Source organism: Polyodon spathula, chromosome 17 (assembly GCF_017654505.1).
Source record: "Polyodon spathula isolate WHYD16114869_AA chromosome 17, ASM1765450v1, whole genome shotgun sequence".
Lineage (NCBI taxonomy): Eukaryota > Metazoa > Chordata > Actinopteri > Acipenseriformes > Polyodontidae > Polyodon > Polyodon spathula.
The window spans coordinates 8,050,322-8,184,980 of NC_054550.1; the positions used below are offsets into that span (position 1 = coordinate 8,050,322).

The following is a 134,659-nucleotide window of genomic DNA, read 5'->3' on the forward strand; positions in this document are numbered from 1 at the left end:
TTAAATGACTTTAATACATACTGTAACTTGTTCTACATATCACATGTGTATGGTTCTGATTAACAAAACAAAATGAATGTATTTGTACAGCTGGAAATTGAATGCAATTGTACTGCACCATATGCAACCGTAAAATGTTTTATTAAATGGGGCTGGTTATTAAATGGGGCACTTTTTTTGAGGGGGGGTGGGGTTTCTTTAATACTTGCACTGCAATACTTTTCTTTTAAATTTGAATTAATACAACACATTTGTAATAGCCAATGCAGCGGGAACTATTGCCCGAGTATGGTTTTGGAAGAAATGTTCAGTAAAGCAAATAAGATACGTTCTTGAACTTGTTTGGGTACTAAGCTAAAATAAAATGCCGGTAGTTTAGTACAGATGTAATGTGCGACTTGGAGTCCCATGAAGTGCCAAAGTGATTTCTAACAGCATCAGGACTGAAAAGGTTAAACATACTTACTTAATATTTTTCTTAAGTTTGTAGTTTTTGTTGGTAGTAAAACGCTGCTGTGTTGCAGCTTTGAAATTGAAGGGGGAGATTAGTCACAGTGTCTGAATTTGACTTTCACTTTTCTTGTGCTACCCCTAATGTATAGTGCTTTCCCAATACGAAATGTTGATTGTTGCAACTGTGGGAGCCAATATGTTTAACCACACTTTACACTTGGGGTGTCATGAGTCCGATTGTCAGGGGACTAAAAAAGATCACCACATAAACAGATGACTTCATAATTTTTACAGACAGACAGACAGACAGACATCGGTGAAATTTAATCGCATGTGAATCGGGCGTTTCTTTTTTTTTTTATGCCAGATAATTCTCACAGGTCCTCACAACTATCCATTTTTTTTTTATTTAACTCTGGTGTCCTGTGTCTTTTTAGTCCTGTGCAAACTCACTATGCCAGTGTTATGTTAGAACTGATATAAGCATTTCTGGGGTATTCGCCTCAACGCAATACTACCCTTTATGTTGATCTTGATGCTGATCATGTGTTTTTTTTTTTTTTCTGGAAACCCTTCAATTCAAGGATTAGCCTGATCCATATCCTTTTATAAACTGCAGTGCCCCACAATCTATTCAATTCTACAATAAAAAACAATTAAACTAAAATAGGAAAATATGTAACTGCACTTCTGTGCAGACACTTGTCACCAGGTCACTCTAATCCCAACATTACTCTTTAACCCTAGAACTGTACAGTCCCTGTTTCACACAGTATGCTAAAACTAGACTGGCCTTGTTCTGAAGCAAAGGCAATTCCTGGAATTATACAGACGTAATTGTACACAATAGCATGCAACCTGGCCATGTTGCATAAAGGAACAGTCACATGATGTGTTGCTGGTTTGGTGCAGTTATTGTATTTCTCTGAATATTTGCACTTTGGTTTTTATATATCAGTTTCACCCACCATGCCGAAGAAGCAGCAATCCCATTGTTGAATATAGCAGAATCTACAATCCACCCACAATTAAAAAAAATATATAATGCAACATCTAGGAACTGTACTTTGTATTCTACAGATGTGTTGAGTCCTATTAAACAATTATTTGTTTACTCTTAAGGTGCATTCACACTTGGTTCATTTCAAACTGTGTGCAGTTCGATATTGGAAGCATATGTGAACGCTACAAAAGAACCCAGTCCCTTTCAGAGTTTGTTTTAAATTTAACCGAATGGAGTCCTTCTTAAAAGGTGTTTTCAGTCCATTTGGCAAAAGGACTGAGTTTGGCTAGTTTGTTTCAGTTTGGCTAGTCAGTCCAGAAAAATGCTGAGTCTTTTTGAAGAGAACCACATTATTTTGCACCAAGGTGCACATGTGAATACAAAAGGAACCGAGTTCTTTTCTTCCCAAGTTCGTTTCCAAGTGAACTGGTTTAGAAACTAACCATTCGTGAAAAGGCTCTTATAGTGGTTATATTATCTATCTGTTATGTAGTTTTAGCTGTAAGGACACATGGTATCCTCATACACATTTACAGCTCATAATAGACTATACATAATATGAAAGCAGCAGTGAGCACTTTCAAAAAAGAAATGCTACAAGTTCAGTATCTTTAGGTATTTCTGGAGAAAATGGAGGCAACCTGTATAAAATATGCTTTACTGAAGTTATCATACCAAGAGAAAACTACTGTGGGCTATTTTAGAACAGAGCAGCAGGTAGGCTATACATTTTTCTTGCAGCCATGTACACACAACAAGCTATTCTATGTAAATTTCAAATTGATTTATTATTGCTTTATTGTGCGCAGTATATGCAAGGTACGGTATGTATCATAGCTTGTAAATGTGGCAACGTGAACTATTTTGTTGTTTTGTGTGCTATAAAGTGGTAAAAAGAAAGTGTGCTAAATTCCTTTAGTTTCAACTTAAAATAATCTTTTATTATTTCCAAATTCTATAGTAATAGGTACAGAGAAGCCATGATTTATTCTGTGCGTTAAAGTTATTTAAAGCAGCCTAGAGGCTAAAAAAAAAAAAAAAAAATGCACTGGGTATTTTACTATTTGTATACTGATCAGTCATTCTTAATGTAATGTGTACAAAGAATGCATGTGTTTAAGTGAAAAGGGAAATGCATTTAAAATAAATTGAGTAGTATAAAATGTGCATTCGTATTTAAACACTTAAATTATCCCAGGTAACCTGCCCTCGGTTTAGTGAGGGGCTACTGTATTTTATTGGAATAAATGAGCAAATCAGAGATTTTCAATATTGTCCCTCCCTAGATTCTATTAAAAAGGCATCCCTATAAAACCCTTGCTGATATATATTGTATGTGGACAAGCAAGGCTATTCTCACATAACACTATCAAAATCCTCTATCTGCACTCAGGTTGCAGACGTAATGTTGTATTTTTATACACAAATACATATTTATCCTGTGCAGAAAATTTTATATCAGTACTAAAAAGCTACAAAATAAAAGTTACATAAATAATTTAATTCCAAGACATACTAGAGATACTCCACCTTGTATACTGTATATCCTTCTGTGATTTTACAGCAAGGATATGGGCTGTTAAAGGGTGGAACTTAAACATTGTTATATAAAGGGTGCAATTAAAATGTGACGAATACCCTTTTAGTCTGGAAGTCAACACAGCTACAAAGACAACTGTCAACCGGAGCTGGGTTCAACTCCAGTTTTTAAATTCCCCCTTTTAAAAATCCCAATTCCAATTACTTCAAAAGAACTGGAATTGGTATCTTAGAGCCATAATAATTGTTGTGATTGTTCAACTGCTTTCACATGATCCAATTTAATTGACTTACATTTAAGTAATTTTCTGCCACTGTGCAAAGCTCGTTTTAACAGATTACTGCTAATTGCAATTTTGACCACATCACCTGCTGTTAAAATTCGGTCAACATAACATTTCCATGAGGTTCTACAGTACTATAAAACCTGCACTGCCTTTAGTACAGACTGCTTCGTCTGAGACGTCTATATATTAAAATCACTGTGTCTCTTATTGTAAACATGTTCAAACCTGGTGTTTAATTAAGAGCTCTATTTGTGTTTTAAACATCCCCTTGCTATGCTTCTGGCGTCGAAATGATTAAACAATTGGTCACATGCCTTATATAAGCCAATGATGGATTGACACTTATTTTCTGATTTGTTGTATTGTTCCTATATACTACGACAAACTAGCCTAAGGATACTAATTACTGAGTCAGACTGCACTAACACAAGAGCTTTTCTGACACCTGCAATTAACAGTGTACTAGGATTTAGTAGGATTCCTAGATCCTTCATTCAAATACTACTCCGTTCAAACGGTTTTTTCAATGAATTAAGTTTATCATTATAAAACATGCCCCGATAAAAGTTTCCCATAGTAAAAGCACAGCAAAGTGTAATAAAGCATAGTGAAAGCATAGGTAAATATTGTAAGCCTGAGGAGATATTGTAAAGCATATTACAAAAATATGACAAAGCTTAGTAAGCTTTGATTAGTCATAGCCTAAATGTACCACTACTTCAACAAATAAATACATAAAGACTAAACAATGGAGTGCATTACCCTATATTTAGAAAAGCATTAAAATAGGGAGTTTCCATCATTAAAAACATATTTACATATACCATTTTCATATACATATTGAATGAGGGTTCACAGCTATTTATGCTGAGCAGTTATCTTCTATAAAAGGCGTCAGCACAGAAGAATCATTCATTTACATTGTCAAACATGCTTAAAACAGCAAACAATGCTGAAGCTGAAGTTTTTGTTTGGAACCTTCAATAACCCAGCCCCCAGCCCCCCCCCCTTTTTTTTTTTTTGCTATCTGCTTTCATCCGACAGCCTCACTTCAAAACCCTACCTTAAAATTACTCAGGCTATCAGTTTACAGCAGCAGGAACATGCCTTGGTATGTTCCCTTTGTAACCCTTAAACCAACTGAATCCTTTTTTGTCAGCTTACTTGTGCTGTAATTTAAAACTGAAAAAACTAAGCTACATTTTAGCAGTCCTGGTTTAATCAGGCTGACACAGTGTGTCCTATTTATTGCCCTCAAATTAAGAATCGAACCTATACAAAATAGAAAGCTTTCTGCAAACATATTGGGTCAACCCATTTCGGAATTCTCATTGGGTTCAAGGAAGATATTTAATTTTCTGAGTTAATTCTCTGGTCAATAATTAAGAAATGCATGTTTGTTTGTTTTTTTTTTCCCTTCGGTATGCTGGTACCTAATTTTAATTAGTTTCAGAAAATTTTGTGAATGAGCCATTAGTCTTAATGGGTAAATACCTGGTTTTAAAGGGATACAATATTTTCTTTAATGGTTCCACCAGGCCATTTTAGAATGGGACATATTTTAAAGATATGCAACCCCCTCCTCTCCCCTTCCCCCAGCGGCTCTAACTGTGAACTAGATCACCTGTGTATAAGTGCTCCCTTTGTTATTACCACTTTCTCACTCGCAGGAAGTCATATGACGTTAAAGATTGAATACACACAAGTGTTTAGTGCCTATTAGGACAGCAGGGTCAAAGGTTAGAAAGTAAGCAATGACAAACGTTAATTGTAGCTACAGTATACAACCGGGTTAGTTTTAATCTAATCATACAGCCTGACAGTTATTGTAATTAAATATGAAGAATATGAAGCGTTCTGAGCACAACTAGCTAAAGGTACAAGTCATTTTATTCAATTGTTCTAAATGCACGCCGCCTTTTGTTTTTTATACAGACAGGCATGCATTATACAATTAGCAGTAGCATGCATTGTAATCGTCATCGTACGTATACGCGTATATATATATAGCGATATATATATATATATATATATATATATATATATATATATATATATATTTATTTGACTTTTTTTGACTCAAGTTTGAAAAAGTTCATGGTGATGCCGGCCATATTGCCGGCTCTGTCTTACTCGTAGCATTACGCGCTATGCATTTTTGGATATTTATCTATTTATTTTATTTATTTGTTTTATCCACGAAAATTAAAAGCAAAACATATGTCAACTGATTTGACTAAAAATGTTTTAAAAATGATACTAAAAAAAAAAAAAGAAAAATTACGTAATGTAAAAAAAAGGTAAAGAACAGTCGCCGCCGCTACCGAATTTGAAACTTTAATAAGAATGGCCCCATCGAGCTCAGCTGACCCCCCAATCTCCCCCCCAAAAAAAAAAAAAAATTATGCAAGCTACAGCTTTATTGCTACAGTATGCTACATGAAACAAATTACTTTACTGTACTTGAAAATCTACATGATCGCACGAGCAAGAAGAACCGAAATCGCGGGTGGTTTTCACATCTTTTTTTTTTTTTTTTTTTTTCTTTACCACTGAGCAGCAGATGTTTATAAAGTCAGTAAAAGAAAAGGTTCTAAATTTCTGCGACACCCGACACCCCTTCTAATCAATCGCAATTCACTCGGAGGCCTCGAGAGCATTACAAAAAACTTTTGTTTAACACATGGAACGCGAATGCTTATTTCCAACAACATTTTAACAACAAATTAGGACATGTCTCCGAAGTAACAAGGCAAGGGGGTTTTCTTTCACCCCTCCAAAACTACACTTAATTACGAACTTTATTTTCATGTTTCTTTTCTTCGCCGTTTATAATGCGATGAATTTTTTTTTTGTTTTTTTTAAATGTGCTGGAAAAAAAAAACTATACACAAAACAAAACAAAAATACACTCCATTAACTAAATAGTTCATAAATAAATAATCACTGTTGGTTACAGCAAAACAGCCCTGTGTTTTATCCCCTTTCCCCCTGATCCATACATGAAAACGAGGAGCCATACTGGTGCCTATACAGCAACAATGTCCATACAATACTTTACAATCGTGGGGATCACAACAAAAAGTCAAAACTTACCACCAACCAGAAGGAAATAACTGTAAAGCAGTAACCCGATGAACAAAGTCTCCATTGCAAGTCCTTGTAGCGACATGTTCCTTATTCCGGCTCCATGATCTTATTTATTTTTGCAAAAAGTTTGTATCCGAAAGAGTGGATCGCTTATTACCTTGTAGCAAACCCTGCACTGGCTAACTCCGTTCAACCAGCGCACTACAGCAACGAGTGACAGCGGAAACCGGGTGACGTCACAGGACAAACACAACTAAACACTATTTGGAGTCGCAGCGCCGAACTCGACGCTAATGACCTGAGGGCATTGAGCACCTCCAGGCAGCGGCAGGGAGCAACAAGTAAAACACAATCTCTTATGTAGCCCCTTTTTATTGCCCTCGATGAAGAAAGTTTATTATAACAGCATGCCTTTATCTTGTCTGTTACGGTACCCAATGTGTTGACTATTAAATTGTCCTAATATTAATGTAACTCAACACACATTCCACCCTGCATGCGCTACTGGCATAGAGGACACACCAGCACACACACAAAAAAACAATGTTATTACACAAATCTTAAAATAATTAAACAGAGCAACACTTTGGAACGTTTTAATGCGACAATGCAGTGTAACTATAAAGTTGCTGCCTCAGTTAGGCAATTGCTTCCATCAGACTTAGATTGTGAGAATAACGAACAACGTCGAGATCGTTTGCATTTCAGATTAACACATATTTCAGAGATGTATTGAGATAACAGTCGGTGGGGTCAAAACGTGTGTGTTTGTTTTAATAATATGAAGTCTTTTAGCATACACTGCAAGTTCAATTGTGTAACAAGTCTCTATTGGCAGTGCACCCCCAGTCAATTCCCAAACAAAATTATTATACTTATAAAATAGTCTCATTGTCGTCATCCCCCAACGTCGATGTGCCGAAAAAAATTTGGGGGGGGGTGGGGGGGGCAGTTTCCAAAATTGGAAAAATAAATAAATAAATACATAAATAAATGTCTGCTTATTTTATATTTAAAAAAAAGGTTGTTGCACTAAATTGTTCATTTCGACCCGGGAGCCTTTCTTTTACAACATTCACCAACCAGTTGCTTCATCTATTGACTGTTCCTCCAGTAATATGTTTCAGTTATGAAGACACTGCTCAGGTGAATGTTTTCTGTAAGACAGAACTGCACATTTGAGATCTATGTAAGTGCACAAAAGGTAAGATTAATGGAATATTTTGCTGGTACAGCTACTTTAGGGATTGGTCACTGTGATGCTTGGTTTGCTGCAGGACTCAGCAGTCTGTTTCTTTCAAGGTTTCAGCTGGTGCAAAACGCAGCTGCTTATGTTTTGACCAAAAACTAAAGTCAACACATTACTTCTATTCTGGATTCCTTACATTCACTTCCAGTACAGCTTGCTTAAAGCTGCAAACAGACTAGTTATGCCTTTATTTGACTCAGCACGGTTTACTTACAGTAAAACCACACATTTGCAGGAATGTTACAGTCATATTATGAGATGCCTTATAAAAGTGTTTCATAATCTATGACTCTTAAACATACCTTGATTTTTGCATTGTACTTTATGTTTTTTTTGTTTGTTTTTTGTGAAGCATCTTGCAGTGGGTGGAGGGGTTTTGCTTTATTAGTTTTTCGCTGCAGGGTTAGGAGTATGTTTTGCCTTTTACTCTTTAGTTTTACACCCAGAACTTCAGTTTATGTACTTATAGAGCAGCAAGTGAATTGCATTGAGCTGTCTTTATTGTATCAAACACATTGTACTTACACTAGTACTATGCAATTAATCCATATGAAGTAAACATTAATTAACAGTACATTCATATTGAATTTGTCACGAACAGCAAAACTGGTGTTAAATGTATCAGTTATTCATCTCCCAAACCTCACAGGGGCACCGAGCTACCTTCTTTCATGTGGCAAATAGTTAGGTCTAATGAAAAGAGACTCACAAACTATATTGTTTCGTCTTATATGTTATCTGATCATGAAAATAAGGCTCAATAGTCATGTTTGACAATTAAAAAACCAAACAAAAATAACGTTAGGCCTTTTCTTTGTACATATTCTTTCATTGACTCAAAAAACAGAATGTATAACAAATAAATCTCAAAAATGCCCTACAGCTATATTTTCTAATATAGTTAAATAAAACTGACAGGCATACTGAAAGAAACAAATCCTGTAATTACATTTGTAATCATGGTGATGGTAGCCTTACAGCAGCTTTTAAAGAAAACATACAGAATAGCTGTCTGTCATTATTTAAACGTATAGAATAGCTGTCTGTCATTATTTAATTGTAACGCCGCATGTATTGATCCTCATTTGGTCCTTTTTATGATCAACTGATTTTTTTTTTTTTGTTGTTGTTGTTGTTTTTTTTCCAAAACAAAACAAAAACATAATATGTCATTTGGTACTTTTTATAAGCAGACACCTTTCTTTGACAAAGTGGTGTTTGTTAAATTGATCTGTAAAGGGTTGGATTAAGTGCAGTTTAAAAATTGCTAAATTATATTTAAAAAAAATATCGTAACTGAGCACATGAATATTAAAACCTTCAGAAGAACAATACTTGAAATAGAAAAAAAAACAAGTTAGAATTAACAACTGTACCCCAAGTTAACCAACATTGTTTAAATACAGCTTTAGTTCTTATTTCTTGCAATTGAAAGCTAAATATTGTGAGACTTTTAATAATTCACATAAATGTTAACAAGGTACCTTTAAGAGTCATTAGTGGGGTTTCGAAAAATATAGCATTACACATCCTCACGTGTTGCTACAACTGTTTAAATAATGTACTTGTAATTTTTCTTTTCATTGTTAACATCCTGACAACATTTGACAGCTTTTTACAATTATAATAACTTTAAAGTCTTTTTCAGAGCTCTTTTCAAAATGGCCGCTCTAGTGCACTGCGGTTTAAGATCTATCCTCTAAATCACTGCAGGAAGAGCAATTTAAAAAAATTGAAAACATAATTACAAATGGTCTGGCTTTTCTCTTCCGTGAGACATCCTGGATCGGTAATGCTGTTCCGTGTTTGACAATGTGGGCAATAATCCTTACACTATTACTAGAGCGGACATTTTGAAAAATATCTTTGAAACAAACTTTAAAGTTTTAAGAGTAAAAAGTCAGGATGTTAACAATGAAAAGAAAAATGACAGGTGCATTATTTAAACAGTTGAAGCAAGATGTAGGACGTATAACGCTATATTGTTTGGAACCCCCATTACTTACTCTTTAAGGGCTGTGAAATTTCTAATTTGGTTAGCTGTGAATTCATATCCCATAGATTTATAACCCAAGGATATGTATTAAAAAAATAACTTGAATATCAAACCATGAAAAACCAAATAACAAGCTTGCTTAATTACAACATGTTTGGCTTTGTGTTGTTTCTTTCATTTTGTAATTCGCTCAAATACTGTATAGATTGTGTTTGTGTGTGTGTGTGTGTGTGTGTGTGTGTGTGTGTGTGTCAATGCAAGCAAAAGGGCCTCTTTGAAACCCAATGGGGGGCATACAGGTACATTTGACAAGGCACTTGTTGAAATATCCCCAGTTGTTTTCATTATCCAATACTAATATTTGAAAATTATACAGAAATAAGCTGCATTAAAGTTTAGGGGACAGGAATAAAAGAAAACCGTCTTGGGTCCTATTTACATTAAGATTGTGTTTTTTTTTTCTTTTACTCTTTTATTACTGAGTTCAATAACATGAGGGAAGATTAGCACAGATTGAGTCTTTAAATGTGTTCTTATTTTCTTGCAGCTATAACATGACACAGTTCTCTTTGTTTCCCTAAACCTATTGTCAGTACAGACAGGCTTTATGCTTACCCACTGGTACTGTATGTTGAGGGTCCCTGTGCTATAGATTAAGCAGGAGCCCCATATATTGAAGGGCTGTGGGGGTTTGGATCCAATGAAGTTTGGTCAAATGTAACCCCACAAAAATAATACACTGTAAAGGTTGTTTCTCTTTGTATTTTTTCTGACTTTCTCGAAAATGCTATCAACTTCAGGATTAAAGTCAGTAGCAAAGCCATAAAATGACTTTATGTTTAAAAAATTAATTAGTTAGCTGATGCATTTTTCAAGTACAGTAAAAGCTATTTTGAATCCATATTTGTGTAAAGTTTATAGTTCCCATATATATATCCCAAGATATTGCTGCTCTAGAAAGAGTACAAAGAAGAGCGACCAGAATTATTCCGGGCTTAAAAGGCATGTCATATGCAGACAGGCTAAAAGAATTGAATCTGTTCAGTCTTGAACAAAGAAGACTACGTGGCGACCTAATTCAAGCATTCAAAATTCTAAAAGGTATTGACAGTATCGACCCAAGGGACTTTTTCAGCCTGAAAAAAGAAACAAGGACCAGGGGTCACAAATGGAGTTTAGAAAAAGGGGCATTCAGAACAGAAAATAGGAGACACTTTTTTACACAGAGAATTGTGAGGGTCTGGAATCAACTCCCCAGTAATGTTGTTGAAGCTGACACCCTGGGATCCTTCAAGAAGCTGCTTGATGAGATTTTGGGATCAATAAGCTACTAACAACCAAACGAGCAAGATGGGCCGAATGGCCTCCTCTCGTTTGTAAACTTTCTTATGTTCTTATGTTCTTATGTTCTTATGTTCTTATATTGACATTGGGGCACAAGCAAACATCATAACAAAGCAAGATGACAAGAAACACATTGTACTTGTCTTCAGTCCTGTAAGGGTTAATAAGAAATGTACCTCAGGAGAGGATGGAATAGATCCTAAGTTATAAGACAAGGACCTCTAGCAACAAATAATAGTAAGATGTCAGAGCTGAAAATACTTAACTCAATATGTTCTTGAATGCTTTCAATTAAAAAAGAAATAGAAAAATAGAACACTAAAACAGACATAGATATAATGTAATTTAATGGGAACATAAAAAATTAGTTCATACTAGACAACAAAGATATTTGGGCCCAACAGCAGTGCACAGCCCTCCAATGATCTCTAGGGTTAGTGAGGTCTCATTGCGAGCTAGTTATTCAATTGATCACAATGCAGCAGATTTTATACTGCCTGCTTTTGCATAACTGAAATGTGAAGCTTGCTGTGTTTTTTATATTTTAAGAGGATAAAGAGACTACAATGCACTGTTTCTTTGTTCGATTTTCAGGTCCCTAGGACCTTTATGCTTTATTTAAAAACAATGGTGCAATTTAGATCTTCCACGTTTTAGATCACTTGAATATATCCCTGCTGTGCCGTGCGTGCGTTACTCCAATTAAACAGGAATCAGCTCTAACTGAAACTATTAAAAGCCTTGTTGGATTCCCATTTATTATAAGTGGTCCCATAATTCAATGCCCCGACGGATTATGGATTTCCTAACAGTACAATCTATCACTGTTTATCACATATTGAACCCATTATATGGACCCTGTGTCGTTCAGCATGAAAGACTGGTTCTGGACTCTGTAACATACAAAGGGATGCAGAGAAAGCACTAATAGCCATATACGGTCTTGCAGCCCCCTGTCCTTGAAGGCTATAATAACTTTCAAATTACTAAAATTGTGTGCTATAACAATAATCTTTGTTCCAGTTCCATCTTTTCCAATTTGCTTTTGGAACAGGAATGAACTCTAAACAAACAAAGGAAATCCAAGTCTGCCATCTGATACACTGCACTGATGACAAATCATGACTGTGTTATGAACGGAATAGCCCTTTTATTTTAGTTTTTGTTACTATGTAGATTTCAGTCCAGGTAATTTTGGAAATATTTTAATTTGGAATCACTACAGAGTGCTGAAAAAAAAAAAAAATATATATATATATATATATATATATATATATATATATATATATATATATAATACTCTATATATTCCTAGTTTATCACCGCTGGTAATATAAAACAAAAACAAGTGTTTCCTTCCATATATTCTGACAACCGCAGGTTTTCTAAATGCATGTATTATATAACTATATAAAGAATTTTGCAGCCGTGTTTTGTATTTCAAGTCTACACATTTTTTCGATGCTTTTTATAGAGATTTAATTTAATTTTATTAATTTTTTGTATTTATTTGGCAGACGCCTTTAACTAAATGATTTTGAGTTGAGTGGCTCTCAATGGCCACAGTTGCAGAACGGACAGTCATTACAGTTGCACACCCTTAGTAAACCCAGTAAGCAATAACATAAGCAGATGTGACAGGGCGGAGGCTGGTTGTGAAATGACAACCCCGCGCACCACAAGCAAGCGTCTTAACCACAATGCAAAAGAGCTGGACACGTCTGCATTTGTGGTTTTAGAGCTTTTAACCTCCTCTCATCTCACTGACAGGGCACAATTTGTAACAGCAGTGTATCATACATCACTGCCTTTTATAAAGACAATGCAATCAAGAATTGTGCAATATTATTAAACAGGGAAGAAATGAAATACTCTGAAAATGTTAAGTAGATTAGCGTTCACTGCGGTGAAATCAGACCATCAGAATATCACAATAAGAAATTATACAACTCCTCTTTTTGCTCTTGTGTATTCTAATGCAATCTTTTTGCGACAGAAATATTCTGTTAGTATCACACTAAACCCTATTTCGATCCTTTTGTCTTCATGTTTACAGGAGAGACGATTAAAACTGTGTTTCACTTGCGGTGGCTGGCTTGGTAAACTGCGGAAAGATCAAATGTAAAATGTCTAATGGTCAATCTATTGTTTCCATGGCTGCCACAAATTCAGTCAAAGTAGAAACACATGTCTTTATAGAGCGCCTGAGTAGAGTAGAACAGTGTTTACTTGTATGGAAAAAAAGGCGCAATGAAACCTGATTTAATGGTCACCTATATTAAGCAGCCTTTGGCATTCCCTTTGATGAAACACACTTCATCATCTCAATACCCCCCCCCCCCCATGTGGATTTTGTAACTCATAAATATTGGCTTTACTGTAATACACACATGCTTTATTGTAGCCAATGTTTCTCATGCCATAATGAAAAACATCTGGGTAGACGCACTCCAAACAAAGACTAACACATTCATGGTGTACAGCTGCTTACCACAAAATCCCTTTCTGCATATTTAACGCTGAAAGTTAAAAACCCAATGTCCCAAAGGCTGTGATTTCCTATTGTCTTGTTTGCAAAAAAAAAAAGTTAAAGAAGGGCTCTGTTAGGCATATAGAAATATAATGGAAACTAAGAAAGTGTACCATGGCCAAGCTGCATGGCTCTGCTGCAAATGACCCGTTTATTACTTGTATGTACTGCCCAGTTACTGCTTGCCACCATTCCAATTTGATTCTTGGTTTTACTTGCACATAACGATAACATATTTCAATATGTTTTGATTTATGTAGATGTAAAACTATAAATGAATCGATTCTTTAATGATCTCCTCTAAATTGAACTACAGGGTGTCTCATCAGTCAAGCTTCGTGGGTATAATTGCTAATATTGGTTGCCTCTTTCAAGTGTGAACTGTTTTTAAAGAAAGAGGAACGAATTCAGATCATTTTGGTTGTGGTCGCCCTAGTGAACAGAGAACATCTGATTTGACATAATGTAAGACATTGCCTATGACGTTGGAATTATGGGACACCTTGACTATAACCATGGATTACACTGGAGTGCCCAAGGCATTCTCCCCTACTGTTTGTAACGTCTCTTTCCAAACCACAGTGCCCTTTTAAAAGTGAAAGGCTGGTTAATGAATTCTCCTGTCTTCATTTGTTTGATTTTCTGTTTTAAGAAGCATGTCTGTGTCTCCTTAACCCTTGAGAAAAGTGGATTTAAAATGCTTAGGCTTGCTATCAAATAAATGCTGAGACAACACACCTGCATGATGTATTTTGGTTTACATTATTCCAATTTTGTTTAAAAGACAATAACATATTTCTTTTTAGGTTCAAAATGCCACAAATATAATATTAACAATAACCAAGGACAAATATCTGGTTCATGTGTTATTGGCATTCAAATAATAGTCTTAATAAAAATTGTTAGGAAATCGTATGAAATCATTAATATACTATAGAATGTTTCTTAGTCTGCAAGCAAGACTTAGACTGGCAGACAACATTTTTGTTAAGTATTTGTTTGAGCGTTATGGGGTTTAGATTTTAATAATACATCACGATCAACAGAGCCCTCTTTTATTCTATGCAAGGTCCAAATACTGCACATTACATTAATGCTGCAGGATTTCTGCCTTTGTGCTGCATTAAAAGAGAATGCACAGTGAACCCAAAATGCGATTTGTCTGAGGAGCACAACTGAATCCCATTAGTCCTGAAATTGCATTTTACTAGCCAATAGTTTAAGTAACTGTTATTAACATTGCATCTGTACGTGTGAATGGAAAAATTATGTTGTTGCCAACATGGTTATAAGTGCTCTGTACCTTCAAAGCATTAAATGATTTAGAAATGAGCCACAATAACTATAGAAATTAATCTTCTTTTCTTTAATTACAGGCAGAAGTGCTCTTGCAGTATTTAATCCTACCCCCCAAAAATCCAGCACAATATACAGCATTTATAGGATTAATGCTGTAAAATATTACAAGATCATTTGCCTCAATTATGTATTCTGATTTAAGCCAGCAGACAGTGGCACAGATTGAGTTTAAGATTGAGTTACACATGACTGATATAATTGGAAAGAATGTGGAGATCAGCTATATCCAGTAAACAGAGATGGTATCTGTTGGCTTACATACAAAGCAGTGTCATACTACAGCATTCACAATGTTTTACCTCCAACATGTATGTTTGTATAGCTATGGACAAAAGTTTTGCATCACCTAGAATTTTAGGATGAGACAATTAAAAAAATAAACAAACTATGAACATTTAGATTTTTTTATTGTAAATCAGACATCTATCAGAAGCCATAATAGTAGTACAGTATTGCATGTTAGATTTCAAAATGTCACATTTTTCAATTTGTCAGTTTTCATTAAGTATATGGGAAAACTACAGCGGTATGTAATTCAATATGCTAATGTAACATTATTCAGTTTCATTCGACTTTATGAAGCAAAATTAGTTAATTACATAGGGTGATGCAAAACTTTTGGCCATAGCTATATTTATGTATGTGGTACAATGGGAGAAATGAAGTGTGGTCAAGATTCTCACAGCTATTTATTCCAAATTTTTCAGACAAAAATTGCTCTAATGACAATTCGGAGTAAACAGTTTTGAGAATGCAGTCCCTATAGTGTGTAACTTTTAATTTCTGAATTGAAACATTTCAAAAGAGGACATACTGTATAAAAAATAAGAATGATATTTCCAGGGCTTTTTTCAGCAAATCATTTATACCCAGTCCTAAAATATGTGCATTTTGGAATACAGAAAAAAGTGTAACATTTTTACTGTAACATTTGAACAAAAACACATTTTAAACAGACATTACCAGAGTAGATGATGTTATTTTTCCTTCAATAAAAGGATTGTGGATATATTAGAAGAGGGGGTTAATAAGGCTTTGCTTTTTGCTTTCTGTTTTTCCACTCTTAAATGTATTTATTTATTTTTAATTTGAGTGACTTTATTTTTATTTTTTATTTTTATTTATTACCCACCCATTTTGGAATATATACAATTATGTTTTCTCTCCTCACCGCATTCACTCCCCACATAGCAGAGACGTTTGGAGGGCATGCAAGTGCCCTCCAATCTCACAAGCCTAAAGCCAGAATCAGCAGAGCTTTAACTGGATGAGCTACTCGGGGGAGCCCCGTTAAATTCAATTCTAGTGCTTGGGAAAGGTGCTGGATTGAAGGCCCTGAAAAACCAAAGTTTATTTGAAGAAGCGTTCACAGCACAGGCCCAACCAAGCTCAGAAGGGAGCCCTCTAAGCGAGAGAGAGAGGTTAGGTTAATTTCCTTGCATATCAAAACCTTGGCCTAGTAACTTATGCTATATCAATGTCTTTTTTTTACGTAAATCTAGTGGTCTGTCGCTTTGGCCCAAGTTTCCTTTTGTTTTACTGGTAATGCAGAGCATTCAAAAGTGGTCGCAACTAGAACATAACAGTTCTGGAATTCTAAAAGCACCTTAAACACAGACTGAAAAAAACTTGGAAAAGCATACTATTGAGTGATCTGCTTACTAGAAACTGGGCTAAAGCCACAGGAACAAACTGCACATACAACCCCTATACAACAGACACAAAATTGACAGGATTTTTAATTACTACTTCACTGGATGTGAAAGGCTGCCCTCAAAATATTAAAATACCGACTAATTCTATGTAAATTTATTGATTAATACATGAATGAAACAGAGAGTATTATTCTACTTTTGTTTTATTGCAAAACCCAGTACAGAAATTAAACAGATGTTAGTTGGCACAATATAGGTATTCAAATCTGAATTATTCCCTGCTTGAGGTTTCTATTAAATTGCAAAGAATCTGTGGCGTTAATAAAACACCCTTAAACACTGGTTCACTGTTCAAGGAATGCACTAAATTGCTCAGTGTCATCCTCTTTTCTTCAAAATGGCTTTAAGCAAACATATTTATAAGGATGCTCTGTGCATAGGTTAGCGTACAACATCCACTTCAACAAACGGAATGTCAAAAACAAAAGAAAGATAAAACACATTCCTATGGCTTTGTCAGCAAGAGAGCAGATTGGCACAATAAATACATGAAAAATCCAAAAGGCAATTATCAACTGCTTTGCCGAGTCAACAGGTAGTCTGGAAGCACTGATGAAGGAAAAACAGAACAAAAAAACCTTTCAAAAACCTTTCAACAAGTGAAAAAAAAAAATCAAAAAGAATTTCAGTACCCAACACCATCACACTCCAGAATCTGCATACATTCCATTGATTAAATAGTCCACCTGTGTATAGTCCTTCTTCTTATAGCTCTCGTAGGCTAGGGAGACAAACAATATGATGGTAAGCAGGAAAAACAACAGTCCAAAGAAAAACACAGCTAAGAGCGAGCTGGTATCCACCAGCTGCATTGTGAGAGGCCCCACGGCAATCAAAACACTGCTATCTGCCACAGTGGTTTTATCTGGGGGGGTTTTTGACATGACTCTTAGCAGAGTTGTGGTTGCTGCACGCTCTGTAGTTGTTGGTGGGTTCAGGACCACTGTTGAAGGTGGTGGTGGCTTCTTGTTGGGTGCAGAAGTATATTCCTGTATGGTCTGGGCTGCCTGCTGTGTAGTTGCTTCAGCAGCAGTGGTTGGAATTACATTACTGGTGGCTTCACTTGCAACGGTTGCATCTACCTCAGGCAGAGGAGCCGATTTACTTTCCTGCTGCACTGGTGGTGTAGATGCAGGGATCACAGAGAGGGTTGTGTGGGTTGCAGGGGACGGCATGCCTGTTGATAACGTGGTTTCCACTGGTGTCTCGTTTAGGGTTGTGTTTGGGGTTGTGCTTGGTACTGCATTAGTAGTGGCAGGTGGGTTCTGCGAGGTAGGGCTGGCTGCAGAAGGTTCAGTGTATATTGTTGTAGTTGCGTTCTGGGGTGGTGGAGATGAATGGCCCATTTCATTTCTAGATTCTGTGGTGTTGAGGCTGATGGAGTTTGTTTGGGACGATCCATTTCTTAGGGATGTCTGGCTTCTTGTGGTGGTTGCTGTGGAATTGGTGGGTGAGGATATAGTAGAAGTGGAGTTTGTTGTAACTGTGACAGTGGGTACTGTTGTTACCAACACTGCTGGCACTTTGGTTGGCAGTATAGCTGCAAAAAAAACAAACAAAACAAAACAAAAAAAACCCAGATATGTTTGCATCTTTGGGAAACTTTCACTCATTGTTGTACAGTAAATATACTGACTCCATTGTTTCGTATTAATATTTGCTGATGACATGAACATTTAATGTTAACCTATTTCCAATTGTTTTAGAAACAGGATATTTAATTGTTAAATGTGAGTTTTACATTTTCATTGCATTGAGATTGTTTATATTCAGTACATGTTTAAATGGTGCTATAGAGTTTACTACCATTTTAATGCAAACAATTGTGATGGAGTTCGTCACATTTCATTGCTTTATTACTAACAAGATACCGAAAGATCAGAATGGAGAGCTGCATGGAATGATATAGTTAAACCTTTATCAAGTTTGCAAAATCCTGGAACTCACATACCTGAGCTTACATCTTTAGCAGTTAGAGTGTAACATAGGGATAGACTGGAACAGTTTAAATAGATGCACTGGCTTGTTGCATTATCAAACACTGGCCAGTTGCATGTTCTGTTACCTGCAACACACAAACAAATAAGTCAAAACAAGACTACACTTTCAAGCAGTTGCTGAATATTCCTTCACAATTATTCTTAATGGTTCTACACATCATAAAACAGGTTCTCTAATTTCGATATATACAAAAAGATAGAAGTTTAAGTTCAAGTCACAGAAAACCATAAACACTCAGCAAAAGAAAATTGTAACACATTGCAACAAAGTAACAGCACCTTATATGGTTGGACCAAGCTCCCAAACAGAAGACAAATGCAAACAATGTTTTCATTACGGGGATGTATAACCCAAATTATTTACAGAGTACATTCTCTCTCTCTATCTGTGACCTCCTCTAATCCTGAGTCCTCTTCACTCCAAGAGTACAGAATGTTCAGAATGTTGGAATTTTTTGGATTTCTCTCCAAGTCCAGTTGATAAGAAGGTATTGATAAGGTTTGGCATCAGTGAAAAAATTGTGCTGGAGCATTTAAAAGCTAAAACAAGCATAAGAATGACTGGTAGAACCGTTGAGTTATTTCCAGTATCTCGTTGCCTTTAATGCAGGACTGGATATAAGAATCTACAAACAGACCTTACTGCAATGTTAAAGAGAGAGACAAAACTGATGCCCGTTATACTTGTCAATTTATTTTTTACCTTGGCCAGAAGGGAAGGCTAGTTCATTTTACCAATGGTATCCAACACCTGGAATGCCAGGTTTACCTAGCCCCAAACTATAAGTTGTTGTTCTTGCTGTGATCAGTCCCAAAACTTCCTCTTAACTCAGCAGGATGCCATTTACATTCTAAACATTCTTTACCATCTGGCCTTTTTCAAAATGGTCACTCTTGTTCCCCAGAGTGGGTAGAAATTCCTCCCGGTTATTTACGATTCTGGACTGGGGTTGAACCGTAACAAACACACATTCTTTCCTTACAAATACAGGGCACCTACACATACTGGGTTGGGGGTATTGAATCTACTCTGAATTGTAATCAAAAGGTGTGGCGAAGCACTTTCCTACCATATTGCATGTTTCCTGATACCCTACACACTGGCTTCACTTCATATTAAGCCTTTTGGAAATCCTATTACTTGAGGGGGCCCATCAAACCCTCAATACTCTTCAGTAGACGCCCTTAGATCAAGCCACTTGTTAAATAATCTCTTGATAGTAAACAAGTATATTTCAGCTGCGGATATCAACTGTATGCCCTGGGTTACAGCTGTGTGTGTGGTGGGGCTTAGTGGCACACTACTTTAATTAGAAAGAACACGTTAAAGTTTTCTAAACAGGACCAGCTCATAAAACAGCACAATTAGGTCTAAAAATCCCTTTTATGTTAAATTTGAAACACATGGCATTGTTAAAATTGCACATCTTAAGGGGGAAGAAGAAAAAAAAAAAAGGAAAATTGCACTTCTGCCAAAATGATTTTATGGATAGATTTAAAAGCACCAGAACAATGTTGTTACGGTTGATTTCTTTTTACCGGATGGTTTATTCACCCCTGATTATGTAGGGAACTTCAAATTGTCTTTTAAAATGGTACAAAAGTAATAAAAAAAAAAAACTCAGAAAAAAAAAGCAGAAAAACATGTACCAAGTACCTGATCCAAGTATTTTGGACACTATGCGGCTTGAAACTCACACTAGCGCTGTACCCAGACCTAGGTTTCAGAACTTCCCTTATTTATGTATATTATTGAAATGACCAGGTGCCAGGAGTTTCAACCATCAGGCCCCTGCTAAATCTGCTCAAAATTGATCACGCTTCTCACTGCTGGAAGTCTTTGTCAAGGTCTTCAACCAATTAGTCGAGACGTTTGTCACAGAATGTATTTAGTTTACTAAGAGGGAGTTGTTTCAAAAGCTGAGGAACACTTTGTACTGCAATTCCAATACTTCTTCAAGGGCACTGTATAAAAGCTGTCAGTTTCAGTTGCCATGGATCAACAGGTCAAAAAAATCTGCGATAGAGGGGTAACAGTGGGACCCCTGTATCCAAGACTGCATTAATTCAGTCTCAAAGGTAATGATTCTATACAGTGATAATGATGTCATGTTTTACCAGTTTCCCTTGTTTCATTACAGGCTCCTGTACACTTTTCAACGTTGTCCACCACTTCCGCTCCCACAATGAGGACTCCTTGAAGCTCTGTATGACTGGAGACACAGACTGTCATGAACAGAGGAAGGATGATACACAGGGAGATCAGGACTCTCAAGGTCATTTTCAGCAGTTACAGGGTATGCGACGAGGTGATGGTCACAGTGTGTTCAACAGATGCTCTGACATTACTGCACCTGCAAGACAAACATATATGTCAATTTGTAGTAAAAAATAAATACAAATGTCATCATTTTGCCAAAGGACAACCCTGCTGTAACTAATTAAACAGTGCCTATCAAGGGGCACCATTTCGTAGAAAGAATTATTCCAGAGAGGTTGCAGTGGGTAGATATATGAATAAACAGAAAGCAATACAAACAATAAATCAAACTGCAGGTAGAAACAGCAAGATAACAACCAGTTAGTTCTTATTGGTCATTTTATGATATTAAACCCACACAGTGTTACAATCACTGCACATGTCCTCCAAAGCAATTCCAAAAACTGCACTACTAAAAAAATAACTCAAGGGCACCATCTAGCATCTTTTATCTGAACTACAGAAGCCAAGTTTTTCAAGGCGTTCTGAACAGATCCTGATCGAAAGAAATCACAGCCAGGCAAATAGGTAAAACAACAATCTATTCACAATCTATAAACAATATTTACTTCACTCTTGTGTGGTACTTTTCAGGGGAATGGGAACAAAAAGCATTGCTAGGTACAATAACTTGGTTTAAATTAAAAAAACATGTTTTATCTGGTTTAAAAGGTGTTTAGAATTTCATCTTGAATCAACTGTTTGAAAATTACAATAATTAACCAAAGAGTAATAGAAATAGGATATAAAAAGGGAGATTCTAGGTGTACCAATAGGAGCTTTCGCTGAATAAATGTTACACCCATATAGCCAAACGTGTTACTTTGGTGATCAAAAGACCAGTAACTGTGAAACTGATTCCGAACTGGATAAAATAAATGCTTTAATCTCACTAAATTGCTGCACTCTTAAAAACCAAAACTGGTGTTACCTGGCCTTGGGTCATATATCAGCTGGCTCAATTGGGCTTGGCTTCTGCTTTTTTGAAGACTACTGAATCAGCATGCCGCCCCACACCCTGCTCCCTCTTTTCTTTCACTTTTGTTTACTCATAGCTTACAATTCTCCTCGGTCAAGCGCACCCCCCCCCCGCCCGCCCCCAGGGTTCACTGCGTGCGCGTCAGTGGCACACACAAAGCGCTCCACAGAGCAGCTCCTCAGACATTTGCTCTGAATGAGCCTCCCTAGAGAGACAGAGCTGTGTGTCTTTAATGAAAGAACACCTCCAAAGGCCTGGGCTGCCTCTGCCTGGTCGACACAAACACCAATGCAGAGCGGGGCCTTCAGTGGGCGGTTTCCCTTACTGCCAAGTCCTAAAATTATTAAAGGATTTTTTTTTTTTTTTAGTTAAAGAAGCCTTAATTTAGGGCCTCTGTAATTGAACAGGAGTGGCATACTTTTCGTTTCATAACTACAATCTGCAACCAATTAAGAGATGCAAGCAGTGCCAGATTCAAAACCCTCATATGTTAGCTTTCTAACTGTTGTGTACACAACTGCGATTACAGTACTCTGTGTGCTGCTGGGTGCTTTGGTCAGGCACCGCCCTGATTTGACACTCCAATCTGTACAGTGAATATGCCCCAATGATTTCAGATGATGGAATATCACAATGGAATGGCCTGGGAACCACTGACACGTCTCTCTGGTGTCACAGGGTTGGAAGCGGAGCTGCGTCACCAAGCCTAACGGTTAACAGTGTGCTGTTTTATGATCCAATCACAACTAAACAGATCCTCCTCAACCCACAATTCAGAGAATGAAATACGTGTGTGTATGTATGTATGTATGTATGTATGTATACATATATATATATACATATATATATATATACATATATATATATATATATATATATATAAATACATATGATATATATATATATATATATATATATATATATATATATATATATATATAATATATATATATATATATATATATATATATATATGATATATATATACATATATTGTATATATATATATTATATTATATATTAAATTTTTACTTTTTTTTTACAGTTTTATTTATATCACCTATAGACGGTACTGTATGTTGGTAACATGCACTATTTAGCATTTTGTTTCATTGCTCCAAACATCCTGGATAGCGTGGTGCTGGACACAATAAAAGAAGGCTAGACTATCTCAGACATCAAAAAGTCTTGAAACTAAATGTGGGAGGACTGAGGAGTCACCACAAAATATATTTCCTAATTATTAGCACATTGCGTAGCATAACAAACATAATCCAGTCATCACAGCAGAGAATTTTTTGGTCAATTTTCTGAAGAATGATGACTCATAAAAGACCCAAAATCAAAAAGGTGCCACTTCTATTTCAAAGCCATTGGAGACAGACGGCTTTTGCTTTGGTTTTTTTTGGGTTTTTTTCTTTTACACACAGACAGAATTCTTCGAAGTGTTTACAGTACGTGGAGATCAAATGCAATTCTCACTTAAACCATACAATAGAATTGAAGGGGCTTTTCTGGAAATCTTTCATCTGCAAAAGTCAAACTGAAATACATGTATTTTATAAAACAACATTTATTAACCAATTAACACACACATTAAAGGCTATGCCCAACAAATAACACTAGGATTACATTTGTATTAAGGTGCAGTTTATAAAAAGTTCCAAATTTAAAAAAGACCACCTTCGTTAAATTAAATGTAGGAACACATTAGTGCTGAAACAAATATCCAAACATTTTTTTATTATTATTTGGCAAAAAAACATGCCCCTGTCATCCAGAATTTACAATAAGTGACTGCTAAATTTGCCCGGCCCATGTAGAAAACCCATAGTTGTCAGGAAATGTGTCTAATCTAATTCGTTTCAACGAGACTTGATTATTTTTAAAAATTCATCTATTCAAGTACTGTTTTTACCTGCAATACACACAATATTTTTGTTTTAACCACTGCATGGAATCCTTTGTCTTGTTGTTAATTCACAAAAAAAAAAAGTAAAAAGTAAAATGTAAGGCCTTCACAACTTATTCTTCTGGGATATTTTTCAGCTTTAACAAAGTGATACATACAGGCTTTGACAACATTTTGCAAATGAACAGATACTGTAATATTCGTCTAAATCTTGAACGGATATCTGAACATGAAAATACAATGTTTGTCCCAACACTAAAAAACACATTTTCAGACCTAAGAGCTGTTATAGCCAAAAACCTTCAGGTAGTCAGTTACATTTTTTACCCCTGCAGTACCTGGCTGCCATTGGCTGTAAAGAGTGTCAGTCATTAGGGGAAGCAGCTGTTAGTTACAGAAAGCAAACAAGTAAAGCTTGCAACAAGTGTATTCTTTTTTAACCTAGTAATAGCATCAGATATCATTAACATGTGCCTTTTGCAAAACTGCACATTTGAGACCTACATACCAAATGGAATCCAATACTGCTCGAGAATATGCCAGACAAATAGTTGGATTAGATTTAAAACCTAGGTCCCATCTGCCTCTCTGTGGTTGTCAAGATCAACGGCTGCTTATTTTCTACCAAAAGGCTTCAAGTCACAGCAATGAGCCCTGCAAGCAGGGTTTTATATACTCACAGCCTATCTTACTCAACAGTGAAAATTGATTATTTACAGGCAAGTGAGTTCATGGTGTAGTATGGGTAATCTTGTATTCAAAGATGTACTTCTGGTTGACACTGAAAACACGTCTGGGAGTTTGAAAAGAGTAACTTGTTTAGGCAGTACTGTACACTACACCCTTCAAAAAGTACATATACTAAACCCTCCCGTGTGTATAATATGTGCCTGAAAGTTCATTATGATATTGTGCAGGGTGGATCAAAACCAGCTATACTCGAGCAGTTCACTGATATGGAAACAATATACACTGTAGTGAAACCATGGGGTGAAAGGATGGGAGGGACTGGCCCCCTGACATTATGAAATCAAGTGACATTTGGGTTTTAGGTTAATCTTTCAATACTTGATGAACTCCTGTTTCTGTCCATAGTTTAACCTTCTAGAAAAATGAAAACAAGTGGCACTTGCTTTCGCATAGCACTACAAATCTGTGCATTTCAATCTGTTTCACCCCCCTATAAATGATACGACTCTGAGAAACATACAATCAACAAACAAACAGTGGGAAACCAGGATTCACTCTAAGGTGCTGTATTTTATTCAGGCCTCCACTGTGACATGTTGTGTGACACACTGCCGTTGTGGATTCTGTCCACTCCCCTGTCCGTGAGATGAGAAGAGGTTAAAAGCTCCAAAACCACAGATGCAAACAGCCCGGCTCTTTTGCTTTGTGTTTTATGTGCTCACTTGCGGTGTGCGGGGTTGCCGATTCGCGGCCAGCCTAAGCACTGTTTCCATAGCGTGATGGATTTGCGATCTGTTCTACATAAAACTTTAGTTCGGAAGGAAGGACTACCTCAACACTCATTATGCCATCTATTAACCAATCAGGTTTCGGATGAGGTTATAGTGGAGAAAAGAAAGGTCACAAAACAGTGAAATTGGGCATGTGGAGTTGCCACTGGTATCAAATACACAACATACTCTGAAGTCAAGTTCAACCCCTAAGGATGGATTTATAGCAAAGTGATTTAATGCTGCTCTTTTATGCTAACCGGAACTGCACCAATGTTGATGTTACCCAAGATGTTTACTCTTGGATTAACAACAGGGTGGAACGGCCAAGGGAGGTGTTGAGATATGGCTGAGCATATATACTCAACATTTAAGTTTTTTTTTTTTACTGTTAACTTTCCTTTGCAGTAGCGTAGACTCTAGCAGAGAAGAAACGATATAGGGTGCTTGTGCTGCTCTTACGCTACTGTACAGAGGAACCGTCCCTGCTACTTTTCAGCACATCTGAACACCAACAACAACATTATGTAGTGCTAAGTCTGAGTCCAACTGTCATACTAAAATAAGTTCATCGGTGCACATCAGGAGCCTTGGTGGCAAGTGTTGGTGCCTATCAGCAGACCCTAAAGCCAAGGGAACACAAAGCCACTTTGTGGCTTGGAACTTGGTTTCAGGAGACTAGGTTTCAGAAGTGGCTTTGTGTTTCTTAAGCTTTAGTTTATTGTATTGCTCACAGTACTGATGCTAAGCAACACATATTTAAATGCTAAGCAACACATATTTTATATAACAAGTATGACAATGAGGCTTGCACAGCAAAGGTACAGCACAAAGGATTCCATAGGGACTTAAAATAACCGACAGCTGCAAGCCTTTATTCTCACAGATACTCTACTGAAAATGATATAGAAAACCGAGTGATTACATACTGCAAGAGGAAAACACAAGTTCTGCATTTGTATTAATTGAGTCTCTCTATCCATACCTAATGTCCCCAAAAACAAATTAAGTATTTAAAGTATTAAATAAAACCAACAACATTAATTTCACTGTCATTGGGATTCATAATTTAAGGATGGCCCAAGTTGCAAGTTGTACTTTTCACTTCTTGTGTGTTATCTATTTTCTTGAATTTACCTGCATAGTGACAATGTTGTGTAACCTGATACAAGGATCATCTTGGGAACTTTCTCTCTGTGTCTGATTTGAAGGGGGATACTTTATTTTCTAAATGTACCAACCCAAGATCTGATTAGTTTTAAATCAAGATTGTGATCTACAGCCTCCACCCCCCACTACACACACACATATGTGTTAACTTTTTTTTTTCCCCCATTACAAATGCCAACAATAGTTTCCAGTTATGTAGACAAGAATCTGGGATAACTTGTGCCCCTGTTCATTTATAAACCCAAAGCTATTGGAAATGGATTACCTATTTCTCTTAGTCAATGAAAGAAATTAAAGTGTGTGTGTGTGTATATATATATATATATATATATATATATATATATATATATATATATATATATATATATATATATAATAGTATAACCTGCGGAACAAAAGGGACATTTAAAAGGGAAAAATATTTTCCCTTCTGATAAAATGCGTATGGGACCCAGCACCCACCTAAACAAACATTTCCAGTAGGACTTAAAAGGTGGTTCTATGTGGTACAACTGTAATGTTTACAGACGTGACTACACCCACACATTTTCATTTATTTTAAGTTTCGATATAATCTTTTCTGTGCACTTTTTGTTACAAATTACAGTGCCAAACACTGATTCATGCTATCAGATTCGTGCTAGTCTGTGGCTACATTTGCTTTTGCTTTTGTTTGTTCATAAACAGATCGTATGATTATTTGCAATAATGCAACAAACACAATTCTGTTTTATGTAATCAAAGACAAAATGTAAATTTAAAGCAAGAATAAAACTGTACTCTTTAATGTCAATTGATATGATGTTTCTTACCGTTGCTCTTTTCATAAATTTGCAGCTCAAGCGTTTTGTTGTCTTTTTTATTTTTATTTTTTAACAAATTGTCATGTGCCATACGGCATCCCAGCTTGTGTGTTACACCAAATCCCAGAAATGCTCACAAAAGTGGTGCTATTCACGATTTTTTCTATACGGCCCAAGCGGTACAGCTGGTTTTCTTCTCTTGCCTGTGTGTAAGGATCAGTTTGATCCTATCTGAAACGTCACCACATGCCTACACGCGGGGCTTGTCATTTTTAAACAGGAACCAAAGGGCGAAGTTTATAGAGAAGCGGAACTGATGCAAGGAAGAAGCGCTCGTACAGCTCATGCCTGGTTTCTGAGTGTGGCAAGAGAGCGAAACGCATAGCTGCAGAAAAAAGATGCACAATGTACCAACAGTAGACGGTGTGACTTTTTACCGTAGTATATTTTTGCAACGTGTGTTATACCAAGGAGCTGTACTGTATACAAGTTTTCTGTTTGTATTTTAGATAAGGAAAATGTAATTTAAAAAAAAATATATTTTATTCATTGCAACAGCACCATACTACATATATTTATTGGTTTTGATGCCGTACCCCGCCTAACCTCATTTTATTGCTGAGGAGTGAACCGCTGAGGTATTTTTATGTAAAATCTACCGTCATAGCAAGCCACCTGGGTGATGGATTTTCTGTTTCATTTTGTATGCACGCCTTGTCAAGTATGACAATGAGGCTTGCACAGCAAAGGTACAGCACAAAGGATTCCATAGGGACTTAAAATAACCGACAGCTGCAAGCCTTTATTCTCACAGATACTCTACTGAAAATGATATAGAAAACCGAGTGATTACATACTGCAAGAGGAAAACACAAGTTCTGCATTTGTATTAATTGAGTCTCTCTATCCATACCTAATGTCCCCAAAAACAAATTAAGTATTTAAAGTATTAAATAAAACCAACAACATTAATTTCACTGTCATTGGGATTCATAATTTAAGGATGGCCCAAGTTGCAAGTTGTACTTTTCACTTCTTGTGTGTTATCTATTTTCTTGAATTTACCTGCATAGTGACAATGTTGTGTAACCTGATACAAGGATCATCTTGGGAACTTTCTCTCTGTGTCTGATTTGAAGGGGGATACTTTATTTTCTAAATGTACCAACCCAAGATCTGATTAGTTTTAAATCAAGATTGTGATCTACAGCCTCCACCCCCCACTACACACACACATATGTGTTAACTTTTTTTTTTCCCCATTACAAATGCCAACAATAGTTTCCTGTTATGTAGACAAGAATCTGGGATAACTTGTGCCCCTGTTCATTTATAAACCCAAAGCTATTGGAAATGGATTACCTATTTCTCTTAGTCAATGAAAGAAATTAAAGTGTGTGTGTGTGTGTATATATATATATATATATATATATATATATATATATATAAATACACGCCGGCGGAAACAAAACATTTGTAAATTTTTTGTCCCTTCTGATAAAGACTATTTTACGCATACCCTGGGTCGTGGGTGGATTTGTTTGTAAAGGTCATCATGTGGTAACTTAAAAGGTGGTTCTATGTGGTACAACTGTAATGTTTACAGACGTGACTACACCCACACATTTTCATTTATTTTAAGTTTCGATGTAATCTTTTCTGTGCACTTTTTGTTACAAATTACAGTGCCAAACACTGATTCATGCTATCAGATTCGTGCTAGTCTGTGGCTACATTTGCTTTTGCTTTTGTTTGTTCATAAACAGATCGTATGATTATTTGCAATAATGCAACAAACACAATTCTGTTTTATGTAATCAAAGACAAAATGTAAATTTAAAGCAAGAATAAAACTGTACTCTTTAATGTCAATTGATATGATGTTACTTACCGTTGCTCTTTTCATAAATTTGCAGCTCAAGCGTTTTGTTGTCTTTTTTATTTTTATTTTTTAACAAATTGTCATGTGCCATACGGCATCCCAGCTTGTGTGTTACACCAAATCCCAGAAATGCTCACAAAAGTGGTGCTATTCACGATTTTTTCTATACGGCCCAAGCGGTACAGCTGGTTTTCTTCTCTTGCCTATGTGTAAGGATCAGTTTGATCCTATCTGAAACGTCACCACATGCCTACACGCGGGGCTTGTCATTTTTAAACAGGAACCAAAGGGCGAAGTTTATAGAGAAGCGGAACTGATGCAAGGAAGAAGCGCTCGTACAGCTCATGCCTGGTTTCTGAGTGTGGCAAGCTCTAGAGAGCGAAACGCATAGCTGCAGAAAAAAGATGCACAATGTACCAACAGTAGACGGTGTGACTTTTTACCGTAGTATATTTTTGCAACGTGTGTTATACCAAGGAGCTAGCCACCTGGGTGATGGATTTTCTGTTTCATTTTGTATGCACGCCTTGTTTTTGTTCAACCTTTTTATTTTGGCACTGTGAGTTATGTTTTGTTAATTTTGATTTATAAAAAATAAGCCTGCGACAGTTCAGTTCTGAGTCTCCTTTCTACTTCCTGACTACCATAGACACTCGGCCCCTCTACCACAGGATCAAATTCTTGGCGGTCAGAACACCCAGAGAACGCACAACTGGGAGGGATATCAACTTGTATTGCACGCAGTTATACTCATTAAAACACTACATGGCAAAATGAACCTCAGAAAGCTCAGTGTTAACTGTAATGATTCTAGGAGGTTTCGCTCTGCACAAAAACTTCCCAACACACCTTAGGCATCTTTTATTTAAATCATATCCCAGCCCCTGAGCTCTGGAACTTCCTGTGAGGCCAGTGCTTTCATGTTGAATTAGTATGTCAATAATAATTAAGTTAATTAAAGAGTTCCACGACATACAGCATCACTTTAATGACTGCATTAGTGGCGATGAGCATTCCTTTCATCCTTTTATATTCACAGCCTGCAGTAGAGCTTGTTGGTTATTTCAAACAACACTGCTGTTCACAGAACAGGGTATTATCTAAAGTGTACGCGGCAGGACAGTGCAATCTGGTGTGTAGCACGAGGACACCGTAGGGAATGCCACAAGTGCATCTCTTCACCATGAAAAGCCCTGTATGATGCCATCTCACTGGAGCTAAGATTATTTCTTATACATTATTTCTCTCCAACCTATGATGTTGCATTACACATCTAATCAGCATAGCATTGGGTTTAGTTTGGAGGTTTAGAGCTAGTTCAGAATTGCGAGAAGGCAGACCAAATATTCCATTAACTGCACTAATTACAGTAAGTGAATATGATCAATCAGATGAAGTACCACGCAACCTTTAACATACAGAGACTTTAAAAAATGTCATGCACCAATAATGATTCATACACCAAGATTGAAATAAATGATTAAATGTGGCTTGGAGAAAATCAAAATGATAAAGACATAGATTGTATAGCAGTTGCCTAAAAGAAACTTAGTGATACATTTAGACAAGCATGTCAATGAGGGGTTGTCTTTGTTCAAAACCAGTGGTTCATTTGTAGTTTATCCTAGATCCGGTACCTTTTTGTCTGACAGGTGAGAATTAAATAGTTTCCAAATGATGAACCTTATGATTTTTTTTTTTTTTTACAAAAAATAACTCTCTCTCTCCCATTATATATATATATATATATATATATATATATATATATATATATATATTATATATACAATAAAAAATGCTTTCTTGTTCCATAAATTGAATGAGAAAAATGTAATGTAACAATATATTTTAGGATACGATGTCTAAGAGTAAGAAAACTACAATCATTCTTATCAACAATATTGTCGTTGCTCCTGTTCATCAGATTACTCAGCCCACCACTCACACTGTTCAAACCTGAAGATTATGTTAAAATATGGATAGGCAAAGGTTGGCATGGAACTACCAACACCAACACCAATAAGGCACGAAACCCTGATCCACAAGCTGAGGGGCACTTAAAACATATATGGGAGATACTGTAAATCAAGTTCAGTACATTAGGTTTATAGAGAAAAAATGTGATCCCTCTTTCTAATTACAAGATCTGGTACTTTTTTTTTTTTTAACAAATGAACCCCCTAAACTGTACAGTAGGTCCAATAAATAAACAAATGTGCAAAATATACAAACTGAAATACCAAGCAATCATGCACAAAAGGATCTGCTAGATACACACTGCCCATAGGATTATATTAGCTTCAGCTTGTACGTCTGTAGCGATACTGCCAAGCTCAGAGAACAGTAACAGGAATTAATGTCATACAGAGCAAATTGTCATTTATTTTCTTTCTTGCAGAGAAATACCAACGATAATCAACAAGGGAAGGTTTCTACATCTGCAACAAGGAAAAGTGTAGTAAAGTGAAAGCATGGTAAAGCAGAGGTAACTGCAGTAAAGAAAATGGAAGAATTGTAAAGCAGGGCAATCTTTCTATTGGAGGAGAGACGGCACTGTAGGAAGTATGGCATTGCTGATTTCTAATATAGTTGCCCGTGGTTTCTCTTCCCCAGTGCAAATATTTCCTTTGATTCAGACTAAAATAGATGTAAATATCTGACTTCATGCATCAACACATAGTTTGTAAATGAGTGTATTGTGTTAGTGAGTCTAGCTTTTATTGAAGTCACTTAAAAGTGCAGTGTCCCACATTCATGTTTTATTTATACTAAACTATTATATTGTGGCTACTTTCTTTTACTATTTTATACCATAGTTTACTCTTTTACTTCAACAGAAACCAGACCTTATTGGCCTTCCTGTTTGTTTAAATTCCCTATAGGTTGTTTAAATTGCAACTCTGTGTCCTAAACAAGCATACACCAGCTGCCAACCATATAAAAGAATGCAGTACAATCCAGAAACACCAGTTTTCTGATATATGTAGTGTGTACTGCAGTATACTATAGCGAACAATAGGTTACAAGCATTTTTGGATGGTACAATGGTACTTTATTTGGCTACCTGCAAAAGCTCAGGCAAGGAAAAGTATTTCTTCATTTCTCAGTGTTTTTGTTCTATATTTTTTTTTTTTTTTTTTTTTTTTTTTTTTTTTTTACAGGCAATACAAATCTGACATCTGCAAAGTAATATTCATACTGAAGTTTCAAATGCAGCCAGAAATGTTGAAAATGTCAGCCATACATTGTAGCCTATATATCACAGTGCAATTCTCACATGCCCCAAAAATGTCAAAAACAAAATGAAAGGCACATGAAAAAGTGATTAAACAACAAATCATTTAAACTTGGATTGAATGGCGATTTGGACGACAGCTCTAAATCCTTGTAGTATTATTATAGTGGGGTGGTCCGCTTGCTCTGTAATTTACTCATCTCACTAACCACAAATTGGCACAAGAAAAAAGCAAGTACTACTAGGTTAAAGAGTAACTCAGTGTGTGACTATCACATTACCATTTTATGATATTTATAACCATTTTGAGTGCTTCTTATTGCCATTGCAATATATCTATCTATCTATATATACACACACACACACACACGTGTGTGTGTGTTTGAAAAAGGAGAACTGCTGTGCACCAAAAGGATTAAAATCAAAAAGAAAAAGAATGTAGGTAAACAAAAATTTGAATGATTGATAAAGAAAATCAATTATATCAGGTCATTTCAGACTAAAAGTCCTTCTTCAGCTGGAGAAAAAAAGCAGTGCGTAAACAAGCTGTGGTTACAAAAAAATACCTGAGGAAGATGACATGAAGACTTCATAATAGAATATTAATTCTAAGAGGTTCCAAAGTGCCTAATTTAAAAAATAATTTAGAACATAAGAAAGTTTACAAATGAGAGGCCATTCGGCTTGTTTGGTTGTTAGTAGCTTATTGATCCCAGAATCTCATCAAGCAGCTTCTTGAAGGATCCCAGGGCGTCAGCTTCAACAACATTACTGAGAGTTGGTTCCAGACTACCACAATTCTGTGTAAAAAAGTGCCTCCTATTTTCTGATTTGAATGCCCCTTTTTCTAATCTCCATTTGTGACCCCTGGTCCTTGTTTCTTTTTTTAGGTCACAAAAGAATGCTTGAATCAGATCGCCTTGTAGTCTTCTTTGTTCAAGACTGAATAGATTCAATTCTTTTAGCCTGTTTGCATATGACATGTCAAACCTGGAATAATTGTGGTCGCTCCTCTTTGCTGTCTTGCTAGAACAACACTATCCTTTTTGCAGCGATGTGACCATAACTGAACACAATATTCTAGATGAGGTATTACTAATGCTTTGTAAAGCTTTAACATTACTTCCCTTGATTTAAATTCAACACTTTTCACTATACATCCAAGCATTTTGTTGGCCTTTTTTATAGCTTCCCCACATTGTCTAGATTGTAGAAAGAAAGCTTAAAAATAAAGTTCTCAGGAACCAAATGCTTCGCCAGTAGGGGCAATCCGGATCAATGGCAGGAAGGCACAGTACAAAGCAGTATTACAACACAAAATGTAAAGGGGGAAGGGCAGTAACTCTGCTTGACTGCAGCGAAATTCAAATCCCCCCCCCCAAAAAAAATTTTCCACAGCTAACAAGGGGGAAATCAGAATGATCCCCTTATCTCCCATAAAAGGCATGCATCTCCTCTCGCCACTGCAGTCTTGTCTCTCTGTTCCTCCTCCACATTGGCACCATTAATGGTACACAGGTCCTCCTCCAGCATCAGCTCCAGCTGTGAAATGCAATCCTTTGCACTGCCCAGCACTCTTGCACTGGGACTAATATTGTCTTTCTTTTAACCACAGCTGCTTTGTTCACTTTTTTTTAATCAAATCCCTCACTGTCTCATGCTCCTTCACCACATCTCCCTCTTGCTGAAAAGTCATTGCTTTTATGTCCTGAAAACACAGGTAATTCACAATGCTGCAGGTGCTGCAGCTCACCTTAATGAGGGAATTAATTATCTGCATGCATAGTTTGCATTTGCTGAGAAAAGTCTTGTTAGTGGTAGATAGGGCACAAAAAAGAAAGAAACATGTCTAGTGCTTAATAAACATATTATGTGGAAAACAATACAAAATAAGTTACACAGTGCATAAATTAAAAATGAAAGTGACAATACAACAATGATGCATACAAATTCACACATTCCAACCCCTTTCCTCTACCATTTAACAACAGAGGTCAGGCTAATTGGTCTGTAGTTAACTGATTCGGTTTTGTCTTCCTTTTTGTGGATCGGTATTATTTTTGAAATTCTCCAGTCTGTCAGTACAACTGCTGTGTCAAGAGATTGTTTCATGATCTTGGTTAGCGGCTTGTAAATGACTTCTTTCATTTCTCTGAGTACTATTGGGAGGACAGAAACATAAAATAACTAAGAAAATAATAAAATGTAGTCTGAAGTTACCTTTAAAGCTGTACAATTATGAGATGGTTCATGTTTAAATACTTTGATTTACTCTCCTGTGCGTGAGGGGGAAATAGCAGGGGTTTCAAATGCTCCATTAGTCCTTTTAATAAACCAAGCCAATCAACCAATGCAGGTATAGTGCTAGCAACAGCCTTCCTATTAATTAGAGGGCATGTGGTGTCTGTTTTTATTAGGTAGAAGTCTTGCATGTGCAAAGCAATGCTAAATTGCTGTTTTGTCATGAAACCAAATATACCAAATACCAAATACATTGTAATCGCTCATCTAAGTGGTAATCAAAGAGCTGTTATCGCCAGCAAATAAAGGTAGTGGGTTGATAGGAAATTATTTTGTATGTCTGCTTTTGCTGGGTATAACATGACATACTGCAATAAAAAAAAGGCTGAAAGCTTGAAGTCACCAAGAATGGGTGGTAACTTAACACTTATACAGCATTAATTTCACAGTAACTAAAGCAAATGGGAGCTATTATTTTATTTGTTTTTTCAGGTGAACCTGTGTTCGGTTTTACACTAAAATATAGTTTATTTGCTTCTGTTCACAACAATATTACTGCATGGCACTCAAAATTTCAAGATCAAGAGGGCTCTATTTTTCTCAGAAACTATGCATTACATTCTAGTTTACCGGCTGTGGGGACACAAAATATCTGATCCTCCTTGAACCCTGCTTGTCACTATGTCAGTCATCTGTTAGTCAAATAGACAGGTTACTTTTGAGGTTTTTACAAATAAAATAATACATTCAAGCAAAACAGAAATAAAAGAGGGCATTGTCTTCCATTTGTATTTATCATAATAACATTTTACAAAGAGGAGGCGCTGATAGAGCTGACATTTTCCTTTGTTAGGTTGTAAAAGCTATCAACAAATTGCATGGGACACGAACATGAATAGTCTTGAGTTGTTTCGGGCTAGTTTGAATTTGTCTTTGTGAGGAAAATATTCAAACAAGAACACAAAATGGATGTAACGCAAACTCAAATGTAAGATGCAAAAAAGTATTATAACTAAGATTTGGAGTCCACTGAATTTGGACTCTCATGTGTCCCCACGACCAGATTCCAAACTGTGGGTAATCGGGCCTTCTGTTCCTATGCCCCTAGGTTGTGGAATATCCTTCCTAAAGAAATGAGGAACTCTGAATCCTTGGGTGTTTTTAAATCTCACTTTAAAACGTATTTGTTTAAACTGGCTTTTTTTTTATATTTAATGTTTTGATCTTTTTCTTATTGTTTATTTTGTGTTCTTATGTACAGCACTTTGTGATGACTTTTCATTAATTGGACTTTATAAAATTGTTATTATTATTATTATTATTATTATTATTATTATTATTATTATTATTATTATTATATATTATTAATATTCTATAATGTAAAATGTACTTTTTGGATCCAAATGAAGTCTGTGCTATGTTAGTATATGATCGCTTTGCCCCTGAAGATTGCTTGGTAAGTATGGGCATAAGACAGAGAAACTGCAGCTACAGAGAAACTGAACTACAGGGCAAGAAGCGATTTGGCACCAGGTAGTAATTGCAACAACCTTGAAAAATCTGCATATTCTAAACTGAAGCACAAAATACATGCAAAAGAATCATCAGGTATTCTGCAGAATAAAATGGGGGGACACTGGTTATATATAAAGGCCATGGCACTGCTTTAATTCCTGAGTTAAAAATACAGTGTGATATTTATAAAATTGACTTTTGATAGCCTCTTTCTTGATATACATTATTTGATGCATAAAACAGATTTCAGGGGGTTGTGTATTAGTCTCAGTATTATGTATGTTTGAATAATAATAATAATAATAATAATAAATAATAATAATAATAATATAGGAAGCAGAGAAAATCATGATACACATGATATCGTAAAAGTATTCAGCATTAGGTTCTCTCAGTTTGAAAGCATTAAGAAATGTTTTATAGACATGAAATGATAATAACATTTGCTAATTTGTAGTTATTTGTCTTCTTCATTTTTGTATTTATTATTTTATGGATTTGCTGTGGGCTAGGCTACAACAATTAGATTAATTCCTATAATTCAGCAAAATTCTGGTTTTAACTCACTGACTCTTAAGATGTGTGTTTCTATAAATTTTTTATATTACAGCCTATATTATTGTAATTTAAATGCAATGTTCTGAAACCTAATGCTGTTTTGATTAAATCGGCTCTTTGAGCTAGCTATATACACACACACACACACACACACACACACACACATATATATATATATATATATATATATATATATATATATATATATATATATATATATATATATATATATATATAATTGTTAGTTATTATTTCCAGCGGATGCAATAAACAAAATAAACGAATAACTAAAACCTACAGTTATGAGAGATAGTAACGGGAGATCGTGTTACTTATCAATCGTTTCTATGCAGTTACGATATTTAGAAGGGTTTGCAATACAACCAACCCCTTTAAAAAGGCACGAACGATTGAAGATTAGACATCCTATGCATTACCAGTTTTGCCCATTGTTTAACGATGACAAAAGTTGAGAAACAGCGAATTGTTTATTTATTCAGGTAAGCAACAACAACAAACTTTTTTTTTAAAAAAAAAAATCTGTATATAAAACGTGTTTCTTCTTTTGTTTCCGCCTCTGGTCCAAACATCACACGCATTGATTATATTGATCAAATTAACAATGCCTCCATTACCGGAAAGCGTCTTTATTGCATTTTTTGGGGGGGTTTTTTTGCACATAAATATAAACGATTATCCGCATGACCATATAAAAAAAAAAACTACAAAGGAAATGCAAACAAACTTATTAACAAACACAATAATTCATTATACAACGCTTCACTGTACAATCATGTTTAGGAATCGAATGAACATTTAGGGCTACATAAACGACATTTTATTGGTAACAAAATTATTTGCATTTACAAAGATGGAGTCTCAAGACCAGGCTTTGTCCTCATAGTTTTGTCTTATAATTTAAACATGGGTCATGAAATAAAACTAAAAACGAATTTTAAATAATGCCGCTTTTTAACAGATCACGTTTTAAAATGTATGTGGAAGCCAAATGTCTTGCCTTTTTAACATTACCATTCTAGCGGACAAGCTATACCTAATGTAAATAATGAAACTTAAAATGGTGTAGGTCGGGATATTCTTAGTTCTGTCTAGTATATTATAAACAGAGATACTCGGTAGTTTTATGGTGGTCCTGCTTTGGCTGTTTGTAACTGTGTAAATGTAAATATACATTTTAAATAAATGTTTACAATGTAATTGGGATGGACATGTCTATCTAGCTTATCACCCACAAACTTCTCCCCGTGAAGCTCCGGCGGATTCACTCGGTGCCTTCTCGGGGGCGAAATCTTTAAAGGGAACGGGTTTTGTTTTTGCTGCACTACTTTATGTATCGCTCCGACCAGGAATTTAAACGCATATAGGGCGCTACTAACGCTGCTCGCGGTTCTCACCACCACTAGATGTTTTTGTGGGAATGTGAATTTATGAGAATAATTTTGGGACCGGGTGTCGATTCCAGCGATTGATAGTCATGCGAGTTTTCGCAGGGTCTATATCTTGTCTATATGAGCGGTGCTGCGTCCCTTCTCTCCTTTCCTGTGCCGGCCGCCATCTTGAATTTTAATGTTAATTTTCTGGAAATTTTTGTTTCCTCTGGGGTTTTTTTAGACTGGATTTAATGGCTATTCCGGCCTTCTAGGACGGACCATCCGCACCTCAGGAGACAGGTAAAAGTGAGTATTTTTACTAAATACACCTGACTGGCTAGTTCTGTGGCGTATTTACTACTTTTTTCTGGTTGAAGATTTGGCTGGGTGGTGGTGGTTGTGGATGGAGCCGAGTGTGTCATGGAGATGAGTTTATGTGTATAAAAAGGCCTGATACTTTAGTGGTGAGATTTATTTTATTTTTTTTTTAAACACACCTTAAGTTGGAAATACCTTTTAAAACATGGCAGATACCGGCTTTAATTTCTCAATTTGAAATTAAATGTGTATCCACAATTTCATCTCATCAGAAACATATGTAAAAAATATGTTATTGACAGGTGTAGATAAATAATACATTTAGCGACATTTAAAGAGACAAACCATTAAGGTCCCCTCCCCACGCCGACCACCGGACCCGCGACCCGTTCAATCTACCAATGTTTATATATTTTCATGATGCAAGCGTACGGCTTTTAAATTAATAAGCTTTGTTTTATGTCGGGTTTTAAGTGTACTTTTGTTATTTGTTATAGTTGCTTGTCTGGTCAAATTAGACAATGGCTGCAAAATCCAGAAGGTGGCAGCATTTTATCAATAAAAACAAAACAATGTGCAGCAGTCATATTGTATGTTAAACTGTAATTTCTCCGTTTTTCCTCAAGGGGTCAGTAAACCCTCAAACTATTCGCACTACATGGCATGGGTTGTCTCCTTTTTATGATTAGTTGACTAAATGCCCCAAGGTTAGTCATCTTTCATTGTAATGATATGTTTCTTTGAATTCTGTACTGTATACGGCAGTTCATTAGATGCAGAGAAGATGGTTAACGTCTCAAACGGCAGGCATTTCTCACATTGTACACGGTGCATGTTGCAACATGACAATTTCATTAACATTTGTAAACATACTGAACAGTCATTGAATGATCCAACAGATAAAGAGAGAGAGAGATGTGGATATCTTCACAATTTCTCATATGTCATGCAAAAGATATCTTTAAAGCAGTACTAAACACAACTTACACAATGACGGTGTAGCATCTGTGTTATTGCTCCATCTAATGGTACTGTTCTGTCTTGTGATAAAATTCAAGTTAAAGCAACAGGTAGACATTCAAAGGTACAGAAAGAAAATGTTTTTTTTTTTTAAATAATAATAAAAAAAATGATATCAAAGGAGCCTTTATTTCGTTTGTTTTACATGCATATTTATGTAAATAGCAATACCCGTGCACCTGGCACTGTACACTTATAGACCTGTGGTAAAGCCTAAATTGTGCACTGTATTTTGTGGCTCACTTGTAGCCGCCTCTTTTAGTTGTTGTTTGTTACTATTATGGGGGAAATAGTTTATTTATTAAATTGATAGGCACACATAGTATGTATTCTGTGCAAGTAAAAAGTTGCTATTTAAGATAAAATAGAAAATAGTAATGGAATTTGTTGCTCTCCCTTTAATCATGCAGTAGCAAGTGAATAACCAAAGTATTCCTACTGAAAGACACGCTGTTTGATCTAGATTATATGGGCTGTGAAATACTTTCAGAGATTCTAAATAGTTAAGAAAACACATATAAATTAAAATGTAGAATAATCAGTAGAGTTAATTTTAAGATAACGTTTCTTAGATGCAAATAATATTTTAGATAATATGCAGTCTGGCTTTAGGCAGAATCATAGTACTGTATCCGGAACATTTAAAGTGATGAATGACATAAAAATGGCTTTGGATAAGAGATCAACATGTGTGTGTCTGTTCATTGATCTGTCCAAAGCTTTTGATACTGTTGGTCATTTACTACTTATCAAAAGGTTACTAAATGCTGGTATTGGATTACAAGTGGCTTGGTGGTTTCAAAGTTATTTTACTTATCGGTCACAGATTGTTAAATATGGAAATTTGATGTCAAACCCTGTTTTGTTAAACAAGAGTGTTCCTCAAGGTTAAATTCTTGGCCCGTTATTATTTGTATTATATATTAATAATATTGGCCATAAAATTAAACACTAAGTACCATCTCTGTGCCGATGATACCATTCTATATTCATGTAATTCGCAGGCTGAAGCACTGGTATATTCTGGTATATAAGGCTATTCGATGTAAATTACCCTGTGATTTAAATGAATACCTCATAGTAACCGTTGCCTCAGATCTCATTCTTTTTTGCATTTTAAAATCCCAAATGTGCGTACTGAGGCTGGTAAAGGATCCTTTGCTTATTATGCCCCATCGTCCTGGAATGAGTTCCAGTCCAAACTAAAGCTGCAGACCCAGATATCTTTTATTGCAATTTAAGAGTAAACTCCATGATTTCTAACTGAGAGTTGTAATTGTTTTAAATAGTTGACTGCTTTTATGTATTTTGATTATTGTTTTAAATGTGATTTGCCTGTGTCTTAATTGTATTTTACTGTGTATTTGTACGTGTTGTCCGATTGACTTGCTGCTACCTGCTTGGCTAGGTCTCACTGGAAAAGAGGTTTTTATTTTCAATGTGACTACCTTGTTAAATAAAGGAAAATAAATAAATGAAAATAATAATTACCCAGAATATACTCCATGATATGTGCAATATAAAATGTATTCTATGTACAAATAAAGTCCAATCCTTTTGGGGATTTGTTTAAAACACATGACACTTTGATAATGATCTTAATGCCCAGACAAATGTACAGAGTAACAAGAATATAGTTTTGAACAACCAGGACTCTGGATTGCATATCTGCATATATGTCTGCAAAATAAACTGGTAATGTAGTACAGGACGAGCTATTGGAAAGGCTGACTGCACATTGTGGGGAATCTAAATAGAGGTATAGGACAGTAATTTAATTTAAGACCTGAGGCTTTGCTACAGCACTATATTGGATTGATGTCTGTTCTGTCGCAGAAATGTCCGGTCTTCAAATTGTACTTAGGCTACTACAGTACTTTGCATCCGAAAACTTAAATCCATGTATACAGCTGAATTCTAATTAGATTTTCTATTGTTAATCATGTAAACACAGAAAAGTGACGTTTTAAGAAAATCAGTTTTCTGATTCAGTTTTCCGAAAACGCTTTATCATATAAACGCACTGATTGTTTGTTTCTTCCCTTTTTTTGTTTGCAGGAAAAATATCTGGGTTTATTGATCCCACTCTACTGGGCTTCTTTAAGACGGAGACTAAATGCTACTAGCCCAGGCGAATTGTTGGTATGAAGTGGTTGGGAGAATCCAAGAACATGGTAGTAAATGGCAGGAGACATGGAAGCAGGTTCTCCAGTGAACATAATCAAAATCAGTCTAGGCTGCAACATTCCCCAAGGGCACACATAAGACACAGCAAAAGCTCCCCAAGCAGCAGAAGATGTAGTAAACGTAAGTGATATTATGTACTTCATATTGTTGTCATGTACTGATTTCTCACCTGCATGTTTAATTTTTCTAAATTGGGGCACAGTACGTTTTTGTACATCAATATTGGGTATCGTAACTTTTAAAGTTAGGGATTCATGCAAACATATGCAGCAATGGAATCTCCCATGGCCCAAAATCTTCTTGTAAATCATCTCTCCAATTTGTGATTCTGATTGTTGAAGTTCTGCTGTAGTCATTGTAATATTGGAGACAATATACTGGCCAGCAAAAGTAATGAACTGTGTAAGGCAGGTTACATTGCCTGTCCGTCGCACCTCCACTCCAACATCTCCAGGACTCCTTTCCAGGAAATTATGATTTTTTTTTTTTTTTTTTTTTAATAAGAGCTAGACTAAATACACCATTTACACACAATCCATATTCTTTGAAAATTGAATTCTGGGTCTCTGCCTATGCTTTTACTTTTCTGTTTCATAGATGTCAGATTTTGGTGGCATGACCGTTGGAGAGCATTGTAAAGGTTTTTTCATTTGACTTTAATACAAGTCAATATAAATGTAAAATACATAAACATGTTCTAGGAAAATGTGCATTTCACAGTGTGTTTTCTAATAAAGAATGCTTTAGAAACTAGCTTTTATTTTTATTTTAGAATGTGATAACTCAAGTCACACCATTTCACAATTTATACTGCACTGTAATGAGTTCCAGTCTCCAACAGGGGGATACACATTATGTGGTTTTCTTAAATCTCATAAAGGAAAAGATGTATGTGGGTGGGAAATGTGATACTGGCCCTGAAGCTGGGCTTACTGACAGCTACTGTAGGGTTGTCGTGCTGCTGCCCTGACTCGCCTAGAGTTTTCATTCCTGATAGGGAACGATTAAGTTAGGGGAAACTGGCTTTTATTACCCCGGTATGGGTTCAAATCCAGATTGTCTTTAAAGTTAAATAAATGTGTTTTGTGGTGTTACCTAGGTCCCTATAGATAACTATACCACCAGACAATTTGGCATCATTTTCAAACTGCTTGAGAGACCTAGGGCTGATTGAAAGATGTCCAGGTCAGGATTGAGGTGCGCTCATAAAGCTGTGAGGGGGGGGAAGAATATTCCCAAAATAAACAAAGAATTGCATCTGTAGGTCAGACAAATATATATGGTATAGTATGTATTGATTAGTTTTTCTCTTTGGCCCCACAGGTTTTAGTGGGGTAAGCCTTGAAGCAGAAAGGCGATACGTACCTTCCTCTGGAATGACCGCTAAAGAGCTGTGTGAAAATGATGATCTTGCAACCAGTTTGATTCTTGATCCGTATTTAGGTTTCCAGACCCATAAAATGAACACCAGGTTTGTATTTATGTGGCTGAGCTTTGACTGTGTGTGTGTTTATAAGTTTTACAGGGAACATTTCAGTTTCTTCTTTCAAAACCTAGGTTCAAAGGGCACTGATTTATTTTATGATGCAATCAAATTTCAGTCACTAATGGGTTTTAAATATTTAACCCTATTAATATCCCAGAACGGTTTTGCATTTTACACTCCCTGGGTTTTTTTTTTTTTCAGTGAATATTTATGACTTTATTGTAATTTTGTTTGAGAAATGCATTTTCTCTCATTGCTCACTTAAACGTGTTTTCCTAGATTCCGACCTATTAAAGGAAGACAAGAAGAACTGAAGGAAGTGATAGAATACTTTAAAAAGCATGATTGTTTGGAGAAAGCTTTTAGAGCTTTGACTGCAGGAGATTGGGCTCGACACTACTTCCTCCATAAGACTAAGATCCAGGAAAAGTTATTCAAAGAACATGTAAGCATTCTTGAATTTACACAGACTGGTTTCACAGACCCTGATTAGCAATTGTGAACTACCTTACTCGATGTAGCATTGGACAGTGCAAGTAAGTGCTAATCAGGATGTATGAAACCAACCATTAAGGTGTGAAATGTTTGTTTCGTTATTGTTGCAGCACTTAATGTTTTTGTTTTCTTTTGATCAGGTATTCATTTATTTACGAATGTTTGCCTCTAATAGCGGGTTTGAAATTTTGCCCTGCAATCGTTATTCATCTGAGCAAAACGGAGCTAAAATTGTTGCAACAAGAGAGTGGTAAGAACCTTTGGAATTCATTAATTTACATACATACATGTTGTAAAATCTGTATCAAAGCCAACACAGTAAAAAAAAAACATTACTGTCTTGACTCCGTGTTTTTCCTCTAGTTACATTAAATTATAAATAAATGACACTTCCTTTTATTTTCATTGAGATAAACCGTAACCTATTTAGAATAAGCAAATACGAAAAAAAAAAAAAACACCTTTATTCCATAATCTGATTGCTGGGTCTTTACATTCTACAGTGCTCCTCCTTTGTAATGCAACCCTTTATACTGCAGAACCGGTCACAAGGTAGTATGATTGTGGCTCCCGTTAGCCCCTTAATGCCATTTCACTAGCACTTTTAATTTTCGTAGTAAAGCAGAACACAAATAGCATGGTCTCTGAATTATGGCTCACAATTAACTTTATAAAGGGCGCACTGTACTTGGATCCATGCAAAATATACCTAAGCGTGAAAATCCTGACACCTTTTATTTATTTATGTTTTAAAATTTCTTTATAAATTCTGTCAACAGGAAGAGGAATGACAAGATCGAGTTTCTAGTTGGCTGTATCGCAGAGCTGTCGGAGAGTGAAGAAAACATGTTGCTCAGACATGGAGAAAATGACTTCAGTGTCATGTATTCCACAAGAAAGAACTGTGCTCAGTTGTGGCTTGGTCCCGCTGCATTTATCAACCATGGTATGCTAAATAGATGTATGAATAGACAGTAAGTGTTGAAATGTATTTGATTTGGGCTACGCTCTGCAATGCAGTGCAAAACCTGTGTCAAATATTAGAACATCAGTTCTATAAATAAAGGGATTTTGTCTGATTGTCTGCAAACAAAAGTGATTGTCCACAAAATAAAATAAAAAAAACACCAGTACAGGAAATGGCAACTTTCTTACAGGATATTTAAGACTTCCGTTATACAATACGTTGTTTAAATAGAATTATGAAGAACGTCCTACAGAGCATGAAATACCTGAATCAAAAGATTTTCAACAGAATAAAAGGGGGACCCAGTCATTATATAGAAAAGATTGTTTTAATTTTACATTAGGAATGGCTCAAACTGCTATGCATTGGGAGTTATCACAATCTTACATTACTTTAAAGGTCATCCATTCTGATCCTGGGGGATTTGTTTCTTCAAATATTAAACTAAACATAAATTATTTTTTGCAAGAGTATACATTTACTGTTGAAAGTTTAATAGCTAGTGCACAGAGTAATACAAATTTATTCTTTCTTTCCAGACTGCCGACCGGACTGCAAGGTAAGGTTTTATTTGGTGTTCAAAGATTTTTGCAAGCAATATTGAGTAATATAAGTACTCGTTATAGATTTGAAATCAAATGGTAATGTTTAAATTCCTTTGTAGTTTGTTTCAACTGGACGAGATACAGCATGTGTGAAGGTTCTACGAGATATTGAACCTGGTGAAGAAATTTCGTGTTACTATGGGGATGGCTTCTTTGGTGAAAACAATGAATTCTGTGAATGCCACACTTGTGAAAGGTAGGTGCTATAATCAAGAATTCTATTCATCTATTTGTTTTGTTTGTGTTCACTGAATTGATATCTATTATGAAACTAAATTTGAACACAGCAGGTCAATCTACTGTATGTATTTGTTAAATTTTACTTAAACTCCTATACATGATCACCCAGATCAAATGTGTTTTAATGGAGCTAAACATGCAAATCCTCCAGGCTCAGTTAGCACGAAGTGTTCTTGCATCTACCACTACAAAGGGAGCTTTGTTAAAAAAAAGGTTTTGTAATAAAATTATTCATATTCTTTCTTTTTCCTGTGCTAAAAGCAATTGTATGTTTTTACAGACGTGGCACAGGTGCTTTTAAATCAAAAATTGGACTGCCAGTCCCTACTCCTATAATCAATAGCAAGTATGGACTGAGAGAAACAGATAAACGCTTGAACAGGCTAAAGAAGTTAAGGGAAAGCAGCAAAAACTCGGACAACCAGTCTGTCAGCTCCCATACTGATGCAGATAACACTCAGGAAAACCCTAATGCAGACACATGTAAGTTTTGCAAGTACAACAAAATTCAGAAAAAATGTCAGTGTAGCGTGTTTTTTTTTTTTTTTTTTTTTTTTACTTTTAAAAAATGCAGTTAAATATTTTACCCTTTTTGTTTAAAATAAAATAACTGATCTGTTTGAAATTATACTTGTAAAAGTTCTGCTCATATTTATTTTTTAAATCTTAATAGTGTACCAGTGTTTCTTAAGAGTGTTTCATTTGTTGAAGTTAAATGATTTTTTTCTCCTTTAATTTTTTTTTTTTTTTTTTAGCTTCAAATAAAAAAACAGCAGGTGTGAAAAAGTTCAGCAAAAGCAGGACACTGACAAGACAGTCATTATCAAGCACTTCTACCTCATCTTCAAAACAAAGTCATATTCGTAATTCCAGGGCACCAAAGAGACTAAAAAACAAGTCCACAAAGCCTTTGCTCTCTAAACTGAGGTTAAATCAAAGGCAACGGCCAGAGCAAAAGACTTCCTCAAGGAATCTTGACATGGGGAGCTTGGTTCTTAAGGAGCCAAAGGTTGTTCTTTATAAAAACTTACCGGTAAAAAATGAGACTGAAACAGAGGGACCAGTTAGAATGGAGGGGGAAAGTGGATGCTTGACCAGGCATGCTGCAAAAGAAAACAAAAACAATTCTATAAAAGGTGCTACTGTATATGACGGGACTTTATCTTGCACTTATAGTACAAGGAGGTCTACAAGAACTAGGATGACTAAGACGACCTCTGACCTTAAGCTTGAACCAAATATATTGGATAGTCATAGTGACCATAACGTGGTAATAAAAAGTGAGCCGATGGACTTTGAGGAACATACATGTATGAAGCAGGGAATTCAATTGAACGACTCCTTGCCTAAACTGGAGAATAACTTCCAGGGAAACGGAGCGTGCTTACGCAGGAAGAGCCTTCAAGTAAAACAGGAGAGAACAATTAAATTAGAAGAGACAGACTCATTCAGTGATGCTTTCTTTCAGGAAGGTGTACATCAGTTAATGAGCCCATCATGTGCAAATGACATTGGTGATTGTGGAAAAATGCTGTTGAACATCCCTGATAGGCATCAGGAATGCAAAGGGACATCCAATGGGGGAACATTAATCACTGTGGACAAGAGCAAAGATGGCTGCCGAACAGTTGGAAAAGGTAAAAAGAAACGAAGAATCACGCGATATGACGCACAGCTGATCCTTGAGAACAGTTCAGGGATTCCTAAACTTACACTGCGCAGACGCCGTGATAGCAGCAGCAGTAAAACGAATGAACAGGAAACTGAATTGGTGAATTCTTCAAAGATCAGCATCAAATTTAGCAAAGATCACGAAAAAGATAAAAACAATTCATATGTAGCAAAGCTTAATAATAGTTTTAACACAGGATCAAGCAGCAATCCGACAAAACTTAAAATCCAGTTAAAACGGGAAGAAGACGATAGAGGGGTGAACCAGCTGCATTCAGAAGACGTGAGGAAGAATAGTGTTTCTTTAGGTGAAAGTGGTAAAATGTACGATCATGTAGAAGACGGGACAGAAGAAGCAGATGATGAATCTTCATCTGGAGAGGAAGAGGAGGAAGATTACTATGATGAGGAATTTGACGATGATTTTATTCCTCTTCCTCCAGCTAAAAGGCTTAGACTTATTGTTGGAAAAGATTCTATAGACATTGACATTTCCTCTAGAAGAAGAGAAGACCAGTCATTGAGGCTCAATGCATGAGCTGAAGGTCAGTCTGACCTTAATGTACATAAGTTAACTTTCCAATCAACTGTGTTTTGATTTAAAAAAAAAAAAGAAAAAAAAAAAAAGAAAAAATAATTAGACTTTTCTGTAAATTTTAGTGAAGGCACTTCTCCACTGTTTATTCATTACTGATATTGATATTGTAGAAAGTGTACAGTATAATAACTCTTCCTATGTCTGATCTGTTCATATTTTTATTGTACTTTTTAATAGCCTTATTATGTGCAATTCTTAAAGAGCCTGTGCTGTGTTGTAGAATAAAGGCTAAAACTGATCTACCCAGTAATAAACTTAGAATTGAAACATTGGAAAACAGAATAATGTTGCTACCCTAAACTTTTTTTTTTTTTTTTTTTTTTTTTTTTTTTTTTTTTTTAACACACAAGGAGCATTAAGTTGCTCTTATACCTGACATTTAATGGAAGGTTTCATAATGGCAGCAGAATTTTTTTTAAATAAATATATACATGTTCATAACACCAGCAGAAAATTGCAGCTTTGAACCTTTTTGCTGAATGTTTCCCCCCTGGGTTTTGTCCATTTTACACTGTATTCTGTCCCAGATGTACTGTTTGTGTTCTTTGTTAGTAGCCATATGTTGGTTGGAATTCCAATTGATTTATTTAAAAATAAAAATGAGAGAGAAAAAAACAAACTATTGTGAATAGTTTGCTGATATTTTAGAGCATTATGTATACAGGGGTAGCAGTGTACAGAATAAAAGTAAGGGCAATGCAGTTGTCCACCATGTAAATAATGTGACACCTTGTACTTATTTAACAGTTTTGGATACTTGAAGGAGATAGTTTCTTTCCAAGAATAAATGGTCTTCTCTTTGTAAATGTTTAGTGCATATGTAATACAATTTATTTACATACAGTTTCAATTTAGATGTTTAGATTTCAGTTCAAGCGTGATGCATGGTGAACTTTGGTAAATTAACTCTAATTGCACTGTTAACTGTCATTTATACAGTTTATTTTCCTTACTAGCTGACTTTGTCACTAAATGCATCACTAAAGGTGCAGTGTCCTCATTATAGATAGATAGATAGATAGATAGATAGATAGATAGATAGATAGATAGATAGATAGATAGATCCATACTTGCTGGAACAATCATAATTGACTGTTTTATGTTGTATACGTTTCTGTAAATACTTGAAAATGAAAACACGTTACAATATAAAAAAACAAAACATAAGGAGTATCAAAGCAATGTTCAAGAAAATTGAAAATTGTCTCTAAATATTGGATTCCTCAAAATAGCCACTGTTTGCCTTAATAACAGCCTCACAAACGCGAGGCATTCGGTTAACAACTTTCAGCAGGAAATCACCCAACATGTCTACCCAGTTCTTCTGCAGCAATTGCCAGAGATGTAGGGCACTTGTGGGTAGCTTTGCTTTGACTCTTCTGTCCAGTTCGTCCCATACAAGTTCTATGGGATTGAGGTCTGGAGACTGGGCAGGCCAGGTCATTAGATTGAGTTGTCCTTCACCTTCCTTCCTTCTTTGCCAGATAGTTCTTGCACAACTTTGAGGTGTGTTTCGGGTCATTATCTTGCCGAAGAATGGAGGACTGCCCAACTAGCCGTAATCGTGATGGAATGGCATGCCTTTGAAGTGTGCTATGATAGACATGCTGGTTGAGCTTGCCATGGACTTAGTAAAGATCACCAACTCTGCCACCAGCAAAACAACCCCAGACCATGACACTGCCTCCTCCGTGCTTAACAGTGGGAACCACACATGCAGAACTCAGGCGCTCACCCTCTCTGCGTCTTACAAATACTCAGCGGTTGGACCAAAATATTTCACATTTTGAGTCATCGGTCCATAAGACCGACTTCCACTCCTCAAATGTCCAGTTTCTGTGTGTTTTGGCCCAGGCAAGTCTCTTCCTAATATTCTGCACTTTTAACAATGGTGTCTTTGCAGCAATTCTTCCAGTTAGGCCAGCTTCACGCAATCTCCTCTGGACAGTTGATGTTGAAACATCTGTACTTCTAGTGCATTTAGCTGCACTTGTATTTCAGGGGAAGTTAATCGTTGGTTTCGCAGACTTGTGACTCGAATTAAATCGTTCTCTGATTTTTTAGGTCACCCTTTGTCTACGTGACCTTGTTCGGTCCTAATGAGTGCCAGTTTCTTCAAATCGTTTGGTGGGCTTGGCCACAGCAGTTACAGACACTTGCAAAGTTCTTGCGATTGGTCTTAAAGATCGACTTTCATTTCTTAAAAGTAATTACAGGCTGTCTTTTTTTTTTCTTTGCTTAACTGAGCGTATTTTGCCATTTTCTGCTCCCTTACATTCAGGAATGACAAACTTGTGCCTATGCTACCTATATTTATAGTAATCATGGACCTTCACCTGTTAACAATAATTGGTGACATAAGATTAATTAGGTAACATGCTAGTTGACTCAGAACATCTAACAAAGACACTTTTATACTTAGGCCAGTGTTCTAACACCGTGTTATACACGTTTCAGACTTTTAACTTGACTGGGGCTTCAATCTGAAATCCCCTTGCTTTGGGTGACCATTTCATTGAAATTGACAAGATTTACATTCTCATTTAAAAATAAAATTTTTGATTGCAATTCACTTATGATTATCAGCTTATATAAGTGCATGTATCATATAATGAAATATTAAGTGTTTATAGACAAGTTTATAGAGTTAAAAGCATAGATAATCATGAAAAATCTGGTTTCAAGCAGGTGTACTCAAACGTTTGAGTGGTACTGTATATATTTTTTAAACCAATTAAAGAAAGATTTGCTCCAAGTGCCACTACACAACTTTAAGCAACTGTTGTTTTTTTTTACAACTTAACGCAGCTAGTTGTTGGGTGACCTTTGCATACAATTTTCCCAAGTTAATGAAATCAATACTGTTTTTGTTGTTTTGAACTGTGCATGTGGAGGAAAATTCCTTTTACGTTCTCACCTAGTACGAGTTGCATCAACAATTTTCATAAATAGTTGCATGATGATTTCCTCTTGTTTCATGGTCTAGCCTACCCCTTTTTGTGTTTTGAGCTGTAAAAAGCTTGAAATTAATATTTTGTAACCTAAATGCAGTAAGTGGTTGCTGGATGGTGGCTCATATATTACAGGCCGAAAAGTAGTCTAAACTGTGGAAGAGTTGGACTTATTACCTGTCACAACTTTAAAAATGTAACTGGCAAGGATATCTTCCTATTATCTTTCAATTAGAAAACTGTTCAAATGCTCTTCAGGAAGACTGGAAAATGTTTTGAAAAAAGTCTGATATTGGGTACATGTAACATACTATGTGCATCTTTATTATAGGAGAATGCTATGTAAACATTAATATAAAGGTATTAAAAAAATGCAGTAGCTGTGATATTACCCAATATTTCCTGTGAACTATCTCCTGTTCTATACAAATGTACCTTTTTGTAATGAACTTGACTGCAGTCGTTACTGTGACTCCATACTTCTGGTTCAAACCAGAGCCCTGAAAGTGTCAAATTCTTACCTGTGCAAAGAACTTTGCACTTCAACAAAAAAATAAACGCTAGTGTATTAAATCAGTACATACATGTAGGGGCATGTTCTCAGACTGCATCAATCTAGAAACTAGAAATGTGTACAAAGTCAGCAGTTTAATCAACTATAGAGCTACATTTTTACTGTCCAATGTTGCTATACATACTGAGATGTATTCTGGCTTGGCAGTGGTTTCCACTGACAGTAAAGTTGAAACTTAGTTACAATACTTGCAAACCTGTATGTAGAATTGGGAGTTTCATGTGATGCTGATGGGTCAAAGCTTTACTTAATCTTTTTATGATTTATTATGTTGACAACAGCTATTGTTTTTTTGTTTTTTTTTTAAACTAACTTCATATTGGTTCTCCATCACTCCCCAAGGTTAAAATGTTATCTTTGCTTTTAAAATAATTTTAGGATTTTGACCCTCAGCCTTCTGTCCCTATTCTGTGCCCTGCATGCTCACTCAACCAGCCCTGAGAATGTTTGACCATTCCTACCAGGACTAGAATGAACCTTCTTGCAGAGGGAAGAAAGAGCAGTCGTTGGAACAATTATGGTGTTCAGAACAGTGGCTGTATGGTTTGCCTGATAAATTTAGATAACATTAGTGAAAACTGCAGACGGTTGTTATGTTCACCACAGAGTGGATTGCATCATCCACTTATTTTTAAGGATAATCAATGGATAACTAAGGATAGAGGGTTGATGAAATCTAGAGCGGTACACTGTATATAGAAATTAACCCCTAAGCAAACAAAGGGCTACAACGGGTATGTAAATAAGGAGATCTTAGCTTTTAAATTACGTGGTTGTAACATATATATATATATATATATATATATATATATATATATATATATATATTTTTTTAAATTGTTTTTGTTGTAACACATGTATTGTAAACCTAATGTTTTTGAGCCAAGATCTTCCAAGTTTGAGTTTCACAAAACAAGTGTCACGTTATCTCCAAGTGAGCCTAGTTTAACTTTCTGTTCCTTTTTTCAATACACATAAACAAGTAGAAATATAAATGTGGCATATTTCCATGCGTATAACGTTAGAATGTTTTGTTTGTTTTTTTTTTTAATACATGTATCAATAAGTAGAAAAGAAGTGGGGGTTTACCAATAAATAACAATTATTTTATTTGTAACACAGCATAAGAAAAAAAAATCTTTACATATCTAGAAATTGCAATAACGGTAGTTGTGTTTACTTATTTTTCTTCAAACATTGGGAAACTGATACTTTTTTATTATTAGAATGGTCAAACCTTAGTTACCGGGGTTATTGTAGTAAGTGTGGCCATCGCATTACTCTACATAGGGTGTGGGTGCGTGGCCTGCCTGAGGTTTAATCTGTACAGTTCCAGTTAGGCTGAGTGCTTGATGACCTAGTTAACGCTCAATTAGGGCTGCTTTATCAGATGTGGTAGGATTAACAACAGCACACACTATACGGAATGTAAATCACGTATTTGGCAAAGGCTCATCTGATCACGCTACTCCAACAGGGCAGATGAATCACTTGTGTTTGACATTTCAACACAATTTCAAGAAGGTAAAGTCCACTTTAAGAAAAAAGTACTGTATATTGAGATTCGGAACAGTTGTCCCAAGTTCGTCATCTAAGCACCCCCCCCCCCACCACCCCCCCCCCCCCAGTGCCCCCCCCCCCCCCCCCCCCCCCCCCCAAAAAAAAAAAAAGAAAACGCTTCAGTTTTACATATCATTCTTAGTGCACTACACAATGTATACGTATTATAGGTTCTATCGACTTTTTTTTTCTTTATTGACATTGTGTCATTCATGTGTATTTTTTTTTTACTAATAGTAATATGACACCTGGTTCTGGTGACCTTACTGTATTTCAAATACAAAGTAATTGGTTTCAAGAAAATGCATAAACATGCACATACTATGGATACAATTGTCACTTATTTTTACGATTTTATCGCACATTATGTAATGTCTTTTTATATTACAAATTCCACGTCCATTACATTCTTAACCTGGTTTACTCAATTTACAGTAAATACCGAAAATAACAAAAACTACCAATCATTTACAAGCAAAGGCGTTGCCCTCAATGACGTTAAAAGTGAAACACCAATAAGAATGTCGTCAACAGACAACTGTACAACACAGGTTTGCTGTTCGACTAATGCAGTCTCAGTGCCCATGCGAGGAGGTGTGTTACTGTGCGGAGCGTTATTTTTTCACAGCTATACTTTCCTTCAAATTTCGTCTATTTACAATTTACCCGACGTAAATATAAACCTATAAGCTTTATTTTATCAAAGCTCGTGCTCAAAGGGTTTATTATTATTGTTGTTGTTGTTGTTGTTAGCTGTTACATTTTAACCACCGAGAACATGAAAACAAAATTTATTAACGGAGTGTCCTCTTCTCCTTCAATGTCTTTGGGGTTGCTCGTCAATGAGATCCACGTACAGCCGGATTCTCAGGCCCAATACAAAGACATTAGACCAGAGGAACCGGACCTGCAAACTAAACGCAAGGCGCATCTCTGGTGCAGAGAATTCTGAATGAAGAGGAGTTCCAATCACCATAATACGGCTAGTAGTACTGTACTAGGCTCTGCCAAGGTTGGAGTTGTTTACTAGATCATTTTACCATACACTAGAAGAGTCTTAAGCCTTTTTTTCTTTCTTTCTTGGAGCTCTATACGTATAGTCACCGTAGTGGCGTAGCTATATTACTGTACCATATACCTGCCGCTGGGACTGAAGACGCTGCTGTATTGAAAACATCTAAATTTTATATAGTCTGAGTCACTCCCCCATTTGTTGTTGTTATTTGAATAATGATAAAATAATATACAGTACTGTGTATACTGTATCGTTTTGCTCAATTCTTGCATGGGAGAAAGAATAGGCAACTCCCACTTACGCTTGTACAGTAATACGTAATTTTCCCGTGTGTAATTCATAGATTTGCTATCTTTGAATTGATTTTGTTAAATTGCAAGAACACTGTACTAAGCAATATCAAGCGTCCGAGTCGGTGGACAGCGAGGAGAATTCGGTTTGCCTTTTGTTGTATTCTTATCAGTATTATTTAATGGGTATTGATTCGTTTTATTTGCCACAGGGGAGGCCTCGGCAACAAGATTTTCCTTTGCTCTTTGCCAGACACCCTGCAGAGTGTAGACGATGAAACCAGGAACGTGCTGCATCGCTTGTATGGTGCCATTCTGCAGGTCAGTTTACAGGGTGGGGAATGGAAGAGTAAGCGTTGTTGAATTGTACTGCCGCACACTCACACACACACACACACACCGAAATACCATGGTGTAACAAGCATTGAAAGTGATATCAAAATGTACTCAAGACCTACTGTTATGTTATGTCTAGGGAAAGTTAAAGTGATATTATTAAGTTTGGGTAAGTGTTTTTACAATGTTGTATTTTATTAGTTTGCGCTACCTGTGTCTATACATTTATTTTAATACTATTTTTTATGTTATTGATTTGTAGAATAATAAACTAAATGTGCAGTTTAATTTTGTGGAGAGATTTTTGTATGGCCATTTTTGTATCTTGGTTAGGTATTCCAAGGAAACCAAAGTGACTGTACTATTTAGGGTAGACCAAGTTTTTCTACACAATAAAATCACTGGATAATAAAACTCTGCACATTACTTAAGCAAGTAATAACAAAAGACAAAAAAGGAACAGTTTTCAATTAAATGCGGAAATTGGTAACTAACAGTGACATGTTTGATGTTTGACAGGTTATGGAAATATTGTGTGTGACACAGTTATTTTAAAAATAAAACAAATTATATTTTGAAACACCGTAAATGGTAAAATTACTTAAATCACTCTTTTAACTGTTAGCCATGTCAAAATGTATGTTGTTTTTAATACATTTTATATCCTTAAATTATTAGATGTTTTGAGTGCAATTGTGGAGGCTCATTGCAGATGTGGCACCTAAAAAAGCAACAGGGCAATTATGCTTTGCTTTTAACATGAAACTTCACAGGTTCCAGTGGATCAAATAGATTTCTTACTATTTTGACGTGTCTTTATACTTTAAGCAACCTATCTTCATCTTTCAATAAAAACCTGGCATTATGTTTGCGGCTGAAGCTACTCTCCCATTTCATCTGCTTGTAATTCACCTTCAAACGTACTGGACCCATTGCAGTAACTACTGTAAATGAGCAGAACCTTGCCTATAAAAAAAATAGCAGCTATTTCAAATGATAAGAAAACAAACTGCTTTTATAAGAAAAATGGGACTTGAAGCATTACTAATTCAAACTGACATCTATTAGTTTAAAAGGCAATAGTGTTATATGAAAATTAGAGTGTTCATATATTTCCATTTAAGAATGTACAAATCCAGAACTAAAGTCCAAGTAATAACAGCTTGTGGGCACCTACAGTATAAGTACTACAGTATTTCTTTTCACTGTATTATAGGCTTATAGGCTAAATAAAGATCTTAATACTGTCACCTTTAAAAAAAATAATTAACATAGACCCAAAAGTCAGTTCTACATTAACAGTTGGTTTCACAGATCTTGATTAGCACTAGGACTACTTTACATAAATTAACGTCCCAAGATTAGCAGTAATATGAGTCTGTGAAACCCTCCATATAAATCATGAAATAGACAGATGTTGTATCTGTTGGGAACTAGATTTCTTTATGGTGCGATTATACCTATTTTACTGTATAGCTATGGCCTAAAGTTTTGCATCATCCTATAGAATTAACAAATTTTGCTTCATAAAGTCAGATTTGAAACCTGTTGAATAATGTTATGTTAACATATTGAATTACATACCGCTTTGTAATTTTCCATCTACTTAATGAAAAACTGACATTGAAAAATGTGACATTTTGAAATCCAACATGAAATACTGTACTGCTACTATGGCTTCCTGTAGACTTTTATGATATTATTTTGTAGTTTCTTTGATTACATGATGTTAGATAAAAGATCTAAATTATGTTCATATAGTTTTTGTCTCAATCTTAAAATTATAGCTGATGCAAAACTTGGTCATAGCTATATATGGGGAAAATTATATCTTTGACATGCAACAGTGTCTTTTACAACCATTAACTTTATCTTTGTAAGCTGACAAGCAAGGGAAATTTGGATGTTAAAGTCCTTTGGTTTAACAATAATGGGAACAAGTGGATGTCCAATGTTAGCAGTAAATTTTACTTGTTTCTTATGGGGGAGGGGGGTGGGGGGGGTATCATCATTTACTGCTTTGACTAGTTTTTGATGTGGAGTTGAGGTTGTTCTGGGGGTATTGTACCACCATGGCTGTACATGCGTGTTTTCTTTACCGCAGGCTTTCCCAAGCGATCGTGCCTAGAGCACACTGGTTTCCAGGTGACAGACACGATGCACGGTACAGTATGAGATCTCTGAAGTTGCAGCATTATCTTTAATCTTCTTTTAAATACATAGGTAGCTTGTCGTCTTAAATTAAAACTCACTTTTTTCAGACATATGCCTCTATCATATGTTTTACTATTTCATAAACTGAAGTCTTGGCATACTTTTAATGAAGCTATGTAGATTAAAAGGGACATGCATCATGAGATAAAATTAAGTGCAACTAGCCTCATCAGCTCTGAAGTCTAATGCAATAGTAGTCTGTTCATGTCTTGCTTAAATGCAAAGACGTGGTTAAAAAGAAAACTAGCATTTATTTTTTTTGTAATGTTAGGAAACATTTGGTCACCGTTTTCAGTTTCTTGTCAGGAAAAGTATTCATCAACCGGCAGGATCAACTGACTTCCGGGCTGGTTAGAAGAAAAAATACAGCATCTGCGTTATTTCAATGAAACATACAGTCTAGAGAGGCTATTCAAGTGTTTTTGGAGAGCACATAAGAGATGTGACCTCCTGTGTCTGGAAGTTTGATTGATTGAAAAGTGCAAGAGAACAAGAAAAAAACAGCAAGTCTTTTAGAGCACTGCTGTATATTCTATTGCAGTCGCCCCAATAAACAGTTCTTAATGTGTTTAGTGACCGCTTTATTGAATCATACTGTGGAATATAGTTAAATACTGGCATAAGGGGGCAAGGTGGTACAGCAAGTCAACTCGCCACTGTAACATTTTCTGCCCTTTCACATGTGCAATGAGTTTGGTGGTGTCTCACACAGCCAACACAGAATTTGTCACTCGTAAGAGGACTTGTTTCTAGTCTGTGCCATTGTTCACTCATGAACACCTAATCCACAACCACAATTTAGTGCTTTTAAACAAGGTTTATAGGACTGAAAAAACAACGCTTGCCAATGCATTTTCTGCAGTAGAATAAACTACAATATCTAGACTGCAGATTAATCTGTGTATTTATATATATATATATATATATATATATATATATATATATATATATATATATATATAGATAGATAGATAGATAGATAGATAGATAGATAGATAGATAGATAGATACATAATCATAATGCAGTGTTGTTATTTATGCTTCTCATGATAAGTTTGCTGCTGTACCTTCTACATAGACTCTACTGATAAAACAGCAAGGGAATTCATACCGTAGGGATTTGGTGGGTACTTTGAGCTTGTCTGTTTTAATGCCTTGTGGTCATCAGAGTATTTCAATTGAAAGACATCTTTTAAATAGTACAACCCTGCTGCAAAACAAAGAGACCTCTCTAAGGAATAACGAGGGAATGAGGCAGAAACTATTAATCACAGCAAGTGTTTGCTTTTTTCTTTCATTAATAGATGTCCTGTAATAAAGGGGAATCCAAACAGGCTAACAAAGAAAATCCTTTTCAAGTAAGTAACTAAACTGATCATCTATACAGATACTCCCTATTGTTCCTTAGCATGACTAAGTGACTCTAAGTGTTGTCTTTTACTAACTAATTTAATAAAAAATAAAGAAAACATCCCCCCAAAAATAACCTTTGAAAGTCTGGAATCCCATGGGGTTTTGCCTGGCTCAGGTGATTTGTACTTTATGTATATATTACACACACACACACACACACACACACAGACACACACACACACACACACAATAGTAACATGTGGTAAATTCCAGCTATCAAAACTGTTTCCTGGTTCTTTTTTTCTTTTACAATAAATAAACAAATCAATAAATAAATCTGTGACGAGTACACAAGTATATAATTTAATATATATATGTTACACGCAGTCGGTCAATGAACGAAAAAAATAACCATTCCGCGATTTGAGCATTTGCAAATTAGGAAGAAACTATCGGACAATTGAAATTCAATTCGACTGTGAAGGTGCTCCACAGATCCTCCAACAGACTGAAGAAGCTGTCTCTTGTTTTGAGTTTCACTCTTTGCTTGTCTGATGTTTTCCATTTCGCAATTTGATCAAAATAATTTGCTCAGACCAAAATAACCTTTCATTTCGTTCCCTGATAATTCGGACGAAGTACCAAAAGAAAACTAACTTTCTCTTCGTACAGCAGCAGAAGCTGATTCTGGGGCTAGTAAAGGCTTCATTTTTTGTCAAACAAAGTGCTTCTGTGTGTGTGTTTAAGGGAGTTCAGTGCAATTGTATTCTTGCAAATACAGTGAGTTGTATGTTTATAAATCCAAGTTGTGATTTCCTGTTTCTTTTTTATTTTTAAATGAGCTCTCATGGTTTCTTTATATGTATCTAATTTGATTGAACTACTTCAATTTTACCAGACTGTTATCCAGATAATCTGAACAGTGTTTTAAAATGAGACTCTAGCCCAGTGGCGCTCTCAATATGGTTTATTTTGAAAATTGTCATCAAATAAAAACCTGCAAAAAAGGTCTCTCTCTTTTGTAGGCACGGCACTGGCTGGTGCTGATCTGGTCTGCAAACCCTATTTTCTAAAATGGTAGTTCACCTCTTCCTATGATTTCTGAGAATATTAAATGTTCAGAAGCATTTTCTTTTTCTCTTTCACTTAAACAGTGATTTCTAAATAACAAGCCGAGAACATTACGCACGTTATTTCAAGTTTCCTTGGAGTTTAATGTTTGAGATCACTATCCTCTTAAATTGCTTTCCACGGCACCCTTGCAAATGAGGCCACGGTCTCAGTTGGTTAACTTCCTGCATAAATAATAGATACATCAATAATGAATCAATGGTGTGTCTCTCACCAATATAATTTACTGATTTTTATGTTCATTCAATAAAAAAAAACATATTGTATTAAAGTTTCTATTTCACTTGATGCCCATTTTTAACACACCGCATTTAATTGCTAATCACAGATTAAGCAGCATCTTTAAAATCTTTCTGGAACTGTACATTTGCTCAAAGCACTTTTTGCAATGTGAGGATATCGCTTTACTCAAAGACTGAAGAAGCTGTCTCTTTTGCATTTTGCTCTTTGCTTGTTTGATATTTTCCATTTCACAATTTGATCAAAATAATTTGCTCAAAGACCAAAATAACCTTTCATGTTTTTTTTTTCTTATAATTTTGTAAATGCTCGATTTGCGAATCCTGACTGAGTGTAATTAATATTATATTATAAAATATGTAAAAATTATTCAAAATGTCATAAAATGTTAGGTTTTTGCATTATTTGCACTATAAAAGGCTATTTATTTTAAACATGGGAATGGAAACACTTACATGAAAGGAAAGCTTAAGTGATTTGTAGGGAGTTCCAAAAGCTGCTGGAAAATGTAGCCCTGTGATTTGTAGCAACCAAGAAATTAGAACACCATAGCACATGCTCACGATGTTGTGTATAGCTACTGCTAGAAGAAGGCAGAAAGACATTCATCCCTTAGCTGTTTTCAGCTGGTGGACACAGATTACAAACTTCGGTCTAGAATCAAGAATATTTAAAGCAGTGATAATAGTAGTAATGCGTTTCGATTATTGTCATTGAGTACGTACTGAAAAGAGCATGTGACAGACATCTAAATGGAAAACAGCTTTAGAGATGCTATTCCTATTTCCTGATTTAGGGGTAAACAGGATTCATTCAGGAAACATCTTAAAATCTGAAGCTACCGTTGGGAAATCTTACTAACAGTAACAAGAACATTTACGAATGAGAGGAGACTGTTTGGCCCATGATACAGTCTTAAAGGATTCCAGTGATTTTGCATCGACAGTGTGGCTTGCTAACCCATTCCATAGCAAATATATGTATCTGTACCAGGGTCTGGTAATGAACCATTTTTGATTTACAAATACAGATTGTCCACAGTTGTCTTTTAACAAGCAGGCCTGCATCTTCACATGAATACCATGTACAGCTCTTAGGAGTCATATTGTGAAGTAGAACTTCCCAAACAAGGATCAAGGTTAAGATAAGAAAAGAGGTTCAGTCAAAATAAAGTGTGAAGAAAACAGATGGCTCATGATGAGGGTCAGCCAAGGGTTGGCTTCTGAAGAAGGTTACGGGAAACACAATGAGTTATTGTTCATGTTTGTTGCCTGAAGGATATTTCTGAAAGGGGGGGGGGGTAATTGAACCCTTTAAAAAATATAGAATGTTACATGAGAAATCTGACCAAAGAGCATTGAATTATTCTAAATTTTGTCTATGACACCATGCAAAACGTCCTCTGCCATTGTGGAACAGTTGTCAGTCAATTAAAATGCACTAGTTTATCTCCTCCATATGGTGTTCCACTTTTTCCCCACACTATCCAGGCCAACAACAGTAATGCATCGGGTATGTGCGGGGTAGTCATGTTGGTGCCTTTTTGTTGGAGCACTGTAAGTTGAAAAGTTAAATATTAAATAAATGATCTTTTCACTGCAGTTATTGCTGTATAAACAGCTGGCATCTAAATTTGACATGCATGTATTTAAATATTTAAACCCTATCCTACTCCTCTAACACCGCTAGTCAAAGGATAGTTTAGCGTCAAATGTATGTCTGTAAAACACAATTCTAGTTTTGTTTGTTGTAATACTTTAATGCCCCACCTTACCAGGAAGGGGGATACTGTGCAGCCAGGAGATGGTACAGTGAATTTTTAAATATATATATAAACTACAGTCACACCACAGCTGTAAGACTCCAAATAGGTAACTAAAACCAGAAACCAAAAAGAAAACACAAAAACAAACATGTTTTCCCCAAAGATTGATTGGTTCCATGACGCTTGTTAGCAAAGACAGGCTTCAGTTGTTGCTCACTGTATAATGGCAAGGTGAGAGGGTCACACCCATAAATGACTAACACTGGAACCAGATACCTTTTTACATAACAGAAACTTGCAAGGTAAGATTCCATCCGCTTGATAAAACCCACTGAACTGAATTGGGGTGGAGAACCTAAAGGTAGTTGGTTGTATTGTATTGAGCATTAAAGAGAAGGTAGTGTTTCCACTGGGGCAAAATTGATGACACTATCTGTGCACTGCAGTGCAGATGACCTTTCTAATAGCATGATAGTTTACAAAGTGTTTGACTATTTGATGTAATGTATTGAATTCTAATGTAATATGAACTTTTTAAATGTGGTATAACGTAATTGCTAATATTTATTTTAGGTATTTTTTTTTAAATCTTGTATTTGTTATGAATTAAGAAATGTGTTATGTAATTACCATCATGTCTAATTTTTATTAAATTCAAATATAAAAATGTACAATAAATATACATTTTCCTTCCTTTATATTTTTTTTACTTCTTTTTTTTTTTAACACATACCAGTGTATGGTGAGCGGTAAGATAACGAGAACGGTCAAGAAAGATTGTTGATCTATATTCAAATGCTCATACTTCAAGTAAAGGAGCACTACAATGGAAGCAGTGTAAATACACAGTGGTGACTGAAAAGCAGCATACAAACGACCCCATGGAAAATTGAGAAATCAAGATAAAGAATGCATAACAATCGGGGATTGTGCAGCCTTTCCATTTTAAAATGAGTGCAATTACAATGTATAATTTTTATCTTTCGGGATCTGTAATTGTACATGTTAAGGCAGTATTTGGTCCTAGCTCTGCTTGAAATTAGTCCGGCTGTCTTGGCTTTGGCATATTGTGTTGGGAGTGGTGTATTACATGGTAATTCCTCACAGTTTTCAACACTGAATGACCAGATTAACCACTTACAGTAGCCCAAGGTCAGTGATACCAGTAGTGTGTGTTCTGGATTAGTTCTACTACTGTACAAAAAGTGATAAACCCATCAATATGTAACATCTAATATTCAAAGATGCCCCTAACCGAATGTAACTAAATATTAATTGCACAATTAATAGCCAATCCATAATTTTTCACACTGCGGATCCACAGCGAAGCCACCAGACCTATAGATGCCACAGGACAATGCAAATCTGAATGGCTCAACTGCAGCCCCGCAGACGCCCTATCAGCCATAGGGGTCACTGGTGCATGGTGAACCATGGATTGCCCTGCTGACCTATCCGGGTGGTGCTCTGCCAATTGTGCGCCGCCCCCTAGAAACCCTCTGTCATGGTTGGCAATGATATAGCCTGGATTTGACCCTGCGATCTCCAGGCTATAGGGCGCATCCTGCACTCCACGCGGAGCGCTTTGGCTGGATGCGCCACTCTGGAGCCTCAAAACATGTGTTTTTTTTACAAGCTGTTCAAGTGACTGCAGTGTGAAGGCTGACACTCAAGTGATGCGAACAAAATAGGAATGATGTCTATTTTTGCGATTTTTGTCCCACGGCAGCTAGGGAACTGACCAATGAGGAACAGCTTCCCTTGCGCGCCTTCACTAACAATAGTGGAAGAGAATCTTGCAGTATTAAAATACCTAGAGCTGTACAATAAAGGACACAAAAATTATAAAGACATCTGGCAGACGATTTCCAGAGAACTAGATATAGCTTGTGTGCATGATTCGGTTACCTTTACTGAAATAAGTATTGGTGTGAAAGGTAGTGTCGCAGCGAATGTAACTTTATGCAGCTCAAATTGTATTGGGTCTGGTTTGTGGAGACCTTTAGGTGGTGGATCGCGCCAGTTTCTGGCTTATTTTGAAAGCCCTGTGGAAGTACCTACGAAGTAATGGAAAGTACTTAAGTCCTTGATTTTAATTGTCAAAAGGGTGTGTAAACATATCTTATTAACAAAGGAAGTGTGACTGTATAAACAGTCCTGTTGCATAAGATAATCAAATACACCTACAGATGTAAGTGGGGTTAAAGCCAGATACGCACTACATTTTTTTATTCAGCACATTAAGTAGAGGAGAATGTTTGTTTTCTGGCCGTTTGCTTCCTTGCGATCTCTGTGCATGGTAATATTTGTTGGTGAATGAGTTTTATTGTGTTGCGTTGTCCTGTAGGAAGTAACCTTTGGTCATCTGCTCAGAACTTGATCATTCATTTACTGTGCAATCGGATGCAAAAACATGAATCTATTTCTAGACATGAGTGGGTGAGAGTGTCAAAACTAGAGAGGTTTCGCAACCAGAAACAAATACATGACGAAGACACTGCAGTCTCTTCAGTTCATCCTAATGCAACCAATACTTAAATCATTATAATAATTGGACCCTTCCTGACGTGTTGCATGTTTTTACCAAAATAAATGCATTTTTTGCATGCTGTTAGATGTTTGGTTTGCATAGCAGTTGTACAAAAGAGACCTGCTTTATTGAACTAAACCGTGATGTAATTTAGAACTACTGTTTAAATCAAATCATCACATATTATATATAATTATATAATTATTATTATATACGGCTGATTTAAAATGCCAAAAAGTGTGTCATCCTTAAATATGTTTGTGACGATACAGATAAGCAATGTGATGATATGGCTAGAAGGATTTTGCGGATATACCTAATGCGTTTAGCAGATTTGGGTCTTGTTTTGGTCCTGTCCAGCACTTGAGGAGTTTTAACATTACCTGCTCAAACAGATTTGTTAACATAAATAGCAAAAAACGGAGTATACACTAATCACAATAATAAACCTTTTCAAAACAAAAAGGTTTCTATAATTCTCAAAGGAGGATTTTAAATTGACGAGTGCTCCATGCCAGGATGCCTTTGTTTACAGTAAGTCTTTGCCTCAACAGAAAGAGCCAGTGGGAATCACCTGTTGGCTGTCTTCTTACTCTCTCATCCAGTGGTTCTTTCCCCAGGGCCGACTGGAGCAGTTCATTCCTGTAAGTAACTGCCCAGTCCCTGTCAGAAGACACTGAGTTGTACTGGAAGTTGAGTTATACTGAAGTGGTGCCATCATTGAACTGGTTACTTTGGGAGCGGTTGGGGCAGGGGCGGGAACAGACGTGGGAACTACAACAAATGCCTGGCAGTTCTTCAGCTCGCTGTCTCTGATGTTTTATATTTCTAGAATTTAGAGCGCCAGTAATTGTCAAGACTGTTTGGCAGTGTACTATATTTATCAGTAGTGAATGTTCATTTTCAAAAAATAATTAAAATGATTTGAGCAAGGTCTAGGCAACATTAAAATGAACCACATACAGCGATCAGATTACCTGTGGTTAAAGCTGGAAGGATGAGCAAGAAATCTCTTATAGAATTTCATTCCTCCCCCCCAATAAATAAATAAATATTTGCATTATTTTACAGTTTTATTTTATAGTTATATAGTAATACAGAAAAAAACAAATGCTGCAGTTTTTAATTTGAAACACTGTGGTTCATGATAATTGATTGCAGGTGCAATGCAGCTAAACTGATGCAGATCAATTTGCATCCCACAATTACCTCACTTATTCATCCTATTTGTACTGCTCTGCTGCCTTCTCTTAAATCCTGCAATGTGGAGCCATGAACAAATTCTAGACGGACCCCAGTAGAAAATTGCAAAACCAGTTCAACATGTTGCACACCCACACACGCAAACATTATACATTTTCTGTATGCTTCTGCAATGACAGGATGCAGGTTTGTAAATGTATATACTGTACAGGAGATAAGTGCACTATATATTCTTCGGGACATGGCAAGACAATAGCCACACTGGATGCGTGGTTTTAAGGGACGCCACTATAGAAACGTGGGTTCAGTATGAACACACTGGCTCTCCAACAATCATTCCTGGTGTGGCTAGTCTACCGCACCAAGAGGAAGGATCAGTATCCCAAAGTGTAGTGTCTAAACATGTTGCTCAGGGAGAGAGGTGCTGCATCTGTGTACATATGTTCTTCACTTTTGAGCTCTGCTGGAAGGCACTGAAAAGGTTAAAGCAGCTTTTGCATGCATCTTGTTCTTATAGAATGTGCGTACAAAGGTATTCCCTGCTCTAGCATGGGCGATGGGAGTGAACCTCTTGCAGCATGAGCTCTCTTCCTTTCTCTGTCTGGTGGGCACATGTGACAAAGACAAAAACAATTCCAGTCTCCTGCTTCTTACCACACCTCTGGTAAACATTGACAGAGTTCCACTTATCTGTATATTACCCTGAAGGACAAATGAAGAGAACTACATGCTGTATATATGACTAAAGAATATGTATTTATTTAAAATTTCAGATTGATTGAAGACCTATCAGTTACATAACACGCATACTAACAACAACAATAATGTGAAGTGCAAAGGTTGTTGGTAGTTGAACAAATAATTTCAGAAGTTTGCCTTTGCACTTGGTTCAAAGTATGCGTGTGTTTATTGACAGAGCATTGAAAGGAAAGGGTATCAAGTTTATGTTATGCTCTTTGGCTTTTGAACAATTCACTGATATTTTTTAAAGAAATATAAGTTTATTAATATGAGAGAGAGAGAGAGAGAGAGAGAGAGAGAGAGAGAGAGAAATTTGACACAAAACTAGATAAAACAAATGTGGTTCAAAATAAGCTAGCGTCTTTATGAATATTCTTAGCCTTCCACAATAATCTGCTGTGCCTACATCTTGGTCTATTGATAATTAGATGAGAATTAAGGTCCTATATTTTCTGTTGTCAATAACCTGTTGAGTTGGCCAACAGGTTAAAGGAAATGCTGTAGTCATGGATCTATCCCTAATACAGCTGCGTGTCTGATCATTTTGTATTCTTTTCATTACAGAGCCAGAGGTTAGATACTGATGAGCTGGGCGTACCTGAGTTGTCTGCAGAGATAGCTGAGAAAATGGCCAGATTCCATGGAATGAGGATGCCATTTAACAAGGAACCAAAGTGGCTGTTTGGGACGATGGAGAAGTAGGTTTATCATGCCTGTAGTATACAGACTGTATATCTCAGCCTGGGCAATAGAGCTGCTTTATTCATTGCTTCAGCTGAATCTTGGTGGAATGAATTATATTTTTACAGTAGTTTCCCCACACCTGCCCAGATATTTGTTTGAGCCGAGACCGATTATTTTATCTACATTGTTGTATTCTTATCAATGGCAGGTATTTAAACCAAGTCAAGAGAATAAGCTTCACCAGAGAATCTGACGTAAGGAAATTTGCCAGACTCATAAACTACAATTTACCACTGGAAATGGAAAACCTAATGTAAGCCAATACTCTTGTCATTCCTGCTTTTATTAACGTTTCAGAAGTTTCAAATAATAGGAGTGCCAATTGGGATTAATAGTTTGAGTCATGCCAGTCAATTGTTGGGCAATTCAATAGAATCCTTTGTCAGGCAAATGCTGGGCCTCTGTTGAAGGGCAATACAATTGGCAAATGGAGAAAAACCGCCTTAATATAATTTGAATCTTTATTGAGTATATACTGTATATGTAATTTTTTGTTTTATTGGTCAGCAGTTATCTTTGAAACAATTTACACATCATTATAATTTATAACATTTTACTATTGGAATGCATCTTTCTATACTGTATCACAAAGAAATGTTATGTAAGTTAGAATCAAAACAATTAGATCCCAAGTTAGTTTCCTTGTAAACAACTTTGTGTCAGCTTATAAATATTAGACGTGGTTTGAATTGATACTTTATTTATGGTGTATTGGGATTAATTTTTAATTCACTCCTTTCTTTTCTGTAGGACTTTGCTTAAATCCACACCTTCCCCTGTGGTTTTCTGTCACAATGACTGCCAGGAAGGTAAAGGTGCTTTTTAAAAGAACGTTTTAAATAGTTGAATTGCACATTTGTGTTATATTTGATTACTAAAGAGAAAGGTAGTACGAGGAAAGGCACTGGTGACAAGGTGGTGAACTTTGGGTCCTTGTAAAATGTAAAGATGCGCTTGTAATGCTGTCGCTATCCACTTTAACTATGAAAGATGTTGAATTGGCTACATTTTTAAAGGTTTGACACATTTATTGACCAACATTAACATTACTACATACAAAAAAAAAAAAATACAGGGAAATGAGTTCTTCAGAAAATGAGGTTCATTTGGATCTTTAGAACGGGATCCCATCTAGTAGTAAATGGGTTGGCAGTCGATATTTTGAAGTGTTTTACCAGAGCCTTTGGTTCTGAAAAGCAGATTCCATTTAGATTTGTCAGAAAACAAAGACCTGGCACAATATAGTTTATACAGTGGGTTATCCCCCCTAAAAGGTAGCCTTTTATTTGTGTTATTGCAAAGAAATTGTATAATTATTTTTTATAATTGATTGTTTAAACAGCTTTATAGGCGTTATGTCTGTGGATTGAAGCTTATTTAATGTTGCTAATAACTTTACTGTGATGGATAACTAAATAGTAAGTTATCTCTTAATATTTTTAAACATTACTGCCCTTCAGTGATTTTAACTTATGTATTTCTGCAATGGAAATAAATAGTGATACCTTCAGAACATGCAATATCTTTTATCTCACCAACATTGCAGGGTCTTTTTCAAGGATCAATATTCACTTACACCTGGGGATTTGTCAACATGCAAATGATACTGAGACCTGTTAAAGAACCAAGCATGAAATCAGTACTCCTGTTCTGTTGTATTAGTAGAGGTTACCTTGTAGGGTCATGTACTATAAACTATGGTTTCATTATCATAACCAGTTAATTAATTAGATAGCAGCTGTTGACACATGTTTTCTTAATAAGAAATCTGTTGTATTTTTGTAAAATCATTGTATCATATACAGTTCATGTAATTGATACTGTTAATGCTTTATAGATTGCATTTCATTAATAAAGGGTATTTAAAGTGTTTTAAAGCATCATTTTTTTAAATCTACTTGTGTATTTGTTAATCAGTCAATTACATTTCAATTACACTAAGAACTGCTGTGAGTATAAGTGTTAGTCAAAACTTTTCTCTTTACAGTTGCAAAATCCTAGCAGAGGGAAATGCTCAACAATAAAAGCTATTTTGCTTTCTCTTGCAAACCGTTTAGTTCAGGATGCACTGTCGCCTAATAGAGAGCTGGGAGTTTCAAGTCCTAGTTGAACACCATACTTACCTGAACCATTGTGATATTTGCCCACATAGAGAACACCACACAAAGGGAAGTTTACATTTCAATAGGCCTACCTTGAGTAAATACCTTAGTTGAGTTTTGTTTTTGTTTGTTTGTTTTTTTTAAATCAGATGTCATGGCTATGAAAAGCTTATGTTTCACACATAACTCAGCCTCAAACATAACTAGAAATGTTCATTTCCAAACGGCAGTGCACAAATTAAGCAAATTAGGATGCCCTGTGTTCAGTGGCACCAATTCAACAAAACTTTGGGGGGCAAAGCTGAATCCTGATTAACACTTGAACCGCAGGGTTTAGGCTACTAGAACAGCCAGCAGTAATCATTTTGAAGGGTACATTTTAAACAGCCTCGATATGAAAATTAAACGCAAACTATCATAACTGACATTTACCTTTATTTTCGAAATTCGCACATATAACGCATGACGTAAAATAATGAAAAACTATAATAAAATAAACATTTCAAAAAAAGATAAGTAAACAGGTGTAAACTGCTATATGTACTTGCAAAATTGTAAAAACAAAGTAACTGTTTACAAAAATAACAATTAGCCTATTGCATAGCACGATTTAAAAAAATGAGAAATAATAAAATAAAAATTTCAAAAGAAAATATTGTGTAACCAGCTGTAAACTGGTTGTATGTAGGCCTACATACAGAACTGTAAAATCAAAATCATTACTTATAAAAAAGAAAATAACTGTTCATATTGTGTAACGGGAATGCGCATTCAGGGAAACGTACTTCAAAGTAGCCCCCATATTAGTACAATCCACACAGATGCACACAACTTGTCGTGTGCGTTTACCACATACTGCTCTTTCACACTGGGTAGATATCAGACGTTTTATTTTTATTGCATTTATTTATCTGGCATTGTTTTCTGTTGCGTGTGTCACTTGATCTGCGTTTCCCTGCCGCTTTGCATCTTTCTGATCGAAATGTTTCTGCCAAAGCTCCGTGGCTAGCATCAAAACATGATATTTTCTTCGAAGGCTGCCATGTCCAGTACATTTAAAAATACAGCAACTGGACAACGGTGATTGTTTTTACAGATTAGCCTACTAAGTTTTGCGCAGAGGCGGAAATTCACTTCTCGCTTTGTTTACTGTTCCAACCAGGCTGTTTTTGTTTTGTGTTTTTTCTTCAACTGTTTTGCTAATTACAATGAAATAAATAAAAAAAAAATGTTATTGGTAACATTCATCCCTTTTCCTGAGCACGATTACATCAGCCTATATCACATTGCCACTCAGTCTCTGACCAGCTGGGCGAGTTTCATCTTTGCACAGGTAGCGGTAGGGTCCGCTGCCAGCCAAAACTTGACCCCAAATTTGACAGATTTGTTTGATGTGTATTTTGTCCAGCGACACCTTGCTTTTGTCGGAAACAGCTGCGTGCCCATTTATTGTTTTATGTTTAGCTTGAAACAGGTGATGTTTTCAGTGAAGTCGTTCCAAATTCCTGCTGCCAATCCAAATATATTTGTTGCTGCTCTCAAATCAAAGCGTAAAAATATAAAGATTTCTCGAAGAAGTCTTGTAATACTAATATTATAAGACAGCAGACTATATATCCTCACGTACACAGCCAGACGGCAGTTATCCAAAGAATTGATCGGTTACAATAGAGATTTGGATAACACATATCTAGACTTCAGATACTGCTTTAAACTCAGCGGAGGAAGATATAACAAACTGGCGTAGAAGTGCTTATAAAATGTGCATATCCTAAAATTCTATAAAGTAAAAACAAAACGATAAACAGTGTACTCCCTTTATAATGCTGTAGTTGGGAGTCAGCGGCATTATGAGGCACATGGGAAGCATGACCATACCGCTTTATAGCCTGTCCTGCTGTATGAAGGGTCAACTTCAAGGAATTCCACACAAAGGTTAGGGTATCAGTGATAATGTTCCAGAATGCACTTGCTACTTGCTACAACTTGCTATTAAAGCCATTAGCACACATGGAAGCAGGATCTATCCATTTGAGATGGGCTGTCTGTTTCAATGGGAGTCTGGGCTGGTGGTAGTCAGCAGAAAGTAAATAAGCACTACATACAAGCACTGACTGTTTATAATATATTATTTTTATTTATTTATTTTTTTAATCATCAACCAAACGAAAAAAAAAAATATTTTTCCAAGATGTGAAGTGAGTTGCTCACAGACCGCAGCAAGCAGGGATCAAAATCACATTCTTTTTTTAATTGTACAAGAGCCAGACCTTGATAATAACATGTCCTTTGTTTTCTTTTGTGAAAAAACAGCATTGTAACTACCAATGGCAGCGTGTGGTTACATTTTACCAGTGATTGATTATTTCTAGCTTGGGAAATAATTCAGAATTCTTCAAGTGGATGAAAAAACAAAATAGTAGTTAGTGCTGTTAGGAGTCAGACACAGCTTGTTGAGATGCAGGCTGTGTGAAGTGTGGTGTAGTGTTTTAAGGTTTTAGGTGTGGGAGAATTAGGAAGACACTGGAGACTAATTTAGTGGATTATCACAAACCACAGAGGGATCCTCCCTTCTGTATACAAACTGCTGCTGAACCCTATGGCAGGGCAGAAGCCCTGCAGCTGTAAGTAGTGTGTGTGTGGGAATATAAGGTTGGCAGGGATGGGGTTAAATATATCCCTGCCAGCAATCACAGGTGTGGCCATTCTCTAATTTGGTAATTGATGCTAATTATGCTTGTAATACTAATATTATAAGACAGCAGACTATATATCCTCACGTACACAGCCAGACGGCAGTTATCCAAGGAATTGATCGGTTACAATAGAGATTTGGATAACACATATCTAGACTTCAGATACTGCTTTAAACTCAGCGGAGGAAGATATAACAAACTGGCATAGAAGTGCTTATAAAATGTGCATATCCTAAAATTCTATAAAGTAAAAACAAAACGATAAACAGTGTACTCCCTTTATAATGCTGTAGTTGGGAGTCAGCGGCATTATGAGGCACATGGGAAGCATGACCATACCGCTTTATAGCCTGTCCTGCTGTATGAAGGGTCAACTTCAAGGAATTCCACACAAAGGTTAGGGTATCAGTGATAATGTTCCAGAATGCACTTGCTACTTGCTACAACTTGCTATTAAAGCCATTAGCACACATGGAAGCAGGATCTATCCATTTGAGATGGGCTGTCTGTTTCAATGGGAGTCTGGGCTGGTGGTAGTCAGCAGAAAGTAAATAAGCACTACATACAAGCACTGACTGTTTATAATATATTATTTTTATTGATTGAAGTAGTGATATAGCAGTACCTCTGTGTAACAGTATCAGGAGCAATGGAAAATCCATTCTATTTGATGGTAATGATGTACCCTGCTGATAATTTTGCTAGTACACTGGTATTTGGAATGATTGCCCAATGCGCGTGCTGTAGGAACTCTGAATGAAACCCTTTTCCCTGCAGTGTCGTGTCTCGGAAATGGTGCAGAGGACACAAAGCTCCAACATTCATTTAAAGCGATTCTGCAAGTTCAGAATAATGCAGAACAGAAAGTAAAAATAGAGTCTTCCTTTATTAAGGGATAAACAAATCAAAGTCCCTGTTACATCCATAATAAACTGCAGTGGACTAAAGATAGTACAAATTGGAAAGTTATCCCTTAACCCCTTTGCTGCTGGGGGATTTTCCAACCCCAGTGCTAGAGATTTTATCACCCCCCCCAGTTTTGTTGAATTTGGGACTGAATTGTTTAAAAGCGAAACAGAGGAAACCTATATAGTGTTTTTTTCAGCACAATCTAAACTTTTCAATGATATAATTTACTTGGGCATATCTACTCAACTGATTAAATGGGGGAAAAAAATAAAAAATTACAATTTCTTTGCCACTTTAAAACCCTAAAAGTGTAATTTCCTAACATGGCTATTAGTCAAATTGCACTTGTCTTGCATTGCTAATATGTTAACTATCTATGGAGAAAAAATAGGAATTAGTATGTTTCTATCATGGCTGCGTCAACATTTGTAATAGTAATGCTAATAATAATGCAGTTTACACATCAATCATGCACTTTTTTTACTGAAGTGACCCATACACCATTCACATATTTTCAGAGCTTAAACCCTTCTACACACCCTGTAAAATTTTAGCACATATGCCGTACACCCTCTAGCACTGAATGTAACTTGCAAAACATTCACAACACAAAAACATGTGTTGCTGCTGTGCAGATCCGAATGTACTACACACTGATGTGTTATTAGGGGGTGTGTCAAGTAAAGACTCAAAACAGAAAGTACCATTACAAAGTAAATATTACTAACAAGTAGTTATTGCAATATAGAGAATAGAAAGTGCTGTTCTCAAAGGTACAATTAAGTCATTATAATGTGTGATGGAATTAAAAAATAATTATCTTTTTTTTTTTTTTTTTTTTTTTTTTTTTTTTAAATTGATACCTTAACAAATGAGAGATTAATTAAGTAATATATGTATTTGGGCAGGTTCCTTTGTGTTAGAAAACCGTTGGGTGTAGTTAAGAGAGTGTTTTACTGGCCACAATTTGTGTTCAGTGTTTGTGTTTGCGGTGCCTTGTTAAGATTTGTTCGTTAGTTTTAAATCAGTAAAAACTTTTCGCTTCATGTGCTTTTGAGTGTTGCTAAATCTAACAGTTGACACAAGGTAAGGCAGATTTAAGATTTGCACTAATCAGGGTCTGTGAAACCAATCAATAACTAGCTACAACAAAGAGTTTTAATAAACTGGAAATGTGTGTCTTAACTCCAGATGGTCACAGTGTTCAGGGAATAGAGAATAGAGAGAAACGTGGGGATAACCAGAATTGCATAACAATTTCTAGAAGGAATTTTGAAAATGCAGGAATGTAAAGAGGCATTTCTGTTGTATTTATGAGTGGAATGATACAAAGTGTTCAAAGAGAAAGAGGTCATGAGGTACTGATAAAAAAAGAAACACTAGAGACATTGAAAAATACATTCTGTAAAAATGTTTGTCACCCTTAACTTAATAACTTTTAATGCTGTATTATGCAGGTACTAAGTAACAGATTTCATACTGGTCCTTAATAAAAGTTATGTAGATGTTACAAAATGAGGAGCAAACACCTTGAGAGTTCTGAAGAGAACTTGAAACATACCATATAATGTAGTTGTTTGGTTCTAGTTTTCTAAACGTAAAAGGCGTTTTATCTAAGTTCATTAAAGACTGGAGTCAACTCTTTGAAAATATGGTCGCTGTGTTTCAAAACGTTTGCCCAGTTTTTATATTTATTATTTTTTTTTTTTACTGCTGTTGACATTTTACATTGGTTGTAAAACAAAAATAATAAACACCTTTCTTTTACTCTTCGGTTTATTCCCACACCTTACAGAACTTTCCATATATAACTTCTCTTTACACTCACCCAGATATGGGCTTCTAAAATGTAAAATAAAAGGACACAGATTTCTGAAATGCGCCCCAGTGTAGTAGACTGTAATGACTAGTTCCCCTTGCAGTATTCCTAAGGTTAACATATGACTCCATGCACACAAGGACAGTTCAGGCTTTTAGCTCGCACGTTTATGCATTCTGGTAAGTGTGGACCTGAGATCAAATGTACAAGAATGCACTGCCATGTCAGTTGTAAAGCCTGAACTGTCCCAAACTGTTCTGGTGTACATGAAGTCACATGGTAACCCTAAGTATTCCAGATAAAGATAAAGTTGCAGGATCAATACTCTAGTCTTGTGGGCACACGTTGCTCGTAGACAATAGGTCATCTCTGATTCCCCTGTATTACTGAGCAATAATGGTACTTCCTCCAATAATAATCTCTATTTTTATATAGCACTTTTCATAGTGGACCACCATTACAAAGCACTTTACATGATAGAAGACTAGGGTGTGTGAACTATGCATCAGTTGCAGAGGCATTTACAATGTCTCACCCGAAAAAAGGAGCACAAGGAGGTTGAGTGACTTGCTCAGGGTCACACAATGAGTCAGTGGCTGAGCTGGGATTTGAACCAGGGACTGTTTTTTCTTTCACCACTTGCCCACACAGCCTCCTAGATTATTAATAACATTTCAGGAGAAATATCACTGCTTATTGCTCTCAGCCTTCCCGTTTAAAAAAAAAAAAAAAAAAAAAACATTTGCAAATATTTGAAAAATGTACAAATATCTATTAAGGGATATCGGGGTAAAATGGTCAACAAAAGTCCTACTCCAAGCTCCACAAACCTGCATGGGCGTCTAGTGTTTTTAGGTGCATTTTTTCATCCTGGTTAAACGTAAAACAATAAACTACCAGTGAAGGTGGCAGTGGGCAAAAATAATTAGATTTACTTGTTTATGACATTATTTTACGCAGTTGTCAAAAAAATAATGAAGCAGTGATCCTTGCCACAAAGGCCATCTTTATTATTATCTTTATTATCGGCTATTAAGGGTGTCTTGCCAAGTATCTTGGAATCTGCTCTGTAAAAATCATTTATATTCATCATAACTGCTGAGCCCCCACTGTAAACCCTTTAACACTCCTGGTCACTTATGCACGGCAGTTGTTATTGTTATTACATTTAAATAAATACACAAGATAAAGTGCACATTTTGATTTTACAATATAAGTTAGTAATTAAATAAATAATTAAATCTGGATTGATTTTTTTAGTTATACTTATTCCATCATACTTTCATACTGAACAACACAGAGCTATTGAACTGTATACACTACAAAGGATCCTGATAGATTGACTTCATTAATCAAGCTATGTCAACACGACTTTGCTCTCAAACAGTAGCCGTGTGACCAGTCACGCTGTCTCCAATTATTAGCATCCGGGTCAAGGTATCACTCTATTGGCTAAGCACTGGTACCCAGAACTCTCCTTTGTGTTGGTAGGCTGTATGCAGGCAATGCAGTTACCATGCTTTTATACATTCAACAAGCACAAGATGCAATGTCATTTCAATGGGAGCTCAATGTGTCTTGACAATACAATAATTGACAAGATTGGTTGCAAGCACTGAGTGCCCAATAAAAGAGGGCTGAGGTTGATAGATCTTTTCAACATAGTTTAAAGAACAACATATATTGCTTTATTTCTCTGAGGGGACTGCCTCCTGCCCTGGTTGCTATTGTAACTGATGTAATAACAGTTGCCATGTAAACAATCATTTACACATGATGCTTTTTGCAGTAGAGCTGCAGTTGGTTTAGGTGTTGTTTACGACTTAAAAACACCCCCTTTGGTGGAATTCTTTTTAAAGAATTTTTAAAATAAATCCAATGTAATATATTTTATATTTTGTCTACTGAGGCTAGTCCACCAAAACTAATTTTATTTGTGTACTAAACCAAATTCAAACCTACGTGGGAGAAACACTGGCCCACTGACCCTTTGGCCCATCTAACCCTCTATGTTATCAGCCAGTTTCCTCGGATTACTTTATCCCTGTTCAGGCTTCACTAATTTATGTGCGTGTGTGTTTCTGTATAGACCGACCTTGGCAGCATAGTTTATTTTGTTAAAGATGTGGGTACTGAAACCCTCAGCAGGAAATTAAGAATGAGAAACAACAAGGACGCAGGTGTGGGAAAGAGCCCAGAATTAAAAATAAAAGCAATTCAATTTACTGTGGGTGGAATAAACACAACGCTCATACAGTCACCTAAAGAGTATGGACCAAAATTACTTTCAAATACCCTATCCATATCCAACGTGGCCAGTCAAGACAGCACTGATTTGATTAGATATGCATTCCTTTAGGAATCTAGGGGTGGAACTCTATAACAAAGTCTAGGATATGGACCGCAATGCCAGTTCTAAGCCTCTATCAAGTGTGTCAGCACTGCTGTCTTGCCCATTGTGACTGACGCTAGAATTATATTATAATTATGGAGCAGCAATCCTTATAGCTCCTTAAAAACATTGTCTGGGTGCAATTATTTAATTCTGGCATGGTTTAAAATGCCGAAAGAAAAAAAATACTATCTTTATCACAATTGTTCTTTTTGGTTTGTGATTTGGGTTAAGGCTTTATCTCACTGACATATAGGTTAATCTGTTGTGGTCTTAATAAATCAGGTTTGACACTTTTTGAGTCACTCAAAAGAATCAAAACTGCTCTGTTGCTGAATGGCAATGGAAAAGAAATATGATTTAGAACAATTAGGATATACTAGCAGGGAGAAGTTATTTAACTTTTTAAATCTATCGAGTGAAGCTGACAGCATGGAAATGCAGCTTTTATATATAACACAATGTATGTCTGCAGTGCCAGGTGATTCCATATAAAGGTGCATTAGTATTCTAAATTCCCCACTATGAGGCTCACTGAACTTGCACAAGCTTCTTTCTGTATCTCAGGCCAGCAGATTGGAAGTGTGTTTATTTATTTATTTATTTTTTATAAGGATAACCACATGTGATACTCCTATGTCCTTCGACAACCTGATTTTGCAACACAGCTGCACATGGCAACATGTTTTATTATTATTTTTTTGCTGCCAGCTTTCCTTTATTGTTATGGTCAAGGTCTTGAATAAGTCTAGACTTTCTCACATTGCATCCCACAGGGCTGGGGGAGAGAGCTTGGGTAGACTTGGCAGAAGTGCTGAATCTCAGATGGGATGCTGCAAAGAGTAAACAGGGTTTTATATAGCACAGTGATGATCTGACAAGGCCAGTGGGTTAGCATTGTAAGTTTCATCTGACTTGCTCAAGAGCCTAGCAGAAAGGGTGAGCATGGTTTAACCCTGGCCCTCTATCCATCTGTTCCAGTCCAGGACTATGTTCCAGTCAAGTCCTAAATCACTTCTTTGAGTCTTTTCCAGTTTAAATACTATTTGGGGACATGGTTGGAAAACATACCAGAAGTAGATCTTCAGGGTCAGTGGAGAACCCCTGATTTATCGAAACTGTAACCAGTAAAGCCATCATCTCCAAAACCTAATACTGATGAATACCACTTGAATGGTTATGGCAGGATTGGCATGAGCTGTGAGGGGACGCTGTCATGGTGCCAGCCAGCACGGTGCCTGATAGCCAGTTCCATGCACCAAAATCTAAAATATTTTTAAAAAGAAACGGCTCTGGTCAGCAAATCTTTTCTGTTGTTAAAGTTTTTCAGCCCACGCGCTGAACAAAACTCCAATCATCCATGCTGCTGTTATAGAATAACTAATCTGCCGGATGTATTGTATAAAAATTCACAAAACACCATGGCCTTGCTTTTTTTTTTTCCAGTAATAATTGGCTTTAGCTTGTCAGTTTCTGTTGCAGTAGAGCATGGAGCTGCAGCACTCGTGATCATTGTTTTGCTCCTTTGCCCCTTCACTGGTCCAGCTGCTAATGTAGTATTTGGCTGCAGCCAGCAAAAGGAATCTGTTATTGCCCATGCCGTAGCGTAGACCGGATTGAAATTCGACTTTCTGATGAGTGCTTATCTCTGTCAACAACAGTCATATTAATACTGGCAGGCTATATATAAACTTTCTTTGTAATAGAATTAGAATTATCACCGTACCTGCAGTGAAGTTCTATTGACATATTGATCATTCCATCTCAAGGTGTCTCAAATCCAGATATGTGTGTGTGATGGAATGTGACAGATTTTTGATTAAATAAGAAATCATGCGGAATGAATGTGGAGTTTTGTGTGATAAGCGCCTCCTGGAGGATTAGCCCTTTCCCTCCCTCCTTGTTCATGTTGCATCTCCTGAACCATTTTAAGCAGTGTGTTGGTCAAAAGCTATCCAGATGTTTTCTAATCCAATCATGTAGCCATAACCAGGGACTAAAACTACCCCAAGTGTGGTTCTGTTCCTAGCTTTGCTTACAAATATTTAATATTACTGTATATGTGTGTTGGTTTTTAGCCTAACAAAGTTTCCAATGATAGAAATAAAGACTCCCATTGCATAGCAGTTAGATCTATTCCTGGTTTTACTATTAATAAGAAACACCTGAGCTTGTTACATACACCCTGTGGCTAATCATATTAAAACGAGAAATGGGTGAAACTGTGTTTAGTAATAGTCCATGTGTTCTCATATGCTATGGAGCAGGTGGCCCTGAAGTTTTAGCTGAGTGCTTCTGCTTCCTAAGTGGGAGTGAGATTATCCTGTACCATAACAAATAGGCAGCAGATCTTAAAGCAAAAGCAAAGTTTTTTTTTTTTTTTTCCATATTTGTTTTCAGAAAAGGGAGCAAAAACAAGCAAATCAAACAAGACTGCTAGGATCACATGTAATGCCTGAGATCCTCTGTGGTATGTCAGTATGAAGTATTGCTTCTTCTCGTTAAGACCTGGAGCAGTGATGTCCGGAGGATGGGAAGGGTTATTGAACCTATACATCAGAACATTCTATTTTGTCTACAGCAAATCTTCAAACTGGGCTGCTACATACTCCCCATTTCTACACACAAACTATCACTGTGCTACACTGCCTGCAACACTGCACACAAACTGTCACTGTGCTACACTACATGCAACATTGCATATCAACCAACAAAAATCATATCCTAGAATGATTCAGTTACTGCTAAAATGTGTGATGACAAATGCTGTAGTTTAAAAGGTGGCACTGTTTTATACAAACATCATTAAGTTGCCACATCCATCGTGTTTTTAAAAGTTGTTTTAATGGGTGCAATACACTTACTGTATTTCTAAACACTGGTATAGTCGAAACTTCAGATAATGAGCTATAACTTAAAAGTATCCTGAACCTTAAGTTTGCCTGCTTCACTTTAGTGGTGATGCGCTTAAGAACATAAGAACATAAGAAAGTTTACAAACGAGAGGAGGCCATTCGGCCCATCTTGCTCGTTTGGTTGTTAGTAGCTTATTGATCCCAAAATCTCATCAAGCAGCTTCTTGAAGGATCCCAGGGTGTCAGCTTCAACAACATTACTGGGGAGTTGATTCCAGACCCTCACAATTCTCTGTGTAAAAAAGTGTCTCCTATTTTCTGTTCTGAATGCCCCTTTTTCTAAACTCCATTTGTGACCCCTGGTCCTTGTTTCTTTTTTCAGGCTGAAAAAGTCCCTTGGGTCGACACTGTCAATACCTTTTAGAATTTTGAATGCTTGAATTAGGTCGCCACGTAGTCTTCTTTGTTCAAGACTGAACAGATTCAATTCTTTTAGCCTGTCTGCATATGACAAAACATCGTGTATTGAAGAATACACAATGTTTTGCAATGAAACAAACATGTGGTTCGTAAGTAAAGAATGTTTTTTAAGGCAGTGGTTCTCAACCTTTTCTTTCCAGTGTTCAGGGATTTCCTGTAGATTATTAAGTCGTCTAAAATGGAGAATTTTTCAATGACCCCGGCTGGGATCAGTGCTTTAAAATAATAATTAATAAATTCTATATCCATTTCAGAAGTGGATATTTAATAATATTGCCGCTTCAGTTGTCAAACCCCAATTTATTTTACAAATGTTCTTACCATCATATAGCCTACACCTACTGTTTGTCGTTTATTTGTACTTTACAGAAGATTGCAGTGCAGTTTTGCTGCAAAAACACTGCCACCTAGAGTACAGAATATGTATTACACCAGGGCACTTTACTGTTTCATGACATCAAAAACAGTAAAATTGGTCCAAACAAACCACACCTGTCACATTTTATTATGCTTATTGCACTTTGTATTTAGTGCCTGTAGTATTTGTGTTATAATAATTGCATTATTAATTGCATTTTTAAACAGACATACAATTATTTTAATTTAGGGCAGTTACTAAGACTATATGCTCTAGCTATCCATATACTGTATTGATCTACAGTAAACAAAAATATAAATTATTTTATGTTAAACAAGTATTAAATTTAAAGTAAAAAATGCAATTTATTAACTGATGTATGGATCTGTGTAAAATATTTCAAAATCTTCCGGGGAAATTATGTAGATTTTTTTTCTGCTACAGAAATTAAGGTGTTTTATTTTAATTGAAATGAAAGCACTGAAAAATACACAGAATATGTCTAGTATTAAAGCTATACTGATTCAAGTAACAAAACACTACTTGCTTTCATATAATGTATTTTTGCCATATTTAAATGCAGTTTATCCTTTCTTTGTGAAAGGAAAAACAAATTGTTAATAAACTAGTATCAAACAACTAGTTTTTAGTTCTTAAGGGTTTTAGAAAACCAGTTCACTGTTACTGTTACTATTGCATTCTGAACAGAACAAACAAAATGGGGTTTCTTAGCTATTGGTTCCTAAGAAATACAACACACTAGAATTCAAGTCCATGCTCATTAAAAGTGAGGAAGGGCCATAGTTTCAAAGCGGTTCAGTCTTTAATCAACTCCTATTTGTTTAAAAAATAGGAAATACCACCTGTTATTTTTACAAAACCAAACCACTAAGTTATATATTTCAAGTCCTCCTAAGCACTCTCAATGTGTTTTATTTTTCTTTTCGTAACATTGACATGATTACAAAAAATAGGGAGATAATTAAGGAACAAAGGAAACACTTAAAAAAAATAAGGCCCAAACTCACTTAGAGAGACAGCAATAAGTCAAATGAGAGCCAAATATCCATATTTATAAAACAGTAGCATACTAGTACAGGCACTGCAGTGTAAAGGAAATCTCGCAAGACACTGAATATTAGAAGTCTTGTCTTCGGTTAGGAAAACATCAGCAAAAACCCATTGAGTTGGACGATGCTTCTTATTAAATGAACAAGCCTCATGGCCAAGCTGCCTGGACATTTAGCCTGCTATCTTACAGTTCAAAAGCTATGTACCCTGGTTGGAGCAGAATTCAATGCAGAGTTCACAGTCTTTCTTGCCGGCATGCTTGAGGCATCTTCCTTTAGCACCATGCGGCAATGTATACAATGCTATCCCATAACATGCACTTTGACAGCATGTGAATTGAGTTGACCTGCATACCACACACAAATATATTTCTTTGTGTAGCGCAGTTGTAAAAAGCTGTTACACTGTAGCTGCTCTATCTGTTGTGCAAGTTGTATGTGGATCAAGTATGGGTATGCATATTGACACATGTTCTTCTTTACTGTGTACCTGGCATTGCACCTTTCGTATAATATAATCTCTAAAGGCATGAGTACACATTTCGTTAGGTTTGCTGAGTGGGATGGTGGTGAGCCCTTAATTGTTTTTTCAACTATCAATTGGACAGAACATGTATGTCTCGGGAAGTCTTGTTTGACTTGTAAGTGAGAGTTTTTATCTTTGAAGCAAGTTTACAAATGAAATCAGGTGACCTTTAGAAACAATATTATTCGAAGTAACTTATCAGTACTCTTCTGCTGTTCTCAAAGGATAAAACAGCCAGTTGACGGAGACCTGGCCAGTCAGCCCCTTGCCCTGCTCTGCGGGGATGTTATCTTTATAGCCATGTTGGGCTTGATGTTGGGTTAGGATTCTGAATGGTTTGATCAGAACCTTATCCACGTTGCAGCAATGTCACTTTGAACCATTTTAAGCCACAGGCAGATGACAAAGATGCTACTGAAGCAATGGGATTTAATGGGATGTCAAGTGTAACATGTCAAAATCTTTCTAAATGATTTTCAATGGCAGTGTAGTAGGTTTTGTACTATGGGGCAATGGTAGCAAATGTATGGGTTAGTGTACCATGATGGTGACATGTTATCTGGACATATCAAGAGTATTATAGAGTATTATATTATTAGTACCAGGGGCACTGTGCAATATTAGTTTTGAATCCATTATGTAGCTGATGGTTTCTTCATCACCATAGATTACTGCATGGTATTGTGGTATTCAAGCATTTTTTTTCAAGCTTTTCTATAAGGTTAAAATAACCAATCACAATATTGATATACTGTACAGCGTTTTATAGGCAAGAGATCACACCAAAATAATAATTTAAACATTTTGTATAATATCCATGATTTAGGCCTTTACCCCAAATTAATACATGCACACACCCCTGTGTGAAAGTTACACCAAGAACAAACAGAAATATCAGTTCTTATCAATGTGCTTTTTTTTTCTTTGCATAAAATGCACTGTACAATGGGTTACTTAATAAAGGGCATAACTACAACAATGCACCCTCTTTAGGAAATAAAATGGCAACATTCACAATCATTTTGAAATTATTCTTACGTTTCAAAACAATCTCTATTCTTCAAGGAAGGTTTACAAACACCTGTGATCTACTTTTGAATACCAAACCCAATTTTATTTATCACCACAGGCTTTAAAATAACCTATGAGTAGAGTCTCAGCATACAGCCTATATATAGATATATATATATAATATATATATATATATATATATATATATATATATATATATATATATATATATATATAGAGAGAGAGAGAGAGAGAGAGAGAGAGAGAGAGAGAGAGAGAGAGAGAGAGAGAGAGAGAGAGAGAGAGAGAGAGATACAATATTTTCATTATTAATAGTATCTCTGTTCTGTTATTGTGAAACTTTCCACAAAGGTAAAATGTACATTAAATCAAAGTGAATTGTTGGCAATGTCGTTATCTTCCACATAAATTCCTCTCAGAAAGCACTATAAATGGCTGCTTGGAAAGTCTCTTGAGGGGGAAATGAACACTTTAGTGTCTGTTGTAGACAACGAAGTGAAACATATCTCCTCTCCCTACACTACAGGGCAGTATGAAGCATTCTCCCTCCCTCCAGTGGACTCTGCACAGGAGTTCCCAAATGACCCCATTACTGGTATAATAAATACTGTTTTCAAAATCAGTAATCAGCCTTGGGTCTTGCAATCCATTTAATTTACAGGATGTTGTACCAAAAAGGCCCTTGATTATTTAATCTTCATTATTTAATTATATAATGAAGGAACTGACTGTAGGGCTCCTCCATTTCATTCAATCCCACAATGTGTTTTTAACCCTAACCCTAGTCTTTCAAATACCACATACATCCAGACATTAAAGAATGAACTAAATATATTTATTGTTTTTCCCAAATCTAACCAACGAGACTGACCAAAGGGATAGTCTGTATAATAAACCAGAATGTTTTTAGAAAGTAAAATACATCAGTTAGCCAGTTGAGTGGCCTCTTCTTTTTTAAAAAAACAGGCTGTAATCCCGAACAATTATTCTGTAATATATAAAGGCTGCATGTCTGTGTTTCAAGTCAGTTTCAGTCATGATGGGCAAGACAAGAGATTTGACAGAGCTTGACAAGAGGACTGATGGTAGACACTTGGTTGGCAGGTGCATACATCTGCTCAATTTGCCCTAACCCCCTCTGATCAGCAATGAGAACCATGTATGCTGGCCAACACTCAACTGACAGTGTTGAAGCGGAAGGTTCTTAAAAATTGTTTTGCACCATAGCTGGCAACCAAAGAAACCACACTTTAGATTAAAAGGGAATGCCACTTTGCGATTGGCTGGCGTAGGGATTGCATCATCAGACACCAGTGCTCATCTTCACTGGCCTTCCTTTTCCCCAGGATAGCTTGTCCAATCAGGCACTTACTATTTTTTTGATGGACGATAGTTTCATAAACAGAGACAGCAATCACACACTCCCTTATGTTAGAGTCTGGCAGTGAAAACGTCAGGACCTCATTGAATACAGTAATTCCCCACTTTGACTTCAGAGAGGTTTTCTGTTGCTTCAGCCTACACTGGTTGCAGAATATGGAGACTCTTGCATATAAAGCTAAAATAAAAATATAAAAAAAAATACAAAGTACTTGTTTTTTTTTTCAAAAGTTCATAGCCAGCCATGAATTTGGTCCATTTACATTTAATTTAGAAATTCTAAAAGTGATCTTATCAAAAACAAAATCATTCTATAATTGTACCTGTTGAAATATATGTTATAGAAAACATGGATTTTTATGTTAAAAAATAAATGATACAGGAAATGCAAGTGTAACAGATATCTTGAAAATAAGACATAGAAACTGAAAACTTTCTTAAACATAAGTGGTAGAAATCTCATTTTAAAATGAAAATTTTTGCTATATGTGCTTCTTTTAAAACTACATGCTTGAGACCTGTATTATTTATGGAAGTGCAAATTATAAAGAATTCCTGGAATGACTTGGTAGCTGCAATTACTTTAAAGGAACTAGTCAAATTAATTTGCAATGTGTTAAAATAAGTCTTTATCAGTGTCTTCAGGCGTTTACATTTTTCACACAAGAATATTTAGATGTACCCTCTTGTTTCAATGAGGTCTCAATGGAATGATACAAGCTTTTTTTATATCGTCACTGCCACGCAAATAATATCACCCTCTTCTTAAATTTCCTGAATAACCTTCTGCTCTGGCTCACTACTAAGTAAGGTTGGTCTGCAACTCTGATAGTTCTGCAGATCAACAACTATTACAAATATATATATATATATATATATATATATATATATATATATATATATATATATATATATATATATATATATATAAAATGGTATACCTTTATCTTTATTGCTGGTCAGTGAAGCTGTTTTAATCTTTAGGAGCCCCACTTCTATTCTCTGGGCAGTAGGAAGATATTTTAGAGACAGAAGTATTTCTCCAACCAAGTCCTGTAATTAAAATGAAATGCTGTTATTGGTGGCTTTTTGTGTTCAGGTCATGATGACATGTTTTAGTTATCAAAAGAAAACAGGGAAGACAGATGCTTGGAATCTACTGAAGAACAACTATTATTTTTTTGAGGCTCTAATAAAAAATATTTAAGAGTCAAATGTACAACAACATCCTGGGAAGGATTAATAAAATGTATACATTTTTCATAAGGATCTTTCAAAGTACTATGAAAGGATGCATTCTAATACAAATATATTCATCTGCAAGAAATAACTACCGAAATAATGCACTATAAACAAATGTTTAAACCACATTTACTTGATTCAAATGTACGTTTTCGATATGTGATGATTATGCCTAATTTAGGTAGTGTGATTATGGTATTAGTCCATTCTATAAGCATAAAAGATGACCAGGAATAAAATGAAGAAATGACCTGCAATCACCCTGAGTGGGTCTTATTGCAATTACTCAAATGCTGTGTTTTTTGTTTTTAATTTTTAGATGAAGTCTTTGTGAAGGTTCTTTCATCAAAGTTCAAGAGCAGCTCTTCAGTTCTATCGGCCTGCCATAGATATATGTAATAGAAAAAGGGCCTGCCCCATCCAGCGATCTTCCACTTTGGATCAAGTTTCCTGTTCTACTGGCAATCCAGTGCTTTGTTATATTCTGCCAGCACTTTTTTGTTGTCAAATTAGCCTTCCCTTTTCCATAAAATGTCACTTTGTTAAACACAGTTATTAAACACACCTTGTTTAACTTCTGTAGCTCTTCCGAGATCTCAACCGGATGTGATAACAGGTTTAAATTGTTCAAGCGCGTCCTCACTTCTCCAAGAACACTGTGTCTTGAGAATCTGTCGAAGTCCCTGACCTGTGGCAAATAGTTACAGCACTCACTAAATAATTTTGACAGCTTACTGCGTGGTAAAGTGAGGTGCAAAAAAGCGTGACAGATTAAACATGGTAAACCAAAATTTGACCATGCAAAGGTTTCATGGTAAACTTGTTATCTAATGTAGAACACATATTTCTTAATACTATTAATATAGGAAAAATTTGTACTGTAGCTCGCCCAACTGTCCTTTTTTATAATAAAAAATGTCCTGCATGCTAACTGAATAACCACTAGGGGGAGATGGAAGAATAACTTTGCTATAAACTTGGACTATAAGTAACTTTCCCTTACTTTTACGAGCAAGGAAACTAAAGTCAGTAAAGTAAATAAATGAGCTAGTTAAGCATAAAGCGTAAACTGTACTCTAGGTTTGTTTAAGGAATTAATTAAACACAATACAAATGGGCCATTTTTTTTTCAACCACTACCAAAATCGAATGTAATTTGCAGTACATGCACATAAGCATTTGCTGTGAAAAAAAATGTACCAGCTATGTACCAGCTGTCTGTACAGTTGCAACACACTATTTGCATAAAGGTTACCTCTAATTTGACAGTAATCGTCTTCAGTTCTTTCTCGGTAAGTGGGCAGGAGAACTGGCTCCCAAAGACAGGGTTCCTGCTGTTTTTCACCGTCTTGGTTTCCCACTCCTGAAGGACACACTGGAGATTAGGCTGCTCGGACAGCGGTCCGGACAGCAGCTTTACCTTGACAAAGGGGTCAGCGCTTTGGCTGAAGTCTCGGACCGGGAGGCCTGTAGCGTCCAAGACAGTCAGGGCAAACTGGGACTGCTCTCTATCATAGGACACGGAGAATCTGAGCTTCCCTTGGATGTTCACCTGGGCGTCCGCCTCTGTGATGCTCTGAAAGTCAGCGCTGTCTTGCTCACTAATCGACGAAGTTGCTGAAAGGCACCTGCTCAGTTTTTTTATTTCACCTTCGAGTTTTTGAACCTGCAGTATAATTATTATTGTCCCATTAAACAAAGAATAACCACAAGTGCTTTGGTGTTGATCTTTTTGACCTGTCCATTTTTCCTGCAACAGGTAATAGGACCCTACCCAGACCTTACACTTGTGTTAGACTTGCACACAGGAAACTAGTTGGGCTCAGGTGGGGTTCAATTACCTGTAACACAGGAATGAATAGGGACAAGAGAACAAGGTCTTCTATCAGCTTTGCAGTGTTTTGGCAGTATTAATGGTGTCAAAAAGAAAATAAAGGCTGCAAATCCAAACATCAGCCGACTCTTTCCAGCTCAAGTGGACCACATTTTCTGGAGGCGTCTCCTACATTTACAGTTGTTGAAACATTAAACATTGGGCATCCAGGGTGGGTGTTGTGTGCATTTCAAAGAAGAGCTGTGCAACTCATGCCACACTGGAAAAGAAATAATGATTAATAACAGCAGATCAATATGAGACGCCATAATACCCCCCCCCCCCTTACCTTGTAATCATACTTCTGAATATCTGATTCTTTATCCACTGCTTCAAAAATAGTGTTCCCTGCCTGTTTGTCATCCACACTTCGATAGCTCTTTACTGAAAAAATAAAACAAATACAAAAAATACATACATAATAGACATACAGTATAGACACCGTGGTTTTAGAAAAGTTATCTTCATTTTAAAGTTACCTTCAGTTATGTATAAGCAATACAAGGTTATAAAGACATGTAACTAAGGCATTTAAAAAAATTGCTACATTATTACGTTAATAAATGTTATTATAATAAACTGTAATTTCTAGTTAATAATCTACCTTTAATAACATATGTATAGATATTTTACAGTACAGTTAAACTAGTGTCTCAACTGTCCTCCATTGTTCCTGCTATTGCTGGGTCTGGCTTGGTTGTCTTGGATAAATCTCGTACGTGGTAATAATTTAGAAGTGGCTACATTCTCCAGTTCCCCTCCTGTGTTCCCTGGGTCACCCCTGTAAACTTGAGCCTGTCCTCAGTTGGTTAAATATTGGTATTTGAATCAAGAGTAAATCAGTGTACCTTTTCCACTGGGTTTTGGTTTGCGCTTGCAGTATTGATACAACTGCCATGTTAATATCAGCGCTGCAATTGCAAACAGAAAGACTGAGATGCCCAATAGAGTGTATTTGATGCTATCTGAGAAAGGCATTCGTAGACTTGCAAAGGAAAGTCGGAAGGAAGTGGGTGAGCTCATATTCCTGTTCAAAACAAAAAGCTGAGAAAGGAATACACCAAGTTTAGTAACACTTGAAACAGAACAAAACAATATGCACTGGATCAATATCTGATACTACATTCTCAATTCAAAGTGAACCTTATTGGTTAACAAAATGGTCACTAATCTCTAGTAACAGGCCAGCACTGCCAAAAAAGATATCATTGCAATGTATACAAAGAACATTTTCAATATTTTCATTGACTTATAACTCAAAAACAAAACAGTTGAAACGCAAAAAGTTTTAGAAAATAGCTCCAATACTATTATCAAAATCCAAATCACCAAGACCCGATGTGGAACGTTTCGGCCTCAGCCTTTTTCAACTCAATTAACACAAACCTCAGCAGCTAAATCATTTAAATCAATATGTAATTACCTCCTAGTAATCATAATGAGAGGTTTAGAGGACAATTCATTGTTTGAGTCTTAAAAGTTCTATTAGAAGGAAAGATCCTAATTATCCAGTAGCTATGCACTTTACTGAATATGCACATCCAGTCTCCTCTTTGCAATTTATTGGAATAGAAAAAGTCACAATGACTGTAAGAGGAGATGACCTTGATTTGAAATTCCTTAAAAGATAAACATATTGGATTCATACTTTAGAAACTTTAAACCAAAAGAATTAAATGATGAACTGGATTTTAAACCTTTTTTTTTTTTATCATGATTGATTATTTGCCTTGTATGGTGCTAATTATTGTATTTATCATTTATTAGATGTGTGTATAAAGCTGAAATGTTATAATACGACTTGAATCTAAACATTCAAAAAATGAAAAGACTCAAACAATGACGTCCTCTAAACCTCATGTATTATGATTATTACCTTGATTGGTATGATTTAGCTGCTGAGGTTTGTGATAATTAAGTGTGTGGTATCTTAATTGACATGCGTATCTTGTTTGTATATGATCTTGTATTCTAAGTTAAATTTTGTTATGCATTTGGTTCATCTAATGAAGAATAATGAACAAATTTGTGATAAAAAAACAAATGGATCTCTTTTTTAAAAAAAAAAAGAAAATATCTGTTATGAGATTTGTATAATTAAGTGGATAATTAGAACGTTCCCTGACTGTCACCTGAAAGGATATAAAAATGTATTGCACACTGAAATGTTTGTTTGTTAGTTGTCTTGAAAAAGGCTAAGGCCGAACCATCGACTTTGTTTCAAGTCCCACATCGGGTCTTGGTAATTTGGATTTTAATAATAATGTATTTATATTTATTTTCAAGAACTTTTTGGCATTTCAACTGTTTTGCTTTTGATTGATATTTGCCTGCAGCAAACACAATGCTGCATTATACTTGAAATATAAGGTGATGCGCTGATTGACTATTGACATTGACTTATAACTGCAAAGATACTTTCACTGAGGGCAGTACCAGAGATTAAGGGCTGGTTTTCACTACTATCAAAAACATTCCAGAATCTCTGGCTATTCCCTCTGTGATGGTATTATCACTTAGTTACAAGCACTAAAGTATATCCTCAAATCTAGGATTTTAGACCCTGATTAGCACCAATGCTGTTAATCTTGGAATACCTACTATTACATTGGATAAGGTAGTCCTTCATTAGTACAAATCAGGGTTGAAGAAACCAGACCTGTAGGACAAAGATTTAGTAGAAGAATATAAACATTGGAGTATTCAGTTAAGCTTATTAAGGAAACCACCTGAATAAAAGAAAAGAGTAACACAGAACATATTGAACACAATACAAAATATTTATAAATGATTATTAACAGTCGTTGAGGCACGTCTAATTGTCAATACAAAGACCAAAGAAGGATATTATCACTGAAAGGTGTTCAACATGTAACATAAATCAAATCCGCTACCTCTTACAATGGACTGTGAAATACGAGGATTGATTAGATCTGAAGTATCTCCATTCTTCGCTTATCACCCTGGTAATGTATCTTCTTTCCATATAATTTTGTGTTCCGTTCACTGCTGATGAGAAAAGGAATATATCAGTGTGAAAAATAATACAGTTGTGACATTAGCAGGTATTCTAATACAGTTGTGATGGTAGCGATCCTGTAATACGGTTGTGGCATTAGTAGTCCTTTAATACCATTGCGACATTAGTAGTCCCCTAATACAGTTGCGACATTAGTGGTTCTATATTGGTGTTAGTCTTTAGCGTGCTAAAGCAATCAATTTCACATCTGGCATACTGTTAATCAAGAAAAGTAGAACTGTCATTGGAAGGACTGTCTTTCAAGCCCTTTATGTTGCAATATGGATTTTTCAACCCTTAGGTAGGATGTTTTCACCTTTAAAACAATGTTTGTCCAAAATCTTTTAATGCAAGTAGCTTTGTGTTAATTTTTTCTCTACCCTTAACTTGTGTGCAATCATTCTGAGTGGTTTGTATTGCAATTCCTCAGATACTGTCCTTTAACAAAAAGTATGCTGGGCAATTCAGTGTATACAGTACATTCGGCTAGATCAGGCAAGGTGTCTTTATGTGTTGCAGCACACAAAACTTATTTTGCTCCAGAAATTCTGGCGACCTGTTGCAAAACATGATGTATGTATTGTAAGTGGAATATATTTTCGTGCCAAAAATATTTGCGTTTTTTTTTCATTTGCGAAAAATATATAAAAAAATAGGCTTGCAAATATTCATGGCTTTGCAGTAGTTCAGATCTGAGCTCAAAGTTTTGTAAACTCCTGATTATGCTTGCAGTGCTGGAGTCAGGTGCGTGTTTAATAAGGCATTGCTAATGCTCTGTGGTTGCTAAATCCAGTTTCTCGTCTCATTCCTATTAACTAAGGTTAAGGTAGTTTATTTTGAAAGCAGAAGTTTGGCATTTTCAAAGGGCATACATTTATTGGCTTGGCTGATTGCAAGGCCTCCTCAGCTTTTTAATGGATTTTTAATGGATTTTAATTTGTTTAATTTAATGATTGTTAACTCCAATCATATCAGTGAAAATGCTAATTTATAAATAGGCTTAAAAGCAGATTAGCTGGATTTTCAACTATCTAAAAAACTATACATGGGCCGAATTAGCTGACATGGCTAATCAATTTGGTCGGGTCGATCATTTTAAAACCACCATTGCCTTTTAATGCAATGCATCTCTTGAAACCTCATAGACAGAAAAGACAAGACAGGCGATTTCTGTAAAACTAGCAAAAAAGATTTTGGAAAACATTACATCTTAACTGATCTGAAAAATGAAATAAACCACTACTATAACTAATGCATTTAGCTATCCTGACCGTATCATATTACTTAATTCTAGAATTGCCTCCAGTAATTCAAATCTTGTTCAACAATAATTAGCCATTACTTTTCTGGCAGACATTCTATGCTCTTATTAAGAAGAAGTAAAGCAATGAGTCAAATTTGCTCTGTTTCCTTGGCAGCCAAGGAGTTTGTGTCTTACACTAAGGTATGTTTAAATTAGAGACGTCTTGCAGCTACCATACTGGCTGAGATACAAGGCATGTATAAAATGGAAAACAAATGTATAAACAACGTGGAAATCTGAATATTTGAAACTGATAGATACTGTTGATACTGTCTTATATGCACTGTATACAGCTCGCACTGGAATAGGGCTGTGCTGTTTTTATATATTATAGTCTTTACACATGTCTTTACCTTTCATTTTTTTGCTATAATGAAGATTTATAAGGAAAAATGTTTAATAGTAAGTAGTAGCTATTTTCATGCAGAAGCCTTTATGTTAATACAGTATTCCAAGTTTTGACACAACACCTAAGAGGTCCAAGAAATAGCACAGTATGGAAAGCTTAGTAAATCTGGTTTACTGTCCCTTTCTGGTTTAATCTGTCCCTTTTAAGCACACTCTACTTCAGAAAAAAACCTAAACTCTACTTGCTTTATAAAAACACATTTACTGCACTTGGCATGGCTTTGTTGGCTCGTTTGCATTATACTGTAGATTGTGTCTGAATAATAGAACTAATATAATTCACATTACCTTCATCATCATGTGACGCTGCAGAAAACCGTCTGAAGCACCTTCTCTCTGTTTTCTGAGATATCCTTGTTTGCTTAAGCTTTCTGCACTGTGAAGACAAGAAAAACAAGTTCCCTTCTCTTACAGTGCAAAAGGACGCCTTCGATCCACGCACTTACATCATCCCCAGTTCCCTGTAGTACACCGGATACACACCCCTATCCTAAATATGAGTTATCAGTGAAAGCAGGTCCTTCCTACTTAGTTTATCAGTGAGGGCTATGCAAATAATAATGATGATACACTTCAAACAAAATAAGTATTCATTGGAAGTTAAAAAGCTACAAACATATAACTTTTAAAACTGAGAAAGAATTAGGGAATTATTTTTTTTAATAAGAATCCCATTAAAAAATGCTGGACTGAAACTGCAGGGCAGGTGAATGAGACAGAGTTATGTATTTTCTGTTAAATATGGTCCAGGGCAGACAGACTGTGAATCAATCTGATAGAAAGGGATACAACCAAAATGCAGTTCGGTGGGTCAGGCGAGGCAAAACTGCATGGTTTTAATCTTTTATCGTTCAAAATTCCTATCTACTGCAATGCTTATCAGGTTTACTATATCATTTCAATGCTAGTTATATTTGTATGGTATGAAAACATAATGATAATGACCTCATTTAATGTGTGTGCTGTTCAAAGGTTTGGTTTCAGCTGTAGCAGCTCTATAAATCGCCCTGGATAAGGGTGTCTGCTAAGAAATAATAATAATAATAATAATAATAATAATAATAATAATAATAATAATAATAATAATAAAATAACAGGTCCATACTACCACCTGCTGATAAACTGTAGAATGTCATTTTAAACTGCCTGAATAATACTGTGGAATGTATACGGGACACAGAGGTAAAAACAAGGTTGCCATTTTGTTATCTCTGTAAGTTTAAACTGCACTTTTGAATTAATATACTTCGGGTTTATTTGTAGGCTATTCGATTTCATGGACATGTGGTACATGGATAAGCAAAGCCATTTAATAGCTTTTGCTTGACAACAGTATATAAAAAAAAAACATTGTGTCGATATGAGTACGCCAAAAATGCAAATTCATGAATGCAACTTTAAAACCAGAAGATGTTGAAGTGAATGCTGAATCAAATGTTTATTGTTTACATAAAAGTATTCTTATCATAGAATGTTAATTATGGTCGATCATTCCCCCAAAAAAACAAAACTAAACTAAACTAAAATATGAAAATAAAAATAACGGAAGCAGTCTTCAATGACTTCAATGATTATTTTAAATCAATCAATATTTTACAAATGTAAGGTTAGGATGCAAAGTGTGGTTCCCTGAAGAAATCTTATTATTATTATTATTATTATTATTATTATTATTATTATTATTATTATTATTTCATTTCCCTTAAAACTGGGTAAATCCTTATGCTGTCTTTTGTTTTTTTAAAGGTGCCCATAGCGACACCACGAGGCCGTATAGCAAAGCTCTCTAAAGAAAGTGAGATGTTGAGAATAATTCTTATTTTATTGTACTGTTTTGTAAATAAATAAGTTCTTGAGGCGTATTATCAACTGATTATTATTATTATTTATTATTATTATTATTATTATTATTATTATTATTATTATTAATAATAATAATAATAATTATTATTAGTTAATTAAAATGGAGAATATTTCAGTATAAACATAGATATAACACTGTTGGCCTTTAGCTTGTTAGTATACAGTCGTAAAACTTGAATGGAACCATTTTGAAATAAATAAATAAATCATGCACAACAACAACAACATTATTATTATTATTATTATTATTTATTATTATTATTATTATTATTATTATTGCAGTCTTATCTCCCATATAGCAGTCAGAATCAGCAACACCGTCTGCTCCACCAGGAGGGTGGGAATTATCTGTAATTAGTCAGCCTCGTGTTTTAAATGGTTCTTGCCGAATGCGTTTACAGTATTTTGAGGAAATCTTTTTTTTTTGTTTGTTTGTTTTTTTTTTTTTTTTTTTTTTTTTTGTATTTTTTAAAATCTGCAACAAAGAGTGAACACCATATACAGTAGTCCTTTTATACTGTTCCTTGTGACAGAGAAATGTTAGCACCCACATTGTAGTCTCCGATTCCTGTGTAAGAATCTGTAATCATAATATTCTATGTATTTATAATAACGAAAAACAATGCTAAAATACTGATGAAAAAAAAAAGTTTCAAATGAAAAAAAAAAAGTTATTTACATTGTTACAGAAGTGCCGATTGGTCAGGTAAAAATATTTGGGAACCCCAGTTTTAGAACAGATGAAAAAAAAAAAATGTAGTCAAATGCTCTGTAGTCTCTTCTCTCACCAGCAGAGGTCTCTATGGGATTAGTCATCTTTTTTTTTTTTTTTTTGTCAAAAAAAGTTACGTTAAACACGTAGTCACACATTCATAGTAAAGTTTACATTAAAAAAAAAAAAAAAAAAAAAATACGTTTTCTCCTAAAGCTTAGCCATGTAAAGCTGAAGGCTTGTGATACAAGCTCCTTAATTTTGTAGTGTGCTTCACATTATGCAATAGTCTGCTGCATGCTGTGTTATCAATCCAGCTTTAACCTCTTAAAGACCATCTTGTCTATAGTGCCCACTCTGATGAACTCACCAGGGATTTATTTCCCATTTTAAAGACCAGCTGTAAATAAAGACCAGCAGTCTTTAAAAACTACTTTCAGATGGTCACTTGGCTGCTGCTGTTCTGCTGGCCAATTGGTCTGCATAAGGAGAACTGCTATTCATACGAACTGAATTAGGCCAGTGTAAAAGAAAACTTTTTAATGTATTCCTCTCAGTCGCAGATTGTAAGATTGTGGTGATGCGTGAGAATGTGAAGTTTAGAATCTACACGTTATTTGGAGTCAATGTCAAATCTTCATAATGATTGATAGGTATACATTCCTGTGTGTGGCAAACATGTTTTTTTTTTTTTTTTTTTTTTTTTTTGCATTGCAGAAATCACTGTCCTTTCCCTATTTCTTCAGTTCCCTGTGAATATTTTAACTCTATTGATGGAAAGGGCTTAGCGACCCCAAGACTTTAGTGGCTGTAAGTGTGGATAACAGTGTTCTAGAATCTAGATGGGGGAGGACGGACAATGAATAACTAAAACTTATCAGTGCAAGGGATGGCAGCACTGCTCTGAGATGTGAATATATTAGTAAAAGGATGATGAGCTGGATAATAAGAAGAACATTGCCACTGGAAATGGGGACAGAAAGGGTTTCATGTACAAAGAAATAGTTTAATTAGGACTCTCCTGCTCATCAAAAACAAAGCTATTGCTGTAATTAAAGGAGTATTAATGCTTTAAACCAATTTCATTAACTAGGTTTATTAAAAAGCGTACTGGTCCCCTGTTATTGTATTTATTCTCTTGTGGTTCGTCATTTGTTTTGTTTTCTACATCACATGCAAATATTTCAAAAACAGTATAACGTTATAGATAAACTGCAGCATCCTGCATGCTGGTGTCCTTGTTGTAGGTCACATTGCAGCTAGACCATTGTCATGAGTTTGAAATGCTACAGTATACTGTCTTTTGAAATATGTGCATATTCCAAATTGCAATTAACTGAAAGATATTTAACAGAAGAAGAAAAGTGTGGCAGTAATGATAACGTGCTAATATGAAGATGGATTATTATTAGAATGAATCTAACCTACATCACTGGGCATGATTAAATGTGTGATATTAGTTACATCAATATGCTAAAGAGAGAACTGGCTTGCGCACCATTAACTCACAAAAAATTAACTCGCTTTGCAAGATCCAGCCATGTAGGATTAAATGCACCCAGTAAAGCCTGACTGTTTCTGTCTGGACGTGCCTGTCTGCGGAGTGGGATGTTCCTTCCTGCTCTCTGCACGAGCATGAAATACTACAGTGACAGCACTCTCTATTCATTTAGTTTTTAATTGCAATTCCTCCTGTTTGGTTAAGTAAACAAGTCCATCTGCCTTTGAAGTCTGTGCTTTAATCGCAGGTAACATTAACGTGCTGAAAAGGCTTTAGCCTATGCTAAATCTGGCTTTTGCTCTTAAACAGGAAAACATTTCTTTAAAAAAATCTTTATTTAATTGTTTTGTCTGTCTGTGTGTGTGTGTGCGTGTGTGTGCGCGTGTGTGCGCGTGTGTGTGCGTGTGTGTGTGTGTGTGCAGTAGTACTTAGATTCAGTAAATATCTGCTGGGATATTCAATCTCGACTTCATCCATCTGCTGGAATTACCTTCTCCTTCCTCTGGTAATTTTCTGAATATATTTGTCATCATTGAAATAAATAACCATTTACATATGTGAATACACACAGTGAATAAATGGGTAATAACCAAAGCTTTTTCCACTGTCTTATAGTTTTGAGGTGTATACCAGCTCCCCCCTTACAATCACGCTGCTGGCTGTTTTTCTGTCTACCTACACAGAATCAGCATGGTTGTAAGAGGAAGTTTATTTGAATAGGACCAGAAGGATATGATGTACCTACATCCGGCATCTTTTCTCAAGCTACCATATTCACATAAAGGTGTTTTTTTGAAGCTCGCAACCCACTATACTGTACCTCAACTTACCTGTCGGACCATGCCAAGCTCTAGGGAGGAAGTGTTGTGGTCTTGGTGATGTGTTTCTGTTATGTGTACTGCAGGGCCAGAATCTGCCTCTTACAGAGATTTTGTTGAAAAAGATATTGGTAAAAGCAGCATAGCTTTTTCTCTAAACGCTGCATGGTGTTCTGTAACACTAACACTATTATAAGCCAAGTCTAAAAGCAGTGATTCGTTTAGCCTGTCCAAATGCTTTTCGCTGAACCTAATTTGTTCATGTGCTTTCTCAAAGAGTCGGTACTAATCATCTCATGACTCCTCAGCTGCATTTTATCAAAGTGCTTCCTCAATGTGCCTTTTAGAGCACCACATTGGGTCTTGGCATTCAATTGTAAAAGGGTTATGACTCTTGATCAAGCAGCAAGACTAATTCAGCCTCTTTGCTTCTTTAAGCAAGCCTTGTGCTGGAGAAGCAGCTCCCAGCTCAAAGACCATAGGACTCTGCTGTAAAGTGTCTGTGTAACACAGAGCCATTACAGTGCTCTGCTCCACTGAGTCCAATATTCCTGAAGAAAATGGGGGTGAATCTCTGCAATTGTGTTACTAAAGTTAGAATGAATCACTGCTACCTCCTACAGATGGTTCATCAGTGTCCTCCTGTAAATTGGTGTCAGTGCTGTTCTGCTGTGACAGGGAGTCCTAGTCAGCCCTGTCTTAAAAGCTGACGATGTCTGCTAAATGTTGTATTCATCTATAACAGCATTTAGCCTTGGGCTGAACATGCACCCATGCATTAGATTGGACCCAGCTGGGGAGACCTTGTGGCTTCACCCCTCTAGGCAAGGTCACCTCTTCTTATAACAAGTCTACCCAAGCATTGGCAAAGCTTTCAGCTGTTGCGTAGGTCATCTGTATTCTTTCCACCTCTCTGCTTTAAGCAAGACAATAGTGTTGCAAAATTCACACAGCAAAACTAATGCATTTGTTACACCAGTGAGCATTTTAAGAAGCTATATTGTTTTTTACAAATGGTTCTTGACATTCCCTCTGGACCTGGTTAGAAAATACTGCAGCTTAAATTATTACCTTACCTTATCCAGCTTCACTGGAAAACACCTTATAAAGCTTATCATAGCCATCACCATTGTTATCATCGCTAATAACAATGGCCAGAGCTGCGTGAGACAGTAAGCTAATGTCAATTCCTTGATTTATTGATGTTTAATTGTAAAACACAAATTGCAATGCTTTTTACATACTTTTCAAAAGTGTATGTGTGTGTGGTATGGCTTGGTTACTGTTTGTGATAATCACATTTTAATCCCAATAAGGTGCACAATGGAGCACAAAGTGAATTTACAAAAAGACAGCCCTAATATAACACATTAAACAGTTTAGTGTCTTTATATGGACAAAACAGCCAAAGAAGAACAGGACAGATTAACCAATTATTTTTCATAGATTGTAGTCTGCTGTTTTCAGTGGAGTTATCTTTCCCAGACCTCATGTGGTCTGTAATGTTAAAATAGTTACCTTCTGATCATTGTGACCTAACTGAGAAATACTTGTGCTGTCAGCTGTTTGACTATTTATATAACAAGAAGGAATACAGTGCCAAATTCAGCATGGAAGTATTTAAAATTAATTTCTACAATGCACTCATACCTTGCATGTGCCATTGTAAAATATAAAACATTGACAGTGTATAGAGAAAGGATAAACAGATATCATTCAGTAGAGGAAAGATTTGGAACAATGCATACATTTCAGAGACTTGGGAACTGGCCAAAGGGAGGTGTCAGAAACTGCAAACTGCCTGAAGAAATCTAAATGTATATTTGCTCTTTAGTACATGCAGGGAAAGTGAGGCTCAGTAAGTAGTGGATGCAGAATCAAGCAAAAAATATTCGGTTGATAGGTCACCAATGGCGACTCCCATAATTAACGATCCATAAATGAAGCCACTGAATGGAGGTGTGGGTTATTAGAGAGTTGTATAATACACATGCTTTTCCCTTTCAAGAGAAAAATTGGAATAGCAATTCAGCTGGGAAATAAATAAGGTGCAAAGGTTAAATTTAACAGGTAAACAGAAATTAAAATTCTTAGTATTTTGCTGAACATTTAAACGAAAATGATCTTGCATTCATTTTAAATTTCCATCCTTGAAAGGTCACTTTCTTTGTATCTCTTCTTTGCTCGTGTTTTATACATTGTAATATACGTTTTTTCATCTTACATGGGTTGGTAAAAGATGACCTCGTTCTAACTTTTCATGAAACAGTCTAACAGTATGATGCCACGGTACACTTCCGGCAACATCTTAATTACTTTAATGTCAATAGAACGCAACTTAACTTAATTTACTGTAAGTTAATCTAAAAAAGTTCCCAGTGAATTATAATAGTAATAGATATATATATATATATATATATTATATATATATCTAATATATATTATATTATATAGATACATATTTTTTATCACTGAAAATAAATACAGCAAATGTTTGCCTTCTTGACCCACTACCTGTTAAACTGCATTTGCAGTTGGTTTAGAAATTATTAAACACACTGCATAGAGCTAGCTGCACGACTTCTTTAAAATGTCTTCAACAAAAAAGACACCAACTACACCAAAAGACCAGAAATATATATGATAAAGAACACTCTGTGTGTTGCTATCAGTGATGGTGAAAATAGAATGTCTTTAAAAGGTGGCCATAAAAAACGAAATATTCTACAATTGAGCATTTGCTGTTTGTTAGGTAAGCATTTAAATATTTAGGAAAATTTGTTGTATAATTGAGAAAATGATTAATTCTAATTTCTTCTTCTTTAATAAATATTATGTTTGTGAAATATCTTGAAATACCTATTTTTAGACTGTTAAATACAATAAGTGTTTGTTTTTTTTTACTGTGAATACAACCATATATATTTATTATTACTGTGAAAAATCTAAACATTGCATTTTGGTTTAATCTATTAAGACACCGATCAAAATAAGTAGCTTTGAATCTCATTTGCATACTTTTATTTTTCCTTTACATTTAGGTTTTATTTACAATTTGAGTAATTGTAATGAGAACTATATTAAGAAAATGTCAAGGTATTTACCCTTTGCATTCAATTTAAACGAGCTATTTCCATTTCCCCATGAATTTTTATTATATAATAAATCTCGTACACAATGTGTTTGCCATGCTTTACAATGATTACACACGTGTTTTAAAAAGTCTTACCATGCCTGTATATGACATCACTGTGCTTTGCTTTTACATGGTTTACTGCAGTCAATTTTTATAAGTGTTCCTATGAAAACATGTTCTCAGTAACACTTTTTATAGTTTATACTATTACTGTTTAACTTTATTTCTGAAGACGTGTATAAAGTGTCCATGATTATTAGATCAGGTCATTCTGCCAAGTCTGTGTGTAATGAGGTAAAGTTGCCCTGGTACACGTCCTTTTCACATTTTAATTACTTGAACTTGATGGCCCTAGAACACAATTTAACTTAATTTACTGAAAGTTAATCTAGAAAAAAGCCAATTAAGGAACTAGATAATTGGTTGAAAGTCTGCTTTAGTCAGGTTTGATAACAAAAGTAGGTCTGTGTTTGAACTTTCCTTTTAACTGTGGTTTAATCATAACTGCACCAAAAAAAAAAAAAAAAGTGTTCCTTACATGTTGTGTGTAATCCACTGTCCTGCAGGGGGAGTTCCTGAAAAGAGGAAAGAATGGAAAGATTGTTACTGCTTTTGAGGCGCTATCACAATGGAAAGGTGCACAGTTTCAGTGTTGGATCTAGCTGTGTAGAAAAGTGAAACTTTTAAAACCTTTTTGTATTTTTTTTTCCTTTTCAGGAACCTCTCTCCTTGCAGGACACAGGAGTACACAGTTAAAAGGGAAACCCAAACTAGTCCATTGCTGGTTTTACTATGTGAGGGACCTCCTTGCATCACAAGGTTATCATGTTACCTATAAACAGTAGAGCCCAAGTTGTCTGTAGCATATTACATAAAGGGCTATACAGCTCACATCCACCCCATGAGCCAGAGAAGCTGTATGGGCATTCTGGCTGTTCTGACTACTATATATATATATATATATATATATATATATATATATATATATATATATATATATATATATATATATCAGTGTTAAGCACATAGTTATTCCACAGGGAGCATCTCATTGGCTTTGGCTCTTCTGCAGTTTAGGGCTACAAAACTGGCAGGGACTCTTTCTTGTCAATGCACTACATTGCTCTAAGGCATACTAGTCAGGCAGACACCTGCATGGCTGTCCTGTCCTCCAGAGGCCAGTAGCTCATACACTTTCGAGTTCCTGTGTGGAAAGAGGCCACTGGCTTGGCCATGGCATCGGAGGACTCCCACTGACCTTAAATTCTCCTAAGCTGTGTGGCAAATTGCTACACTGAAGTATTATAATTTGACTAATTTGGGGAGAAAATAGGGAGTAAAATAATTGGCCACTGTAAATTTGTACGGTAACACACTGACACTGATATACCACCATTTACCATACCATGTTGGTGTGAATTGTAGCTCTAATAACTACAGCAAACTACTACTGTATTACAATGTACTGTAGCCATGTACTGACCATAATGTCAACGTAGAGTTTAGAAAACTACTCTCCATATTTCTGAACTTTTCTGTCATGTTCAATTCATTATTCCTTGGTAGATGGTGATGGCTATTAAACATTCAGTAGTGCTACATTTAGAAATACTAACACACTTAAAAAAGTTCAATGACAAATATTTTGACTAGAAATTGGAACACAACTAATTAGAAAGAGCAAAACGCGTGGGCTGGGATCAGACAAGACAACGTCACAGACAAGACAGCATAATGATTTAAACAAACCTAGGCTGATACAAGCTGTTAAAGTGGCAAAACCATACACACGTCACACAGACTATTCATTTAGTAACAGACTTCAAGGATATTTCCAAGCCTGAATGGATGATACTTATTTCTGTAGGAATGGTGTTTTTGCACCAAAATCAAATATACCCTCACCTCAGCAACTCGCTTCAATAGGCTGTCAAGACAATAGCCTTTTTTCAATCACTGCACATAAGCAATGGATGTTTCAAAGCAACCGAACCCTGGAGGAACCCTGGGTGAGTCACTGGGAACCCATGGAGCCCATTTTTGAATGTGCTGAGCCATTCTGACCTCCAGTTGTTTTCCAAAAGGGATCCATGTCCAACAGGTGCTTTAGTGAGGCAGATATTGGGATTAACAGGATGAATCTATTAACATTTCCACACTGTGGCTTGGCAGATCCCGGCAGGGGAGGTAGGATTAAGTCTTGTAGGGAGCTGCTGGTTCCTTGTGGCTCCCAGCAGGAGACCTTAACACCTTGGCAAACAAATAAATTAGTCAAAAGGGGGCACCAAACAATAACATACAATAAAAAGAGTTTCTTGAACTTGTTCGGTGTTATATTCTATTTGAAGTCAACATAAGGAACGTCAATGCACTAAAGATAAGATTTAAGGAATGATTTCATGAGCTCATTAGCTTCATGGACTTTAAAAAGGGGGATTATTTTCCACACCACAACTCTGAGGCTGTTTAAGGCTGTTGCTTAAGGCTGGGTGTTTTTTCACCTTTGGCAAATCATCTATAGCTTTCTGCCTGGAGGATTTTCTTCTTGCCATTCCTATCTCTAAACTGTCCTGAAGGTAGTGGCAGGTAGATGTTTGTGTTTTGCACACTTGGACACAAGTACACCTGGCTTTGGTCTCTTGAATGAGATCTAGCAGTGGTCCTATGCTTCATGCCCTTGATCTTCTTGACATCTGGTCAAGTTTCCCTGTGTGACTTCCCTGCCCCATCTCTGTCAGCCGCTTCTTTCTATCTCCGTGGATCTTCAGTCCCCCACACTGCCCTTCCCACACGCATCTCTGAAGCAACATACCATGTGCCTCTTCTGTATTCTGTGCTGTTTGACCTGTCCAGATAGACCCCATTGTGTATGTGAGATCTCTTACTTGTGACTTCATAGAGAAAGCCCAGCTAATGAAGTGCTGTCTTTCAAAGCCCCACACTGATCTCACCCAGATTGAAATTCTTGAATATTAAACTCCATCTCTGGTCACCAATCTAAACAGTCAGTTCCTGCTCAAAGACAGGAATTGTTTGTCATGACCTCTGATCACCCCAGCTGTCCTAACTTTCTTTTTTTAAATCCTTCCAATTACAGTCAGGCTCCGTCTTATTGCACAGGTCATCACGGGTGCTCTCCAACAGCAGCAGTAGAGCTTTTGTTTCCATGGCAATGCTAGTGTTTCAACACCCTTTGATGTAATCTTATGAATTATGTGCCAGCACAGTCATTTCCACACAATACATTTACATACGTAACTATCTGTAGGTTTCTGCGTTTATGTCTTCACAGCATGTTGTCTATTTTAAAGATCTAAACAACAAAATATTGCCATCCTTAAAGCATAATCATGCTCTAGCACAAGTATTAAGTGATGCTAATATAGAGACAATAAATCAGCACCAAAGGGAACATAGCATCAGGGTTAATGTACACTGGTGCAGAGGTTCATATAATTAAAAAAAACTCCATATATACATGGAAACCCATGTTTGGTAAATAAGAGAATTACTTCTGTTTTTTTTGTGTGTGGTTAGATAGGGGAATCATGGAAATCATATGCAGTGAAACTGCAAACAGTGTAATGTAGCCAGACGCGTAGCAGCACTGTAACCTCAGTTCAACTGCATTTAGTGTCACTGCCTGTCGTAAGTATTCACTCCCCTTGGATGTTTTCACTGTTTGTTGTGTACAACCTGAAATCTTGATGCATTTAAATGTGATTTTTTGTTTTCCTTTTTGATTTATACAACCTATTCAACACTTTGAAGAGGCAAGAGAATTTTTATTGTGAAACAGTTAATGAAAAATAAATAAAACGGAAATGTCTTGGTTAGATAAGTATTCACCCACTGAGTCAATACTTGGTAGAACCACCTTTGGCAGCAATTACAACTGTGAGTCTTTTGAGGTACATCTCTACCAGGTTTGCACATCTGGATCGTGCAATATTTGTCCATTCTTTTTGGCAAAATTGTTCAAGCTCTGTCAAGTTGGTTGGGCATCGTTGGTGGACAGCAATCTTCAAGTCTTGCCACAGATTCTCAATTGAATTCAAGTCAGGGCTTTGACTGGGCCACTCTAGGACATTCACTTTCTTGTTTTTAAGCCACTCCAGTGTCACTTTGGCTGTGTGCTTGGGGTCATTGTCCTGCTGAAAGGTGACTCTCCATCCCAGTCTTAGGTCTTTTGCAGACTGAAGCAGGTTTTCCTCAAGGATTTGCCTGTATTTAGCTCCATCCATTTTGCCATCTACCCTGATAAGCTTTCTAGTCCCTGCCAATGAAAAGCCTTCCCAGAGCATGATGCTGCCACCACCGTGCTTCACAGTAGGAATGGTGTTACCTGGGTGATGTGCTTTGTTGGGTTTGCGCCAGACATAACGCTTTACATTTAAGCCAAATAGTTATATTTTTGTTTCATCGGACCACAGAATCTTTTGCCACATCTTTTCAGAGTCTCCCAAATGCCTTTTTACAAGATTTTACATGGGCTTTTTTCAGAAATGGCTTCCTTTTTACTACAGATTTGTGGAGTACCTCAGCTATTGTTGACACATGGACAGTTTCTCCCATCTCAGTCATGGAACGCGGTCTTTCAGAGTTGTCATTGGCTTCTTGGTGGCTTCTCTGACCAATGCCCTTCTTACTCGGCTGCTCAGTTTGGGAGGACGGCCTGCTCTAAGCAGATTCTGGGTGGTGCCGTATACCTTCCACTTCTTAATGATTGACTTGACTGTGCTCCAAGGGATTTTCAATGCCTTTGAAATCTTTTTATACCCCTCCCCTGATCTGTGCCTTTCCACAACTTTATCCCAGAGTTGTTTTGAAAGCTCGTTGGTTTAATCTGAAATTATGTGAACCACTTTTATTGCGCACAGATGGACTCCATTTAACTTATTGTATGAATTCTGAAGGCAATTGGTTGCACCTGAGCTTATTTAGGAGTGTCATAGCAAAGGGGATGAATACTTATCTAATGAAGACTTTTTATTTTTAATTGATTTGTTTTTTCACACACGTCCCCCCCCTTATTTTCACACATTGAAATGGGTGAGTAGGTTGTGTAAATCAAAGAAAAAAAAACATTTAAATGCATCAAGATTTCAGGTTGTAACACAACAAACTGTGTAAACGTCCAAGAGGGGCTAATACTTCCCATAGGCACTGTATATGGTTTGAATGTCAAGCGTGACCAGATTTATCAAGGTTTTTACTCCAAAGGGCAAAATGCACCATAATTAAAAGGTTAATATAACTTTAAAGCATTTCTTAAAAGTTTTGTAACTGCCAGTTTCTTGTTTTCCTTTCACAAAAAAATTGTAGAAAATTGAGCTTGATACAGTATATCTCGCCCAAAGAGTTAAAATGCTAATACGACATAGAGTGAAATCTTTATATATAAAAGTAATGCCGTAATCAAAATGAGACTTGTTTGGTAAAGCTGTCCTCAAGAAAACTACACTTTTTATATCCATGCAGTTGGACAGGGATAGTTTGGGTTGCAATCAGATCACTACTTGGTAAATAAGTGATCCACACAGACGACAAGCAGAGAATTGTCTGCCATGTTGATTTCATATGTCCAATATACTGAAGCCTCTCTAGAGAAGATATTACTTCTGCTCTCATTAACACATCATCACTGATTGTGTCACGGCTGTCGTATGTGATCAGGTCAGGGCTCAGCTGTTATGCATGGTGTCAGATAAAAAACACCCTAAGACACAGCAAAATCCATCAGAATTTCTAATTCTTCTGGTTTCCTCTCACATGGGCTTCAGTTTACCTTGAAGTGATACTAAAAGAAATCTAGTAAAACCCTTTGACATATGTTTATTTTTTCAATGTTGTCAATGAGACATGAATAACATCTTCCCGCCATGTCATTCATGTTATTTGATTTCCAATTGTGTTATTGTTTCTGTTTTTCATCACATAAATTAAACTTTGTATAAAAACTTTAAGCTCTGCAAGGTTCTTAGCCACTAGTCTAGGTACTGAAAGTTTTTAACTAGCCTCAATTTGGTATCACACAAAGGCTTCTTGTGTTAACATCGTGAGACGAATGGTTAAACCAATTCTGTTGTCAGTCTTACCTCATGAGAGCTTTCCTGCTTTTCAATTCTGTTTATGATGTGTTGGTTCACTGCTGCTGTTAACAGGGACATTAGCCCCATTGTTTGTTTGTTTTTTTATTGAGTGAAAAGAGAAATGCTGTAATTGTACTATATTTATGTAGTACTGAATCTCAAATAACTATTTTGGAAATCAGTTAATTAATATTAACATGGGGATAAAATATATGCATAAGTTGAGAATATTATACTGGCAAGGAAGAATGTTATTGCCAACTACACTTGATGCTCGGTCCTGTAGTTCTATATCGGTCCTGTAGTTAGTGCTTTGGTCTTCCCTTGTTTGAACGTCATAGTTTTCTATAAAGAAAGCTGCTTTAACTTTGAGTTTAATGCAACCAAATCAATCATCTTCTTGGCCACAGGTAGATGTAGCTGCCAACAAACCACTTATGATGTTTGTTTATCCCGACTGTGTCATATTGTTTTATTGCAGGGTAACAGGTTTTGGAAACCCAATAAAAGTGAGTGGTAGAGAGTTTCCAGCTGACATATAATAAGTATATACGCTCAAAGCACCTTGCGGTTATCTCTTAACTGTATATTCTACAGTGTTTAGTATTGGTTTAAGGTTTTTGATTGGGAAAAAATAACAAATTGTCGCTTGCTTTTGGTATAGTCTATCAAAATTGCAATGAAACAAGGTTTTGAGGTATTAATTCTCCTTGGCAAGTCAAGATGAAAAGTCATCTTTTTCATTTCATTTATTTGATTTGGTTTCTCGAGTGGTTATCATAGAGTTTATCTTTTTTTTATTAGAAAATGTTTACCTTTTCAATTTATATGGAAAACTGCGGCTTTGTTCATTCGCTTTTCAGAGGAGTCATGAAACAAATTCACCTTGGAAAATAACACGTGATAAACACAACTAAATGTTCTCCAGTGAAGATAAAATTTTCTGATGTTTATTGGGCATCCATTTATTTATCAGGCAGCTACATATTTTTTACAAGAAATAAAAATAAATAAATACATAAAAATACACCCAAAGAAACAGACTTCTCAGGAAGATTATATTAATGAAATAGACATAATTATAATAAAAAGACTAGTCACTTTAAGCACGCAAGGTACCAGTAATTATATGACAAGTGGAATCTTTCCACTGATCACTTGGATAGGGATTCCAAATACTGTTGTCCTGCAAAAACATGACAAGATACAGTTGGGATAAACAGACATCCATTGACAGCATAGCAACAGCAGCCTGTAGCCAAGCAGAATGACTGATTTGGTTGAAGTCAAACTCTGAGTGGATGCAGCAATAAACTGACTTATTTTTTCAAATTAAAAACCAGGAAATGAAAACAAGGAAAGACCAAAGTTCGTGTCATAGAGTGCCTATAACTACAGGTGCATATAGATAGAGTCTCCCTCACAAGTATAATTATCCACTAAGAAGGTTGTCGTCTCCTTGTTCTTCTGATGTGCTTTGTAGCTACCTCTAAATCCTAATTAGATTAACCTGTAGTTAATCTAAATTCCAATTCCACAGTAATCTAGCAGCTGCAGCAAACTATTCTAATCCAAAGAGTGATGGCTTTAAAAAAACAACAATTTTTTTATGTGGCAAGAAAATAACAAGACAGAAGTTATGACGTGAGCTATTAGGAGCTAACTTGTTCCCTGAAGCAAAAAATTAAATGAAATTATTACAGGAGCTCTTGTGCTTCATTGATTCACTTCTTTTCAATCCTCTTTGATATAGAGTGGCATGTTTAACTCTCTCCCCTTCCCTCACCAGCAGCTGCAAGCAGAGGCAGTCCCGCCATAGAGCTGACTGTGGAGTGAGAACGACTGCCTAGCTTTGAAGACTGATTCACAGCTCCATCACGTGAAGCAAGTCACAAGCAGGGTTGGGGTCAATTACTTTTTTTTTTTTTTTTTTTTTAATCGGAATTGGGAATTGATTTTAAAAGGAATTGGAAATAGAACTGGAATTGGAAAAAGGGAATTGACCCCAAACCCTGGTCACAAGTAAGGAGTTTCAATGCAGAATGAAAAAATAACAAGGCATAACAACAATAAAAAAAGGTACAAACAAACCTATTTTGAACTACTTCTGACAATAGAACAATTACAGTACACCACTGTGACAGGGCGGCTTGGTGGGTATTGGGTGGGCATGCTTGATTTATTAAATAACTGACGGGGTGCCCCCCCCTCCTTTATATTTGTATTATGATTTATTGTTATTATTGTTTGTATTTGGTATATTCTGCTGTTTAAAAACTGGCTATGTATTAGTTAAATGCAGTTGTATTAGTGTTTGGCTAGGAAGGGGTTAATTCTCATCCAGGAATGATTGGTCAGGTGCAGGTGGTTAGGAGTTTATTGATTGTCAATGGTCCAATTAGCTCCTAACTACCTGCTATATAAGCCCAGCTTCAGGCTCATAAATGTTGGTTGGAGTTAGGAACCAAGGCCGAGACCGAGACCGAGACCGAGACCGAGACCGAGTTTGAAGGAGCTATACAGCATTGTTAGAAAATGACTGCTATCTTTGTTTTGTTGAGGTATTCGTTCTGTTTATTTTCTGTATTGTAGCTCTGTTTTGTTTGGCTTTTGTGCCCTTTTATTTTGTGCTTTGAAAAGTCTTTATTTTGTTTAATAAAAAAAAACTGCTCAGCCACGCAGTGTTTTGCCCTGCATTCCTGCCTTTGGTGTGCTGCTTTCCTGGAACCTGACATCACCACATCAGCCACAATAACAAACAAAACACTTTTTAAAAAAGTCTCATTGGCCAAAGTAAACATTTAAACAAAACACCGAACATAAAACAAATATCCTCTGGAGTGCATCCAGTTGAATTGTAGTTGTTTTACCTTGAGATTGATCTCTCTTTCACTCTCTCATTCCTCTTATCTCCCACTTTTATGAGTGGCTGATAAGCTTTTATATACACGGCCATCCCCAAATTGGTAAGCACTTAATCAATTTGGAGATGGCCACACTATGCATGAGTTTAAGTGGATGGGGAATTTATGCCCATCCACGCCGTAAAACAACAATAATGAAAATATTGTTCTTTTAACAAACACATACGAATCAATACATTTAAATAATGTTAATAATAATAATAATAATAATAATAATAATAATAATAAAATAATAAAAATAAAATAATACAACTACATTGGACTCTGTAAGGTAGTTTAAGATGTACTGTAATAACATCTGTCAGCCTTCTCCCCCCTGGGACTCTGTTTGGGACTTTGTTAAATATGTACCATGTACAGTATGACCTTTTTGTTACTGGTGTAGCTGAATTGGTTATGTACAGATTTTCTGTTCTTAGTAAAAGGTGTTTTTTATGGCTCTTTTTATCAGCCAATCATTCTGTAGTTGAAGTTACCATTTGTCTTTTCCTTGACTGGAGAAAGAGCTGTTGAAGTTCAAGTTTCTGCAGACTCCAACTTCAAATAAAAATAAAATAATTAGCATTCCAAATACTCTGTATTGACATTTTTTTCTGTTTTAATTGCATTTTTTTTCAGTTTTGAGAGGGACAGCAAATTATGTGGGGGGTTACCTGGCAGAGATTTTCACAAAGAACAGATTGTGTGATTGTTTCAGCTCAATTGTTAAGGAGAACAAGGTTTTAATTTGATGACAGCAGGTAAAATTTAATTGGTGGTTGACAAATTTCAACTGTGTGACATGGAGCCTTTTGCCCCAGGATTAAACTGCATATCAGTGAAACAATCCACAGTAAAAGGTTGTGTTTGCAGAAGTAGTTCACCCGTACATACAGGAACATGAGTCTACAAGATACTTTCTCTAGTGTTCTGCACAGCATGATTCAATCAACCTTCTTCTAAATGGAGCTGTCAGACTGCAGATACCTTCTTGCTAATTTAAAATTTTGAAACCCTCACTTTAAAACTGCATAAGGTGGTCCAGTGATCAGTAAAAAAATGGTGCATAAGCTGGCCGTATACCTGCCAGATTTTATTAAGAAAACTCACCTTCAGTTTAGGACACTTAGCTACGTTTACTGTCCAAAAAAAACCAGTGACATGCTACTGAAGACACTTAGCTACCAATGTACTGTTGAAGTCTTGTCCAGTGTTAAATTTTTTTGTGATTTTTGGGCCACTGTTGCACGTAATTCAAATTAAATCCTATGGGTAAGTCAAGTATGTTTTGTTAATGCCTTCGTTGTTATGAGCTTAGCTGGTTTAGTGGGGGTATTTTTTTGTACCCCATTGTTACCTATGTGAGTAAGCTGTTATCATTTCTCGTTTTTAACCCTGTTTTGTTGCATGGGTGATATGGCAATTCTGGGTATCCAGACGTCTTTGCTAAATGGATTGTTCTCTGCCAACACCGTCATCAATTCGCTTTACTTTTTTCGAAAATGTAGATGTACAAAAAGTAATGTACATTTATTGAAGTTTACGGTTTTGTTAAAATAAATATGTAAATTGGATTTTAGACCCGGTTTAAAATAAATTGCTTGCCTTGCTGATGACGGGATCTGTGTTTCCTTGTGTTGTTTCCAAGGAGATAAAAGAGTGACTTTAAAGAGCAGTCTGATGAATTGCTGGTTCATGTGGGAGTGTGTGGGGGGTGGAGGGAGAACAAAACGAATCTAAAGCAGAAATGATGAGCTAGAAAATAAACCCTTGTTTGTTGTTATTAGCAGGTTTTGGAGGAAGTGTTCTGTTCTATAGAATTCTTCCTGGAACATTTACATTTTTGATGAGTCCTTGTGAAAGATCAGTACTTTATGCTTCTTGAGTACGTGCTTCTTGAGTATTTAAAAAAAAAAAAAAAAAAATTCAAACACAAACTTGTTCAAACACAAACACACCCACACACACAAAATGAAACTACAACTGCCGTGAGTAGACATAACCTGACTAGGGCATGTTCACATTTCCAATATTTACCAGAATGAAAATTGGATTTGACAATGATTTGAAAACAGTATAAAACTAATGGCTTTCAAATAACACAGCTTTAAATGTAAATGATTTACAGTGCCTTTTGTGTCCAGTTGTTGGCAGTTTTTTTTTTATGTACCTGCCACCTGCTGGCCAGGAGAAGTGTCATTATAGTTCTGCTAACCTTTTAAATCTCACAAACTGCAAATGCTTGTGAGCTTTTAGTGCAAGCATCCCTGGGCGCTTCAGAAAAAAACTACTGACAGCCCCCCCGTATCAAATAATTTCAGCTTTTATAGCATTACATAGTCTGTACATACAAAATGTATTCAAGAAAGGGAATAAACAACCTAGGCATATGTACAGTATTTTATCTATAACTAAGAGAAAGTGAACCGGGATTACTAACTGAGTCAGACTAGTTAACATTAGTCATTATTATAAATATATAACTAGAAAGGTTTACCTAATTCAGAGGCAAAACTAACAGCCCTGCCAACACTGTGCAGTGCTGGGTCTGAATCTCCAGTGTGATTCTGTTAAAATGGTGCTCAGAGCAGAACAATATCCCTGTTTCCAGGTTACAGCTGCCTCAATCCCAGGGATGGAAAGACAACATGGAAAAGGTTCCTATATTTTTAAACAGTAAATAGATTAATTCATCCAGTAACTCGATTTTATGTCATTGCTGCGGCTCCTGCTGATCCAGAGATGGCATTGCCTCGGAGTTATTTTTATACCCCCCAGTGATGCTCTTCCTATATTGATCTTCATATTTCTTTCATGACTCATGTTTTGATCAAACGGAGCATGAACTTGAAGTAGATTTTGAAAACCCAAAGCAACATCACTAACATGATGGCCAATGCTGTGATATCTTGCACATTATCAGCAAGGGGATTAGATCAAAGCGGTTTTTGAAAAGCTACATACTTCTCAGTCTAAAATTTTATTTTAACGGCTAAGCATCATATTTTAATCCCTGTTAAACCTGGGGGGTGGGGGGTTATTATAGTTTTGCTATTTTGTTCCCTACTGAAATGTTAACTTTTGTTGGTGCATTGTGTTTTTGTAAAAATGTAGTACCGGGAAATTCTGCTAATTATTATTATTATTTATTATTATTATTTATTATTATTATTTATTATAATATTATTATTATTAAATAATAATAATAATAATAATAATAATAATAATAATACTGTGTGTGTGTGTGTGTGTGTGTTGTGTGTGTGTGTGTGTGTGTGTGTGTGTGTGTATTTTTTACATAAGTTGAAATTCAGGAGCCCTAAATCTTCACTAGGCCAATATGTTAGTCTTCACCAGTGGCTGAGCCAAGACCAACATTATTCTTATTAAACAAATCTATTTGGTTGTAGGAGAGACCTTAAATCATTGATAAATTGAGTGTCGGACGCCTAAAGCAAGAAGAACAGTTATTGACTGAGTAAAGGGTTTGCACAAGCAGGTTCGTCTTTTAATCACAGGCAGAAATAAATGAATAAAATGACTAACAGAAGACAATAGGCCACACTGTACTGTACATCGGTGTGGCTGTCAAAGTACTGATCATTTATCAAACCAGGGTCCTCGCAGGTTGGTGGTGAACTAAAAGAACGAGTGGCCTGGCTTTTGTCAGCAGGGTAAAAGTGTTAAGCTTTTGCCTGACCTGTTGAAATGTGAAATGCCGAGAGGTTACTATTGAAACAAATGCAAGGCAATCGCTGGCATTTTCCCTTGACTTTCTGACAAGATGCTTCAAGCAAGCTAGAATACTCAAGCAAGCTAGATTTCACTCAGTGCTCTGCATTTCTTATCCATTTACACAGCACACAGATCTAAGCTGCTCATATGAAAAATACCTGGTGTGACTTGGACAAGGAAAAGGTATTGGAAGAGGAGCCATTACTTTTTTTTTTCTCCAAAAGCATTTTAAAAACAGGGGAACCCATTAATATGGGTAACCCACTATTTGAAAAAATTCCACAAAAGCACCAACACTTCAAAGGAACACACATCTATAAACTGTACCTTTAGACCTTCATGTTAAGATGTAGTCTTTTACCCTGGTCTTTACAGATTTATTGGCTAGGCGGCTGATTCTGTTTGGTTTGAAGCAGACCATAAATTAAACCAGGGAAATTATCTTAAGCTGAAACAAATGTACACTCGCTGCATCCACTGAAAAAAAAAAAAACTTAATTAGCTTATGTTTCCACACCAACCTTCAACTTCTCTTGATTTCGTTAAAAAAAAAAAAAAAACAGACACACTAATTTTCTTTCATTAGTACTACTTAGTACCATTGCTACCTAAAAAGAAATTAGATATATTTTTTTTTTTATGAGAAACACAGATATTTGGGTCATTCCAACTGAAGTGAACCAAATTTAAATCAAGGGAAGTAATGTTAAAACTGTACAATGCACTAGTAAGACCTCATCTTGAATATTGTGTGCAGTTCTGGTCACCTCGCTATAAAAAAGATATTGCTGCTCTAGAAAGAGTGCAAAGAAGAGCGACCAGAATTATTCCGGGCTTAAAAGGCATGTCATATGCAGACAGGCTAAAGAATTGAATCTGTTCAGTCTTGAACAAAGAAGACTACGTGGCGACCTAATTCAAGTATTCAAAATTTTAAAAGGTATTGACAGTGTCGACCCAAGGGACTTTTTCAGCCTGAATAAAGAAACAAGGACCAGGGGTCACAAATGGAGTTTAGACAAAGGGGCATTCAGAACAGAAAATAGGAGGCACTTTTTTACACAGAGAATTGTGAGGGTCTGGAATCAACTCCCCAGTAATGTTGTTGAAGCTGACACCCCGGGATCCTTCAAGAAGCTGCTTGATGAGATTTTGGGATCAATAAGCTACTAACAACCAAACGAGCAAGATGGGCCGAATGGCCTCCTCTCGTTTGTAAACTTTCTTATGTTCTTATGTTCTTAAATTCATGGGTTTCTTCCTTTTTCAGCTAGATACATGAAACTACACATGATTGAATCGAATAAAGGGCAGGGATGTGTGTATGTAAAAGAAGAGGTGTGTAACTCCATGCCCCATATGGTATGAAGGTGTCTCAAACAGACTTTTCTCCGTGTGGGTGATTCATTCTAAAGCTTGTTTCAGTGGGTTTTCCAACAACAACAAAAAAAACTCAAATAATAAGTAATTGAAGTAATTCAAAACATTGGTATATCGTGTCAACCATCCCCCCTCAGTTCACTTGAGCTAACATCCCTTTATATTTTATGTTACAGCTCAGTTACATTGTCTTCCCACGCCCTCTTATTTCCTGTGTCTTGATTTAAATAGTTGTTATTCTGTAATTGCCTTAATATTGTTGGATACTGATTGTCTTGTATTGCTGTTAAATTACCAAAAGGGGTCCCCGAGTGGCTCACCTGGTAGAAGCACAGCTGTGTGGTGCTCAGGGTGAATCATAAAACGCAGGTTGGCATCCTGGCTGTGTGGAGTATACCGGTAGTAAGGTGGAGTAAAACCGGCAGGGACCGTGTCTCCCCATTGCTCAACAGCGAACCCTGCTGACTTGTGAGCTCATAGCAGACACCTGCAGGCTTGCCTTTGTCCTCCAGAGGTCAGTAGTTTCCTGACATCCACTCTCAAGTTCCTGGGTGAAAAAGGAAGCTGGCTTGGTCGTGGGATCGGAGGACGCCCGCTGAACCTTCGGTTCTCCTGAGCCATTTGGGGAATTGCTGCGGTGAGGGGAAAAGTGATTGGGCATTCCAAATTGGGAGAAAATCAAGGTGAAAATTATAATTGGGCACACTAAAATAAAAAATCAAAAAATGAAAAATTACCCCAAAAAAAGCAAAAATGTTGTAGCAGAAATCAGAAGCAATGTGCTTAGCAACGTTTGACATCTACCAGAGAAGATGGTCTGATTGTTTAAGAAAATTGCATGGGATGAAGGAACCCAAAACTAGGCAATAAATAATTGGAACAACTCTGCTCGCTGTCAGTGACCGACCTGAAAAACTGATCTTCATTAACCAGCTGTGGAACGTGGGTTTGTATCCACTTTATATTCACAGTCATGCACAATCAACTCCACCATTTATAATGCAGTAATACTATGTTCTACTAATAACCAAGGTCCTTCAATAGTGCAACACTTGCACTAGATGTAATACACTTAACAAAGTCAGAATAACGTCATTATGAGTATGGCATAGACGTTCAAGTCCATTTTAGGGCTTCACATTTAATGCAATTAAACTTTGTAAATCAAAGCTTAATTTTTCTCATTGCCAAATCAGTGCTGCCCATTTTAAAATAATGTGCAAATGTAGAACAAAGCAAAGAATACACTTTTTTTTTAATTTAGTGTGCACAATTATCTTACCCCTCTCCTCAGTCTGGAATGTCTAATTATTTATTTATTTTTTCCCCTCACGGCAGCGATTCCCCACACAGCTCAGGAGAACTGAAAGTTCACTGGGCATCCTCTGATCCCATGACCAAGCCAGCGTCCTCTTTTACACCCAGGAACTCGAGAGCGGATGTCAGCAAACTATTTGCCTCTGAAGGTCAAAGGCCAGCCCTTCAGGTGTCAGCCTAGAGCTCACTGGGAACCTGGCCAGAGCGTGATGAGGAGAAACAGTCCCTACCGGTTTTGCCTACCTAATCCACGGGAGTGCCAAAGCCAATACGACGCTCCCTTCGGAATCCCCAAGAAAGACCACCATTTTCTCTGTGTCCCTTAACAATTAATGTATATGTACTGTAACTATAAAGGTGAACTAAATAATAAATATAATGTTTCCACAATTAAAATAATCAATATAAATATCTTGAGCAGGGAGAGATACACTCTCTTGCCAATGGTGCTTTCCCCTGTAGAGTGCAGCGCAGGACAGCCACCAATCTGCATAGCCTTTGTTTTTCATATTATTTTAGCAGTCAGTAAAGCTTTGCCGTTTATAAGGTATTTAAATAAACAGACTGCGTTTGGGAACTGCATTGCTGTGTGTGAATTTTCACTACCACTAAACAAGACCAAATACCACTACAATCGCACAGGCTACAGTATTTACGATATTTACCTTACCTTCCTGTTGACTAGAATCTGGTAATAATCTCAGTTGTATAGATGTATCCTTATTTATGGCTTTTAGTTGTCACTTTCTAGGACATTTCTTTCCATACAGATCAGGCATTATATGCCTGGTAAGCTAGATTCAGGGAGCTGACTGTAATGACAAATGTCCTCGCTTTCATTTTGTTTTTCATTTGTTGTGGATAGGGAGAGATTTAAGTTCTAAACTTAGCTTCCTGGAGGAATAACACTACTCTAAGCTGATTGAGATGATAAAGCTATGTGTAGACAGTAAAACCTGTCTAATCTGGCATCGCTTGGGACTAGAAAATTGTGCCATATTATAGGGTGTGCTGGATTATAGAGGTACTGTAAAATCAAATTCTGTACCAAAACATATAAATTGCAAATTATCTGAACACTTAAAAAAACTCTATTACAGTCCATACAGTAGGAATACTGTAATCAAAAGAACTATCTCTATAATGTAAAAAGGATTTTACAGTATCACACCCGTGGGACATGTGGGTATTTACGCCTACATATTTGATTATACATTTTGCATGGTGCCAGACTGCGCAGTAAGATTTACATTGATTTTAGACAGACTAGGCTTATACAATTCATGCCGGATTCTAGAATAGGCTGTTTATAGATGGGGCTGGACAGGTTTTACTGTAGATTGATGATCTGGCAAAGTGCCAAGTCACCTGCAGAATGTGCTTGTTATTTTCTCATTGACATTTATAACAATGGTACTCCCTAGCTGTCTTCGGCAGCCGATGTTTTGAATTTGTTTGACTACCAGGAAGTCTTGAATAAATTAGTTACCTTTGTGTCTAACTCAGTCCCTCACTAGACTTCTTTCTTAATGACACTGTAATTGTTTTAATGTCACTGTTCAGCATCCTCTTGAGCAGCAATTGTATTGATGCTATTTTTTATCTTTTCCATTCAGTGCTTGCTCATCAAATCAAGCTTCCAGAAGCACACAGTGATGTGCTGGTCCTGGCATTGTATAGCAAAAGCATCAAGCACTGATTAGTAAATCTGTATTTTTTTTAGTCTTGTTTGCTGAGTGCTGCTTCAACAATTTAAAGGCAGGATGTCATCAAACAAGCTTAAGTGTAACCCCTGAAGCATGAATATTAGTACTGTATGCTTGTTTGTTCTACTTGTGCAGTGTTCATTACCATTACTGCCAGATAAACTGTGCCAGAAGCTAAAACAGGTAACGTGTTTTGTTTTATTATTTTGTTTATCATTCACAGATTTCTAAATGATTTCTGAGACATGTATTTTTCAGGGGAAAGCTTTTCAGTTAGTGTAATTGAATATTATTGTGTCACTTATAATTGATGCTCTCAGTGGATATCGGAGAGCTTGCCGTATTGCCAAAGCAATATAAAAAATGTTTCAATTTGAGCATGGAGTAGACTTTTTTTTGTATTATTTTTATTTAGTTAATAAACCAAGAGATTTACCCATTGACACCGAGGTCTCATTTACAAGGAGGTGATAGATATCAATAAAAAGACAATTACAAAGTACAAACAACACAGTAAAAATGTATATGGTTCAGACTTCATCAGCAGCATTACAGATGTCAAAGAACAGAGTAAATAAGACATGTATCTGTTTGTTTATGTGGACTGAAGGAGAAGCATTGGCAGGAGGTTCTAAATAATTCCCTAACACGATCTTTAAAACCAGCGAAGGAGAGATGATCAAATTCCATCTTCATACTATGATGGAAACAGTCTCACACCTTTGGGAGTTGATGTGCAAATGATAATTCTCCCACAAGATTTCAAGTAAATGTTTCTCAATCCAAATGTCCTGTGACAGAAGGCTTTGAGATTAGCACATTTCTGTTTATTTATTTTTCACAGTTCTATTTTAATTGCATGCCTAATGGACCATGCCTCTACAGGAGGCATAGCTGTGTTAATCCTGTGCTGTAACTGTATTTTCCACTCTGTCACTGCTCTTTTGTTTATTGTTGAATTATCACTGGGGAGTCGACCCCATCCAGCTGTGATATTGGAGATGATAAATATCCCCCTGCTGTCTCTATGGAGCTTCAAATTAAGATCTCTGTTTACTTGCTAAATGTGTTTGAGATATCATTAAATGACTTGCCATGTGTTTAATCTGCTCTGTGTTCAGTTTATACAGGATGAGATCTCTCTTGGTTTAGTTTTATTACTATTTATCTCATAATAAACGCATTCACACTATTTTAAAAAGCTCATCGAGAATAAACATTGGTTTTAATTTAATGATCCAGGATACAGTAAATGTGAATGAATACACATTTGACAAGTATAGTAAACTGCAAAATTATTGTGTAAATGTAAACATCAAAAATCATAAATTAAGTGGCTGTAAAAAAAAAAAAAGAGGAACATTAAAATATGAAACTACCATTCCAGTTTTTATACTGGAGCAAACTGAAGGAGAAGACAACCACCAAAACATGGTTTATGGGATATGCCTATCTATTGGTAGGTATTTATTGAGCTCTTTATATCAGAGCTGCCGATAGGCCCCTTCCTAGGGTGACATCCTCAGGCCCGCCTACCGAGGGGTTAATAGGGGCGGATGGCTCCCCAATTACTTCGGGCGGAGTAAAAACCGTAGCTGGGGCACTCCCGCTGGCTACACTGGAGGGACAACCACCTATGGAAGAGAAAGTCTAAACGTTCCGATCATTCATTGGATTGCAAGGTAAATTTAAGTATCTGTTTGCGAGTTTTTGGAATGAATACCCTTTCATAGAGTCGTCGGCAGCTCTCCCTCTTCCTTGCAGTCGTATGATCTCATGCGTAGTCTTGGTAAGGATTGGGATTAGAGGGAGAAGGAACGGCAGCATACTAGAGACGCATCAGAACCACATAACCTAAGGATAGAGGTGTGAGCATGCAACCTCAAGGATCCTTGTGCCTAATGAAGGCAAGGAATGATCTATCACATTAAGGCAACAGAACCCCGAGAAAGTATGCGGCGTAGATGCAGCCAACCCTCTGGTAGAATGCGTGACTACACTTCCAGGTTGGGGCAAACCGGCACTATCATACGCAGTCGAGACTGTATCCACATTCCAGTGCGACAGTTGCGTCTTCGAGAGGGGCTGTTCTAGGGTCCGTATACCATGACAGACAAAGAGCTGGTCAGTATTACTGCAGAGCTCTTGCCCTATCCACGTAACACCTCAATGCCCGCACCGGACAGAGGAAGTTCAATCTCCTATCCTCCTCCGAAGAAAACAGAGGTGGATGGAAAGACTCCAGTTCCACAGATTGGTTCATGTGGAAGGCTGTGATCACCTCAGGGAGGAAAGCAGGGTTTGTACGTAGTGACACCCTACTGCCATCCATCCCAAATACGCATACAGGAACTGTGCACCGACAGCGCCTGTAGCTCACTGACTGGCCTTGTGTAGGTGATAGTCAAGAGGACGGCTATCTTCATAGACAGATACTTCCATTCTATGGAGTGTATGGTTTCAAACGGGGCATTCATGAGAGCCTCCAGTACAATATCAAGGCTCCATTTTGGGAAAACGCCCTCCATGGAGGGCATACCCACTGAGAACCCTTCAAAAAACCCTGAGCACCGTATGCACTGAGCGCTATACGCAGCGAGGCACCTAAGTACCGCACCGAGCAACAAGGGCTGAGCGTGCACCGAGGTACCAAAGCACCTCTTACTTCTTACCTTTGCCTGAGAGGCAAAAAGAGAAATAGCTTACATGGGCTGACGGGTTTAAACCCTCGGTAGGCGGCACCGAGGATGTCACCTCAGGAAGGGGCCTATCAGCAGCTCTGATATAAAGAGCTCAGTAAATACCTACCAATAGGCAGGCATATCTCAAAAGTGATGTTTTGGTGATCATCTTCGAATTGAAAGGTAATCACTTTAAAAGCTCACAACTTTCAATGATGGCTGTGTAGTCACAGCCTTGGTATCGGGTGCTGTGATCACAGAGCATTAACAGAAGAGGATCAGTAATTAGATAGGCAGAAGCTAATCACTTTTCACTTTCTGTAATATTTTGCTGTTGCAATTATTGACAGGTGAGTTAATTACCCTGTGGAGATTAACCCTCAAAGTAACAATGGCAAGGTTTACATATTGTTGTAAGCATTTTTAAGTTCACGCTATAATAGCAAGATGGGGAAATCTTGTTTTTCAATATAAAGTACAATACACACAGTTCCTCTGTGGCTTCCTTATTTGCTTCCAAGAGGCAGACGTCAACAATGTGCTACTGTGTTTTTATCTTGCTTGAGAGTTGTCACTAGCTTGAGGTCCCAAATTTCACCAATGTCTTTGCCTTCTGTTAAAACAATGTACACGTATAGTACATCTCTGATAGTTACAGTTTAATAATTGTTTCTTAAAAACAGTTTCACAGTGAATTCTGATCTAATGTGAGATGCAAATATAATTAAGAAATTAATAACACTACAGAACAGTGACAATTGGGAAGCTGACCCTATAGTAAATAAGTGAGGGTTAATGTGTGACCCCACAAAGCTGCTTCCTAGCAACAGCACAGCTGCCTGCACTTACTGCCTCCAGTGCTTCCTTCAGCTCTGTAAAGCTGCCTGAACACTGTTAGTCTGAGGAATAGGAAGGCACTGGCAGCCTTTAATCCCTTACTTCCAACAATATGTCACACCTTCTGAAGATCATGACATACTGTAAATGCACATTTAAGTGGGATAATAGGGCAATGCTGCAAAATCCCTGTTTAGCTCTATGTCTACTGAAGCGCTTCCCCCTGTTTTAATCATCTTCTGAACATTGACCACGCTGAAAGTTCCATTATATTACAGTGGCTCTCAAAAGTATTCACCCCCCCTTGTACTTTTCCACAATTTATTGTTTTACAACATGGAATCAAAATGGATTTAATTAGGAGTTTTTGCCACTGATCAACACAAAAAAGTCCATAATGTCAAAGTGAAAAATAAAATCTACAAATTGTTCTAAATTAATTACAAACACAAAACAGAAAATAATTGATTGCATAAGTATCCACCCCCTTGAGTCAATATTTGGCAGAGGCACCTTTGGCAGCAATTACAGCTATGTGTCTGTTTGGATAAGTCTCTACCAGCTTTACACATCTGGACACTACAATTTTTGCCCAGTCTTCTTTGCAAAATTGCAAAGTTCCATCAAGTTGGATGGTGACGTTTTGGTGAACAGCAATTTTCAACTCTTTCCACATATTCTCAGTTGGATTGAGGTCTGGGATTTGACTGGGCCACTCCAGGACATTGACCTTTTTATTATTAAGCCACCAGTATGGCTTTGGCTGTATGTTTGGGGTCAATGTCCTGCTGGAAAATAAATCTTCTCCCAAGTCCGAGGTCTCTTGTATACTTCAGCAGATTTTCTTCTGGGATTTCTCTGTACTGTGCCTCATCCATTTTGCCCTCTATCTTCATGAGCTTTCCAGGACCTGACGCAGAGAAGCATCCCCATAGCATGATGCTACCACCACCATGCATCACGGTAGGGATGGTGTTCTCAGGATGATGTGCGGTGTTAGGCTTGCGCCAAACATAGAGCTTAGCATTGAGGCCAAAAAGCTCTATTTTGGTCTCATCAGACCATAGAATCTTCTTCCACTTGGTTTCAGAATCTCCCACATGCCTTCTGGCAAACTCTAGCCGAGATTTAATGTGAGTTTTTTTCAAGAATGGTTTTCTTTTTGCAACTCTCCCATAAAGGCCAGTTTTGTGAAGCACCCAGGCTATTGTTGCCGTATGCACAGTATCTCCCAGCTCAGCCGTGGAAGACTGTAACTCCTTTAGAGTTGCCATAGGCCTCTTGATGGCCTCCCTGACTAGTGCCCTTTTCTCCCGGAAACTCTGTTTTTGAGGACAGCCTGTTCTAGATAGATTCACAGTTGTGCCATATTCTCTCCATTTTTTAATAATTTACTTGTCTGTGCTCCGGGGGATATTCAATGCCTTGGAAATGTTTTTATCTCCTACCCCTGGTTGGTGCTTTTGAAGAACCTTATTTTTTCTGGATTTGCTTTGAATGTTCCTTTGTCTTCATGATGTAGTTTTTGTTAGGAAATGTACTAACCAACTGTGGGATCTCCCAGAGACAGGTGTATTTAACCTGAAATCATGTGAAACACCTTAATTGCACACAGGTGGACTCCATTCAACTAATTATGTGACTTCTAAAAACAATTGGTTGCACCAGAGTTTATTTAGGTGTGTCATAGCAAAGGGGGTGAATACTTATGCAATACATTATTTTCTGTTTTATATTTGTAATTAATTTAGAACAATTTGTAGATTTTATTTCTCACTTTGACATTATAGACTTTTTTTGTGTTGATCAGTGGCAAAAACTCCTAATTAAATCCATTTTGATTCCATGTTGTAACACAATAAAATGTGGAAAAGTCCAAGGGGGGGGGGGGGGGGTGAATACTTTTGAGAGCCACTGTATGACATAATGCATACAGAGCCTGGAATCCTCACATTAACAGGCTCATATCCTTTCTCTTATATAATGTTAACGTTAGTGTTCTAATAATGTTACTGTTTTAGAAGACACCTGTAGAATGTCTGCCGTGTGAAAATGCTCTTGTTATGCTTTATTGCTTTTCTCTCCCTTTACCTGCCACAATTGCATTACTAGCTGTCATTTGAATGTAATGCTAGACAAAGAGAAGGAGATGCGATACCTTTTATTGGACTAACTAGAATTTTAAAACAAGTGCAGTTAGATGAGACAGTATACATAAGGATGGCAAAGTTGCTTGGGGTACAGTATATATCCAAACATGCTAGCAGACTGGTGGGTTTTGGTTTTGGCCAGGACAAGCCACGGGGGAGCACAATGATGTAATATTTAACCAATTTTTACCAATGCAGTGGGTCCATCTCCAGTCTGTACCTCAGCTGACATGGAGACTATTAGTTACCACTGGGCTAACGTATGCTCTATGCAGCCCAATATCATCTTCGTAACTTCAAGGCTTTTGAAGTAGAAGGTACCATATTCAACATTTGTCGGGACTTCCCAGTCCTCATTTTTTGTTTTCTGTCTTCAGATTGTGTTTTGAACAATTTTATGTAATAGTTTATTAATCAAATTCTATTCATAACAGATTCTATGTTTCTTTTATTAGATTGTGCTCATCAAGGCTTGGTTCTGTGCCAAAAGTCAGCACTCTAGTTTGATTAGATAAGTCATTCAATGTGTTAATATTAATAATGCCTTCTACTGTATAAGAAATAACACATCCCCAGTTGTTCTTAATAATGATATTTCTTCAAGGACTTTTGGTGACATTGACAGACCACTTCAGCTGAGCACTTGCAATTTTAAATTTAACCAAAAACCCTTGCAGGAATTACAAAGGAATTGGAGCAGTATTATGAACAACTGGGGGTACATAATTTGTTAATACTGTAAAAGGCCATTTAATTACAGCTTTACATGTAAGGTAAGAGTACATTATTTATTATACAGTTGAAAACAATTTGACTTTCTATGGCTTCTCACATTTGCAATATATTTTTATATTGCTCAATTTTTTTTCATTACATTTTCCTGAATACATTTCTCTCATGAATCAAAATAATTTGAAATCTGGACATTAATTTGTTCAGCTTTTCTGAGGAGATGTTTATTAACTACAGCTGGCATGCACAGTCTTACTATCTTACAGGGGTCATGCAACACTTGTAAACAATAAGGCTGTAAAATCCAGTAATTTATACAGATGTAAATGCTTACTACTACTGTAATTATGAAGGGAATGATCTTTAATATTTGGATTTCATTGACCTGACTGTATAGCCCCTGCTCTTTTGTAATAACAATTCCACTACAGGAAACGTATCATTTAAGCACAAGAAAAGCAATAAACTGGCAATAAGAAAAAGAGTTGGTAAGACTGCAGTTTAATCACAGGAGGATCGTTCAGTAGGCTCGGTTATGTTTGGTTTTCTTTCTTTTTTTTTTGATGTCTGCCTGCTTGCATGAATAATAAACAAATCAATGGATTCTGTTACACTTTAAAATTAATCAGCTGACATAAAGCGGAGGCCTGTTTAACTTCTGCTTTTGTTTCCTGTCTCGTTCAGATCTATCAATGTGGCATGACTGCTAAGCAATCAAAACAAAAACAGAAGAGGGCTAAATAACTATTGCATTTTATTCAAGTATTGTAACATAAAATGAAAAAAAAAAGCAATTTTGACTGGACTCACACTGCATTTTGACATGTAATGCAGGTCTAGTTGTGTAGAAAAATAATTTTTTCTTGATTGTTTCTCAACAGAGTAGTTTTTATTCAATAGAAATCTTCATAGTATTACAATACCACAGCATTCAACATGCTACAGCAGCCAGGCTGCCAACACCATGTATTTCAACAGTAACTATGTAAACTTAAGGTTATAATAATCACTTAAACATATCAAAAGTTGCTTAAGCCTACAGCGTGATCAAATCAGGCACAACAAAGGACTTCCTCAGTAGAATATAAAGAATGTTTTGTGATCAGGGCAGAGCACTGCATTACTATTTCTGTACAATTCTATAGCACCAGAGGAAGAAAAGTCTGCAAGATCCAGATTTTTCAAACAGAAAATGTAAGTAATCTAAAATGCACGGCTTGTCTTTGGAAAAAGAAATGTATTTGGTTATCTGTGATAACAGGAGAAGCTTCTCTGTATGCTTGTTGTTTTTAGTTCAGCACTCATTTACCCAGGAGATTGTCTGTTGACGTTTAGATTGAAACATTGAATCTGGGTCCCTTTCTGAAACTACTGAGATAGAAAAAGTCACCACTATAAATGAAAGAGCTCTCTTCACCCTGTTAGGAACCATGCCAGTGGCTAGCACTGGTGATAAGCTGCTTAGAGTCTAAACACTTAGTTTTGAGCATCTTTGTCTGGTATTGCTGGTTTAGGTTGGTTATCATGCTGATTGAAAAAATTGCAGAAAACTTTTTATACCCTTTGAACCTGCATGATATTACGTATGTATCTGTTTATTATCTCATGGTATGAGTTTGTTATGATCCTTTATCCTATTTTCTTTTTTGTTGGTATGTATTTGGAATGTCCATTGAAGCCAGCAGCATATTTTACATTTAGGGGAGTCGCTAAGCAAGCCTGAGCAAAGTGGAATTTCTGTTAGTGAGCCCAGTAACAGAAGCAATTATCAGGGCATAGCTTAATTTATATTTATAACATCACCCAATTCATTTAAATATGAAATATTAATTCTTGCTGGATGACACACTTACTCATACTGTATTAAACCCCAAACCTGACATGAATTCCTCATGAACATGGCTCTACCCTCCGCACTGTCCCTACAGATGGCTTCTAAATTGCTGCAGGCAGTCTGCAGCCACACAGGTGCTTGCTTGCTCACAATAGTGAGAAACAAAGGCCTCTGGTGCAAAATAAAATTCGATTCCCATCCCATTACATCTTTGGAAATAGCATGGACTACCTTTCAAAGTGTTCACGCAGTTTGGTCTTATTGATAAATACTGATTGCACCGCTTTCAATTTGGACCATTTTTGCAATGGGCAGCATACACACAGTTTGGCGTTGAAGAGGGAAATGCAATTCTGAATTCAACTCATTTAGTATCCACCTCAATGTATATCACACATGATTTATGGAACCTGAATATCCAATTGCAATAAAATTTGTTAAGGACACAGGTTATTTAAAGTCACAAAATCTACCTACATATGGAAGAACCATTGTCATTTGATATGCATGTTAAACTTAGCAGTCACAATGATCTGCTTTTTCGTGCTACCTTGTGACAGAAACACAATGATTCTTGGTTGTAAATCTCCCTCCCGACCTGTGAGGGTGCGAAGCAGCAAGAACAGAGTTCTTTGGACGGGCTGGTCTAACAGTTCTTTCCCAGGGTCGAGAAGTTAGCCAGTCTGAAAGAAGGCAAGACTCTGTTGCAATAACGCATCGACCCAGAACGGAAACGACATGGCAGCTGCAGATTGGAGAGGCGGTTGCACTCGTTTACCAAGGGGTCATGTGTGAAAGCATAAAAGGGGATGAAAAATCATAATGTCAGAGATGTCACCATTGGCCAGCACAAACCCGGAACAGTACTGCACTTGTATCACAAATAACTGTATTTGTACCACTAGCACTAATTCATGCACTAACAGACTTGTGTATGTGTTTGTGTGGGTGTATAATAAAAATTGAACTATTATTTGCGGGGTAACCCAGTGATTATAAATTAAAAATACACGCTGTTGTATTACTTACCTCCATTATTATTTGCTGTTTGTTTTTCCGTCTGGCATTGGACATAAAAATAAATAAAACAAAGCTTTTCGCCTGGATTACAGTTCTTTGTCTGTTCTTTAATCACATGCACTTGCACATTATCAACCACTTTGCCACATGCTTGTAGTTCTTACTGTATTTTGGTATTCACAGCCTTTGTCTGCAGTGAGATTGCTATTGTTAATTGAACAGCATAACTAGAACCATCCTTACAAGTAAGATCACTTTACCCATGGCTCTGTGCAGGCTCAAATGGGATGTAGATCAGCAATCAAATATTAAATAGCTTGCTAGGCCAGCTGCAAAGGATAACATTTTAAAAATGCCTGACATTTCCCTGCTTCAAATTTGCATCCTGTAATTATTGACATGCAATGCAAGCCCTGTCACTTGTGGAGATATTGAAAAAATCAGGCATTTTAAGTGGGATGAAATAAGAAGAAGAATAAAATAGAAGAAACTTAAGGATTATAAAAGCATCTTGGAAATATCTGACTTATGTGTTTGAACCCAACCAGCATCATTAGTGAGAAAACTAAGTCTCAGCAGACTAGCCTCAAGCCATCTGTACTGCACACAATCTCAATCTCAAGCCTTTTAATACGGAACACTAAGCATGGGAGGGGGGATTACTGCATAGCTTGTCTTACTTTAATACTAACAATTCTGTGTGTGGGTGTTCTAACCTCAGAAGGGCCAGTTTGATTGTTTGAGAAAGTTATGTAACACCCAATGCCCTCGTGTGAAAAAGTAATCGCCCCTTTAGACTCTATAACTGGTTACACCACCTTTAGCAACAATAACTGCAAACAAACACTTCCTGTAGTTATTGATCAGTCTCGCACAGTGCCGTGGAGGAATTTTGGCCCACTCCTTCATGCAGAACTGCTTCAACTCAGTGACATTTGTGGGTTTTCGAGCATAAACTGCTCATTTCAGCCTGCCACAACATCTCAATGGGGTTTAGGTCTGGACTTTGACTAGGCCATTCCAAAACTTTAAATTTCTTGTTCTTCAACCATTCTGATGTAGACTTGCTTGTGTGTTTCGGATCATTGTCTTGCTGCATGACCCAGCTGCGCTTCAGCTTCAGCTCACGGATGGATGGCCTGACATTCTCCTGTAGAATTCTCTGATACAGAGCAGAATTCATGGTTCCTTCAATGATGGTAAGTCGTTCAGGTCCTGATGCAGCAAAGCATCCTCAAATCACAACATTACCATCATCAAGCTTCTTACTGTGGAATGCAGTGTTTGGTTTTCGCCAGACATGGTGACATTTTTGGTCCATGTTGGCCAAAAAGTTCAATTTCTGGCTCATCTGTCCATAGAACATTGTTCCAGAACTCTTGGGGGTCATCCAGGAGCTTTTTGGCAAACTTGAGACGAGCATTCATGTTCTTCTTAGTGAGCAGTGGTTTCCGCCTTGCTATACTGCCATGAATCCCATTTTTGCCCAGTGTCTTTCTGATGGTGGAGTCATGAAAACTGACCTTAGCCGAGGTGAGAGAGGCCTGCAGATCCCTGGATGTTGTTCTAGGGTTCTTTGTGACTTCCTGGACGATTTTACGCCTTGCTCTTGGAGAGATTGTGGCAGGATGGCCACTCCTGGGAAGATTCACTACTGTGCCAAACTTTCTCCATTTGGACAATATGGCTCTGACTGTGGTTTGGTGGCACCCCAGAGCCTTAGAAATGGCTTTGTAACCCTTTCCAGACTGATCAGGCCTGATTGTTAACCAAAATATTCAAACATCTGACCCTAATTATCCCTTTAATTGGGCTGAGTTAACTAGGGAGGCAATAACTTTTTCACACATGAAGATTGCATGTTTGATTAGCTTGCACACCAAACAAATGAAAGAAGCACCAAACTTTGGTGTCGGTTTTTCTTCGCAGACTCCCGCTATATACTACTACAACCCTCAAAAAGATCTGACCAAATTCAATGTCAAAAATGCAGAAAATCAGACAGGGGGGCAAATATTTTTTCACAGTACTGTGTGTGTGTGTGTGTGTGTGTATATATATATATATATATATATATATATATATATATATATATATATATATATATATATATACTAATTTCTCTCGGAGAGAGCGAGAGAGAGAGAGGATTGTGCTAAAAAAAGCAGATCTCAACCCTTAATTAACAACAGTGAAAAGGTCAGCTATAAAATGGTGATTATGAGCTTTTAGGAAACGTCAGGAACCTCATGAAGCAACATCATACAAAGGAGCTGAGCCATGTCACGAGTTATCAGTTATCAGCTCTTGTTTTCTTCTAGATAAATTGCTTGCCTAACAACCACAGGGTCACCAGGTTAATCCCTGTCTCCTCTGATTGGAATAACTATATAAATATATCAACCCTGGGCTCACATCTCACAGTAGTCCCAATATTAGTTTCTCTTATCAGCACTCTGCAGCCTGCAAGCTGCCTTTTGACAGGACAGGAGTTGGTCTGGGGAAAATCTATCTCTCCTCCATGATGCTAGCCCGAATACTTCTTGGATTACCCCTTTCTATTTGAGTCTGGCAGATAACATGTTCTTGTTTAGCAACTAGTGCAAACATCGAGTGTGCTATATTGGTGTAAAAATGTGAAAATGTTACCACTTTGGTAGCATCCTATGATCAAACATTAATTTGTGTGTAGTAACTCACTGCACATATTTGTATTGAACATGCATGTGCATGATTCAAATGTCCTGTTTATGTAAGAGGTTTAAACATTTACTACAGCTATAGTCAAAGGTTTTGCATCACCTAGAATGCTAGGATTGAGACATAATTTAAAAAAAAAACCTATATGAACATAATTTAGCTATTTAATTTATTTATTTAGATTATTTTATATCAAAGAAACTACACAATGATATTGCAAAAGTCTACTGGAAGAGATAATAGTAGTACAGTATTTCATGTTAGATTTCTAAATGTCTCCTTTTTTGTTCAAATATATTATTATTTGTTTATTTAGCAGACACCTTTATCAGCTGCAGAGTCACTCACAACAACATGGATCAGCTGCAGAGTTATTTACAACAACATCTCATCTGAAAAGAGAAAGTGGCTTGCTCTCGTCATACAGTGAGTGAGCTGGGATGTGAACCAAGAAACTCCTACTTACAAGCCCTTTACTTAAACACTGGACCACACAGCCTCCTAGGAAAACTACACAGTGATATGTAATTCTGTATTTCAACATGTTAATGTTTAATTCCTGAATTCCAAGCTTGCTGCTGTACCTTACTGTTGTCAGATGAAACCAAAACTGTGCCTGACTTTAGCTCAGTATGCTGCAGCAGGAGAGTACTGTTTGCTCTCACACAGCTCTATTTAACATGCCAATATTTACTTAAAAAACAAAGCTCATCAGTCACATCCAAACTTTTATTCCAGGTCAAGCCCTTGTAATAACTACAGAACAGAAACTATTTGTCTCTTAGTAATTTATTGCTGGTATTTATTTAAAGAGAGGTTTTTTTTAAAAAATTATTATTATCTATTTCATTCACTTACTGTATATTCCCACTGTCCAAAACATACTATTTACGTGCTTTACAGTATAAATCAGTTAGCGCCAATGCAGATGAAAAAAATCACAGCCAACTTAAATGGCATAATGGCCAGATGAAATTGACTAGAATTATTAAATTTTTTATCAGCTGTATTTAATTCATTAAAGTGTGCTTTGAGAGAGATAGCCTTGCAGTAGTACCTGCATATGTTTCAGTTGGATGGGTTTGGGTTAGATTGATAGGCGACTCACCCTAGTTGCAAAGTAACTGCTAAAGCGAAGACTGGTAACAAGTTTTCAAGTTTTTCCTAGGTTTATTCCCCTGTATATTTAAGTGTGTCAGTGTACTTTAGATCCAAAACCTGTCCATGTTCAGTTTGGACTGAGGCTTGAACTTGAGGTTCGGTGACTTGGTTTCAAAAGTACCTTGGTTATTCTTATTGATTTCACACTATGTAAAACCTTTTTTTTGCACAACACAAGTTCACTGGCACACTTAAAAAGATGAGGGTATTCGTCATGGGCACTGGAAAGATAAAGACGACGAGACTGTAACTCAGTCTTCATGCCTCACCACTACTCTATGAGATTATGATGTTGTTTTTTTGTGATGCAGACACCTGTCTCCTAGCAACTTGTGTGCAGCATAATAAGTAACATTATTGCCTTGTGATCTAAAGGGTAGGATTTTGTAGATTTTTTGTATATATCATTTCTGTGTTGTAGGCATCGTCACCATTTCTCGATAAACTGAAAATGGATGTATTGTGCGACATGAGTGTGAGACAAGATTGTAATCCGGGTGTCACATAACTCGAGCGTGAGACTAGTATAATAGTTAATAACTAGTCTGTAAACATGGTGCTCTGTATTTTGTGAGATAAGTTGTATCTTGTGGCACAGTCAGTAAATATCTACATTATTATTTCAGTTTAGTGTTTAGAAATTAACTGTACTGTGAAAACATTTGTTAAAAGGTCTGCATGCTTGACATAGTTTCTTATAGTTAACTTAAAGTGGTTCTTGGCATTTAGCTGATCAAAATGTCTCTCAGTCATTACAGAAAACACAGGAAATCAATTAGCACCCTAGAGGTGAAAAGGTTCATATCCCATAATTGCCAATAAACAAAGCTACCTGTACCTCCACTCATTTATACAATTCTAATTACATTTCTTTAGGATTGTGAAACAGGGTTTCTTTAAACAGGGAGCCCCTGTAACAAGACATTTCCAAGTAAATCATTTAAAGGACATTGCCCTACATTGACAAATTGTTTTTATAGCTACATGTTACCAGATAAGTAAGAAACCAACATATTGTACACTTAGCAGTAAAATAAAATAAACACAAACAACAAAACAGAATGCAACATTGGCCCTAAGACTACATTCCCTCTTTATACGTGCCAATGCAGTTACAGTACATGTCTGCTCCTCATATGACTCCCAGGGCTTTGAGTTGTTCTTTGGAAATGTGGGACTGACACTCCAATGAGCCTGGATTGACGATGCTGGAAATCTCTACAATTTCTGTTTTAAACCCCTCACCAATGTCAGTCCCATCAGGCGATGATTTGTGTCTTTCAACACATGTAAGGATCATTTTCACTCATTTAATGATAGCTTGATTACACAGAAACATCCATATAGATGTGAATGACAAGGCAGACTTCATCATATATAGCCACAGCTGGATTTTTTTTAAAGACTATTTTACAGAACGTGGTAATCCCTAGATTTGCCTAAGAAATAAGTGGTTGATGAAGTCTTAATATAACTATGTGTTTCCCTTTCTTTAAGTCAATAAAGTATGAATTTTTCAATGTCTTCCAGCCTGATGTTAAATAATGACACTCTAGCCAAACCCTAGATCCTTTTTCGGAAAGGAATTCAAATAAAAAAATAAACCTACAGTATTAATGCTTTTAAAAACATAAATTGAAAATAGCTAACGTTCTACACATTGGTAAGTATGAGCCTGGCCCCTTACTGCTGTGAAGTTTACTCCTGCCGTTGAGCCCTTTTCAACGGTGAATCAATAACTAGCAAGTGCAACACATACATCAAACTAACTACTGGCATTTACAAACATAAATTAGATTTTTCAAATTAAAAAACAACTTCCACACTTATTTTTATAGAGCCAGGGGTTATGACTCTGACGTTATCTCAGAATTATAAAAATGCATTTCAGGTCTGACTTCAGTTCTGTTAGCATTGGTTCAAAGTTTAAGATGCAACTTGGGTTTAGGTAGAAGCAGTTAACAGAGCTGCAAATTGTTTTGAAAATTGGTGCTAAACTGTTTTGAAAGTATGGTATCAGAGAGCCTAAATTATCAAACCGCTCCCTATTCAAGTCCCCTTCACAACTTCCCATAGGACACAAGCCTTCTCTCTGGTGTATGTGGATGAGTGACAGAGGGTCATGTGAGTAGTCCAGACAAAATGAAAAACTATCATCCATGGTTGCTAAGGAATAAAAACAAAATAATTCAACATGTTTACTGGCAGCAGAATTTAATGTTGCTGGCACAAAAGTTGCACCCCTGAGTCAAATAGACATGTAGTTTAATATTAATTTTATAACATTTATACTGTTTTTGTTACCTTGACCAAAAAATAAAGGCACACTTTGTTCTGATGCAAACTAAATGAAAATTGTATACATTTAGTTTGAAAATGTAGTTACCCACTGGAGGTTCATGTAGATACACAGTTCCTATTGAATGTTCCTTTTCGATTGTCTGCTGTATCTGAGGTAGACCACCAAATTCTTCTGGCCTAAACTGAATTCTAACCTAGGCATCAAGAGATGAAAGACTAATGCATTTAATCAGTTTATCAGTTTTACACTGGCAGGACTCCAAAGTAACCAATGTACAAAGCAGACCGATTATAAGCTTCAAATGAATATTGATTACAACAGCATCCAACAGCTGTTAATTAATACATGAGCAGTGACATTTTACAGGAAAATATATCAAACACCTGCTTGGAGAATACAGGACTTTCAATCACCTCCACTGCCTATTTTGATAAGTGATAATACGTTTCGTCACATTTTGTGAACATGGCAATCAATAGCAAAAACATGGCTTTGTGATCAAAGTAATGCATAAAATCAAAAGAAAGAATCAATTTTCAATGTTTCCTCTTTTGTGATTTGAGATGTACGGATGCTGTTAGATGGAATAATCAATCCCATTTAAACCTGGTAAATCTAGGTTTGTTTTATCTTATATTAACTCATGTAACACCAAAAGACTGCAACTCTGTAATATTACCATTACCAGCCATGAGATAAACCATTGCATTTCTCATTGGTATTCTGTCGGATTAGAGATGGCTAAACTCAACTATTACTAGAAGGGCTTTTGGTGAGGTGGGGAGGAGGCACCCATGACAGGCTTCATTGAGAGGTAGGATTTATATTTTCATTTCTGATTATTACAGGGTTGTTTTAAAGATCCTGTGGCTGGTTTGCAGATCAATTAACAGACCACTGCATGACCAGCAATATCAACAGAATTGATTTGGAAGACAAAATGCACTACAGCTCTAAAATGGAAGAATGTATTAAAATGTAATTATGTTACCACAAATGCACTTTTAACTTCACCAATGAGTCGTTTAACCGTTGTTACAGAACCATTGCAGGGCGACTTTGGCATTGCCATTGAAGAGCATTCGCTAAGGGAACCCAAAATAACTGGTAAGTGTAGTATTAGGTGTCTTCTGCATCTGCAGGGGACGTTTTTGTATTCTGTTCATCAGCAACGAGTCACACCAAGCAATCTGATAATAAGCAACAGCCTTTCCAAGTAAACAAACATCCTTTTAGATGACACATATTTCTCTTCTTATCCATTCTCATTTGTCTATTAAACAGTGCTGTGTTTGTGAAAACTGATTAACAGCCAGCCTGTGCATAATGATGGTCCAATGCCCCAGACAATTTCAGCTAAAAAAAAACACTTTGTTCCGATGCATTCTGATGTCAGACTAAATTACACCCAATAGGAAATGGGACCAAAGACTACTGTTGCGCTGCAGTAATACTGCAGTTCAACTAATTACAAAAGCATATGAGTACTGTGAGATTCTTGAAAAATATTATACACAGAGACAAGCAATTATCTGTATGGAAACAAGCTTCTTCCTTCTTTATACATTGCGTGAAGTTGTACCAAAAAGTATTTGTGTCATATTTCCAAGGCAGGTTTGGAGCAGTGCCATCACAATAGCTGCTTGAATTCAAAGTTCCATAGCAACCGCAGTGTTCCAAAAACAAAACTATCAAGGTAAGAAAATGGTTAATTCTGTGTAGCATTAACAGAACATGTTAGTTCTTTGTGGGTAATTCAACCAGTCAATTCTTGAGTAAACAACTGGTGTATGTCTTTGTGGTAGAGTGACCGGGTGTCTAAGTTAGTCAGGAAGCAAGAATTGGACTCAGAACTTCAGGTTTATTTTGATAAATCAAAATTAAGAACAAAAACACAGCTCAACAAGCCAAAATAAAAAGGTTAAACAAAAGTCATGCAAACAAAAATGAAACAGAAAATTCCTCACCCTAGTCCATCACTATCACAGTGAAATTTTAATCTCTCTCTCTCTCTCTCTCTCTCAGCAAAAAACATCCTTGTCTCCAGCACCCTGGTCACCTCCCTAATGGATCTCTAGGCTCTTCTTTTATAGCACATGGCTGCTCCCAATTATCACTAATTATTCTATTTTGGAGCAGACACATTCTCACATTTTTTTGGCAGGGACAGGAATTAACCCAATCCCTGCTAACCACCACCAAAACACACACAAAACACCAACACTTTACAGGCACAGCTCTTGCTCTGCCACAGTCTGCCTTCGCTCATTAAATATTTTCGAGATACCCACTCATTGATTTTGTATATCCTCCTTGTTCTCTAGACAGTCATGATTTAGTGTTCAGGAATGCAAGTCATGGTGCAAAGTGCTCATCAAATAGCACAGAGCTTCCATGACAAGAATCCAGA

The 134,659-nt window shown here is 36.4% G+C and overlaps 5 protein-coding genes across 11 annotated transcripts in view; 2 read left to right on the forward strand and 3 right to left on the reverse strand.

The window, feature by feature from the left end:
* LOC121329838 (low-density lipoprotein receptor-related protein 5-like) overlaps positions 1 to 6,564 on the reverse strand; it is a 61,291-nt gene extending 54,727 nt beyond the window's left edge. The window contains exon 1 of the mRNA XM_041275728.1: positions 6,379 to 6,564. Coding sequence (XP_041131662.1) covers positions 6,379 to 6,454 — 76 coding nt within the window. The 5' untranslated portion in view covers positions 6,455 to 6,564. The remainder of the gene's footprint in view (positions 1 to 6,378) is intronic.
* Positions 6,565 to 16,690: 10,126 nt separating this feature from the next.
* Positions 16,691 to 29,255, reverse strand: LOC121330265 (uncharacterized protein C11orf24-like). Of its 3 annotated transcripts, none has more exons than XM_041276640.1 (4): positions 29,041 to 29,255; positions 20,684 to 20,919; positions 18,517 to 18,630; positions 16,691 to 18,105 (listed from the first exon to the last, which is right to left on the reverse strand). In XM_041276640.1, exons 2-4 carry the CDS (start codon positions 20,844 to 20,846, stop codon positions 17,207 to 17,209), a joined length of 1,176 nt encoding a protein of 391 aa, XP_041132574.1. In that variant the 5' UTR covers positions 20,847 to 20,919; positions 29,041 to 29,255; the 3' UTR covers positions 16,691 to 17,206. The 3 variants fall into 3 exon arrangements, with proteins under 3 accessions (XP_041132574.1, XP_041132573.1, XP_041132575.1); XM_041276639.1 differs by lacking the exon at positions 29,041 to 29,255 and adding an exon at positions 27,159 to 27,404; XM_041276641.1 differs by lacking the exon at positions 29,041 to 29,255 and adding an exon at positions 21,757 to 21,773.
* An 8,788-nt stretch (positions 29,256 to 38,043) lies between these two features.
* LOC121330193 (histone-lysine N-methyltransferase KMT5B-like) lies at positions 38,044 to 47,893 on the forward strand. 2 transcript variants are annotated; one of them, XM_041276532.1, is made up of 10 exons: positions 38,044 to 38,277; positions 41,368 to 41,616; positions 42,820 to 42,967; positions 43,262 to 43,427; positions 43,618 to 43,727; positions 44,257 to 44,423; positions 44,984 to 45,003; positions 45,109 to 45,245; positions 45,570 to 45,772; positions 46,045 to 47,893. In XM_041276532.1, exons 2-10 carry the CDS (start codon positions 41,454 to 41,456, stop codon positions 47,496 to 47,498), a joined length of 2,568 nt encoding a protein of 855 aa, XP_041132466.1. In that variant the 5' UTR covers positions 38,044 to 38,277; positions 41,368 to 41,453; the 3' UTR covers positions 47,499 to 47,893. The 2 variants fall into 2 exon arrangements, with proteins under 2 accessions (XP_041132466.1, XP_041132467.1); XM_041276533.1 differs by having other exon boundaries at positions 38,044 to 38,271.
* Positions 47,894 to 52,899: 5,006 nt separating this feature from the next.
* Positions 52,900 to 85,622, forward strand: LOC121330308 (choline kinase alpha-like). 2 transcript variants are annotated; one of them, XM_041276731.1, is made up of 8 exons: positions 52,900 to 53,655; positions 54,161 to 54,269; positions 56,389 to 56,448; positions 57,803 to 57,856; positions 66,026 to 66,159; positions 66,354 to 66,458; positions 66,956 to 67,014; positions 85,386 to 85,622. In XM_041276731.1, the coding sequence occupies exons 4-8, from the start codon at positions 57,803 to 57,805 to the stop codon at positions 85,463 to 85,465; spliced, it is 432 nt and encodes a 143-aa protein (XP_041132665.1). In that variant the 5' UTR covers positions 52,900 to 53,655; positions 54,161 to 54,269; positions 56,389 to 56,448; the 3' UTR covers positions 85,466 to 85,622. The 2 variants fall into 2 exon arrangements, with proteins under 2 accessions (XP_041132665.1, XP_041132666.1); XM_041276732.1 differs by lacking the exon at positions 85,386 to 85,622 and adding an exon at positions 67,752 to 68,056 and having other exon boundaries at positions 52,901 to 54,269.
* On the reverse strand, positions 82,713 to 92,091 carry LOC121330307 (synaptotagmin-6-like). 3 transcript variants are annotated; one of them, XM_041276729.1, is made up of 9 exons: positions 91,958 to 92,091; positions 89,834 to 89,945; positions 89,541 to 89,598; positions 87,788 to 87,983; positions 87,229 to 87,323; positions 86,322 to 86,732; positions 85,632 to 85,754; positions 84,766 to 84,877; positions 82,713 to 84,002 (listed from the first exon to the last, which is right to left on the reverse strand). In XM_041276729.1, the coding sequence occupies exons 4-9, from the start codon at positions 87,960 to 87,962 to the stop codon at positions 83,695 to 83,697; spliced, it is 1,224 nt and encodes a 407-aa protein (XP_041132663.1). In that variant the 5' UTR covers positions 87,963 to 87,983; positions 89,541 to 89,598; positions 89,834 to 89,945; positions 91,958 to 92,091; the 3' UTR covers positions 82,713 to 83,694. The 3 variants fall into 3 exon arrangements, with proteins under 3 accessions (XP_041132663.1, XP_041132664.1, XP_041132662.1); XM_041276730.1 differs by having other exon boundaries at positions 89,841 to 89,948; XM_041276728.1 differs by having other exon boundaries at positions 89,834 to 89,948.
* Positions 92,092 to 134,659: the final 42,568 nt, after the last annotated feature.

Excerpts from the sequence above, each read along its gene's own strand:
- LOC121330265 (XM_041276640.1), bottom strand. The coding sequence starts at position 20,846 with ATGACCTTGAGAGTCCTGATCTCCCTGTGTATCATCCTTCCTCTGTTC. Across the intron at positions 18,631-20,683 it reads TAATGAAACAAGGGAAACTG|GTAACAGAACATGCAACTGG; the intron begins GTAAAACATGAC and ends TGTGTGTTGCAG. Across the intron at positions 18,106-18,516 it reads TGCTAAAGATGTAAGCTCAG|CTATACTGCCAACCAAAGTG; the intron begins GTATGTGAGTTC and ends TTTTTTTTGCAG.
- LOC121330193 (XM_041276532.1), top strand. The coding sequence starts at position 41,454 with ATGAAGTGGTTGGGAGAATCCAAGAACATGGTAGTAAATGGCAGGAGA. Across the intron at positions 43,728-44,256 it reads ATTGTTGCAACAAGAGAGTG|GAAGAGGAATGACAAGATCG; the intron begins GTAAGAACCTTT and ends TTCTGTCAACAG. Across the intron at positions 45,773-46,044 it reads AAACCCTAATGCAGACACAT|CTTCAAATAAAAAAACAGCA; the intron begins GTAAGTTTTGCA and ends TTTTTTTTTTAG.
- LOC121330308 (XM_041276731.1), top strand. The coding sequence starts at position 57,803 with ATGTCCTGTAATAAAGGGGAATCCAAACAGGCTAACAAAGAAAATCCT. Across the intron at positions 66,160-66,353 it reads CTGTTTGGGACGATGGAGAA|GTATTTAAACCAAGTCAAGA; the intron begins GTAGGTTTATCA and ends TATCAATGGCAG. Across the intron at positions 67,015-85,385 it reads TCACAATGACTGCCAGGAAG|ATGAAGTCTTTGTGAAGGTT; the intron begins GTAAAGGTGCTT and ends TTTAATTTTTAG.
- LOC121330307 (XM_041276729.1), bottom strand. The coding sequence starts at position 87,962 with ATGAGCTCACCCACTTCCTTCCGACTTTCCTTTGCAAGTCTACGAATG. Across the intron at positions 87,324-87,787 it reads ACCAAAACCCAGTGGAAAAG|TAAAGAGCTATCGAAGTGTG; the intron begins GTACACTGATTT and ends TTATTTTTTCAG. Across the intron at positions 86,733-87,228 it reads TTCAGAAGTATGATTACAAG|GTTCAAAAACTCGAAGGTGA; the intron begins GTAAGGGGGGGG and ends ATTATACTGCAG.